The sequence below is a fragment of the Tachypleus tridentatus genome, chromosome 7 (assembly GCF_004210375.1).
Source record: "Tachypleus tridentatus isolate NWPU-2018 chromosome 7, ASM421037v1, whole genome shotgun sequence".
NCBI classification, from domain to species: Eukaryota; Metazoa; Arthropoda; class Merostomata; order Xiphosura; family Limulidae; genus Tachypleus; species Tachypleus tridentatus.
In genome coordinates, this window is record NC_134831.1 from 148,327,437 (window position 1) to 148,471,615 (window position 144,179).

At 32.6% G+C, this 144,179-nt stretch overlaps 3 protein-coding genes and 2 long non-coding RNA genes across 11 annotated transcripts in view; 4 read left to right on the top strand and 1 right to left on the bottom strand.

Annotated features, from left to right (window-relative positions):
- Positions 1-2,942: 2,942 nt before the first annotated feature.
- Positions 2,943-71,655, top strand: LOC143256866 (integrator complex subunit 6-B-like). Of its 4 annotated transcripts, none has more exons than XM_076514659.1 (16): positions 2,960-3,194; positions 14,247-14,374; positions 21,858-21,935; positions 31,399-31,629; positions 36,499-36,679; positions 37,488-37,628; positions 43,330-43,550; positions 48,706-48,858; positions 50,222-50,354; positions 51,023-51,117; positions 51,612-51,722; positions 54,618-54,966; positions 61,732-61,868; positions 63,213-63,474; positions 67,123-67,329; positions 69,350-71,655. In XM_076514659.1, the coding sequence occupies exons 2-16, from the start codon at positions 14,270-14,272 to the stop codon at positions 69,568-69,570; spliced, it is 2,625 nt and encodes an 874-aa protein (XP_076370774.1). In that variant the 5' UTR covers positions 2,960-3,194; positions 14,247-14,269; the 3' UTR covers positions 69,571-71,655. The 4 variants fall into 4 exon arrangements, with proteins under 4 accessions (XP_076370772.1, XP_076370774.1, XP_076370776.1 ...); XM_076514661.1 differs by lacking the exon at positions 2,960-3,194 and adding an exon at positions 7,055-13,229; XM_076514660.1 differs by lacking the exon at positions 2,960-3,194 and adding an exon at positions 7,055-13,223.
- Positions 71,656-77,751: 6,096 nt separating this feature from the next.
- On the top strand, positions 77,752-102,347 carry LOC143256867 (peptide methionine sulfoxide reductase MsrB-like). Of its 2 annotated transcripts, none has more exons than XM_076514663.1 (4): positions 77,752-77,885; positions 81,758-81,948; positions 82,521-82,693; positions 98,980-102,347. In XM_076514663.1, the coding sequence occupies exons 2-4, from the start codon at positions 81,821-81,823 to the stop codon at positions 99,213-99,215; spliced, it is 537 nt and encodes a 178-aa protein (XP_076370778.1). In that variant the 5' UTR covers positions 77,752-77,885; positions 81,758-81,820; the 3' UTR covers positions 99,216-102,347. The 2 variants fall into 2 exon arrangements, with proteins under 2 accessions (XP_076370778.1, XP_076370777.1); XM_076514662.1 differs by lacking the exon at positions 77,752-77,885 and adding an exon at positions 78,220-78,368.
- On the bottom strand, positions 83,426-105,697 carry LOC143256869 (uncharacterized). Of its 3 annotated transcripts, none has more exons than XR_013031583.1 (4): positions 105,428-105,697; positions 103,659-103,710; positions 98,945-99,165; positions 83,426-86,992 (listed from the first exon to the last, which is right to left on the bottom strand). It is a non-coding gene; the product is annotated as an uncharacterized LOC143256869 (long non-coding RNA). The 3 variants fall into 3 exon arrangements; XR_013031585.1 differs by lacking the exon at positions 105,428-105,697 and adding an exon at positions 104,040-104,436; XR_013031584.1 differs by lacking the exon at positions 83,426-86,992 and adding an exon at positions 90,292-94,966.
- Positions 105,698-109,571: 3,874 nt separating this feature from the next.
- LOC143256868 (stress-associated endoplasmic reticulum protein 2-like) lies at positions 109,572-116,962 on the top strand. The gene is made up of 3 exons (XM_076514664.1): positions 109,572-109,769; positions 114,471-114,543; positions 116,681-116,962. The coding sequence occupies exons 1-3, from the start codon at positions 109,683-109,685 to the stop codon at positions 116,716-116,718; spliced, it is 198 nt and encodes a 65-aa protein (XP_076370779.1). The 5' UTR covers positions 109,572-109,682; the 3' UTR covers positions 116,719-116,962.
- Positions 116,963-135,002: 18,040 nt separating this feature from the next.
- LOC143256870 (uncharacterized) overlaps positions 135,003-144,179 on the top strand; it is a 20,882-nt gene continuing 11,705 nt past the window's right edge. The window contains exon 1 of the long non-coding RNA XR_013031586.1: positions 135,003-135,825. This is a non-coding gene — a long non-coding RNA (uncharacterized LOC143256870). The remainder of the gene's footprint in view (positions 135,826-144,179) is intronic.

A 144,179-nucleotide genomic window follows, 5' to 3' on the forward strand; every position in this document is an offset into this window, starting at 1 on the left:
ACAGTTTAAAATATGTGTGACTGATAAGGTACAATCTACTGGGGATGTCATGTGGATCACATTTTGTTTTTACCATACAGCAGCTTAACATCAGAAAATATTTAAACTTTCTCATGACGTTTTTTGTTTTTGAGGAGAGAGTGGAACTTAACTCTTTAAAATCTTTTGCAACACTTTATAAACATAAATGACTTATCTTGAAATCAATTCAAGAAAAGAAATAAAAACATGTAAGCAGCAGAATGCAGTCTTTTTCCTTGCCTCCAGTCATCTCTACAAGAAAAGAAATGTGCCTTAAGCTTTTAAACCCCCAAAATTGTTACTTCTTCACTACATCTGAAACTGTGCTGATTTTACAAAAGTGTGTAGAGAACATACTAGCTCATGATTGCTAACTTATTCTATCTAATGTTCATGCTCTGTTGGTTTTTATGATGGAAAAACTTTCTTCTTCATAAACTACGGTGATTTTTACAATTAATTGTCAATATGTTAATAGTATTTCACATTCACACAGTGACTGATAAACTAGAATATTAATTAGATATATATATATATATATAATATACAAACCCCTCTTTTGTTACCAATCAACCAAAAATTTTTTTTAAATATTGCTCATAGCAAATTTAAATGTCATTCCATATAAACTGGTATTATAAAAGTTTTATTACATTACCAGAATAGGTTTAAGAAAACGTCTTATCAACAAAATCTCTTTAATTCAGTCAAAAATTGTTTCAACCAATCTGGGGACAAGTGCAACAGAACTGGCATCACTCATAAAACAACAAAGATATGATAAAAATAAAATATTTGATAAGTAAACTGGAAAGAAAACAATCTTGGACTACTTCTAGAAAAGCACTGTCTGCAATAAAAAATGTATATAAGTTTGATCAAATCAATATTCACCAAGGTGACTATAAAATATTACTGATAGCAACCCCATAATTTGTAAACAAACACTTGTCATACATATCTTTAACTCAGTCATAGGAGTGGCATACCTTGAATTCATACATAGTGTCTCTCATATATGCATATACATGATCAATTCATTCGATATGAGGAAAATGTATTGTTCAACCATACTGTGTGAAAAAAGAATGGTGAACAGAATTTTAAAAAAATATGAAACTAATATTTAAAACCAAAAATCATAATGAAAAAAAAATTTACAGATCATTTTAATATATAACATCACAAAAAGATTAAAAGTAAATTACTTTTGACAAATTCAGTAAATATTTTGAATACTTGTTCAATCATAAATATTCACAAGCAGACATTCAACAAGACAAATATTTTTACTACCTTCAATTTTATCTTTCTTTTTATCATAAAATTTATTTTGGTCTTGTATCTAGAAATATATATAAACATCTGATAAAAATCTGTTATCATATTAACAAAAACCAAAGAAATTTAGCCTTACTCTCATTTCAGTGCAAAGATCTGGGAGATGCATTTTCCCTATTCTTTAAACTTCTTTATTTACCTATAGATTTCACTTTATTTCATAAATTTTGAAAATGATAAAAAGTACAAAAATTCGTCTTTGATCTTTCTATAAGTGAACCACAAAATATCACATTTCACATACTCTGTACACCAAATATTCAAATTTCACCATCATGCATAGGTCTAATCCATTTATACTGTAACTCAAAATTGTTGCAGTCTCCATAACAGGAAAGTTGATAATGTGAATATATATTCTTTGTGATTTTGTGTCTCAATAACCATATAACTGATGTTAAGAGTCCACAGTGGTTCACTTTTTTTTACCTGTGTGACACAGCTAATAACAGGCTAGTACAGATAGGTCACTCAGTCTGTTATACTGAAGCCTGAGAGAATACAATGTTCTTAAAATATATGAGACTGAATCCTTGCTGTGGTCCTCACATCATGGAGACCATCTTGAGACATATTCTTGACTGTATTGGTGCCAGCAACAATTACTGATGTGGGTGCCACTAAGAATATGCAAAAAACTTAAATAAAAATAGCAAGCATGACACAAGGTCACGATTTTTTTTTATGTTATCTAGGTGGGGGATGTTACCAACAGTAGACTGTAACCAGCCATTTCAATCATTCGGAAAAGTTGTTACCCATATTTGAGTGTATGATATTACCTGCTTCAGTATTTTCCCAGTGTCAGTGAGTGCAGACATTCCTTACATAATTTTAAATTTCTCTACAAATCACTTTTGTAACAGACCTTAAAGATTGAATTCTTCTGTACGATGCTGGTTATAGCCCTTTTGCTGAAATAATGGCATTTGTATTTATGGAGATACATTACATTTCCAAATCCTTTATCTCAACAGCGACGTACATCATGCAGTTATATCTGGTTTTGAATATTTTAATGCCATTTTAGAATACGTGTCAAGTAATTTTTGTATTATTATTTCTCCCATGGGAATTACATGGATCAAAGACTGGAATGGTGTATATATTTATTAGTAAATATAACCATCATTGGTTTGACAAGTGTTTGTTGTTTTTACCTGCCTACTGTAACTTCGATTATAGGATATATATTTAGTATAATATGCCAACCAGAATAGAAGAGCAATACTGTTGTTTCTGTCTGCCAAAATATTCTGCTAAATTAAAATAGTTTTTAAGAATTAAAAAAGAAATGGAGAAGCAATTAATTTCTTTCATGTCCGGTAGTTATTTTATTACACAAAAACTACCATTGTTGATATCATTCTTTAATTTCTTTTTCTATATAAATGAACAACAACAAAATTAGTAATTATATTTTCTAAACAAAAGTGATGCAGAGATAAGTGAATTCAAATTAGAAAAGTGGACTGGTACCGCGAGTACTTGTAGAATATGTTTTCTTAGTGACGTATAACTTGACTGCTAAAATTGTAGCCAATCATTAACTTAGAATCCAGCGAGATCACGTGGGCAACCAGCGTTGGTAACCCTGAACGAGGAATGAACAAGAAGGCGCTGGAATGGGCGCCATGATTAGTAGTCGTAAGAGTGTTAAACTGCAAATTTTAGATCGTATACACTTAAATAACACGTAATACTTCATTTTCACTATGACGATTATATTATTTCTTGTTGATACAAGCGCTTCTATGAATCAAAGAACTTATCTTGGCGCTAGACCTACTCTTTTAGATGTAGCGAAAGATGCCGTTGAACGATTTATCAAGGTAGGCTTAACGTACCCCTGTGCTCCTATAGTGTAAATTTTAGGTTTAAGGAATAGAGGTTAGGACAGCAGATACAGCTACTCTTGCACTACAAATTGTACCAGTCCTCATTGGTGCCGGTGTTAAGGTACCACGTTGCGTATGTGTAACTTGAATAAAAATACATTTATTTGGCATGGCACTGTTTATCAGCTGGGTGTTGTAAAGTAGACCATAGAAGAGAAAAGGGGGTTCAATTTAAAATTAACTTCTGCTTATTTTGATTTGTCGAGATGTACTTCTTTTTGACAAATGGCATTGCAAGAAATTTAAAGTAATGTCTGACTCTTAGTTTTATTTTGACTCATCAGGTGTGTGAACAAGCAAAACTCACCTTTAATTTTAGTATTATGATTAATAACAAAGCGATTTTGCTATAATACAAAATTCGGAATGTTTATATAAATTATTGGGTAACTTAGGAAGAGGTAATGGTAAAACATACTGGAAAAAACTCAAACATTTCAGTGTTAAGTAAACTTTGTGAAGTAAAAGATCATTGTGGTGTACTGTATTTAATATAACATTATTGACAGTTGCCATGTTTATTTTAGCATGGTGCATGTTTATCTAATAGCAGATTAATAACTGATAAGCATGAATTAAGGCAAATTAACTTTAAAGATCACTTGGTGTGAACATATCTGCTTAAACTGTTACATCATTAAACTTGTTGAATGATATAGTAAATAAAAATTGTATGCTACAATTAAAGAAGTTCCTTCTCAATAGAACTGAACTTACTAATACTCTAAATAATTTAAAAGACATTCATTTTTGATATAGCTGATATAATTGCACCAGATTTTCCTGTTTTGTAATTTACCAAATAATTTTTGTATGCTGCAGGTTCTGTAACAAACACAAGTGCTTTTAATATTCATTTACATAACTGTGATGTTTCAATTTATTATGGTTCCAAAATCCCTTTGTTATTGCTGAAAGACAATCAAAACACAATTTTCTGTCATAATTACAGGAATGCCAACCAGTATGATGTGATCATACTGATTACAACATAATTACTAAAAGTACAATAGTATGATGTATATACAGAAAAAGTATGATTTTTATTAATTATTTGTTCATTAAAAGTGGTAAATTTTGGAAACATTTATTTTGGTTTCTAATATATTCTATTAAACAATTTTAAAAATTCATTTCTTTTACAGATATCATAAATAAAAATATATTTAGAAGAATACCTTTAGAAGAAAAAATAATTTCATAAGTTCTTTAAACATTGTATACTTATACTGAAAAAAGTATAGCATTTCATCCATTTTCAGAATAATATTTATTGTAAGGATTTTTATTATACAAATCCACATTACTAATAAGTGATCCGTTTACGCTGAACTTAAAATAAGTATGGCAACAAGAGTACACAAATTAATGGCATAGATCTTCTAATAATTACAAAATGAAATAAAGTTAGATTTTAAGGTTTTTCGTGAAGGTAGAGAGAAACCTCTGGAGACCGTGTTGCTAAAGCAAGCGTTGAATCTCCAAAAATGTGTTAATTAACTGAGACAAAGAGCTCTCAACTATATGAGCAGAGGAGTATTGTGTAGTCTAACAAGAAAGTAAGCAGCAATGACTCAAAACTGCTCTTTTATGACTTACCCACAAAATGGAAATTTGCGAGGCATAATGGGGATATAAGATATGTCAGATGGGTGGGCCAGAAAGTTCATGATTGTTAGTGTTTTTTAATTGAACAGAAGTGTAAGTAAGATGATTGTAATGATGTATAAGCTATTCATTTGACACGTTCCATCACTGAAGCCACTCCCATAATCAAATAAGCAGCTTCAAGATAAATCAAAAATTTGTGACACTTAAAAAAAGTAAAGCATCTTAAAAAAGCCCAATTTGTTTATAATAGGCCTTGGCAATGCTGGACCAGAAGTGTGTGTGTATGTGTGTGCAGAAAAATAAAAATTGCATTAATTACAATATTTTAATTTACCTTATCAAAATTATACAACAGCAGTGTAAGTAATGTTTAGTGCTTGTTCTGTACTGTCTTGATCAAATTGTGTAAGTGGTCTGTCTAAAGTTTTGGTTCAGTACTGTTTCAAGTTTTAAATATTGGCAGCTCTAATTTATAGCATGATCAGGTAGCAGTCTCTAATATCAACTTAAGCTAGTTCCTAATACTTTGATTTTCAAGATTTATTCCTGTTCGCACTGTATACTCAAATGACATTGCTGATATGCAAATAACTGTGTGAATATGAAGTTTATGATGGTCATAATTCATTATAGAATTATTGTTTGTAAAAGTAGTGTGTATATATGTATATGCATATGGCATTAAGTATTAATTACGAAGTTATAATGAAAAAATTACAATATGAAATCATTACACGGTATGTTTTGAGCTTAGATGTATTGAATATATTGTCATAATGAGAGTTTTGATTTCAGCTAGAAAGTCAATTTGCATATCTATATTAAACATTTTAGGTAAAATGTAGAAGAAAACACTAAAATTTCAAAATCATGTTTTAGTCATTAGTGTATAATAAGGTATTTCTGTAATCCCATAATTAAAAACGTAATTACTTTTACAGTACATTAATATCAGAATCCTTTTGGACAGTTCTTTATGCTCCTACACGTGACTAAAGTCGCATATAGGTTGTATGTTCTGTAATATTTATGATGCCTCTTAAGGAATGATGAGATTGCAGTAGTCTGATATGGTTAGTTGGAGTTATTGTTACATGCTTATTAAATTTTAGTAAGATAATAATTGCCCTTATACAGAGTAGTTTGTAATAAATGACTGGTTTATTACAAAAGTGAATGGTCATTGAATAAATCTTGTAGTCTTTGTGTATAATAAATTTGAATGTATTAGATCACAGAATTTGTTTTTAATTATTTTGAATTTGTTGCAAGTGGAAAATCAATAAAAATGTGCATTTTCAATATGGTAATTTACTTCTTCTCACATAATAGCTTCCCTAACTTGTGCTGCCCTTTGTTTGTACAGTTTTTAACCCTAGTTTTGATGCTCTCACCTACCCTCACATGATTTCAAATGGTATAGCTTCTCTATAACAACCAAATAAGCATGTAACAACCCCTCCATAGTGGGATTGTAACACACCTTTCTAGTGCAGCTGATGCCCACCATACTGTAGAGCAGTCTCACTGTTTCTTGATTTGGCATTCCAATATGAAGTCATGCTTTGGTTTTGCTTTGTGTTTTATATTATCCTGTGCAAGTCCACTAGATACTACTATATTGACAAATTGAGTTCATTTGTTTGTTTTTCTAAAACATTTTTATGGAAAGTTTCTTTTGTTGCCACATAATTAATTCTCAATAGAGTATTACTACAGTAGCTTCTGGTTTCGATTTTGCCACTACTGATCCAACAATAGTTGGATTCTATGGCTTCAGGCTCCACACTTTGATACATCATGAATCAGAGTCTGTCATGTAGCCAGCTCCATTTCCAGTACCACTGTGAAATCTACAAGAAAATGTGGACAGCTTTTTTCTACCTCCTGTATTTGCTTTGCCTTTCTGTTCTGTCCTTGATCTACCTCCTCCTTTGTCTTTGCTTTTGGACAGTGATTTCTCAGATCTGTTTCCTCTTGTCTTCCTGTTTGCTTTATTATTCCTCTCTCTTCCTTCTGTCCTGATGTTGGATTATTTAGGTCTTCCACCCTTGTTCTGAACCATTTCTTATCCATTTGACTTACCCAGCACTTTGACATGGCACAGGTAGGAATTACCTTATTTAGATTCTCATATATATATATATATGTGTGTGTGTGTGTGTGTGTGTGTATTTCAGGCATGGGCCTCTTATCCTGCTGCAACTATCAGGTTTTTCCCAGCTCATTTCTCGTGTCACCATCTCACTCTCATCCTCCATTATCTCTCATCTATTCATCTCCTTTCTGAGGTTATCTACCATTCCTTGTAAAATTTGTGGCAAAAACATATACCCTTTTATATACATTAGCGCACTTCCTCAACTTTCATACGTGGCTTCTTTATTGTTGGGATCTCCTTGGCAGGAATGTCCTCATGTCACATGTACATTTATCTGCTTTCTAGTTACATAATCTCTCTCTGGCTTCTTTCTTGTGCCAGTATGTACTTGAAGATCTTCCTGATATTTTCAAGTCTTGGGCAGAAACTATACATGAGTGTTCCTCCATCATTTCTTGTCTTTACCAATCCCCTTCTGCTTCTATTCTCATGTATCACCCCTCCTCCCTGCATCCTCCCACTTACCAGTGTCATCTTCCAGGTCTCTGTGGCAAATTGCTAATAGTTATATTTTCTGATGCCAGTTTTGTCATTGACTGTTCAGTGGGGGTGCAGTTGTCCACATGTGCACATTTGTAGTTCTCTTTCATCACAGACAGTTCACTTATTCAGGTCCTAACAGAAGGATTGTCTCTTTGTGTTTCTGCTCCTCCTCTCTTTTTTTTTCCAATGCTTCATTTCTCTTCCCTGCACTGGATGTCATTCTCACTGGAGCAGTTCAAGATATCATGAACAAGGACATTGTAGAACAAGTATTTCACCTTTCTTCAAGTTTTTGTTCCAAATAAAACTGGGAATTGGCTTTCTGTTATCAATCTCTCCACTCTAAACTGCTTCAATAACCTCCTCTTGTTCACCATGAAGTCTTCTTACTTGCCCTTTGATGATTGTTAACACCAGATCTATTAACAACCACGGTTGATGTTTTGGATGCTTACTTCATATCAACTTCTCCTGTATCTGGACACTGCCTTCATTTTCTTCATATTGATCAGTTTCAGTTCTGCACTCTACCTTTTGATCTGGTATCACCGCAGTATGTCTTCTGTCACATGGTCAGCACCTTTGCCTGCTATATTCACAACCATGGTTTGCAGTTTCACCATTATATGGACAACTGTTTCCTTTTATCTCATCCTCAGCAAGCCTTTTACAACCATATTAGTTTCCTCCTATCAGAGGTGACTCATGGTTTGTCAAAATGACAAATTTATCTTGCTCACCACAGTATATTTTTCATCTGGGAGTAATTTTAAATGCATACCTCAGCAGGGTGCAACCTTATCTTTGTGAGTGATAGAGTTCATAGTTTTCAATTCCAAGTCTTCTCTTCCTCCATATGAGGTTTCTTTTTTGGGAACCTGGGCTTTATTAGAATCTTTCATCCCTCAGGGTTATATATACATGTTGCCTTTCAGTGGGTGTTGCACAATCAGTGGAATCTTATTTAGGATACCTTGGACTCTGCCTGGTTGCTCAACAAGGACAACATGTTGGTGAGCATTTCTCTACCTTCTCCCCTTCCTGATTTGTATCTCTTTGTCTTATAGGATGATGAATAATTTTGGACTCTTAGGAGATGGTTGATAATCAAATATTCTATACACACCAACCTTTTGAAACACCTGTATGTTAATAAGGTTTTAGATCATTTACCACTGATGGTACAGGGCCACTTTTTCATGATCTATTCAGAAAGTTTAACTGTTGTTTCTTAACACAAGAGGGTATCAACTTGCAGTTGCTTAGCCATCAAAAACTGGATCTCCTTTTCTTAGCTCAATTTCAGTAGGTCCATCTTCTTGCTTGTCACTTCCCTCGTGCTCTATCTCATCCAGACAAAATTTTGCCAGTGGAGTGGTCTCTTGCTCCTCAAGTATTCCAGTGATTATGCTCCTAGCTTAATGCAAAACTTTCCTTCTTCTGGTCTCTAGTTTTGCATTGTTTGGCTTTAGAAGCAGATTCCTTCAGTCAGGATTGGACCAGTCTTTGTGTGCTTATCCTACTATCTTCTTCCTTGTGTGCTCTCTTTTTTACAAACCACTCCTATGTTGAGTCTCTCTCATGTCCCCATTCTGGTCTGCACAACCATAGTTTCCAATGTTGAACCTCATTTAATTATCTCATCCCATACAGATGAGATTACCTTCATTCCTGTTCAAGTTCATGCATTTTCTGGCAACATCAGACCTATATTTTATTGTGCTGTAATTACACTGTCTTCATGTGTGGATATTGTCCAATCCCTTGTGAGATGATTCTTCATTGTGAGATGGCCTTCATTTCTTGCTCAGTCTTCTCTTCTTTTCAGATGGTTTCCTCTTGTAAATGGCCCATTTTCTGTCATTAGTCTTCCCTCCGAAGTGTTCCTCACCTCTCTGTTTCTTTTACTTGGCTTTTTGACAGTGTTTTTTTTTCTGCTTCTACCTTTGTGGGCTGTAAAGTAACTTTGTACAGTAGCCTTCCTTCTTCCAGCTGCTGTCATATTCTCTCCTTTTCTTTTCCCTTCTCTTTTACTTAACCTGTACATCCCATCCAGTTGCATTACCAGATTGGAATCTTAGTGTTGTCCTTCATGGTCTTACCCTTTGTATCATTGACCTCTTTCACTTTGTGCCACCTCTCCCTTAAGATGTATTTCTTATTCTTCTTCATGTGTGGACATTGTAAGTCTGATATCTTTCTTATCAATGTCTCTCATTTTCTAAATCACCCTACCTATGTTCGCCTTTATCCAGATTGGAGATTTTTCTTCAAGATGTCAATAGTGTGTGAAAGGAATCTCACCTTCATTCCTGTTTCTTTCCAATCCAATTCTCATTTGAGTTCCAAGTCTTAATTTGGATTATCATCATTATCTATTAAAGATTCGACATTGTTATGTTGCCTGCATTGCTTCCTTCTGTGTGTCTCATTCCCATCTTTTTATACTCTGAGATTCTTTTTCTACGTGTGATCTTTCTCCTGTTACCTTTACCAGATGAATTCTTCTCACTCATGCATTATTATTTCAGGATTCTTATTGTATTTCCAATGTTCCTCGCACCAGATCTGTCATCTTACCCTTTTTTTTTGTCATCCATTAGAAGATATTGTGGAGGCCTACATGTGGACTATGCTTAAAATTGTTATTGCCTACTAACTGCATCATTTGACTATCTGTCTTTCATCTTTTATGTATCATGCAACCATTTGCCATTCTCCATGCTTCATTTAGACTCTGACAGAGTTAAATTCTTACTTTCCTGTTTCTTCCATTACAGTGGCCCTTTGTCCTTGCCTAGAACCTGCTCTGTGGCATGTAGTTCCTATTCAGATGTACTTAAGTGTAAATCAATGCCATAAAGCTGTAAAGGATTATAATGTTCATTGAAGAGATGAGGTGTTTCACAAAACTGCTAAGAGGTTTTCATACATACAGTATTTTGCTTCATAAATAAGACAGTATATGATCATACCAACTCGTGGACAATTATAAGTAAAATAGCATTGGGATTATTGTCCATCCTTCCATTCTTTTCAAAATATGGTTTTCCTAGTCTCTCATTGCACTGTATTTTAATGCTGAATTCTTGTTTACTTTCCATTCCATTGCTATCCCTCTATCTATCCCAGTGGAGTACAGGGGTTCTTACCACTAACCAGTTCCTAGCTTCTGTGGTGGTGTACTACAGAAGCTTCTACTGAGTTTGACCAATTTCACTCAGTCAAGAGCAAGGTCGTGATGTTCTTTTGGTACAGGTAGTGATGACTCTTTTCCTACTGATGACATGAAGTCATACCTGATGTTACCTAGTGTTGGTCTGGACAAATTCATTCTTCAACTGGTTCTCTTCTATCTTACTACTGTATGGATATCAGTTCCTGGATAATTTGGTGGTGGATCAATGTAGGGCAAGCCAATATAAGTCTCCAACCTGAAATGAATGAAAAATTATCAATACCACCTAGTTTTGTGCCTTCGCTGTATTATTGGAACAGAAGTTGTTTTTGCCTTCTGCTTCCAGGTTTTGAATTGAAGATGGTTGGGATTCTCCTCTTGTTTCAGACTAAAGGCACCTTAGCTTCTCTGCATTGTCTGGCATGTGCAGTGGTATAGTGCCAAATAAAGAGGTGAGGAAATGTGTTTTTTAAATAATTACTATGATTAGTATATAATATGTCACAAAAAAAAAACATATACTAGTATAGTATTGGTCAGGAACTAGCAGCTGTGAATTGTAATTAATTTTCTCTCACCTTAAACTTTTGAATTCCTGAATAATTTTTTAACAGAACTTCCAAGCTTAGTCTATAGTGAGTTCCTTGGACTTGGCTACTCTTTATTTACATATCAATTGCTGAATAATGACATTTAAGTCATTTGTATACATAGTTGTTTGATTTCTAGGAGGGGTGTGAAGCTAATGAACATGAGATTTGTTACATGATTGATTAACAGCCTAGACCTCATTTCGTTAATGGTAACTTTCATGCTACTAAAGCCTTGTTCACATTTGGAAGAAATGCATAGAATGACTTTTGAACACCTGATTAAGGGATTCAAAACTGATGAAATTTGGTGCCCACATTTGTTTATAAAGTCTGTATACTGTGATTGTTTTTGAAAATGGAAATCTTAAACATTTACAAAGGGACTCTTTATTTTATTTTCTCTAAAGCTTTGATTTATCTCTTTTGGTCATTCATTGACCTCTAAGGTACAGAGCTCAGAAATTGTTTGGAATGGAATTAGAAATGCCTAGCCACGACCCATTTGGTTCATGAGAAAAAGCTGGTGTAAATACTTGTTTTATATTATTTATTATACTAGTTAAAAATTGACCTTTATTGATTTAAACTGTGATGTTGCTGTCAGTTGTATTAATAAAACTTCATTTCATTAATGGCATTTTCTGCTTCTAAGGTCTTTTTACACTTACATTTCTCCACTGATTCTAAGTCCCCTGCTGGGAAAGCTGTAAGTCTATGGATTTACAACTCTGAAATAAGGGGTTTAATTCCTCTTGGTGGGCACAGCAGATAGCCTAATGTGACTTTGCAATTAGAACCCTCCCCCCACACACACACACACTAATTCTAAAAACCATATATTGAGGCAAGTTAACTTGTCTGTGTAAACTGTAGTAATACCCATTTTGTGTAATGCTTCTAAAGTGATTATCAAGAAGACTAAGTTATAAATATTAGCTAAACCAAAATGGACCTTGTTTATACTATGGAAACTAAGCATTTCGTAATTACTGTATAAGTATGGTTAATAGGAAGCAGGATATTCATAAACGTTTATAGTCTTTTGTGCCTATACTGCAGATCTTGGGAGGTAACTAACATTTAGATACCTAACACGTTTATTGGATCAGACTTTGTATCTAACCATATCATAAATATTTTCACTCACTTTTATATAGTACTTTAGGTAATAGTTTTTTGCAATTCCTGTACCATGCACAAGCCAATAAACCCTACCAAACTGTGGTTTTGAAGCTGGGAAAAGTCTAATGTTAAGAGTGGTAATTCATTGCTTTATCTTTGAAAGGTTTTTACTCCAGTAACTAACAATAAAATAAACACAGGAAATAGGTGTGAAAAGATTGGAAGTAGAAATTTTCAGGAGAGTTACTTACTCATTTTGTGGTCCACACCAAAAAGTCCCAACAGTACTATTCATTTTGTTTCATCAAGTTTCTAAATCTATTGTTAATAGTACAATAACTACAGAAAATAAGAATGGAAAGATGAGAAATATAAACTCTGACCACAAGTTGTTTGAAACTTTGTTTCAAACGGTTCTCTGTGGTCACCGTTCAAAGAGTGCACATCTAGGTGACTTTTGTGCTGGTACTTCCACCACTTCAGTGTAGGAATCTAGCTATTATGTGAGCAGATGTAAGGTATTACATCAGAAGTTAACATTTTGCTATACTGAATATCTAGTTCCAGTAGATCCTTATCTCTTCTAACACTTCTCATTTGTTCTCCCCATTTCCATTGCATCTTTTTTACTTAGTTTTATTTAAGAGACAGCTCTATGGTATGGAGGAAGTCAGCTGTTCTAGGAGGGTTGTTGCATGTTTATTTGCATATTAGTGAAATCATGTGAGGGTAGATGGGAGCCTTGGCTAGTGATGAACAAAAATTGTGCAAATAGAGGGAAGCAGAAGACAAGAAACGTCATTATGTGATCAAAGGTAAGGGTAAGTATCAATTAAATATATGTTTTCAGTGTAGGAAAATGTTAGCTTTCAGACATTAAACTTTCCAAAATTCACCAGGTGAACATGAATAGGCAAAAAACATTTAATACAATCCTTTAAATTTTAAGTTAATTGGGATTGTAGCTCCTGAGGTTGAAAAGATAACATCAATGAAAGAAAAAATACTGTTTATAAGAATATGAAGGGCATTAGTAAAATGGCAAATTTTAAGTTTTATTAAAATAAAATGTTGAGAAACATTGTTCAAGCATAGAAGGACTACTAAGTCTTAGCTCAAACCTCAAAATTTGACTTTGGGGATTATGTTTATACATAAACTATAAAAAATTTATGGGAACCTTGGAAGAAAGGGGCATAGCTAATTACATTTTGCATATGTGAAGAAGTTTTAAACTAGGCAATTTCTTAAAAGGTGGAAAGAAACTACATTGTTTTCGTTGAAGAAAAGTAGTTTTGGTGAACTTTGAAAGTAGTGTTTCTGAGCCTGATGAAATTTATCGTAAACCAATTGAAACAGCTAGGTAAGGCAATGATGGCTCATTAATTTTTGGTTTTTCAAAAACCTTTTAATGCTGGAGGGATAATCTGTTTGAAGTGGGGTCATAAGGGAAGTCGGGCAGTTTTAGAACTGCATTAGCTTCTGTTGGCAGCATGGTTTTAGGAAGGGGATTTCTTATCTAACCATCTTTTTATCAGATTTTGCTGGAGCTTTATTTTTTTCAAAATAAGGTTTCCTTGTTTTTCAAGTAGATTTTGATATGGTACTGCACAAATGGATAATTAAGGAAGTAGCTGTTTATAAAGTGATAAAGACGTGAACAAAAATTATGTGGGTGGTTGAAAATTGAAGGGTTGTGATGAATGTTCAGATCATTTAGCTGTGGAAAAAATGAAAGGGTTCTGAATAAACTTTTAATTTTAGTGTAAAGGTTTTTATAAAACTGGAAAAAAATCACATTTCGAATAATGTTTTCAATTTGGTCCTCTTGCTACAAGGAGGATATCAACACACTGGAAAGATGCTGACAGACTACCAGAATGATACCTGGTTTAAGAAATTTGAACTGCAAACGAGAAGCCCAAAGATTTGGACATGTTTCCTCTGGAACATTGAAGAACTAGAGGTGACTTGTTTTAGGTGTTTACAATTGTTAGAGGCTTTTATAATCTGTCTGTTTCTAACCTGTGTCTGTTGTGGAATAAAAAATATGGAAATACAAACTTGAATTGCAAGAGTAGTTAATTATAGCTCTGAAGTAGATTCATCCTTGTTCTTTAGCTGGATGATCTGTATTAAGTTAGAAATGTATGGAATGGTTTAACTGATATTACAATACTTGCTGATTTAAAATAGATATGTTGAGTAAGTATGCATGTAAGTAGTTTTAGTTTGGGTGCTTTGGTAATCTTGATCTCATAGTCTGTCCTATTCAGGTGAAAGCTAAAATAAAAATTACTGTAGGGGGATGGATAAATGTGATATTAGTCAGAGACATGTCAGATGTAGCAATTTAGGCAATGCAACCAAGATTTCAGATTGCTTGATATGTGGAAAACATTATTTACATACTTTAGTAAAAGGCGAACAACATTTATTATTAACCTGAGACTAAGAGTTTGTTATTTTTTTTTACATTTTGGGTATTTATTTCCTCATTAAGCATATCAAAGGCAATTCTAGATTTGGTTATGCCTTCACCACTCAGTTTTTTGGTTCTTGATGACTTGGTTTCTTTGTGCATGCTTTGGCTTGCTGTTTGAGATTTTCATGTGGCTTTAAAAGGATTAGATTTTTACTTGTTTGGTCATTTGACCTAAATTTTTTTATCCACTAAGATCTGTGCTTATTGACCACTTCATTAGAACATTTGCACAGCACTCAATTTGCTTAAATATTCAAAGAAGACTGATCAAGTAATGATGCAGGTATCTGCTTCAGCACTGTACGCAAGTGCAATACAGTTAGTGAGAATAAAGATCTCACTGACTCTCTTAGGATCACAGCAGTAAGTATCAATTTAGAAGGAGCATCGTTATCAAAGACCCTTTTCTAAAATTTACTTTCGAAAGACAGAAATTTATCATCAAAGTTTATTACAGAAGCATTGAAAAGAAGATATCTGCTATTGCTAGGAAAATACTGTAATTTCTAATGATTGTAAACAAAGTGAGCAAAAATTGGATAAGCGTTTTTTAAGCAGTGGTAATTTCAGATTGTACTCCAATTGACTAATTCTTTCAACAGTGGTCAGGAGTTGACTACTCTCCCTTAACCACGGTATGTGAGAAATTTTACAAAACTGTTATATGGTTGCCAACAAATAGTTTTAAAAACTACTTATTTCATCTGAAAACAGGAATGCTCTTCTTCACTTGTGTTCAAAGCATAAACTGTGGGTAGTGAATTACTAAGCCTGTGATCTGGTATTGTAAATCACATTTCATTCATTTTTGTTTTAACAATAAAGTAAAATATGAAAAAAATTATATAAGGCTAGTAGATTATTTTGTTGTTCTAACAGTGTAAGTTGCTGGAATTCAATTGGTGTAGAATTATTTTATGGTAGGTTATGAATTTTTTGATCACTGTAGTAGGGCAAATAACATGTCAACTAATACTGTATTATATCTACTGCATATTTTTACGTTGTCACTTTTATAATTAGGACCCTTTCAAGATGGTAGTGTGTGTGTAAATTCATTGTTTTCATACTGTCCAAGATGAGTTTAGAGAACATGGCAGCATTTTCAGCCATATTTCATGACTAGATCAATCACAGATTCAAAGCAAACATCTTAACATCTTTGGGATGAACCATTAAACTTCTGCTGACTTCTGTGAACTAATTCTCTTTGATGAATGGACTACAGTAAATAAAGACTTTTCTGGCATCTTAGGAAATTCACATTAATATTATAGCAGAATGTAGTTCAACCTGATACAAAGTTGCCAGTCTATTTCCTGTTTATGTTGTCATCTTATTAATTTGACTTACATACCACTGTTTGACAATGTTTATTCCTTTCTATTAAGGTGATTAAGGGTTTGTTATAACTTAGAAGATCTTTCATACAGTCCATCAATTTTAACTTTTCTCTTTCTTCATGACAGCTATAGTACATTATTCCATACAGGAAAATTTTCAAATAGAAATGTAAACAATGACAAATGTTTTCTGCATTATACTGCTGTTTGTTTCTTGGTTATAAACTGCCAATTTGATAACTTGGAAATTTCTGTAGAGATGTTAATGAGATGATTCTTTTTAGTCCATGCAGTCTCTTTTTTTTCATTGATTCTGCTATTTTGGTTGAATGTTGTCTTTTGCTCAAGTATATCTATCTAGTCTGAATAAAAATGAACTTTCAGTCATTTAGTCCTTCCTGTAGAAGAATATTACTTTTTGATGTCTTTGATACACTTATCTCTATATCTATGCATTCTTTCTTAACATGTACTTTTTCTTACTTCCAAGTTCTAGTCTTAATGGAAATAATCAAACAAAAGATGAAATAGCTTGTCATGTTCTAAACATGTGTAAAAGCTCCTCAAAATTCTGTTGATTGAATTAATATCCTTGTGTTGAATAAGACAATTTTCTGGTTATTAGTATATTATGGCAGGGAATGGAGATCAGGAGTGATATGTAATAAGTTAATTGTACCATAACAATGAATATGGCTGAAAAAACAGTATAAACAGTTATATTGAGTTATTTTAATTTTAAAAATATTAAGCTCATAATTTCCATAAATTTTACCAAAACACTTTTTTCATCATCAAGTTATAAAATTTCTTTTTCACCTATCAACAAATCATACCAGTGAGAATTCAAATGTTTCTTCCAATAAAAGAATTTTGCTTATAAGTGTTAACGTGTTCCCAGTAGCAAAGTGGTGTGTTTAAGGACTTGCACTGCTAGAAACCAGGTTTTGATACCTGGCAGAGCACAGATAGCCTATTATGTAGATTTGTGCTTAATTTCAAATAAACAAAAAAGTGTTAACCATGTTAATGTTTATCCACCATAAAACTATTATTAGAATGACTAAAAGTTTGAATATGTGTACATGTATATAAATATACCTTGTATTTCTAACTTCTTATTTCATTATAATATTATGGATTTATCTTTTCGTGTATGTACAGTTTCACAAAACATACAGTCAAGAAAATCATTAAATTATGGTGTTGTAACTTTGTCACTTGTGAGGTCACACCTTTTCTGTCCATATCTTACATGACTGTAATGTTAGACATTTTGCAAGAAGGTTGACAGCTGGTGTCCATAAATGTTAGTTGAGATGATGATAAGGTTAGTGCCTCCTCTGTGTTCAATGGGGAATGACCAGTCAGGTGGGCAATGCTGTACATTTTGTATAGATCCTACTATGCCACAAAATAAGGAATTTTGAAATGAAACAGTGGTAAATGATGTCTGCTAGATCAATTAAGAAAGGAACTTAATCTGGCAGAATTAACATTTTTGTGTCTATAAACACACACACTGTGCTTGTGAATTAATAAAGTTTTGTTTTCCTTGTGTTTTATTTCTTTATTTCATTTTTACACGTTTGGTTATTCAGCGATACCACTTCATAATAAATATCTTATTTAATCTACTAGTGTTAATTAAACCTATCCCATTACTCTAAGGTTAACTAATTCTACTTAAACATGTACCATACATGGAAGCGTAAAGATTCCTTATTTAATTGTTAAACAGAAAAATCTTTAGTAATTCCTTTGAATTTTAATAGTGACTTTCTTCCCTACTACAACTATTTTTAAAGCTTTATATTCTTGAAAGCTTAACATTTATCATTTATTAATAATTCTTTATTATCCATCCATTTACAAATAAGCTTTTGGCTAGAATGCAAAATCATAAAGGGAACACAATCCATTTTTGCTTATTTAACTAAAATAATATTAACATTTTCCAATTTGTAACTTGTGAAGTTGGCTTTTCTAAAATTGGACTCTTGAGACTTGTGTACTGTAAAATTTGGCTTTCATACAAAATGCCATATGTGATAATGCATCTAAATGTACATGTGCAATAGTAGTGCTAACCATATCATTCACACTTCCTGAAAAAGTCAGAAATAACATTTTTTCCCCAAATTAAATTTAGACACTGAATAAGAAATTATTAATCCACAACAGTGTTGTGTGCTAAAAATAAATGCAACGATCAGTTATTTTAAAGTCTTGTGAATAAACTTGTTTCTGTTATCACTGTAACTGTATATGTGTGGTGTTTTATCATCCTCATCAGAAGACCTTTGGAAAGTGTTATCAAACATTTTATTTTCTGTAGGAACCTTAACCCAATCAGAACCATATCTTTCATAATCATTTATTTTATAATAACAAATGCATTTCCACATAATTTTATGATTCTGGAAGAATTGGTTTTCCTAAAATCATATCATTCTAATTATTTAACAGGTGATGTATGACATGCTAACAGCATACAATCTCACATTGTAACATTTTATTACAAATGCTTCTTGCATGTATTTGAGGAAAAGAAACAAAGTTTGTTCCTTTAAAATTTATCAGAAGTATTTTGCAACTTATTACTGATAGCCAAGAAGAAAATCACTTGGCATAATGCTTCCTGCACAACCTATTGAGTTTGTCTTAATAGTCCACTACAAAATTCTTAAGTTTCTTCATAAATGCTAACAACCTGTACTGGTGCAGCTCACTGTGCCAGACAGTTTATCCTGTCCTATAAAGTTACCTGTTTACATATACTCATCATTTTAGTTGTTTATTTAAGCTTCCTAGTATTCTTCTTTGAAGTTCATATATTCCTTATGTATTAGAAAACTTTTTAAAAGATCAACTTAGAAGTACTGTCCCAATGTCTATCAGAAGCTCCTTGAATCTTAGCTAATAATCAACTTCTCTGATCTACTGTTACAAGTATTTTTTGTTTCAAGAGAGTACTGTAAAGAGCATCATCATTAGACCCAGATATAAAAGTATATTTTCAAGAACAAACTGATCATGTGCTAACATTACATGATCCTTTATGAGTAATAGAAATTCAGGCTAATTTTATAATTAATGATTGTCTTTGAAGGCATAAGTTTATAAAATGGTGTGTGTGACATTTTTCCTAGTGAAGTTTTCATGAACAGGTGACATCTGATGAATTAGAAAAGTATAGTTTTCTTGTTAATTAAACTAAAGAATTGGTAAGTAATTTTAAAATATTTTTATCATAAGATGTTAAGTAGAATAAATATTAACTCTGCCTGTCATTTGAAGTAGAGATAATTTTCACATTAGTTTTTCAGTCATCATCTAAAAGATGTGTACACATATGAAACTTATGTGCAACTAGAAATGTGTAAATTTAGTTGTGAATGCTTTCATCATAAGTAATTCAGTTACACTATTTTCTTAATTATTTGTTAACACTGACAATAAATTTTAAAAGTTAATGAATCAGAATTAAGTTTGAAGTCTAAGAAATAACTGGCTGTAAACAATAACATTTTTCATCTTATGCCAATATTAGCAGTTCACATTCAAGGAGACCTTAAATTACAGTTTATCACCAGATTTGCTGTTGATGAATTAGGAACTGTTTAAGGAGAAAAGGGATTTATGTTTAATTTGTGAATGTGTCACTTTTAAAATAAACTATTGCTGTGGTACACAGTCAGTTGTGTAACTTTTATTTACTATGTATTAGTTTTATAATCATGATCACACAGTTCACATGCTTTTTTGTTGCTTATAAATGCATTTACTGTATATCATTTTTATAAGCTATATTGTAAATGCACATTACCAAAATGTATCCTATTTTACCTTTACTATTGAAAATCATTGATCTGATAATCATAAAATATGTTGGTTATTGTTTATCAAGGTGATATACATAATCATCAGTATAAAAGACTGGTTCTTAAAACAGATATTTCTTGTACCAAGTTAAATTGTCAGTCACCACAATGATTTATAAACCTAAATAAAAGGTGTATTTTTAAAGAGAAAAATACCACTGCCCATAATTTCTGCAGAGATTATTAAGAAAATCATACATCTTTAAACAATGCATGTTTTGTTATTTGTACCATTATTAATTACTTATTAAGCATCCAACAAACTAGTAGTATTAATTTGCATTTGGTCTGAATAATTGCTATTTGTTTTCTACCATAATTTACAGTAACAAGGGACTATTAGGTCCTTTAAGGTTCTTCATGAACACCCAACCCTGAGAAAGAAAGAAAAACTACTTTTCAGGAAATAATTGATTTCCTTTAAATTCCTATAAAGTGCTAACCTTCATTACTACCAGTTAGAATTCATTCCGTAAGTCATTCTCCCTGTTAAAAGATAAAACTATCTCAATTGAAGCCTGGCTTGTTTTTCATATGATTGTATCTTCTCACCCTTTCATCTTCAGAATATATATAACACAAAAAGCCAGAGACCTTTATCCTACCAATTCTCCCATATAATATTTAAGTAAAGTCACTTAGAATTCAAGGTTTCAACCAATGTGGGCTAGATTTGATGTAATTTTATTCACATTTTTCTTTTTATATAGTTTTCAGTTATCAAGCTGAAATTTCAGAACATTTGTGCATTGAGTGTTAGCATTAGTAAAGATGGGTAATTACTGGTTGTGTATTAGATCATAACAAAAGTAATATAATACTAATAAGATAGCCCTTAAGAAGTTGTACTTCTTTTCTGTAGTGTATTTTGCTTAAGTAATGTTAACATAGATTTAACCCATTTGACAGCTTACTTATTGATTACCATCAAAAAATAATCTGCTATTGAAACACTATACAAACATATTGTTATTTAAGCATTTTATTGCATCTGAAGTTTGAATTCATAATTTTTTGACATTTTTACTTTTGTCAGAAAATCACAGTAGCTAAGTCATTGAATTCATTGGTAACAGTTGCATACTACATAACATGCATAGAACAATAAAGCAAAAATTTAATTGTTGCATGTTTGTTCTACATATATACAGTTGCTATGACAGTGCTAATTTCAGAAATAATTGTGCAGTAAAGTATAACATGTTTTTCAAATAATCATTAATAGTCAGTAATAATACATCTACCAAAGAAAGGGTTTTACTCATTTATATGTACAGTTTTCTGCTGAGACAATTTAATTACATTTTAAAAATGCATGTTCATCTGCATAGTTTTACAACCTGGATGTGATACAAAAAAGGTTGACTAACAGGATTATACGATGTTGTGTTTGATGTTATATGTTAAAATGTTCAATGCTGTTATAGGTTCCCTCATGTCTGTGAAACAGTAGTGGATTCATATTCACTAAAGCATTATTAGCATTTGTTATTAAGAATTGGTATAGTGTATACAGTGTTTATCTTGACATGGCCTATGGTTGCCTACAAGAATTATGATATTACTATACAATACATGAAAATTATTTGTAAATGTTCAATTTTCATTCTGTAATTTAATCACTTTTTCATTAGGCATAAAGGCAAAATGAAAATATTTAGTTTAGGTCAGTATAACATTAAAAAACAATAATAAAATAAACTTTTAAGTCATTATTAGTTTAAATATTTCTTTCAGATAAGACAGAGAGATTCAGCCAGTAGGGGAGACAGATACATGCTACTTACTTTTGAAGAACCTCCTGTACATGTAAAGGTAAAGAAATGCTAAAGAGTATAGTTGTTATAAAATAAAAAGTATTTTTTTACATTAAATAACAGGCTCCATTTTACATTTATGTTGAAAACTAAATTTTCCAACTATGTTGGATCTCTTTGGCCCAGCTAGTTCAATAGTACAAGCTTTTATTCAGTGGAGATTTATTTAAGCATAAGACAGTTGTTCCAGTTGTTTGAAGTTTTTGTCATATTCATTTATTACATTTAGGCAAACAAAAGTATTTATGTTTCAACATAACGTTAATACTTTTACACAAAACCACACGATATGTAGAATGGGAGTTAAGTAAAAATTAACTTTGGCTTAATTATTACTCAGATTTAAATTTTTTTCCCCCATTTTTTTCTACCTTCTAATCCATCTGTCCTCCATGTTGTATTCTTTATTCCTGATTATCTCAGGGGTGTGTTATCTTACTTTGAATGATAAAACAAATATACAGTTAAATTCAATAGTATTTTTAGAAAAGATTAAAAAAGTTAACCTTAAAATAGGAAGACCTACTTGTGTCATTTGATGTAATCATTATTCACCAAAATCCAACAGAAGAAAGTATTAGATGCTTTAAAAATAAATTAATATAAAGAAGAATTGCAGCAATCGAAATTGCAGTTATATTGAATTTAGCTATCACCATCATTACCTGGCTATTACATGGATGTGTTTGAAAATGAAGCACTAGATAAAGCAAAGTTTGAAGTGAGAGGTTTGGGTAAGATATGTTCATGGTGTGGCAGCATGGAAATAGTAAATTAAAATAATTTACTAACTATTTATATATTATAAAACATTAATTCAATTGTATATGAAATTAAATAAAATAATAGTCTACCTTCTCCAGACATAGTTATCAAGAAAGATACAAATGGTAATTTAATAACATCGGTTTACAGAAAATAATTTACTGTTCTCATGCTGCCCTACCAAATTATGTCATAACCACAAAAGTTTTCTGCATTTTAAACTTGTTTTACAGAAAATTATAAATATGTTCTAAACAGGAAGATTTAAATAATGAATTGTTACTAATTAACCATATAGTAACTGAAGGAGAATTGATACCATATATAGTAGATAGAATGTGTAATAGATTTCGTAATAATTAAATGTTAGCTGAAAAATGCAATGTTAAATTGGTTTATGAAAAAAACTAAAAACAAACTTTTACCTTGTATCCCAAGTTTGAGGGGGTCGTTTATTTAATGTTTTTAAGAAATAGTAAAACTTTTATCTAATTTTTAAACTTATGAACAAGACAAAAAGAAATACTGAGTAATGCCAAAGAGTTTACAGACAGGCATGGGATTTATAAAATACAATGTGAATGTTGTAGTACTTAAATTTTTCAAACTGAAAGGAAATTAAAGTACATATTACAAGAATATAGAGGATATGTAAGAATGAATAAAACAGAAAATTCAACCATGGCAAAAAATGCAAAAATAACACAACACACAATTCTATGGGACAAAACTATTACCTTAGCCTGACCTCATAATATTAGTTTTAAATATCCAAGAATAATTGAAAATAAAAAAATCTAAGAATGAAAAACAAGTATTAAATCAAAATGAAGGTCTTGACATTGTAATAATTGGCCATTGATTTATGTACATCACAGGAGCATAATACTTTGACAAGGCATACAGGAAGTATAAATATTGAAAAGAGTTATTACAGATAACTCCTAAAAGCAAAATAGAAGACATCAAAATATAAAATGTAAAGTGTTATTAAGTGGAAGCTGCTGACAACATTAATAAACTTTTAATTTTGTAAATGTGAAACATTGCATTTTATTTATTTGGTGACTGTTCTTAAGACAGTGCCCCAGCCAGTTACCTACTGCTGTATAATTCTACCTCTACAGACATCTGTATGAGTGCACAGTTGCTGCTTGCCTTTTCCTCACTTGTCAGCAAATTTACTATTGTTATTATTATTACTTACTGATCTTCGTATGTTTTTATATCTTATGTTAATTTTCTTTTCCTTTATCTGCTTCATAATTTTTACTTTTTTTTTTAGCTGTGAATTTTGAGTATCATGTTAGTGATGTAGAATCTAAACATTCTCCCTCTGTGAAAAAATCCAAACCTGTTGTTGATTTTCAAGTATCAAACTTGCATGTAATTTCTCTCTCAGAAGTTCAGTACTATTCTGCTTTCTTTTTAGTTTGTTCTCCCATGTTTCATTATCCCTCTTTCTTTCTTTCTTTCTTTCCTTCCTTGATGATATTTGTTGCCTTAAATTTAGACTGCAGTAGAAACATGATCAGATTTTACCTTCTCAGATACCGTGAAGATGGTATTTACTTTTGTGTTTAGGGAACTAGTTCTGGATGCTGTTTGTCTGTGTTCTGCTTCTTTTTTGGTTAGGTTAGTGGGGTTTAGCTACTGCTAATCGTGTTTTCTTTTTTCTCAGGATATTTTGAAGCAGGGTGTTTAAGGTGTTCCAGGGGATTTATCTCTACTAGCTGAATTGTGCTAAGTGGATTTCTTGTTTGGAGTCAGCAGATTGTAGATATTCATCTTTCTAGTCATCATTTGTTCAAGAGTGGTATATGTTAAAATTTTCCTTTTCTTTTGTACAACACTCATTACAGAAGTTTTCATTTTAGGATTGCAGTGTTACCTTTTGGTTAATTACTCTTGTTCTTTTATTGCTTTTCTTCTGGGGCTCTGTCTTTTTGTAGCCCAGGCTGTTTGGGCATCAGGTGGATTGGATATTTTACCTTGGATGTTTAATTATGTAAAGTTATTAGGCTGCAGACATACCGATCCTTGTGATTTATGCATGTCATGTTTTGCTAATGCTTTCTAAAGTTTGATTCAATTTGGAGTTTCTGTCAGATTATTTATGGGTCAGTATACAGCTATAGGAAACATTCAGTGTCCTGAATTTCCATGCAAATTTGGTTTATATAGCAAAGATTTCAGAATATCATATCAGCTTACTCATTTGTGAGACATTTGGGTTTCAAATTGGGTGATTTAATTCAATTAATCATATAATCAATTTCTTAACATCAAATACAATGATTAGCATCACTAAAATAATCAATTAATCCAAATTATTTTTTCTGATTATTAATATGTTTGATTAATTCATGGTTGTTCAACTTAATCACTTAGTCTCATTAATTCCAAAAATAATAAACTAATTCAAATTTGTGTGACCAAGGAGTGGTCTGGTAAATATGTGTGCATTTCTCAATGTTGATTTTACCTGGGTTATTACAGGATATGCCTGTCACTATACCATGACTTCTTAATAGGACAGCTATGGCTTCCTTTTTTATATAAGTATTATAGCAACAGTCTTCAGTTGTCTTCTGCTGGGACAGCTGTAAGTCTTCAGATTTACAATGCTAAAATCAGGAGTCTGATTCCCTTCAGTGGACACAGCAGATAGCATGATGTCACTTTGCTATAAGAAAAACACACACACACACAGTCTTCAATTAGTTCATGCTTTGTAAAGGTCTTTTAGAAAAAACCCAGATCATTGATATTCCAGATGGAAGCTTAATGTAGGCTTGTGTAAACAACACCAAGTGTACCCTGTTGTACCATCAACCCAATGATTGTTATTTCTTTCATTTTGTATATATTGAAATAAAACATGCTATACACTGTGCGATGATGGATAAGGTGGCTATAGGAAGATGTAGTAGCAGTAGGGTTGCATTCTGTAATCTGCTTTCAACATCCAGCTCTTAATATCTTTCCAGTATTTCTCATGAGTAATTAATTAATTGATGGTCATTGGTTGCAGAAGTGTCTTAGATAATGAGTCAAAGTAGGAAGTGGGCATAGCTCAAGGAACAGTTCTTCATATGTGACTGTTAGAGTAGAAACTTCATCTCAGTTTATACAATATTCTAACAGTGGTGGTATTTTTCATTCCATTCTTCCATAGAGAATTCTCGCACATACTCCAAGATGTTTATGTGCCCTTCTTTTCACACTGTGTATGTGTTGTTTTATAGAAAATTTAAGTGTTTTTTGGTGTAAGGATATGGCACCAGTTGTGCAGGTAGTGTAATCAAAGATAATAAAGGTAGTAATGGAGTGGGGTGTTTTGACCTGCTCATTAACATACCCCTTGTTTGAAACTATTATCCCACAAAGTTTGGTTGATTTTAGTCCATTGATCTAACATTTCTCCAAATTGTGTGTATGTTGTGTTATAGAATATTTAATAGTTACGTTTTTATGTGGTTCATCTGTGAATGTAGTAAATGGTAATTTATATTGAAGATAATAAATGGTTAATGACTTCAATAATGGAGAGTGGAGGTGTTGTGAACTCCTATTGACATGCTTCTCATTGCAAATTATTGCCCCACAAAGTTTGGTTGAGATTGGTTCAGTGACCTAGGAATAGTTAGGCTAGATAATGGACAGACACAAATATTTGTACTTTTTACAGTAGAAACTTGATTAAATCTATCTCAAGGTGTGTAAGGCTCAGAGGGCATGTCATGTTTGTAGGCTTGCAATCAAAATTTTATTGAACTGCTATTTTATGAATCTGTGTCAGTAAACTTGGTATCAAATTGTAGATTGTAATTCACATTTTAGTTACTTCCTTAATTTGAGAGTAAATATTAAACAACTAAATATTGATTTTTGTGTGTCACACTGGTACATCATCTTCTAGGTTTAATCAGATTACATTTTATGATGCTCACAATACAGCATATATAGTTTCATATAATGTTCCAATATTGGCAGGCTAAAATATAAAATAAGAACCTCTTACATTTCTGTTTACAGAAATAGTGATACTTATGTCAGTGTGTGTGTATCCTGATCCCATTTTAATATAGAAGTATAACTTATAAACTTTTGCTAAGCAGTATAACATAAAAGTTATTGTTGGTTAGCATTATTATCAAAATGCTCTGGCTTTCCTATGTATTAGAAGTTGTTATGTAAAGGAACCAATTTTTTATGTGGTTTTTCACTTGCTTGCCTCGGTAAAAAAGATGAGAATGCCCACACGCAATTAAGTAATAATACTTGGCAAAAGTGTGTGACTGTGCTCGATTAATTAGGTTGATGTATTCTAGGTAACTGTCATTAGGTGTATTCTGAACCTCTTTTTGCATAGAAGAAAAACCACAGAGAAAAAGAAGTGGTTCCTTGCATTACAAATAGAAATCACAAACAGACATATGTGACATCTTTTCTATGTATTAAAAGTGATTGTTTTTGTTGGTTTTTTTTGCTAGTTTCCTTCATTAAAAAGATACACATGTATATACACATGTGGATAAGTAATACCAAAGTGCACATCCTCAGGATCCACTTAGCATTGGAGCAAAATTTAAAGTTTTCAGATTCTTTCCTCTTGTAGCAATTGCAGCCATATATTATTTTCTATGTGGTTGTTCAATTGCTTGTCTTAAAAAATGTACGTCTGTGCATGAACATAGGTAAGTAATAATATCCAGATGCACCCCTCATGGTCCATTCATTATGGATTCAAAATTTCAGGCTTCTCGGCTCTTTACTTTTGGAGCTATGGCAGTCACAAACACACCCTTTTATTATTATAGATCCACTCTTTTATGTTTAAAAAAGTATTTAAATATTTCTTTTGTAAATAGTAATAATACATATATGTATGTAATGTATGAAAACCAAAACCACACTGTAATGAACAAAATATTGCAAATTCTTCATTTATTGGTTACTGTGTAAACATGATAAAATAGGAAACAGGATATTCATAAGCACTTTCACACCTGTTATCACTGAATTCTAACCTCCCAAGTTTATTGGATTGGATACAAGTTTGTATAGAGCCACATCATAAATACTTTCTCACACTTTTATAATGTTCTTTATACAATTGTTGTAACTACTGTACTGTATAAACAAGCCAAAAATCCTATACCACTGTGTTTCCGGAGCCCAAATTGAAATAGTCTCTGTAGGAAGTGTCTACGTATTGATCAGCATTCCACTATTTACCATGATTGGATTAGCCCAGACTTTCTACAAAGTCATAGCATACACATTTTATAATACTGTAGACAATTCTCATTGTAAACTTTATACTTTCAACAAGATAATAAATCTTATCCCACTGTTTTTAAAGTGGAAAAGGTTCTCTGAATTATGCCACAAAACTCAATTGATATTGATAGTTTCTAAGTGCAGTAACACTGAAACAGGAATGGTGATTCATTGTTTTATATTCAGCAGGTTTGTACTACAACTAGTGATAGTGAAATAGTTGTAAAAAAGATTAGAAGAAACTGTCATGACATTTACTTTGGAATTTTGTTGTACATGCTGAAAATTAATGTTCATTTTGTTTCTGGTTTTTAAACACTGCTAGCAATACAGTAACTACAGAAATAAGTGGGAAAAGGTAAGAAGTTATAAACTCTGACCATAAGTACTCTGAAATTTTGCAATCAATACTGACAATATGTTTTGGTTTTGCCACCTTTATTTTTGTTATACTTTGACTTGCTTACAACTTGGAGAATCAAGTATAATTTTCTTTAAAGAAAACAATAGATAGAATATAAAGCTTTACTGAAAATAAAAATGTTTGATATGATATACTAAGTTTTTATTTTCATTTGTTTTCATTATTTATTACAATAGAAAATAAAATTATAAAAGGATAAAACCTATTAGATAAGATAATGAAAAAAACAAAACTCACCATGGTGTATACCTTCAAGCAACTTGTATGCTCTGCTGTTTGATGTAAAACATAAGCTGCATGCATGCCATGTAATTTTCAACTTGTGTCAGATATTTTTATCCAGACATGGTTAAAAGATCAATGAAGCAAAAAATGATAAATGTAAATAGATGTATACTGTTACAACATTTAAGCTGCTTATGATAAACATCTCTTGTTCAGTTACAACTGCATTTGGTTGATAACACTTTGGTCAAATTAATCTCAGATAAAGATGTTGCATTTATTTTACACTCACAGCCAGGTGGTTAAGGCACTTGACTCATAATCCAAGGGTTGCAGATTTGAATCCCTGTCACACCAAACTTGATTGCCCTTTCAGCTGTGGGAGGCATTATAATGTGATGGTAAATCCCACTATTCATTGGTAACAGAGACCCAGAGTTGGCAGTGGCTGGTGATGACTAGGTGCCCTCCCACTAGTTTTACACTGCTAAATTAGAGATGTCTAGTGCAGATTGTTCTTGTGTAGCTTTATATGAAATTCAAAAACAAAACAAACTTAATTTTAAAAATGGGATATTTTGCAAAGATATATCCACATTTATTAAAAATTATAGTGCATTTACTCTCATAGATACTTTCTTGGTTATGAGCTGGGTGAACCCCACCAAGGCTGTCTTTGTAGGGTTAATGGGCACCTCAAAACAATGAGCACTGTGCCATTAAGGGCAGGCCTTTTCAGTTTCATTCTTCTTCTACTATTTATAAAGAAAATGAATTTTGCAATAACAAGAACCTCAATATTTCAGATAAAGAGCAGTGTCTTTAATCATGTTCTTTATACATGGACACTTGATAAAGCAGGCAGGTAACTGTTTTGCTGCAGTAAGTACTCAAAAACATTGTTAGAAGTATCTTTCTTCATATTTTAATAACAATAACTGCAACGTAAACATTTGTGAATAAAGTATTTATTGGTTGATGAATAAGTTTACAAAAAAGGGAAAAAAAATTTATGATATGGAAACAAATATCTTTGTTTGTGATTTTCCACTAAATTACAAACATCACAAAAGGATGACCGGTATTCAAACAGTTGTGAACTATATGTTGCAACAGATGTTTTCACAGATTCAAAGAGAAGTCTTATTGTTCAGTGAAATTCTTGTAGTAAACACTTTTTGTTTGTTTTGACATTAGTGCAATTAGACAAACAGATTTTTATGTTTTGTGGGTATAGATTTCACACATTCACAGGCCATTATTTTAGTCGTATCCAGGTGACTTAGCATAATGGTTTTGCATCCCTTCTACTGTAATAACCTAGAATTACCTCAGAAAATAGACCAATTGAGTTCTTTATGGATTTATTTCTTAAGTTGACCTTCAGAATTCTTGCTTGGGGTAGAAGTACCACACTGGAAAAGGCTCTACTGGCTGATTTTGAAGTTATGCCTTTAATATAAGCCTAACCATAATGACAGATTATGTATACTGCTAAATCTCAGTAGCATTTAGAAAGAGCTTTCCAGTTCCATTGCAATACACTTGAGGTGATCACTCAGTCAACTTTATAGCTAGGCCTGATATGATTGAGGGGTGGGTAATTAAAATGTTCCCTCACACCAGATCCATAAATTGTCTTGCATATTATCATGACATCGGGAATAAATTTTTCTGAGACCCAAGTATTCTAGAACTTCCAAAAAGTGGTTTAATCATGCCCATAGCAATTCACTAGACAAGTAGATCTCATGAATTGTCAGAACCAGTGACAGGCAGTGCTAGTTCCTCCAGTTTCATTTTCAGTGTAGGAATCCTAGTCCAAGATTATAGTGGAGGTACGGTACCATATCTGAAATTTACACTGTATAGATAAAATGAAAACTCGGAAGTATACTTATTTCTACTATAACCAACATGTTGGCATTATAGTGTGCTGGTCGGCCCCTCTTTCCTGAAAAAGAGAAGCCCAAGAGCAGGCAGTGGGTGATGGTGTCTAATACATATAGCATTTGAATAATGTTGGGCAACATTCAACAGATAAGTTGCTGTAACCAGTGTAACATTTTTCCACATTCTGAAAAGTTTGAGGGAAATTGTATCTATGTAAGGTAAGTTCCAAGTAGAAGGCACATAGATGTCTCATTGGACTAAGTATTTTGTAAGTAGGGGTAATAGTACCGTAGTAATTGTTTTAAAGAAAATTGGGTATCCATAATGTAATGGGGAAGTATTATGAATTAGGAAGTAAATCCAACAAAATATTGCATGAAATTAAGAATTACAGGTGAGGGTCATAGTATAATTGTTAATTTTTATTTTATTTGAATAAATGAATTGAATTTTTTTTTTCATAATTTTCAGTACTGCAGTTCAAACCTCTCTTTTATCTTTCAAATACATATGTATAATTGATGCACATTTTTTCTAAACTAATGTTTTATGTAACCTTACTCTGAAATCAATCAATTCTATGTTCATAGTTTTCATTGTTTGTTTATTTTTAGTAATGATGGCATATGCTTATTTAAAAATTTAATATTGTAAATAAACTTTATTTCATAGTAGTGTACTTTTCCCGTCAAATTATATTTCCTTTGAATATGTTGTAATAAAGTGCTCATTAGCAAATTCTTAATTTAGAAACTGAGTAATTGCACCTAAGAGGACACTTGACAAAAAACTTTTTCACAAATTGCACTGTTTTATGGATTTATTATTTTCCAACAAACTATTTAACAAATGTATATTATGGTTTCAGGCTGGTTGGAAAGAAAATCATGCCACTTTCATGAATGAGTTAAAAAACCTGAATGCTGTAGGAATAACAACAATGGGTCCAGCACTGAGGAATGCCTTTGATTTGCTAAATGTTAATCGTATGCAAACTGGTATTGATACATATGGCCAAGGTCGATGCCCCTTTTATTTGGAACCGTCCATAATAGTGGTTATCACTGATGGTGGCAAGCTTTCTTCATCAGGCTCTCAGGTTGAGCTGAAGTTTTATTTTTATTATTTTATATATTGTATTTTATTGTATAATAAGCCTTTATTGTGCAATTTAAAAAATGTAGTAAGGCTTCAGTACTTCACTTGAATAAAAAGTATATAAAATATTCTAATTTACAAAAACATTCTTTAAGTCATTCTTTAATGTGTAAAATATATTAGGGAAAAACTTGTGTCCTGCAACAAAAGTATCAGACAAGTTTGGATTTTTAACTTCTATTAGATAATTAATATTTAATTTGGATAGTTTCTTCAAAAAGAAATTATTAGCTGTTCACATGTGGTTGTCAGGGTAACTGAATGTATAATTTGTTCTTTGTTTTTGAAATAGCAGTTGAAATCACAATTTTTTATACCAGGTAGCTTTTTAGTACTACAATTAAACTTGTTATTTATCCAATGTTTTATTGATTAAAAACTTTAAATTTGAATTATGTGAAAAATTCATGAAAGCTATAGTGCAGTATTTTATGGGATTAAATGTTGTGTACTCAAAAGTATTGAAATACATAATATATTAAGGATTGTATTTTATTTGTGCATTATAAAAGTGGTTTTAATTTACTGGAGGGCAATAGACATAAATGTTATTGTAGATTAGGAAGTATTCTAATAAATGCAACAAGTTTAAAAGCCTTTGCCATTTAGTACTAGACAGTTAAACTGGTTCCTATATGCTTGATAAAATTATGTAAAAGTCTGTATTAAAGTCTTCTTTGTGTATATCTTTATGCATGTGATTATTATACAATTTTTATAATAGAACAAAAAATGTGATCTGTCATTGCTTTTTAAAAAAGTACAAACTTGGGTACTTTATGCAGGAAAACATTTCTTTTCTATAATGATAGAACATTATTTATATAAACAAAAAAGTGGGAAAGCAGTTGTAGCATGATTATATCACTTCCTGAACATCTGGAGTTCTTTCACCAAGGATCCATGGGTGCTCCATGTTCTGGCTTCATGGTTGGTCATTCAGTTTACATCATCTCTGCCAATGTCTGTTTGGCCTGTTGCTCTTTCACTTCCAATAGTTCCACAGCAAGTGGAAATCTATTCCTAGGCCATAATATAATTGTGAGTCAAAGGGGCAATAAAGAGTGTCAATCCTATTCTTCTAAGATGTTATTCCTGTACCTTCATGGTACCCAAGAAGACAAGAGATTGGTGTCTAATCATTGACATGTCTTGACTCGACCAATTTTTAGATCCTTTTAGCTTGACAATGGAATCTTTTCTCATCCATCTATGGTACTTTGCATCTTGGCTCTAGATGATCAAGTTTATTATTACCAACTCATATCTTCATATTTCCTTAACAGAACCTTCCTGGAAGTTTCTCAGGTTTGTGCACAAGGGTCAGGTGTTGCAGTTTAGGGCTCTTTCTTTTGTTCTTGCATCAGTACCTTATGTTTTCTATAGAGTTGTTTGAGCTTTTGATACATTCCAACAGTTTCATTGCTGTTTTTGCAACTTGCATCTTTTCTACTGAGTTTATTTTCATCATATCAGTCTTTTAGCATGTCATGCTCCAGAAGTGATGAATTTACTTTGCAGATCACTTTTCTTGACTTAACCAGATTATTCTAACGGAATGGATACTACATCACAAGGATTTTCAGTGTTGGGTGTCCAATTACAGTTATTTTGTTCTCCAATACCTCATCTTCAAATGTTGGCAGTAGATGTGTTTAGTTAGGATTGGATAGATTTATATCTTTATGCCTTTCCCCATGTTTGAACTATAGTTTATTCTACTCCCTGTCAAGTTCTCCTAGTTGCACCTTATTGACCAGATCAAGCATGGTTTTTACTTCTTCAATATCTACAAGAATGTCCATCTCTACCTCTTCCACATTAGAAATCTGTATGTTGAGTCAGTTTCAATCACTCTATCCAGATATTCGGATTCTAAATTTTACATGCTTAGAATATATGTAGTCCTGTTTCTCTGTACTTAACTAAATCTCTCCAAAAGCCAACTGCAATTATTTATCGACAGAAGGGGAATATTTTTCATCACTGGTGTATTGAAAGGAATTTAAACCCTCTTCATCCAGAAGGAACCATCATATCTTGTTTTCTAACTTGGTTATTTAAGAAATCTTGCTACATATATAGTGGTTTTATATCCTAAATATCAGAAGGTTTTTAAATCCCATGTTCTATCAGGGCTACTAAAGTCCTTTCAAATTCTTTGACCCAAACAACCTATTGAATTACCATTGAGATTTTATAGTTGTTTTACATGCATTATCTCATCCTCCTTTAGGGCCCTTAGCTTCATGTTTGTTTCATTTTCCTGATAAATTGTATTTTCTGTTGGTGGTGGTGGTCAGTGGACATCATTAGTTAGAGTTGTTTGCAATTCATGTGAATAACATTCTTTATCCTGCCATAATCAAATAAGTGTTTTCTTCCCAAGACTTCAGCAACCAGGAAAGGGAAAGATCCTTCCTGCCAGCCTCATTCCTAATCATTATAACCACTCCATTTCTGATCATTTATGTCCTGTCATGACCCTGAAGTGTTGTGTGGCTCATGCTAACTCATTTTGAGGTACTGGGAACCTACTGTTCATTCAATGAGATCTATTTCCCATGACTTATCTCCCATTACCCTCACAAAGTGGCTTTGCAGATTGATTCACATGGTCTATAATGGATTATTGTTACAGGAGAAGAATCTTGTGTGTGTCACATCTCACCAAATTTGTCTTATCTCTATGACATTAGCCACCTAATTGACCTGCCATCTGGAAGACATTGTGCAGGCTGGTATGTTGACTATTCCTGATACTTTCCTATTTCATTACTTACATGATCTGGCAGTTTTCTCTTCTGGGGATTTTCTGTTATTCTCTATAGTAATTTCGACCACATCTGTTAGACATTCATCAGAGGTATTTTCCTCAATCGTATATACTGTTTTATTTCCAGGGCCCCTTTATTTTTCAGTGGATCTCACTCTGTGGCAAGTGTTGCCCAGCAAGATATGCCATCTCTTATCAATTCTGCACCAGCAACCACTTCCACTATAATTGTTACAGGTTGCAACACAGGGTGTTCCATAAGACCATCTAGGCACCTACAGGATGGTATTACCTTATTATGGACTGCTACTTGTACACAATCATGAGTGCAGCTAAAGGGGACCCTGTCAATCTTCAGGTTAAATAAATTGGGTTCAGTTTGTTTCTAAAAATGTAGGAAAATTGGTTTGCCAGTACATAGTTTCCAAAGCACTGTTCAGCAGGACTCCCCTCCAGACTCTACTTATAGAGCTCAGGAATCTTTACCACCCCTTCTTTCCAGTTGTTGAGGTGGCAGACAGAGGCTTTTCCTCTACAGTGTTTCTCCACTTTTTGAGAAGAGAGCAAAGTTGGGGAGTCCTTTCACTAGAGTCCCTGGATGTTTTTCCCAAATGTCAATAGGAATGGCAACATCTGTTGTGAGAACCTACTCATAATTCTGTTTTGGATTTGATATGAAGCTACCTAGCTGGAGAATACATGGCCCTTCTATTTGATCAATGTTGGTTTCATGTATTATACATGAAAGGTGATCTACTATCTCTTCATAATTTTGAATGCGAGAGGCCCCATCCTAGGTCCTTAATTGGGCATAGGTTCCACATCCTCTCCATAATTCCTGATGGCAAACAAACTACTCCATGTCCATCTGGTTGAGGTGTGATGATGAACATTAGTAATTCCAGACAGGATGAGTTATGTTTCTTTGATTGAATATGACATACATGATCCTGAGATATTGACTTTTGGTACTTCATCAGATAGAGGATAAATTTTATCCATTTAGGTATTTCTTCTTTTTTTGTTGTGACGTTGTGATACAGGTGGTAACTATAGCTCCAGGTTGGGATGCAGTTGAAGAAAATAACATTGCAGTCAAATAGCCTAAGCCACCAATGTTGGATAAAGGTACTACAATTCATCATTCCAACCCCTAGTTGTGGATCCTTGGCTATCTGGTTGAAAATGGCTTATGCTGACAATTACTCATTCTATTCCACCTTTAATATAGAAACCTTATTCCAGGCGAGAAACATACCTGTTCCAGTTGTAGTGTAATTTCCCCACTCTTGTACCATTATTTTCTCTTTGTACACTTCTGTTCTATACAGATGCTTTCTGTATGGATCATGCATTCACATATTCTTCCACCTTCTCAAGGTGGGATTCTAGCTATAATATTACCAGATGGTTAACATTTTCCTAAACTCTATAACCATACCTCCCACTAAAATCCAGTTTATATCTTAAAGAAGTAATTACATTATAAGGATGAGATGCTCATATAGAGTACCATATAAAATATATTGAAAACAGTGGGAAAATTTACAAATTAGAATTTGCCTAAGGCATTTGAGTAGGGTATAAAAGACTGGAGCAAGCATTTTCAATGCTCAGATGAGCAAAAAGTGGAAAACCTGGAGTGGAAGGTAAGTATGTTTTGAAAAGAAACATAAATGTCATTTACATTATATTAATATGTACATATGGTTCAGTTTCTGGAGAAATAGGTTATTAAATCTAACATATAACCTCAGAACAAAATGTTTTATGGCTGTAATTCAATTTATTAGTATTTCACGTGTCAGATCAAGTAATAGCTATAGTGTCAGGGGAGGTTTTACTGGAAATGCATTTTCAGTCTAGGAAAATGTTAACTTCTGTGTTTTATTTTATTTTTTTCCAATGTAGCCATTTTTTATTACTAAATGTTGTTTGGGGTATTTCTGAATGCAGTACTCTACATTCTATAATTCTTTATGAAAATATTTTTGATGTTTTAGTTTATAAATTATACATTATTGCTCATTCTAGCTTAATCTCCCTATGTCCTCCATGCCTGGAGCTGAACTGACAAAGGAGCCCTTTCGCTGGGACCAGAGGTTATTTGCACTGGTCCTGCGGCTTGCTGGGACCCCCTGCACAGAGCGAGATTCTGGGTCTGTAGTTCCCCCTGACAGTTCTCCAATTGATGCAATGTGTGAGGTTACAGGGGGTAGGTATTAAGATAATAGTATAAAGCTGAGCACATCTTGGAACACCTAGAATTGCATATCTGTGTTTTTAATCAAACTTGATTAATGGTCATCAGAACACCTTTCTGTCCTCACCTTTGTGTGCCTTATTAACCAAGTTTTATATTAGTTATTCTTTGGATACACTTTTAATGTTTACTTTGCTTTTCAACACAGATATACTTAAATTCGTAATAAGTTACATCAGGGCCTGTTTAATAAACATTACCGAAGTTATAGCTCCCCACCCTGTCAGCAAAATATTTTCCGAATAGTAAATGACTATAATTGATGCTCGTAATTATTTATTTTGATCCTCTTGTACATAGACTGGTTTGAGGGTACTGTCTAAATGCAGCCATATCAAATATAAAGTTGTTCTTTTAAAAATATATTGCAAATGAGTAAATATTTTGCTACACTGTTTTTGTCTGTCTAATTTGAAATGTTCTATTTTAGCTTCACCCATCCCAGTAGTTTAATCTGGCCCTTAGGTTGACCAGTTTACCTTTGATAACAAGGTAAATATTAAGTACTGAAGAGAATAGAATTTTGTTACATCATCCCAGTACTTATTTTTTACATGCCTTCTAAATCAGCAGAAGTAACTTTGATTACGTGTGTACTGTAGAATCTGTAAATGTTTTATTTGTGTTCTTATCATATCTCTTGTTAATACATGTAATATTAGTTTTAGAATGATAAGTTTAATTATTTAAGAATATGTTCCTTTTATTTATCTCCATACTGTCACCAAACTAAGTTTTTACTGATTTTTTGCTAATTCAGGACGATCATATGCAGTGACTTCTCATAGAGTGTTGATGCAGTGTTTAGAGTCACTTGTACAAAAGGTGCAGAGTGGGGTAGTCATAAATTTTGAGAAAATTGGTCCTGACCCCCTTCCTGTCAATGGTGAAGGAAATGCAGGTAATGCTTGTGTGTTGATATATTTTTATTTTTATATTTGTGGTATTTATCAAAACTTCAATGAAAACCATTAGGCTAGCATACATGTTTACTACTTGCTGTTTAAAAATCATAATTTATTTATTTGTACTAATCCTGTCATGTTTTATATCATCAGTTAAGTTGAGTGACCAGTGTTCTTTATCAATATTCTGCTAGTACAAAAGTCTCATATCTAGTAAAGTAATTCATATTCAGTTGTACTAAGTTTTCATAGAAACCCATGTTTAATGTTTGGTATTTCACTAAATCATATTTACCTCAATTTATTTTTATGAATTTTAATAATTTTTACTTTAATTTTAACATTTTACCAACCAACTAAATCATATTGTGAGAAAAGCAATTTCTTTGTGTGTTTTTGTTATTGCAGGACACACACACTCGTGTGTGTGTATGTATATGATTTTTTAAACAATAAATTCTTGAAATGATTTTTAGACTATCATCCAAATTTAAGTTTCAGAAAACAAATGTATGCAGCTTGTATACACACTTGTGTATGTGTTGTGCATGTGAACTACATTTGTTTTAACTTAGTATGTATTAAACAACTTTTATAGTATGATCTTTGTACCAAGGTTTTATATGACTCAGTAACATCACATGTAGCACATTATATAACTATCGTTACATTCTTTCCAGTTATAAAACCATTTGGTAAAATTGTTTAAAACTTGACAAGAACTTTTATAAAGCATTTATTTTGAGAAAAAATATTGAATTTTAATTTTTTTCTACTATTTCTACCAAAAATTCATTATTTGTTATTCGTTCTCACTTTCTGAACAGTTCACCTTGCAAGGTGATTTTCATGTTAAGTATAAAAATACTATTTTATCTTTCAGTTTCACATTTCATTTTCATAATCTCTAGAACCTCCTAAATGAATTTCAAAAGTTTTCTTAAGATAACTTTATATTTTATTTGCTATTTTCTCTACAACATCACTAACTAGCTATTTTCCTGAGCTAAGCATTATGAAATTAAAATACATACCTCTTATTTCTCTGTTGAATAACCAAATTTTTTTTGCATCATATGCATAATTCCATATCTTTTCATATTCACTTATAGCTTATTTTGAGTGTTTTCTTTTTCTTTTATTTAATTATCTATATCGACACACATCAACATTACAGTTTGAGCATTATATGTTAACACAGTTGAGCCCTTGGCACAATGGTGGTTGCACTCACAAACTTTATGAATGCCTGTTGATTGAGGTAAAACATAGAATAAATATAAATGTTTGTGCATTTTATATAGGTGTTTACCTCCTTTCACAAAATTAGCTATTCTCATTTAGTGCAACTCTATATGTGTGAATTTTTTTTTTACCCATGATACAAGTCTTTCTCCCTTTGTTGGAATTAGTATATTTTAACCTCTCTGTCATCTGTCAACAAATAGTAGCATAGCATGCTTACATTGCACATCACTTTCTCTACACTCCTCCACTGAATTTCACTTCTCTTACATTTCATTTTATTTATTCAACCAGATTTTTTTTACATGTTTATCAGTTAATTCATATAACTTTATTTCTGCACTTGCATTTTGTTAAACTTTTCTTTACAATGCATTCTGAAGTTCACCTTACAGTTTTGGTGGTTACAACAGTGATTAGCATTTTTTGCAGGCCTTGTGTGTGAATTCTCAATGATGGATTTATTTCCTGTTGTACATCAGGAAGTTGAATATTACTGGGTACAACCATTCTCCCCAGACTTTGCCATAGCTGCAACTGAAACTTACAAGCCTTTACTGGCTGACAAGGACTTTGTCTTTATCCACCTCTAGAGTTTGCCCATCATTTCTGTTCCCAACCTGTGGACTCTTGTAATCCTCATTTAATTTTTTTGGAATTTTTCTCTCTGGTTTGTATTGTTTTATTCTTGTCCCCTTTTTCGTGTAATCCTCCATTTAACAAGCACTGTTTTCTCACCTTTGGGTATTTCTTCCTCCTATGATATTCAGGTTATTGCTGTTCTGTTAACTTTGCATTTCTGCGAGATTAGCTAGTCATGCCCCCCAAGGACGTTTGATCACTTTTTTTACCATTGGGTGGACTGTTTTTTGATCAGCAGTTGTTTGAGGGTTTCTTAACCTCTTTTAGAGAGGGCAGATTCTGAATCTATTGTTAGTCTTATACCTACCCTCCTCAAATATTTTGGTATCTTTCTTCCTTATATCAGCTTTCAGTGGATCTCCACTGTACTCAGAAATTTTTGCCAATACCTTTCACTCTCTCTCCTGCACTTCAGCTCGTACCTCGTCCTAACTCTGCCCTTACACATGATTTTTTTATTGTTGAGACCTTCTTCGTAGGGGTTCGGTTTCAACTGGACTCCAATATACTGCTGTATCCAGTTTGGGTTCTGAGATGTGGTATATCACATAAAGCTACCCTCCAGGGTAAATACAACCATTTTTTTATTCCCTGTCAATCCTCCTCACTTTGTGATCTTTCACCTTCTACCTTACAAATAGGGTCTGCCTTCTGGTCCATTCAGCCTACTCCTTTCTACCTTCTTCATCCCATACCTTATTCCATATTTCCTCCCATCTAATCGTCTCCTCATATTTTTCTTCACTTTTAATCCTAAGTAGTTCATTGGAGGAAACTCCTAATATCTTCTTCACATTACGATTTCTTCTACATTGGGGTTTCTTCTTCCATCTGTGTGTGTGCTCTAGAGTTCAGTGTAACTTTAACTGATAAGTTTTATCAATTTTTCTCTTTTTCATGGGAATTTCTATCTTTTTATCACATGTGCCTGACCATGTATTCTCTAACATCTAAATCTGCACTATACACCATGTTGATCCACACACTCTTGTCCATGGCACCCTTTTGAACAGGTTCCACTTAATTACTATAACCATTCAGTTGAGAGTACAGTGGTGGTGATTTGCTGATGTGGATGCATTGGGGCCTCTACAAGATTTGATCTGTTCTTTACTGGTGGACGTAGCATCCTTATACTGTTTACATATTTAACAGTATTCACAATCACTAGATTTTATCCGTCACTTTGTAAGCTGATATGGCCTTCTTATACTATGTGCATTACCAGAGGATTGATCCAGCATGACCTCCTGATACCATTTATACTGTCACATAAATTTATCTATTACTTTCCTTTATGATATGGCCTTCTTATACAGTTTACATATTTAACAAAATCCACAACCACTGGAGTTCATCTGTCACCAGATTGATTGAAGTGGCCTCCCCCTGTTCATTTACATGTATACTTGAGTTGACCAGTCACCTTAAAGTTGATGTCCCCTCCTGTTACACATTCCATACCACCTGGAATTGATTCATCACAAGTGTACTTTACCCCTTTCATTTGGATATCCTTATCCTACCTTTATGTGGATGGCAGGTGTAAGTGAAGACCTATGAACCAATCAGCATAAGTCCTGGCACAAGTTGAATCCATCTTTTTGATATTGAATAGGCAGTCCCAGATTGCTATAGCTTGTTGATCCCTGTAAAGTACATAGGAACTGGTGCAGATCTTAAACCTCAGTTACTTAGTTAAAGACAGTATGATTTTAAACCTACTCTCTCATGGATGTCAGTACCCCTTAGAAGAGGTTTTTGCATGCAGTTAACTTGATGAACATGGTCTGACACTCTAGCCACTCTACACCTTGTGATTTCTGCCTTTTTGTTCTAAGAATTACATGCTTGGATGAAGAGTACATCTAGCTCAGAAGTGGTGCAGTTCCCTTCCTCTGATCTTCAGATCTCTCCCTCATGCTCAGAGTTATCCTTCAAATACTTTTGGGGGTGCTTCTGTTATTCCCTTGTACCAGCTCTCTTCAGTGTTGGATTCTAGCTATGCTTGTTAGTGGAGATAAATACCATTCTGCCCATGTGGCACGTATGTATAAATAATCCTGTAGAAAACAGGTGCTGCTAACTATTCAGCATATGATTTGACAACAGCCAAACATTTTAGTGATGCATTGATTTTGATTTTTTGTTCCATGTGCATAGAAGGGAGTTCATTTATGCTTGTAAGTATGGTTCTTGATAATTAACTTTAGTAATTTTGGGGTTAGAATATTAAATTTGATATTAACTACACCTGTGTATCTCTTACATATTGTATGTCTAATGTATATCAGAAAACGTTTTTAAAGGTCATGGCCTTAAATGATCCGAGTTCTCCCTCTCAATACAGGCTCAGTCTATATAACTGGCCACATAACCTGTTTATACTCATTGAAAGTCTTTTTAGATTTAATACCTCTAACTTTCAATATAGTGTGTATCTTCAAAGAAATTTGGTGGTATTCCAATTAATATTACAAGTTTTTCACATACAAAAAATTGTATTTTTTAAAATAAAGATTCGTCCATGACTATTTTGAATATTTTCCATGTGCAAAATAATTGTTAAAATGAAAAGTAATTTTCTTTATCACAAATTTTCTTTGTGTAATTCTTAAAACCTCCTAAATGTACTTCAGATATCTTTTATCAATAAAACTTGATAGTTTATCTCATTTTCTAAAAAAAAATCAATTTAAATTACTTTTTTCTTTCTAGAATGACTTAATTCATTTCTTGTAAGTAGCTGTAAGGTTGTAAAAGTATACATTTATTTACAATTAAATTTCATTTTGTGATTACCCTTTGAACCATGTCTAACTACTGTCACCACCATTATAAGTTGTAAGTCATTCGGAGCACATACAATTAACATTACATTATCGATTTGTTACCCATGAGCTACTAAAACTAGTACATGCAGCTTGCATGCGTACCTCATGAAACATTTTTATTTTTTTAAGCTAATCTTTAACTTCCCTACAGGAACAATGTTGATACTGAGCAAATCTGACATTTAACCATTTGAATGTGATGTTATACATCATTTGACAGATGAAAACCTTGATTTTCTATTAGTTATAGGTAGTATATGAGTAAACATGAGAGAGAACTATTAACAAATTATAAAAGAGGATGTAGCAGGAGGGGTCTGATTTTATATTTGATAGTTCTGTAACCAAACAAAATTGAAGACTGTAATAAATGTGGTTTGTCTGAACAGTGGGGGTCTTACAGAGAATAATTTGTTTAATTTTATACTTTTTCAAGGAGTGATGGATAAAATAGGGACAATGGCATGCCAAGAGAAGATGTTATGAGTGCCATGCTAGAAGAAATTCAGGATTGTTTTTGATATTGCCTTGTGTGCAATTAAAATGTGGGTTATTAGCTAAGATTTTATGCTATTTTAATTGGTATAACTTGAACAAAAAAGTAATTTAATAAAATTTTGAATGTGAGACACTAAAATTGTGTTGTACAGTGAAAGAAACTTGTGTTGGTGGGTTTATATTGTAATGTGATAGGCTCACGATGCCTCGTTTCATACTAATATTAATTTATTTTCCTATACCTTTTCACTTAGGATTTGTTTCTTATTGGATTTCTGTTTCACCTGATATATTGAACCTAAGAAATTATTTGAGTTGGAATTGGAGAAAGTTGCATAAGATTTTGACTTTTTAGTAGCTCATTCAACAAATGTGAAAAGTGTATTATAAATAAAAACACTTAAGACAGGTTATTTTGTTTTGCAGCATAGAGTTATTCTTAAAGTATTCCTCATCTTTGATTCCATTAAACTTTCAGAAGTAACAGAAGATAAACAGGGAAATCTAACACCAAACCACAGAGTATCAACTCCAGGTCCAAATGGAGGAGGACAGCCAGCTCTTCCAAGTGTCACAACTACTGCTTGGCAGAGCTGCCACAAATTAATCTATGTCCAACGCTCAGCACAGAAGGGCTATTCTGTGGGCCATTGGCCTATTCCAGAATCATTTTGGCCAGACCTTAACAGTCCAGCTTTGGTAAGAAAAATAATTTTTTTTGTAGTTTTTTGTGTAATTCATTTTCTTACACAGAACTTTTGTATTTTTTAGTTAATGATACAGACCAGTTTCTTTAATTGACTCAACAATTAAGAATATATTGTTAGATGTTTTAATTTGAAAAAAATACCAGTGAAGTGTAAATCTACTAATTGTCTTTTAATGGTAATTCAGATTTTTCTCCTCGGTGTGGATTCCTGTAAATAGTGAGAGGACCTCCCAGAGAAGGTTCTGTTCTTTTCTCTGGGATATAAACATCCAACCATGTCTGCTGTGCATGGTGGCCCATGAAGGGTAGGAGAGGATCTTGGTGGTTAAGGGGTCCAACTTTAACACACCACTTTAGCCTTGAATTTGTGTAAACAGGTAACCTTGGAGTTCCCCCCAGGGTCATTCGGCAGGGCCACTTGGGCTAGAGTCAATCAAGTACCAGTGTTTTAGTTCTCATTTGGCATTGTGGGCATTATGTCTAATGCTGGTGTTTGGGTATAGTGCTTATGAAACTCTGGCATTGCTGCAATGTCCTTGTTTGGCATTGTAGTGCATCCCCTTGTAGGGCTTCATGGTAGGTGGGATCGACTGGCACCGAAATATTCTTTCTTTATTATGGATCCCCCAAATAAAAATAAAATAGTGGGAAAACAGGCCATAGGTAAACTTCCATGTCTTGAAGATTCTTAACAGCAATCTTCAACCTCTTCAACACCTGTACCTTATTTTCTGATACTACATTCTCTTTCAAAAAAATTTTTAAGGCAAGTGTCTCCCTTTTATATTCAGAGGGGCTTACTGGATCTCTTAAATTAGTCAAAAAGCTTCATTTTGGTGACATATTAGTGGAAATATCCACTCCTAAACACTGAACTCCTCTTGCATTTGAAAATCATTGGGGTTATACTCACTGAAGTTACTCCCCATGCTACTTTGAATTCATCACGAGGAATTATTGTTGAGAGTGATTTCAAGAACATCCCCAAGTCAGAGATCCTTGCTAGTTTCTCCACCTTAGGAGTTTTTGCTCGCAAAGATGAAATTATGATGCCAACTAACATCCTGATTTTCACATTTATGTCACCTTGTCCATCTACCACCATCAAGGCAGGTTATTAAAACTGCAAGGTACAGCCATATATTCTGAACCCTCTGTGGTATTTCCAGTGTCAGTGGTTAAGTCACTCAGACGTCATGTCATGGTTTCTTGGCGTGTGCTCATTGAGTAGCAAGGAGCACAATGCCTATGAGTGTGAATAGACAAATAGACCCTCATTGTGTTAGTTGTAATGGCTCTCACACATCTAACTTTCATTCATGCCCCAGGTGGGTGGAAGAAAAAGAGGTACAGTGTTTTAAAACAGCTCATAACATTTTTTACCCTGAGGCTCAAAGTTACTGTTCACCACTCCATCTCGAACATATGCTGCTGCACATCATTCCACTGCTACATTGGCAGTGCAGACATTTCTTTCCTTGTCTCTGAAAGAATCATTCTCACACCATGTGAAAAGTATATTGTCCTCCATGGTTAAGAAAGTTGATGAATCAACATCAACACTCATTTCTGTCCCTACCATTTCTTCCAGCAAATCCCCAGATCCACTTCCTTTGGTTCTGGGTTCTAGCATTTCCTTGGATCCATCTTCTCTGGCCCAAAGATATGGAACAAACAATCAGTTGCTGGAATCTTCTTCTGCTCAATTGATCCAGAGCAGGATCCATGGAGGTTGATAGACCTTCTTTGAATAAAGAAAAAAGATGTGATCAAAAACAGAAGGGCTCTCTGCCCAGTCTGCCTAAACATAATTAAAAATGGTTATTTTAATACAGTGAAAATGTCAAGGTTTATGTTTTAATCTGGATGACATTGAAGCACTGACTGATTCTTACCATTCTTTGTATATTACTGTACAGGAAACACTTCTAAAACCTGCTGATACAGTCACTTTTCAGTTTTCTTTGTACAGAAATGACAGGTTGTGTGATGGAAAGGTAGCACTGCTTGCTGATCAACATATGCCCACCCTGTCTTTGCCACTTGACAAACCCTTGGAGGCCACAGCCATTCACGTTTCATTTGGTCACACCATCAGTCACCCTTTGTTCTCTTTACCTGTCTCCTAGAGAGACCTATGATCAGTCAGACCTTGTTGCTCTCCTTAAACAGTAGCCATCTCCATTTTTAATCCTGAGGGATTTTAATGGATATAATACCTTCTGGGGAAGTGCTGATATTGATGGGAGGGGTTCACTCCATAGAGTGTATGTTCTCATATCACAACCTTTCTCTTTTCGGTATTGGTTCTTGTACTTATTTTCTTGCACCTAGTCACTCATTTACTGCTATTGATCTCTTGGTCTGCTGCCTGTCACTAATTCCCACTTTTTATGTAGGGTTGACAGTAACCCATGGGACAGTGAAAATTTTCCCATCATTTTGAGAAAGACTGGCTGTGGTTGTTGCCACCCAACTTGCATGACCTGGTGGAAGCTGAACCAAGCCAACTTGCCCTTTTTCATTGCTCTCTCAGAAATTGATCCTGTCATCATCTGTAAGCCATCAATAGATGGCTGCCTGGGAGCAGTGATTGACTGTATTATCCAGGCAGCTGCTCGTTATATTCCTAAAACCTTGACACATACTCCTGAGAAGAAGCACCATCTTTTATTTACTGGACATCATTTGAACCGTCCCTCCATTATCATTTATATCAATGGAATAAATCATGTGACTGTGGGCTCTGCCATGGTTTGTTATGGTTCGGTGGTTGTGCACAGAATCCCTTCTACAGTTTCTGTGTTCACTGCTGAACTGTATGCCATTTTTCTTGCCCTGGATCACATAGAAGCTAAGCAGTACTCTCTTATCTCTCTACTGGCCTTGGAATTGCTGATATTCAAAAACCGACTGATCCATTTTGCTTGAACATCTACTTCCATGGATACCAGGTCATGTTGGTATTTGCAGGAACAAGCTCTTTGAAACTGCAGCTGAATCCATCTGCTCTAGTGCTATCACTGCCTGTTCCGTACATGAACTGTAGTCCTATATTCAAGGCTTGGCTCTGCACCAGTTGGCAGTCAACTTGGAGTGAGCAACATGAAAACAAGTTTTTCCAGATAAAACCATCTATTGGACTTAAACCGTCTTGTTTCCTTAAGGATCGAAAAGACGTTGTCCTAACTAGACTACACAGTGGTCAGTTTTTTAGCTCATTGTGTTCTTTTATCTGGGAATGATGCACCAATGTGTGTGTGGTCTGTGTGGCACGCAGGTCACAATAGTCCACATTTTACTGTCGTGCTGTCATTACAACTCTGAATGATGGTACCATTTTAGACAAGTTTTGACCACAGGAAACTCCTGACAATATCCACCTTACAAATTTTTTAGTTTTTAATTCAAAAATTGGACTTTGTTTTGTTTTAACATGATTCCTTTTTAATAATTTTACTTCATTTTAAATTTTTTTAGCTGTTTATCACAGATAGTCTCATTGCTTTGTGCCATATAATGCCAAACAACCATCAATGAACCAGTTCAGATTTTAAACTTTCTTGTATCTTGTGTAGTGATTTAACATTAACCTTATCTTAGTGGTTAGCATTTTTCTGGTGTTAATTAAACACCTACATATCACATTTCAAAATTGAAGTAAAATAATAATTCTAACTCTGTTTTAATAGTTTTTAACATACAAATATTTAAAAGTTTATACTGTCATTTTGTAACGTTTATTTCGCACAAAATCAAAAACTAAATGTCCCAATTTTCATTTCTGCACAGCTCCAAGAAGTCTTGCATGTAAAAAATGCATGTTGTTTTTATTTTATAAAATTTATTTGCTCTTCACAAAGTACTGTAGTTTGATATTTGCTATGAAGCTGTCATCTATTTAGAATATAAATCATATCTAGCTTCTCAAGTGATTTTCCTTCTTTGTTCTTAATTCTATTACAACAGCTCCTCATTCCCACCTTTTTGTGATGTCATGGAATATGGTCTGTAGAATTACTAATGAACCTAAGTTTTGAAAGTAGCTGTAGCCAATGTTTAAATATGGTTGGGGAAAGTAGATTATAAACTAGTTACATGAGTGTAGAATAAATAAAATAGTTTAAAGAAAAAGTTATTTTTTGAGAATACAGACTAGTGAATTTCCTATAAAGGTCAACAAAATAATTTTGTGAGGAGTTCATAAGGAATAGGAACAAACCAGAGAGATCTAGGATTGTTTGTTTTTTTGAAGTTCCTTTAAATGTTATTTTTTGTTACTGAAAAATATTTTTTGTAAACTATATGATTAAAATCTACAGAAATTTCTTCTACAACACCAGATAAGCCTAGTATGGTTTAGCAGGTTCAGTTGACAATTCCAAAGACCCAAATTATTTTGAATATTATTGTTAAGTGTATTTTATTAAAACTGTACATACAAAATTAAAGAGCTTAGTATTTATTGAAAAGGTATTAAAATTATTAGATACAAGTTGATTTTCACCAAGCATCTTGTCAGCAAAAATCACAACTTACCAAAAGAACTCATAGTTGAGTTCCTTTGCCAGTAATAAATCTTTATCAGTTTTGTCTTGTTTTCTTTTATAATTTAAATCTAGAATTGGTGACTTTTACAATTAGCAAAATAAAATATTTAAAATTTGGAAATTTCACAACTTAAAAAAAAAATGGAAATATTAAATCAAATTGATAACAGGTGCAGCAGCAACACTGAGTTTAAACACAAGAATATTAAACATAGTATTTTTGTCTATTTTGATTAACCCTTTCAAAAAGAGCTCAATATGATATGCATTAGTTCATGTACACATTTGCACATGTGAAGTGTTTACCTTAACTTTTAATACAGTATGTGTACCTTCAAAAAATTTGGCAGACTTTTAGTGAAGATTACTTATTTTTCATATTTAATTAAATATTTTTACTAAATATTTGTTTGTGAAAATATCAAGTCTGTTTAGTTACTAATCTTATACACTGTATACACAAGTGCAATAAACCAAAGCCACTGGCCAAGATATGCCACTGATGTATGTATGTATGTATGTGTGTGTTTGTTTGTATAAACACATTTATAATCACATATCCACGTACATTTCATTTATAACTTTTTTTGAATAGCCTCCTAGGACAGCTCATCCTGTGGTCAAGTTTACTTGTACTAATGCAGAGCCCATGGTCATTGACAACCTACCATTTGATAAATATGAACTAGAACCAAGTCCTTTAACTCAGTACATCCTCTCCAGAAAGCAACCAACTGTTGCATGGCAGGTCAGTAAAAAAAAAACAAGAAAAAACTTAAGATGAACTGTGGTTATTTTATGTTTGGGGGGTTATGGTCATTATTTTGTAAATGTTATCTTTAATTATCAAGTTATAATGGAAATGCTTTACACAATATAATAAGAGTAGCAGAGCATAGCTATTGAAAGTTAACTTTATTTTCTGTATTTTATTTTTATCAGTACCATTAGGTTTGTCTTCATAAAGTTACAATCATTAAATGTGGACTTAAATGTAAATAAACTGAGTAATTTTATGGTTCTGCCTGTTATTGACATTCAGTGTAAAGAACTGACCCAATTTTTATGTGTGTGAACCCCAACAGCAATTAATAGGATTAAGTACAGTATTGATGCCAGTTTAAATTTTTGTGTGACTTTCACATTGTCAGAGACCTTGTAAGTAGTAAAGTCATAATCTGAAGCATATTGGTATAAATCACTTTTAAAATGTTTTTGTAAAATTACTGATGGTTTGTGTCATTTCTAAGGTTAAGAAAGTTTGATATATGTACATTTTTCAACATAAGTTTACAGAATAAATTGGAAACTATGTGGAAATCATTTTATCTCACTCATAACTTATTAATAAATAAGCCTGGTTAATAAAAGTATTATTTGTATGCTTAATTTTAGATATTTTTAAATGTTGAAAAGAAGTCTTGTAGTATTTTAGTTGCCTTTCTTCATGAGATAATTGAATATTGTTAAGCTGAAATATTATAAAAATTGTTACATTCAAAAATGAGATTTCTTAAAAAAATTAGTTGTTGTGGGTAGAAATCCAGGACTAAAAATAAGTTTTTCACTGGTTTAAAAAACATATCTCTTCAGTGAGTGCACTTCAGCACAGAGTAAACATGACACCATAGTTCAGTTATTGCCACTGATACCATCTTTACCTGCTCTGTTTAGCATTGTTTATGTTTCAAAGAATTAGAACAAGGTAGAAGTCTATCTGATAAAGAAAGAATGTAAAGTTTCAGTATTACCCAAATAATTAATTATGTTTTTTACACAACCCAAAAATTTTATTGGTTATGTAGTGAATGACATTGATGTAAAAGAACAAAATTTAATTTATAAATTTGAGACTTAACAATTAGTCTAAACTAAATGGCTAAAAAGTGAAAAATAATGTACATTGTGTAATTTAATGTCAAAACTTGACATCTAACTTTTATCAGGTTTTGATTTGTACTTGATTTTACTACTAAATATTTATGTATATTGATTTGTCAATGAAGCTGAAAAATCCTCAGAATGTGATTAAAAAAAATATAAATGCATTAGTTTTCTGCAGTTTATGCTTTTTCAAAACATCTCTTAACATTTAATATTAAAACTTTCAGGTTTATGTGAATGGCAGTCATAAAAGTAGTGAACTAGGCCATTCCTTTGGTTACCTAAAAGCCAGTACCACACTTACCTGTGTTAACCTTTTTGTTTTGCCATACAATTATCCAGTTCTTCTTCCTTTACTGGGTAAGAAAGGTTATTGTTTCTTGAAATTTGCATATTAAATGTTTCATAATCAAAAAAGGTATTTAAATATATTTTGTTAAAATGCTTGTATTAACATATTAATCACATTTTTTAAAATAAAACCAGCTTTCCTAATTACCATAATGTATACTGACTTGCAGTGACATGAGCTTAGAACACAGAACTGTTCAAAATGCTGATATAGAACTAATTAAATTTTTAATTATAGCAGTATGTATTATTGTCAATAAAACAGTGTATTAATAATTTCGTTAAAATTGGACAGTACATTTATTAAAAGCAAAAAAATCTTCTATCAGTTTTAATCTCATAAGTGGATCCACCAATTCCAAAATTAAATAAATCATTTCTATTCGTAGTAACATATCCAATCAATTTTCATCAACATGACACAAACATAAAATTGGCAGTAAACAAAATTATAATTTTTGTTAAATTCTGAATGAGCTCATGCAGATATTTCCTTATTTCATTTTTAATTTGTGTAGACAAAAGATTGATTTTCAAAATTTACAATTGAAAGTTTTTGTGCATTTTTATTTCGTTAAGACTTGAAGATATTGAATATCACACTTAAGAGTTTTTGTTGCTTTCTTATGTTGTCAAATTAAACTTTTTTGGTTGTTGAAATTAAAACTTTTTTTTAGATGAATTTTTCAAGGTTTACAGATGTAAAGCACCTAAGGAATGGAAACAGAATTTTGAAAATTATTTAAAAAATATGCCGCTTTATTATGCAGCTGTAAGTTGAATTTTTCTGTATTAATCAACTTAAGTGTTCATTAAAGCTTTTTTTAGTTCTTTACTTCTGTATTCACTTCTTTTGTCATATTAATTTCTGATGTTTAATAATATTTATCTATTGTGTGTTGATTGAAGTTGATAATACTTGTATGATTAAGGATGATTAATATATGAATTTCATCTAAGAATAGACTGTTTTGGATACTTAGAAAGGAAAAAAAGAAATCAAGGAAAATAATTAGATTTTGGTTGATAACATTTTCTATCATTTCAAGTTGTTTCCTTGGATCTAAACTATTAGCCATACATATTGTGTATACTGTTGAACTATATTAGATATGAATTTAACTCATTCAGTTTTGAACATCACTTACCTGCACTAATAAAACATTTGATGCAGTGAATAGGGCTAGTTTTTTCTATTGATTTGCATAAACATGGATTTTTTTAGATGATCATTTTCTGTCTGATTCATGAATATATTTTTTGCAGCCACTTAAAAGAGCGTTGCAGCGAATGGGAGCTCCTAATCTAGTACCAGAAAGTATGGAAAACTGTCTTAGTTACAGTATCTTAAACTATTTGAAAAGACTTAAAAATCAGGTATTTAAAATAGTAAATATCTGAAAATATAAGTTACAGATATATCTTCAGTTATTTTTAAACATTTTTTGGAGTTTTTTGTTGTTTTTTTCAGTAGTCTTATATCCTTGTTTTGTATATTGAGATAAGCGTGACTTTATATACCTGCATTACCTAACTAGGATTCGAAGGGTAGTGAGTCATATTAATAACAGTTAATAATGTTTCTGGCTGCTCATTCTATATTAAGGGGTGTTTTTTTCTTCTTCTTCATTGAATTTATATCTTGAAACCTCAAAACAAAATTGAGTAATATTCTTGTTTCCAGAGTTTTAATTGACATGCTGACTACTTTAATGAAACTGCTAAAAATCTGTATGTAAAAATTAAATAGAAAATAAAAAGTTAATTATCAATATGCATATATTCTTTAATTTTAACTAAATTTATTGTGAAAAGTGCAAAATTACTCTAAGAAAATAACAGTAAAAGTAAAATATCTGGTAATTTTTGCTCATTACCATTAAAACAGTTAAGTAGAGACTCAAAATTTTTAGGTACTAAAAGAATTATCCTGGGTCAGAGATTACATGACCCATATGTAAATATCCACTACAGTTTAAATTTCTGAGTAGAACTCTGTGATTCCTAAATATCTAACCCTACCAAAATAATTATTTTTTCATGTATGATTATAAAAAGCAAATGCTAAAAATACCAGAACACACAATGCTAACAGATAGAATTTTTAAGAAAATATATTTAAAAAAGTAAGTTTCTTGTAGGTCTGCAAAAGCAAAACATAACGTGTTTAAAATTAAAATTCAATAAATAAGTTTAAACAGGTAACCCTATTCCCCCAAATATCTTTTACTGAGCATGGCACAGTGTTAGTGTCTCACATTCAAAATTTTATTAAACTATTTTTTTCTATGTTACATCAGTTAGAATAGCATAAAGTTTTAGCTAATAATCTATATTTTAATAGTATACAAGTTTTAAGTTCTTACTTCTACAAAGCAGTATTTTAAAAAATCCTGAATTTCCCCTACTGTAACACAAATGGAACATTTTATCCACCACCTCTTGAAAAAGGATGGAATCAAATAGAAAATTACACTCTAATAATTTATCATTGATTAGATAAACCGTGTTTATTATAGTATTCAACTTTGGTTATAGAGCTATCAAATAGAAAATCGTACACCTCTTGTCACATCCTCTCTCATAATTTGTAAATAGTTCACTTTTATGTTTTATTATATATTACCTATAACCAATAGAAATTAAAGTATTCATCTGTCAGTTGACAAGTTGTATTGAATGATTAAATGTCAATATCACTCAAACTATGAACAGTAAGTCCCATGAGAAAGTTAACAACTAGCTTGAATGAATTTGTAATGACTCATGTCTCGGAGCTAGAAAGCCAGAAAGTTTTTGAGAGATAGGGAAGGAAATTTATCTACTTTCTGTATGTTATGAGTATATTGGCAGCATTATTTATTTAAAAATTATTAATTACAACAAATACTCTGAATAGTATAAAAAATTAGGGTTAATTCTCTTCACTAACTAAGAGCAAGTAAAAAGGATCAATAAGTATTTTATTTATTGTTTTTCATGTTTATTTTTTATGTATAATTTTATAAGCAATTAAAATGTAAAAGGAATAATATTTTAGGTCAGTTAAGATTAGGTTAAGTAAAATAAATAATATAATGTTTCACAAAGCACATGCAAGCTGCTTCTACAAAGTTGTAGTAACTCCTGGGTAATGTAATTTGATAGCATAATGTGAGCTGCACATTTCCTGATTGATTTACAACTTGCAATGGTGCAGACACTACTTAATCATGGTTCAGAGAGCAATAAAATATAATTGTAGATAGATGTATACTGCTATGAACTTAGAGCTACTTAGGATGAATTGAATGTAGTTTCATGTTACAATTTGGAGTCATTCTAGAAAGAGGAAAAAAGGTTATTTGGATTTATATCGATTTTGTTTTTTTCTTCTGGTTATAGGGTTGGTCAAATTTACCGATTTCATTTTAATAAGATAGAGTAGAGAAAATGAGAAACTAAAGTTTCACTGAAAAAAGACGTTTGAAATGCATTTGACTGAAGTCATCAGAGGTGTATGTAACAGCCAGTCTTCATGTTTCAGTAGTGCTTCATTATCCTTAGCAGTAATTTACAAGCACAAGAGTTCAGTATTTATAAATTTGACAAATGATACTGCATTTCATATTCTCCAACATATATGTATGTTTCAAACTGACCTTTGTAGGAGTTCACACTATGTACCAACACAAAGACTAACTATAACTTCATGTCTGATAAACACTACAGTCTTTTCCTTTTTTAATTTTCTTATTTCTAAAGATGTTTTAGCAATCAATTAGACTAAGTTAAAATTGTCATTTTATCCTGTAAGGTTATATGTTGTGTTCCTCTTAGTTTTAATTGTGTACCAATAAACATTTAAACATTGCATTTTATTAATTTTATTTTCTAGCATCTTGCATGATTGTCAATAACTTGAACTGCTTAGAATTGTTTGTGAAGCTTTGGCAAAACTTGTAAATGTTTAAATATCACAGTTTTTTAAAAATTAACAATAAAGTAAAAACACAAATGGCTACATCCTTTGGTACCTTTATTTATCCAGTGTTGTCTTTTATTTTGTATAATTTTATGCTACTGATAACATTACAAGTCTTGCATTGATTTATTTCAAATAAAAATGTTTTCATTATTGTAATACACAAACGTGTTTCATGTGTGTAAATGCTGATCATAAGTAATAGAAAAAGTTTAAGAAAAAAAAAATCTTACCAGAAGTGTTGCACATATAAAACTAAGTATAATTAATCTTAAACTGTTTAATAAAAAGTATACTGTTTTCAACAGGCCAAGTCAGAGTTTGAAAAAATAGTGATGATGGTTGGAGCAGGCAAACAATCCAATGCAGAAAGTATCCGTGTTAATCCTGGAGTTCCTCGTGTAAATGGAGATAGTCCAAAGATCTCTGATCTTTGTCTGACATCAAATTTTTGTTTAACAAACAGATTCTCAAGTTTAGCTTCAGAACTTAATGATTTCAGCGGCTTTGCTCTAGCTGTGAAAGACAAAGAAGTAAAGACAGAAAGTTATCGCAATCCATTTGATATAACACGGGTCAGTTTACTTGATCAGATAGCACGAATGCGAGGAAATTTTCTCCAGACAGCATTATCTCATGTGAGGCTACAAGATGAAGGTAAATATTCCAACCATCTTATGTGATCTAAAGCTGTAAGTTAAATTTTCCAGAACGTACCTACTTTCTCTCAACTATTACTTAACTGTTAAGTTTTTACCTTTGCCCATTTAAGCATTGGTCTAATTTTTTCTCTCTTGTCTTCATTTTCCATTTAATTGTCCTTGTTTTTTAACATTCCTCCTACATCAGTACATTTTTTATCTTCTCTGTGCTTCAAATAATATTGTCACTTTTTCTTGACAAATTATTCATTAACTAGATTGTCTGTAGTACAACTGTTGGAGATTCTATGATTGTTGTTCATGTTGCCTGTTTGGTTTTTATAAAACTAAAAAAAAATTTATATCTGGCACAAAGGGAAATTGGGGCTCTCTTTTCCATCTTCTAATATCTAGAGTTACTCACAGAGCAATGAGGGAGGGGTTTGCTCTCATTTAAGGCTGTCCATGACCTTATCCATACTGAGATGAAGATTAACATTCAATCCAGTAGTGCTTATTGGGGGTATTTCCAGCTGTTGCACTGATGGGTGATCCTGTACATTCTGGAGAGAGTTTAAGATTTGCTTTTTCGAGCATCTTTCTTTACTCTGTCAGCTTCTTGTGAGGCCAATTTGGATCAGCAGCCTCTGGCTCTTTTTTCTTGCATTGGTACATCAAATGCATAATCTTTTCAGTCTGTGCTTTCATTGATGGTGGAAAGGTCTAAAGAAGAGTACTTAGTTCTCCTTCTATTCCCTGATGTTACAATTCATGCAGAGAGGTGTACTACTCAGTTATGTGAAGGGATAGTTGTGTCTTTTCCACCACGTGCGTAAAAGCATATTTAGACTCTCAGAGAATAGGCTCACTCCTGAAAATGTGGGGTTCCAGAACATAATCTATGGTGAACCTGAATGAGTCACAATTTTCTAGGATTCATATGACCCTACATACAGTGCAGAGATATATATCACCCCTATGCCTTTTTTAGGCAATCTCCACATCACTTTGTTGGTAATAGGAACTATTGTTAATACCCTCCCTAGTTCAGTTGTCAGCTTTTGCATTTTTCCTAATCTCTTTGCTGATATGTTTCTGGGATTTCTTGGATAAAGATAAGTTTTGAAGAATATTTGTTTGCATACTGCTGCCCTTCATGACTTACATGAAGCCATTTTCTCCAACTCTTTATTTCTCTTGAGTGTTCCATAATCTTAGGATTCAAGGATTAATATCACCTGTTTGTTTTCATCCCTCTCATTGTTGGCTTCTTCACTTTATTCTTGTTGCACTGAAAATTAGGTTCCTCTCTCATTTAAATGTTATGACCTTGACATCGGTCCCTTGGTACATGGGTACCCAGAATAGATTTTACCCATATATATGGGGTTTCACCATTTGGTCAAAACATTTACAGCAGTAGGTGTGACTAACATATTCCATCAAGGTCTGTGGAGTCTTGGCTCTGAAATTTTCTTAATATGTGGTAAACCTTAACCACAGATTTTTGCATCAGGATTGATCATTCAATTTATATTGCCACCACCATAATCCTCCCAATCTAGAGTGTTTCCACCTCCTGCAGATGCAAGATTTCAGAACTTAGTTCCATGTCTATCAGAGATTTGGGGCAGTGGAAAGAATCATTTCACTTCTTTCTGAGTTTTGCTCCTTTCTGTGCATTGCGCAGAAGACAGGAAATTGGAATTCAATCATTGCTCATTCCTTTCTAACTTAATTCCTAGATCTTCCAGTGTTTACAGTAGCATCATTCCTCACACTGCATTTGTATTTTTCACCAGGACTATGGATGACCAAGTTTGATATTGCCAATACTTATCTGCATGTTCCCAAAATAGATTTGTGGTGACATTACCTGCATTTTATGCACAAATATCTGATGCTGCTGTTCAGAGCTCTGCTCTCCAGACTAGCATCAGCTCCATGAGTGTTCTGCAAAAATGTACAAATCTTTTCTCATGACCTCTGTTCCTTAGGCCTGAGCTCACAACATTCCATGTATGTCGGGCTGCTGCTGGCATCATCTCAGTTGGTGGTGCAGCACATCCAGATAATGCTTTTCAAAACAACAAGGGCAGGATTTCTTATCTGTTAGCCAAGACATCTCTTCTTACTCAACAAGTATATCCTCCCTCTGGGTGTCTTTTTCAATGTGTATCTCAGTCTGGCTTCTATCTAGCACCACACAGTCCAACTCATACTTGCATCTCCTTCTCCCATAGTTCTTTATCTTTTATTCCCTCATTTCTTTGGGACAAATACACCTGAAATCTCTTAGGTGGTCTCTATGTGACCATTGGATCATGTACAGCAATCCACTGGATTCTTCAGTTTCAGCAAGATCAATATATTTTCTTCTCAAGTGGTTGTAAGATGAGAACAATACTACAATAAATGTTCCTCTACTGCCACCTTGCTTCAGGGATGGGGCTCAGATCTTAATGGTCAGGAATTCCAGGGCCTATGGACAGACAATGAGGCTTCCCATTACACTAATGTTTAAGAACATCTTACTGTTCAGAGGGCAATGTCTCAAGGTCTGGAATTATTGAGTGGCACAGTCATCATTCTTCAAAATCCAACAGTTCTATAGTTGTGTATTGTGAGGAGGTTGAATCCACTTTGTCCAGGCATACCAATCATTGCTCAGTTTTTGACCTGGTTCTTTGACAAGGGTTTTGCACCTCCAACAGTTGCTGTATATTAGGTGGCCTTATCGACTGTCTTAAGTTACTTGAAGAGATTGTAATTAATTGAGTCTCTAGTACTTGCCAGCCTTCTCAGTTTTCTTTGGTTTTCATCCCAGTGGGCCATTTTATTTTCCTAACTGAAATATAAAGATAGTGTTACATGCTGGTTCTCAATATTCATTTGAGCCCTTAGCCTTGTGTACCATATATCACCTTTTTTTTTTAAGGTTCTTCTTATCTTATACACTGGCAAAATGGAAGGGTATAAATCCTTTTTATTGATTCATCTAACCATTATATCTCACCTTTATGACTGATTTGAGTTCAGTTGTTTTGTGTTATCTGGCCTGCATTTAAGCTTTTAGAGGTGCAGTACAGTGATTTATTTTTTCATTGTGACTCTTCAGTTTCCTGGGATTTGTCCCTGGTCACCTTGGTAGGATGGATCCAAAAATTGATCTGTCTTACTTATTCTGGACTTCCTTAGGAGGCATGGAGACTTCTGTGAGTCACGCCTCATCAAATTCATCACATTTCTGTGTCCTTATCAGCTTTGTTGAATTGCCTGCTTTAGGATGTGGTGTAGTTTGGTATGTTGATCTCTTCCAATTCTTTTATTTCACATTTTTTGCATAATCTGGCATTATCTTTCTCCAAGCATTTCCAACTACCCATGTAGTTATCCACTACATTATACAGAGGGGTATTTTCAGTACTAATATTGTCTTTCCTTTTCAGTGTGCCATGCCTCTTTTCCACAGGATCCCACTATATAGCAAGTATTTCTCAATTGGGTATGCTTTTATCATACTAAATCCACACTAGCAATCACTAACACAATATACTTTATATAGGTTGCAACAGCACCTGTAAAATAGGGTGGTCCATAAGACCACCCAAAGGCAGGCTGGGTGGTGTAACTTTACTGTGCTGGACTGCCAGTCATGGATTTTTACAAGTAAAGCAAAATAGTATCCTGTTCATCTATGCTGATTGGTGGATTGAATAAATCAAAGATAATTTGCTTTTAAAAGTTTATAGAACTTTATTACACTGTTTACAGGGTATTTTTCCTCAAGACTCCATTGCACTAGTAGAGCCAGACAGTCCTTACCACTTCTGATTTCTAGTCGCTGGGGTGGTGGACAGAGGTTATTCTATCCTCTGCTCTTGAAAAAGAAAGTGAAGTTGGGGACATTCCTACCTGAGACAGTGTGTGTGTTTTACCACATGTTGGTAAGAGCAGCACCAGCCCACACTGAAGCCTGATTGTAATATTGGTTTAGATTTGATAATCAGCTATCCAGTTGAGTTGGGAGTGGCCCTTCTTTTTTTCATCAATATTGGTTCAGTACATTGTTTATGGAAAAGAATCTATTGTCTCTTCATAATTGTAAATGCAGAATGATTTCATCCTGAATCCTTGGTTAAGCACCGTTTATTCCATTCCTTCCCCATAATTTTGGGGGTAAGTGAAATTTTTCTTGCCTAAACAGTTGGGGAATGAAGATGAGTGTCCACAATTCCAGAGAAGATGACTTTTGTTTCCTCAGGTTAAGTAAGGCATTCAAAGATCCCATTATTCCTAGTTTTGAATGTTGCCTTTTGGACTTCTTCGGGTAGGTTAGGAAGGGAGTTTGTTCACTTTGGTGTTGCTTACTTTCTTATCATGATTCCAAGCCCAGAAAGCATAATTCTATAGTTCTAGTTTGGGATTGACTTGCATATATGTTGCTGTCCAGATATCTTAGCCACCATCATAGAATTTGAGGGTTATGACTGTATACTTCCAACCCCAAGCAGTGGGACCTCAGATACCTGTTTGAGGCTTTGCCATTGTTTATGATGGATTACATCACATTCCACCTGCACTGCATGATTTAGGTTGTGGGTGAAGTTCATACCTATTCTGAATGCAGTGCAGTCCCTCCTGAAGGATGCTGATCTTCTGTTGGTATGATCATGATCTATTCAGACACATTTTGTATGGATAATGTCCTCCGTGGCTCCTCCACTTTTATCAGTATGGGTTTCTTACTGTTGTGTGTGAAGAGATATATTTTGCAAGTTAACATTTTCTTAAATTGAAAAAAACATGTACCTCCTCCAACATTTTCTTGCCCTTCCTCCCCATTAAGAACCAGTATTAGAGACAATGGAGTGAGTCAATCTCAAAATGTGACAATATTGTTAGAAGGAGGTGTTTACAGCCAGTACCAAGATAAAGTGTGCATTGACACAGAGATTGTCACAAAACAGATGTCTCTAAGGACAATAAGGGGAAAATAAAAGCAAATAAAGTAAGTGAATGCTTAGATGAGCAAAGATAAAGAAACCCTAGCAGTCAAGTATTAGCTGTAGCATGAGAAGAGGTATTATTGGAAATATATTTTTCAGTTTAAGAAAATTTTAAATTTATTTGTCTTCACGGTTTCCATCATTTGAAGTCACAGGTTAAAACTAGTTGGGGACAGATTGGCATAATATTGACTTGAACTGCAGTACCTTTAAGGGTTTGTTGATTTGCAGTTCCCATTGCCTATGACATGATAAATGTCTACAGAAAAGCAAAGAAAAAAATATATACTGATATTTTACACTTAGTATAAACTAATCAGAAACATGACTGTCACCAGTTGAGATACAACAACCAATTTATGAGCTGCTAAGTAACATTTAAAGCTACTGTTTACTAATTTGACTTTGTTTATAAAATTAGATCACATTTTTATGCAAGTCAGTGTTGACATTTATGAACTACACAAGTACATGTTTAAGTATGTTTGTAGTGCATGATTATAATATTTGTATTTATTCTATCAAACATGGCCAATTTTCATTCGGAGTAGCCATTTAAAAGACAATTTTTTGTCTTTGAACTGTCCAACATTATTTACAGATTATTGTCTCAAAGTAATTGTTTAACACCGTTATCTTTGGGAAGAAAAAAAAAAATTTGTGTGTGGATTGTTAAGATGTTTGAAAATAATTACTCATTTTGAGCATATTGCCTAGTATAGAATATAATCATTGACTGCTGCCCATTGTAGATACATTTACTGTTTATATAAAACTACTAAATGTTTGCTATTTTTTTTAATAACTAATTGTGCAACCAAAAAAAAGTATCTGATCTGGGCTTTGACATAAAAGGGCTCCCCAGTGGCAGTCTGAGGACTTCAAATGCTAGAAACCAAGTTTTGATACTCATCTGCTAAGACATAAAGGATATCTAAATATTAGTCTGTCAGTATTTCAAGAATATGTACCTTTATTTTTTCAACATTAATTAAACATCATTTGTTAAGGCTAGAAAGAAAGATTGGATAAACATTTTAAGATATTCTAAATTTGTAAGAGGTGATGTCATGAGCATAATAAGATATTTAGGAAAAAAATGCTTTTACTACCTGTATGAGTCTGTTAGACATGGTATACAGCATTAAAATAGATTCTTAAAACATATTACTTAATTTTTCTACATACAGAAAGGGGATTTCGCCTGCATTTATATTTTTGTTGTGTGAATATTTAAAGTGCTTCTAATAGTAATTATTATAGTGAATGTTTATACATAACTTAACAATTATCCCCAAAAAAATAAAATGGCCCAGCATAGCCAGGTGATTAAAGCACTTGACTCGTTATTCGAGAGTCACAGATTCGAGTTCTCATCACACCAAACATGCTTTCCCTTTCAGCTGTGAGGGTGTTATAATGTGATGGTAAATCCCACTATTTGTTGGTAAAGGCGTAAGTAGCCCAAGAGTTGGCAATGGCTGGTGATGACTAGCTGCCTTTCCTCTCTAGTCTTACACTGCTAATTTGGGGATGGCTAGTGCAGATAACCCTCGTGTAACTTTGCACAAAATTCAAAATAAATGAAACCAATAATCAAAAATGCAATATTGTACAATTTTAAGAATATTTTGTATTGTATTAGTAGAACATTTGCAGAAACTAAATTATATTTCTAAAGGGTAATAACTTTGTTATTAGACACAATAATGAAACAGTACTGGTTTTTACATGAGATGACATTTATGTTCTTTGTGTTGTTTTTTATACAGACCAATTGCATAGCTTACCTGTAGGTCAGATGGGTAACTATCAGGAATATTTAAAGAGGATGCCAACACCTTTGAGAGAAATAGAATCAGCTCCAGTGAGACAGCATATGTTTGGAAATCCATTCAAAATAGAAAAGGTGGGATTATATACATGAAAACTGATACCTTCACTAAATCATAAGGGTGACTAATGGTAGTTTTAAAGTATTGGTATTTCTTAGCAATCTAATTAGAAACTGACTTTAATGTGATGTTGGAAAGATCAGACCAGTAGCTTTTGAAAATTACCTTGTGACACAGAATTATTATGTAGTTTTTTATTGAAAGTTATGTATATGATGTATTTTGGTCAAATTTTACATGTTAATAATTAATTTTTGCCAGTCTCATTAAAAGTTAAGAAAACTTATAGAATTGAAACGATCAATCTACTGTATAAAATAATCTTTACAACTGCATTTGATTTTTACTGGAACTTGTAAGGAAGTTATTTTTTACAGCAAGCTTCAAATAATAGTACATTATCTCATTCTGTAATTGTTAAGCCTCATTTTACTTACAATTATCTTCAGAGGTCTTGCAATACTAGGCATTGACACAGTGCTTGTTCTGATCACAAACCAAAAGTTTGTTTTATTTTTTTTAATGGGGAATGGGCATGATCCTGGTAGTTATCATGGTTGATATGGATTTGTGGTTTGTCTCTCATTGCAGCAAAAATACATTCTGCACAGGTCTGTTGATGTGCACTATTAGTCGCACAGTGGTGGCCCAAGAGTACGTGAGGGGGGAGCTCTTTGTTTTTGATTGGCTGGATGCTTTCCATCTAGTCCATTGATTCCAAAACTCTCCCAAGTGTTGGTTTTCTTTTGCAGATGTGTATATATATTCTGTCATTTTGTTATAGGATTCTTCTACATGATGCACTATTAAAAAAAAAAAAATTCATGCAAGATTGTAAAGGAAGAATGACACTACTGTCAGTACTATAAATGGGCTTTTATCCTTCACAGAGGAATATTTATGCCCACTAAATGAATGTTGCTCAATTTAATTGGAATTAAAACTAATTGCAATGCCTTTGTAATATTGAACAATTTGATATTAACAGTATTATCCATTGCTGGTTTTGTTTTGCAGAACACAGTTTGGGAACCATTGTTCTAGTCTACTTTGGAATTAGGTAGAGGTACTGCAAGATAGACCTTGTATAGCTTTGCATTGAATTCTAAAACAAACAATACTATGTGTATCTCAAGAAGTTTGGAACATTTTACTCAACTCTGTTATTTTTATTCTTTGTAAAGAAAATATTTTTTTCAATTGACAGTAGGTACTTAAATTGCATAGCTACTTGTTAATTACATAACTAATATGTTATTGATATAATCATCACCAGTCTTTCAAACACAATAATAAAATAAGTTGTTCATTTTATTCAGAACATGTATTCTTTTTTCTTGTGGTGTTATCATTAACAGCGTATGATGGTTGACGAGGCTGATATTGACCTAGTGGGTGGTGGGGGACCACAAGCTAGAGGAATCAAAAGGCAAGCTGATGCACCCCTTGGTTCACCAAAGCCCAAAAGGAAACCAGGACCATTACCCAAAGACTTTCCTATTCGTAGACCCAAAAGCCCTCTACCTCCAAGTTCACCACAACTAGATAATCCTTGTTCTAGTCCTGCCAGTGAAAATTTAGAAGTAGTAGCAGTGGATCAAACAGTAAAGAACAAAGAAGGTAAGCAAATGCATTTTGTGTTTAGTGACAAAAAAAAATCTGATGTTATTAACAATGTTTTTTGTGAATATCAGAATTTTCAAGTACAGGATATTATGGTATACTTTTTTTTTTGTTAATTTTCCAAATTTACTTATGTTGTTTAAGGTAAATACTATTTTACTAATATTTATTTATCTATTATAAATTCATCTTGTATTGTATTTAGGATATTTTAATGTCTGATAAATCACTTAAATTGTAGAAGAAAACTGAAAATTAAAGTAATGTAAAAAGCCATGCAAATTACACAAAGGAATTAAAGTAGGTTTTGACTTCATTTACTGTTACATAGCTTATTACAAGTCTTGTCATTACTTGTAGAATTAATCCTATGCAGATGGCAACAGGTTTTTAAAGCTTTAAAAACAAATATAAAGAGAGCATAGGTGATGAGCTTCCCTATGTGTCTGGTAACATGACATCTGAAAATGGCTTTCTGTAAGCCAGAGTTCAAACCTTTTTCTCATTTGACAGTTGTGTCCTAAAACTTCAAACAACATTACCATTTGGTTTCTAACATGTAAGTTGAATTTCAGTGCTGGTCAAATTTATATAGTTTTTAAGAACCTATGAAATAACACTACCATACTGCCACACAAAAAAAAATGTCATCCAAATATCTCAAACACACAGCTGGCTTAAATTAAGCTGTATTTAACTTAAAGCATGGGATTAAATTATCCAAAAAACCACTCTCACAAAAGAGAGATCTTGTAAAGTCCCTAATTTTTGCCTTTGAAATTTTCCCTAACTTTTTAAAAAATATGTTAAAAACACAGCATTTAATAAGACTTGAAATATTAAAAAACTTATCATAAAGAGGAATTTTTTAAATGGACTCTCGTGTTTATATGGTAAATCAAATTCATTAAACTGAATAAAACATTTAATTTAAAATCAACAGATCAATTTGCTTCATCTAATGTACTTTTTCTTTTCATAAATACCCATGAGATTGTGTAGAATGCATAAATTCTCTAGTAGAAATTTTTGATATTGAAAAACTTACCCATGCCATGTTTTTAACATACTTTAACATTGGGAAAAGGTTTTACGAGCAGCTGAAGAGTTTAGCTATAAAATAAAGCTTGTTGGAACTGTTTATTCATGAATTTGAAAGCTGTATTTTAAGTACTGTTTTATTTGAACCAGCTGTGTGCTTGAGATATGTAGATAACACACTTATGTGGCAGCATGGTAGTGATATGCCAATATGACATTCAGTTCATTTTTTTACTTGACTGTTAAGCGAGAAAAACATTTTTGACTGTGGTATACAGAAGCCATTTCTAGATATGGTTCCACGACACAATGAAAGATGGTGTCCCTGGTCACAAAAAGTGTATGCTTTCTCCTCATTTGTTCTTAAAGTTTTAAAAACCTGTATCTATCATAATGATTTTAATGTCAGAGTTTTAAACTGTGTTGACATCAATAGTATACCTAATTCTAACATCAACATGCATCACGATAGATAATATATTTAAAAATCACATTAATTGTACTGTAACATTTTTTCCTATAAGTTAATTTTGTGATTGTTCATAAAGACAATGTAGAACAAGGATGTGTTATCTATATAATTCCATTTTACAGCAGTTTAATTTATAATTGGTTGAACAAGCAAAAGTAGGAATTTCAAAGTTGAGGAATATGAAAATGTTGTGAATAATGTCAATGAATTGGCTTTGAGTACATGGCAAATTATTAATTCTGTCAGCTGACAAAATATTCATTTGGTTAATCACATTGATTAAAAATGAATTAAGTGTTAGAGAATCTTTGGAATTTATGGGAGACTATAGTGTCATTCTGTTGTAAGTGTAGAAATCTCAACTTGGCTAATTATTTTAATTTTATAGATGAAAAGTTAAAAGGTGTATAAGCTGCCTCTTGTTGATGGCAGCAAAGATCACCACAAAAATATGTAGACAGTGTCCAACATGTTTTTATTGTGTTATTGCACAATACGTTTTAATGTGATGGTGCATTTTAGTTTTTATTTAATTCTTGTTTTTTTATTTTGTTCATCCCATAAACTGAAAATGAATAAATTATAGGTAAGGAATAATTGTGTGAATAGGTCAAAACATATCCACTTCTACCAGTGACAGTATCATATGTTGAGTATTTTCATAATAGATAGCATGCAGAAAATTTTTAAAAATGGCATGATAATTACATTTGTTAATTAATGTATTTTATTTTAGTTCTTGATGTATAAAGTATAGAACTGGTACACTGAACCTTTACGCTCTTTGTAATGACATTCAATATGCACACCACTTCCAGTCAATTGATGCTTTAAAAGTAGCTATATATAGATGTATGTGTAACCACAAGTACATTTTCTGGATTAATTGTGACAAACCTTGTAGAAAACTGAAGGACATGTATCAGATTTAATGGGAATTATTGAAATGACATCTGCAGAGATGCCAACCATTACGATTTGAGCATAATAATTATGATTTTGGTGTATACATTACGACTGTACACTCATACAGACAAATATTATGACTTGTTGCAACTCTCAAATTATTATATATTATATAGGCCTATACAATAAAGTGATAAATTGTTCCCCCATGGCTTGAAAGGGGTGAAAAGAAAATTTCTAATGAGATACAAATAAGTTTTGATAATAAATAAAAGACATAGTTCAAATGGCTGCTTGCGATAATCATGTTTGTGCTTGAAATAATAAAAAATATTTGTATGTCCGACATCTACCAATAGTTTGAGTGCAGTGCTTCTCGATACTGGGGGCATGGGGGAATCCATAGTTACATCATCAGTGCTTGTCAGCCGATCAGTGCTTCTATAGATGAGTATTTCTCATTTTCTAAGCGACATAAAAACAATGCGATCGTTCACAAGATGGGAAAAAGAGGCCTCGTTCACCAGATTGTCTTGTTTCTGGCAAATCTAAAAGGACTAAAACTGTGAATCAAAAATTTAGGAAAGAGTATAGTGCAAAATATCCGGTCATTGCATCAAAAGTCAGTGACAGTCATGCGTTTTGTACAATTTGTCACATCGATTTTTCTTTGGTGCATGGCGGGATAAACGATTGTTCCAGACATACAAAATTGGCATCTCACCAACAAAAGGCTGAGGCGAAGACAAAAACGATACAGATAACAACATTTATGAGTGAGAATTCAGAATATGAAACCATAAATGCAGAAGTGATGTTCAAGCAACTTCGTCATTGCTTATAATTTACCACTAGCTGTAGCCAATCATGCAGGACATCTATTCAGTAAAATATTCCCAGGCTATGATATAGCAAAAAAATATGGCTGTGCTAGAACCAAAACTACAGCATTGTACGAATGTTGGGTTGTGAAGATGACAAAATGATTTCAAGCATACTTACTAATAGTGTTTACAGTTCAGCCACAGATGGATCCACAGACATGGATGACTCAAAACTGTATCCAGTGGTTGTACGATATCTGTACAGGCTCTGTCTACAATCATTATGCTCAGTCATTTGAAATAGTTGGTATCTCTGCATCTTGTTGAAATAGAATATGGTTACTTGATAAGTAATTGTGTGTATGAATTTGAATTAAAGCAAGTGTAATATGTTCTTAACAGATGAAGATGATGTATCACAGGAGTCATCAAGAGCAGTAGAAAATCATATAACTAATCACATAAATGCAGTAAAAAACACAGATAACGAAGGAATACCGTATGATAGAAGAAATGGGATTACTTGTAATTACACAGATGCTAGAAGTGCTAAGGAAAATGCCTTATTAAGGACAAAGTTATTCAAAGAAGTCAGAAAGCCTGGAAGAAGTAAGTGACTTTAAAATTGTGAATATCATTTGCTTTTATATTATTGAGCTATTTTAGTTAGATTATTTATTTTAACTTACTATCAATAAGTTGAACTTGTAAAACATGGAATTATTTAGCTGAAGAATAACTCATTTTTTAGTGTAAAATAGTTGTGAATCTGTAGTTTGACATCTGTATTGTATTAACCATATCGCAGCAGATCACAAGTCAAAGACCATTTCACCTCGTATGTTGATTTGCATTCAGAATTTTATTGAGCTACTTTTTTTATGAATTTATGTTAAGTTTGGTATCAAATTTTAGGTTATAATTCAAATATTAGTATTATACATTAATATCTTAATTTAAAGTAAATATTAAAAGGACATACCTAAACATCAATTTTTGTGAGTGATGTGGTATTTTGATTGCAGCACTGGTTTAGATTTGACATTTGCAATGCCAAAATATACCTGTAGTTTCATACAAACTAGGAACTTGTAATACTAATGTTGAAAAGCTAGAATATAAAACAAAAACCTCATCTTTTCTGAGTGGACTCAGCAGATAGCTCGATGTGACTTTGCTATAAGAAAAGCACACACATATCTTTTCATGTTGCTTGTGGCTTAAGTACTGAATAAAACACCATGGGTCCTCATTCACCTCTTTTCATTTTTAGAAACAATCCCTTCCATACACTTACTTCAATATATGACATGAATAACCAATTAACAGTTTATAATGCCCCGTAATGGATTTCTTTGTCATTTTAATATGTTAGAAGGCCTCCTCTTTCTTTTGAACCAAGATTTTAAGGAGGTAGGTGGTATCTCTTGTTGGCTTGATATTTTTTTTATACCCAAATACAGCTTAGTTGATAAATTATAGTGAAATTTTATAGTATCGATATATTTCTTTTGGTTATTCAGTTGTGTATATAAAATCTTAAAAAAAATTGTTTCAGTCTTCCACATGCAAAATTTTTAAAGGCTTAAAAACCAACATCAAGGAACAACCAATTTCAAAGATTGTAGCTAGAAGAGAATTGTTTGCTTTACTTCTTTATTTACTCTTCTGTACACTAAGAAAAGTAAGTTTAATAACTTATTTCTAGATAGTAATAATCTATACACATATATAATTCATAATAATTGAAATGTGATTGTATGTTACAAAATATTACTAGTCTGCTAAACATAGCTAAGAAAATTGACCTTTAGTCCTTACAAACTGACTTTTTGTATTACTGAATACAATAATCTGAGTGCATGTGTGCCACATCAATGCAAGTTATTATGTAGGATTAGCCAGACACAAATGAAAGATCAGTGTAATAAAAATAACATATAATGTTATTAGACTTGAACTATTTTGACTAAGCATTAGTATTTTTGTGTTATAATCTGTAGTCATTGTACAATGGGAAAAAAAAAATCCTGGTCTTTTTTATGGTGGTTACAACATTGGTTAAATTAACAAACAGACTCCACACAGTTAGGGTAGAGAAAATAACAGATAATATATAAAGTCTTACTGAAAATAAACATTTGAAATGTATTTCAGATGTTTTAGAGATTACATGTATAATTATTTAAGGTTTAAGGGATAAAGAATAGTTTTTAATCATAAAGTGAAAATCACTTTGCACTCACACTAGGAACAAAACAGACTTGATATTTTCACAAACAAATCTTTAGTAAAAATACTTCATTAAAAAATGAATTTTTGTGTGTGTGTATTGAAACACTTGCAGACTTTACTAAAAAATCTACCAAATCTTGTGAAGATACACTTCATCATAAGTTATAGCATAAACAGTTAACATCTGCATATGTTTGTACAAAGTCGTATGTTATACTGAGCCCATCATGAAAGAATTAATGTTTTATTCTCTCTTTCAGTTAAATAGTTTTTAATTTTTCTTTTAAAACTGATTGTTAAAAAAAATGTTATTTTAGTTTGTTTTTCAAATGAGTTTTTAACAGTTGATTTTTGTACTTGAGAGTATATACATGTATTTCTGCATGCATTTTAGATTTTAATGGTGTCTTTGATCACCTGAAGAACTTCAAAGGGGATCTACCAACAAAGTTATTCATGGTTCGTGAGGTGATTCAGGAAGCAGGAAGGTTCAAAAGAAAGAGCCTAATCAAGTTACTTGAAGATTTTGAAAAGACACTAGTTGCTTCAGATAATAGTCCATCCCCCCCACCCAGAAATATCCCTTTTATATACCAGTTGAGTAATACAAGATGACAGCAGTAATATAAACATATGAATTTAAAGGCTTGACATTGTCACCTGGCTAGAAAACAACAGAGCTGGGAAACTGAAAACTGGTAAAGTTGAGGTCTGATTAGACATCAAAGTGGGTAAACAGTGACTACATCAGTCCAGCTATTTCCCCTAATCTTGAGTCTGTTGAATGTAAGCTGCAAAGAGAAAAAAAGATTTGTTTAAATCGTAGAACAAATTTGAACTTTAAAAAACGGATATGATTGAAAAAAATGGTTCAAGTGTCATGTGTCTGATCCATTTATGTTATGGTGGAATGTTTGCAGCTCTTGTCAAGCGGGAATGTTACAAACAGAAATAAGATAAAAAAACAGCCTTTAATATTAAAACAAGAATAAGCATGTAAAAGCCTGAAAATACCTGAGAGATTTTCTTTATAATAGTGTAATTCTTAAACAGATTTTGTATGGGGTTAAGAAGTATAAATAACAAATTTTAACCTTTTAACTACAGAACAAAAAGGTGTTTATAAATTATAAAATACTAGAGCTACAATTAAATTATTTAAAATAACTTTATATTTTTATGATAATTGTTGCAGTTTTTAATGTACTCATTGTTTACAGATGCATAAATTTTTATTGGATTATCATTTAGTAAGATAGCTTTAAGAACAGTTAAATTATGATGTGTTTTTTTTCTTAAAGACAAAGCCATTTCTTAAAATTCTTACTACATTCTGATATCCATCAATATTTTAAAATTTGAATGGCATTATTACTTTACTCAACCATTAATGTTTCTTTGATTAAAAAAAAAAAAGTTTTTATGTATTGAAATACAGATGTATTATGTAGTCAGTTTAAATGAAGATAAGAGTTTTTACCTAACAACAAAGTTTTTGTATTGGTAAATAATCTTCTGTAATTCCTAACCTGTAGCTTTCTCAGTTTATGAGATTAAGCATTTTTCAGAAATGGTATTTCATTTCATTGTGTAGAAAAAATTGCTAAATAATGTCTCAAATAATTTAATTGTATTTTCTGAGTATAAAATCAGTGTGTAAAAACTGCATAAAGCTATAAGTGTGAATTTAGAGTAAAATGTCTTCAGTTGTTTTTTTTATGAAATTAAGTTTAAAACTTGTTTTAAGATTACATATCTTTAGAATTATTTCTAATGCTCACATAAATTTTAAAGTAGTGTAGTAATTATGCAATTTTGAAGAATTATCATTTTGGAAAGATAAACTTTATTTTGCCATCTTTCATAATATACCTGCCAAAATATAAAATGTATCTGTTATTTCATCCTTTTATTCAATAATGATTATTAGTGTCTAAACTTTTTTGCTAGTTTTTATAGGTAGCAGGTATTATCATCGAATTTTGTTTTTATTTTACAGTTCCATTGTACTTGTAAAGAGTAAACAGTTTTAATAACTTGTTTTACACAGAGAAATTTGGCATTGCCTATAAAATATGATACCTATTCTTTTGTAGTAGCAATGCCTCTGAAATATTTTGTATATGTTGATTGACTCATGGACAATTTCCTCAAGTGTTCTGGTATATAGAGATATCAATTAATAAAGATTTAAATTTAAACATACATTATGACTTAGCCCAATATGTATGTTAGATTCCAACTACTTCACTCTCAATTAATCAGTAAAACAAGAAACAGTATTTTGTTTTTAATTTAGTTAGTTATTTTACATTAAGTGTGTTTGATTGGCTACCAAAATAAACGTTTATAGAGAACTGTGCTGTTGTAATATGTAATTGCTTATCTACTGATAAATTAAAAAAAAAAAGTCTTTAAAATAAACCAGATTGAAGTGGAGATAGGTCTTATTGTAGATTGTGATAATATAGGGGGTAAAGATTTAACAAGCATTATCTTTGGAGGACGTTTAGTTTCCTCTTCATAAGTGCCTGTTTGTGTTCTAGCCTGTTTTAAAAAGAACTGCTCAGACTGCTGTGACTGATGTAAACATGTGTAAATAAACCCATATCATAGATTGTACATTGTGTATACCACAAATAAGCTGTAAAATATGTTGTAATATCTCATCAATTTGTAATATAAATAAAATGTTTTAGCTGAATTCTCAGAAGTGTTGTTTCTTATAATATATACATTACTTTTTTAAATAAATATGTATGTTAGTATATTATATGTATATGTATATTAGTTCTTTATGCTTTTAAATTTCTTAATTTAACTTTCAAAGATCAATATGACTGCAGATTAGATCTGAGTAAAACAAATTATAAAGACAAAGAGACAGTTAAGAACTTTCAAAGAATGATCATATTTCCTACACACACAGCATTTAGTTGTTTTTAGCTATACTAACTGAGGATATCTGTTGTGGGAGCAAATATTTTGTAAAAGGCCATGTTAGATAATATTCCTGCTAAATGCATGCTCTGATTTGTGGAAGATCCAAACAATTGACGTGGAAATTACATGGGAGTAGAAATATACATGGGCGAAAACTTGAAAATCCTAGAAAAAAATCCCACCTGAAATGACCATCTTGTTGAACTACAAAAAAAAAAGACAGGAAACTCAAAATATATTTTGCGTACTATATGGATATGGTTAAAAACTAAGTCTTGTCAAAGATTATGATTTTTATTCTAATACGAAGAACAAAATTAAATTTGTGCAATGAGAAAACCTATACAGCATTTCAAAGATGTAATAATTATGCTGAAGTAAAATTTCTAATATATGTTGCCACTTATAGTTTATATTGTAAAACAACATGAGACCGGCTTTCTTATGTGTCCAATTTCATGTAGCTAATGTTATGGTGCAGATTTCTCTGAGTACGTACTGTATAGAAACATAATTTCTAAATGAGAGATGATTGACAGAGCTTTCCAAACATATATGTTGAGTTTCCAGCAAACCAAGGAAACAAACAATAGTGGTTTGTTAAAAGTAGCATGTCGCCAGCAAAAAAAAACTAATTTCAAAGCGATAAGACAAACACAAAAATTGTAAGTTTGACTTTAGCCTTTATTGCCATTAATTAGTAAACATTCATGTTTTGAAGATTTATTATTAACTAATTGTCCCATTACTTTTTTCACGTATAAAAGTATCCAAAATAAGCTGTCCCGTGATCTTCCTTACGGTTGTTCATTTTTAAGACAATTATTACATAAATTTAAGTAAATAAAAAATTAAGAATCTTAAAATCCATGCGGGAAGAATGTAATTTGATTTGATCGTACCCAAAACGAATGGTATCAAGTGATATTTTGAATATATCCATTAGGAGCGTGTAATATACGTTATTGTTCTTTAAGCACGATATCTCCTTTGTGAGATTCCTAAATGATGTCATACAACACTCGAGACATTTGTTATCAGTAACCGAAAGAATACAAGTTACAGTTTTCAATAAAAATTACTAAACATGAGATTTTGTGAACTTCTTTGCTTCAAAGAGGCATATATAGAGTATATAATGCTTTTCCCACCATATGCAGGTGATTAGGGTAGGGTACAGTTACAATGTATTAGTCACAAATTAACCAATTTTCCTACAAGAAAAGTCCTTGAATTTGAAAGTGGGATTACATAACAGGTGTTTATCTCTTTAACTGTTTAATTGACAATCGAATCATGTGAGAGGTTACAGTTTCAGTTTAAATGACTGAAAAATTACAAAGCTAAAATCTATGGGCAATAATTAGGAATATATTTATAAAAACATATAATTGGAGACATGGTGAGCTGCATTTAAAGAAGTTTACGGAATGGGTAAAGCAGATCACCATTTTAATGCAACACCTTATATATGCTTAGCACTTCTTAGTATATTCCACACTATAAAAAAGTTTACGTTTATGATTGTGGAAGTAGTCTCATACAAAATAACTATTCTTATTATCCTGCCGTAACTGGATTCGCTGTGGAAATGTAAAGGAGATCATATAAATTTATACACCTGTCTTTGCAAACATACAGAGCTGATATGCATTGCGTGATGGGTTTCATAATTGTAGTTTTATAATGAATCGTAAACGAAAGTCCTCCGCTGGCGCAGCGGTAAGTCTACGGATTCGCCACTCTAAAATCAGGGGTTTGGTGGAGTCAGCTAATAACCCGAGGTGGCTTTGTTATAAGAAAACGTACGAAGTACAATATAATCTGATAAAGCAGACCACAACAACAGTTATTTTCATTAAGGTGTAAAAATATGACAGAATGTAACCCGAGCGTTAGATTTTTCGTACATTTTCCGGTAGCTATGTTTTCAAGAACTGTATAAACCATGCTAAAAGGATAACATTTTCCAGATGAAATTGATCACTTGAGAAAACCTAACCTATATGAGAAATATCAAAGGATGTCGTGTTATCTCTCGCTTTTGTTTTTTGGTGGTGGTGTTTTTTCGTTTATTATTTAAAGTTGAGTAATTTATTTTCAGTGTGGAATTTCAGCATCAATAATTTCGTAATAACGTAATTTCGACACCAGTTACAAATTAATATTATTATAAGATAGTGCAAATGGCTTTTTGTTATTGTTGTTAGATTCTGTAGTCTTAACTGCATAAATGAGCAAGTTTCTTTTGAGTTTAGGATCAAAATGAGTTCGTTGATGACAAGAAAACCCACTTGTAGAGAAAAATATATATATAAAAACGGCTTTGTATGGATTGAGAAAATTCTATGTAGAGGAACGAACAACGTTTCGACCTTCTTCGGTCATCGTCAAGTTCGCAAAGAAAGAAAGAGGTAACTGACCGTAGAAAATATTATACGCACACACCTCGACAAAAAGCAAAATCACCTAACAAAAGTAAATATACCCCATGAATTAAAAAAATCCCAAAACCATATACTGCTGCATACCATATATTCCCGACATCAGCAGAAAAATAACCAACATTTGGTCAAAACTGGTAACAAAATATGGCATTTCAATTAATACCAAATTTATTCAAAAATCAGACACAAAACTAAGGTCTATACTAGATTTTGGCTTGAAATAGTCGTATGCAACGATTACTGTTGACACTTTGTTATTGGAAGTCTGAAGTCATATTACTACTGTAAGATTTTCTAGGCCGGATTGTTTGCAGTAGGTGTCTGTGATTTGTTGACGATAATTTTCAACGATAAAAAAATAGAAACACAATCTACTTGTTTTAATATATTATATTAAAATAAGCCAAACGTATATTCAAATATTCATTACTCCGTTGGTTATCACAGTTGTATCCAGAGCTTTAAATAATTGCATCTTTTGGTGAAAGTCCATAGAGGTTGAATAACTACCTAAGATGTACATAAACTAAAGAAAGATTGAGTGCCTTAGATTTGATACATAATCGTTATAACACTGCTATCGACAATGAAACTGTATGTAAATTACTTATGGAAAAGTATCCGAGCAAAATAGAATATACTAACATGTTATTTCATAAGTGTGTATGTGACAGCCAATGATTGAAATAGTTAGTTATCACCATAAGATTCCATCTAGAAACATAGGGCCGCAATCGTTTGCGGATTCTTCAACAGATATTTAAGTGAGTAGGTTGTCAGCCCACTGCACCGAGCCGTCCCTTATTTAGCAGTGTAAGACTAGAGGGAAGGCAGCTAGTCACCACCACCCACCGCCAACTCTTGGGCTACTCTTTTACCAACAAATAGTGGGATTGACCGTAACATTATAATGCCCCCACGGTTGGGAAGGTGAGCATGTTTTGCGCGACGCGGGCACGAACCCGCGACCCTCGGATTACGAGTCGCACGCCTTACGCGCTTGGCCATGCCAGGCCTTAATGATTGAAATAGCTTATATACTATTGTTGTACAAAGTTGTTTAAAATAATAATATAACAATTAATAACTACTCTTCACGTAAATAGGACAGACTTTTACTCTAATAAAATATACATATTTACACTAATTTTAGCTTTAAGTTTAACTCCTCACATAGTGTCACAACAAAATGATTAGTTGACTTATCATTGGATGATTGTGGATTTTATGTGAATATTCATGCACTCATTTAAGCTATATTTGACTCAGCGGCAAGCTTAGGGATTTATAACACTGAAAATATTTGTTTTCGATCTGTGTAGTGAGCACAATGCAAACAACCCATTCAACAACTTCGCGCTTCAACATAAAGCAATCAGTGTGTATACCTTTTCAATGTTTCTGCTCTCCAGAATATAATTAGTCTTTTTTTCTTTCCTTATTTATTAAAAGTCAATTATTAGTTTAACTATGATGAGTGTCCCTTAATGCACCACGATTTCTGTCCCAAAAACGCGTTAACCTAAATAGATTCTTTTTTTTATCCGCAACTTATCATACGATAATAGAACTATTGCTTGAATGATACTGAAAAAAACTTTTTATTACGCAATGTGCGACCCCCAACTTCAGGAAAATTTTATCCTGTATGCATGTAGACTTGCATTACGGGTCACATTTTTCTCGTTTTGCCTCCGTTTCCTGTCATGGAGAATTTTATGTTTCTCCATTTTCAGGATGCAAATATAATGTCATGAACATTTCACACGCAGATCTAATGCACTGGTGCCATCTATATAAATAGATAGTACTGTCTGTTTTATGTACATGTAAATACTTTGCAGGGTGTGAATGGATCTTCATCAAAATTGGTATGAAGGCTCATTTGGTTCATGGGAATACACACACAAATTTTCAATTTTGCATTTCTGTTTTCTAGTGTTTTTGAGGGGGTGATACTACTACTTCGTCTCTTTGGTTAGTTGGGTGGTTTTATGGCGCAAAGCGAATAGACTATCTGTGCCCACCTCTTTGGATCTTCACCAAATTTGGCATGGAAGTTTGTTTGGTTTATAAGGAGATATATTCAAATTTACGTTTTCACATTTTGTGTTTTGCTGTTTTTATGGGTGTTTTGATTTTTTTTTTTTTTTTTTGTTTTGTTTTAATCATATACAAAAGAAACAGCTTTTCATTCCTAAGATAACCTTTCATTAATCATGAATTTACAGAACTTCCGTTCAGGGTATGGGTACCCCAGCTAGTTCTACTAAGTTGTCGGTTGATGGATATAGCGTGTTGCACTAAAGACTAAGATACAATTGTTCAAAAAAAAAAACAATAATATTAAAACCAGTGAGATGACAAGTCACTTTAAATGACCAAAACGAAGTTCGGTAGACGTATTAGTAGTTATATTGTGCTAATATACATTATTTAGAGATATTTTTAAAAGATATATCAAATCCGAACAAATAACATCAAGTAAATATAAATGCAAAGTGTTTTATTCTTTTACTAGTTTACTCCTTTCCACTGGCTTAAATATTTTCCTTCTACAACCCCTTGGTGGACTCAGGAGGTAGCCCGATGTGGCTATGCTATACAAAAAAACACAAACACACTCCACAACCCACGGAGCGAAATAAATATCATTTATGAAAATAAGATTTTTAAAACTCCTGCTTTTTTTTTTTTACATTAGTATACAGTGTATACTAATAATACATCTTGTATTAAACTCGTAATTTTAATTTTGGCAAGTATTTTCATGTATGTTAAGGTTTTATGACAACAGATATATTTACGTTTTTAATTTTTTTGCGCAATGTTATAGAATGGAATATTTGCTCTATGAGAATCGAACCCGACTTCTATCGTTTTTAGTCAACAAACATACCGGGAAGCCCCCCAGTGGCTCAGCGGTATGTCTGTGGACTTACAACGCTAAAAACCGGGTTTCGATACCCGTGGTGGGCAAAGCACAGATAGCCCATTGTGTAGCTTTGTGCTTAATTGAAAACAACAACATACCGGGAAACGTTATCATGTAATAAAAAAACGTTTCCCGCGTTAGAGAGTTGATGCAAAATTAGCTTGAAGTTATGTCTCACTGTTTTATGAGTGTGTTAATTAAAATAACTGTTTAGATAGAATTTTATACAACATCCAAATCAACTTATTTGTAATATTAACTATTATATATTACTATTCCCATTATATAATGGTGGCCACTTCCCTGAGTGTCACAGTAGTTAATTCATTAAGCCCTCGAGGAATTTTCTTATGTTAGTAGTAAAACTAAGAGACTTTTGATGTATGTTTATAAACATATTGAATATAAGTCATACAAGAGTTAATTAGTTTTTATTCAAATCACTAGTTAGGCTTTGCATATAAATTTGGGTATAGTTTTGGTATCCTTATTTAAGGAAAGAAAATAACTTATTGAAAAGAGTTCAACGGAGCACTGTTGAGATAACCTGCTCAGGAATAGAGGGATTATTCTTTGAGGAAGATCTCAACTTCTTTTATTGTGAGGTGAGAAGAGTATGAGATAATTATTTTGAAATTTATAAGATTGTCTCTGAGACTGATGGGATAAAAGTTTAATTTTATGTTCTGTATTCTAAAGATAATAGAAAGAAGGAACACAAGTTTATGATTCGGATAAAATAAATCAGGCTACACTACAATCAAGACAAAGTCGTTAGCATTAATGGTAGCCGCCACGTTTCAAATGTTTAAGAAGGGAATCGATTCATAAAAATATAAAGAATGTCTTTAATTTTTGCTTTTGTTTTTCTTTAGGTGAGTTTACGTACTGTCACGAAGGCCAAATGGGCATTTATTATTTATGTATTATTTTATTATTTATGAAATATTGCTATATTGAAAGCATACTAAAATTCACGAAATGAATAAACGCTCCCTTACGCTATACTAGCTACTACAGTAGAGAGTAATATATCGAACTACTCGTTGTATTACGGCTATACCGGTTGATTGAATTAAGTATCGAGGGTAAGTGTACTTAAATATTGGTATTAAGGAATATATATTTATACTGTAATATGACAAGATAAGTAGAAAACTTAAAGTGCTAGTTATAAAAATATATTAAATTTACAATTCATTGTGATGCTTTACTAATAGTAGTAATACTGGTAGGTACCCAAATGATAAGTTTTCTCGCATTCTGAAATTCATCCACACGCAGGGTAATCAAGTGTAATAATAAATTAGTCAGCGTAAGTGATTTTTAAAAATCAATTTTGAGGCCTTGAGCAAAGTTTATCGTTAAGGAGTTTAAATAATGTGTTAATAAATAATGTGGAATAGGCATGGAAACTTTTGACAAATAAAATTCCTTTAAAATTTAATTCAGCAATATTTAAACTTAAAAATAAAGGATATATTTAACGGAGAAAATCATACAACACTAACTGGTTTACTAAATACTTCAATATTAAGAAAGAATCAGAGATGAACCAATGAATGGTGTAATGTTGAGAAGTTTAAATTAACATATGTTATAAAAGATTTGCATAATGATAGGAAACCTAGGGATTTATACCATATATTGGAAAATAAGAGGGCTTTTGAGAAATGGGTTGTATTGTTAAGGGAAAGTAAAATGGATTCTGAATCTTAAAGGATGATTTTTGTTGGATGTGATGAAATTGTTAAGCTTTTCATTGTTCTGCTTTAAAAAAGTATGATCATTAGCAATATTCCAGACTGAGCATTTTGTAGGAATGCTTAAAAGTTGACTTGAATCATATAGATATTAAACTATTAATGGTAAGCAAACAGGCTTAAAGATTTAAAAATGAACAAAGCATTAACTCTAAACAGTGTTTTATGTAGGGTTTTAAAGGAGGTCAGAGATTATATATACAAGTTTCTTTTTTTGTTTGCCTACAGACATTGGGCAAGTGCCCAAGTCATAATTTTACTAATGTTTTTAATGCAGTGTCTATGGGTTCGGGCCAGAGTGCCATTTAACAGTGTGTATTTAATGTCAGAGTTATCAACTATTAATTTTATCCTATATTGCTGGTTTAATGGCAGCTCATAACAGATAAAGTATACAGGGATAGTGAAGAAAGCTTTTAGATATGCATTTTGGAGGTTCTAGAGGTGTGTCTTTACACACTATGCAAACTGCACAATGAATAAAAGTATTTTCATTCTTCAGACAAACATCACAGTGTACTATAGCTTGTCAAATTCTGAAAGATTGACATCAACAATTCACACTTATCTTGAGTGCAGGTACTTTTATAACTGATTTAATTTTTTGTATACAACTGATGTGTACACTTAACTACCAGCTTTCACCATTTCATGTAGATATACATGTAATAAATCTGCAGTTAAAGTCAACATGCCTCCTGCAGTGCTAACTCCATGGACATTCAGCTAAGAGAAGTGATAATAATTGTGCTGTAAATTATAGGCCAGTTAGTCTTATTTCTGTAGTGGGGAAAACAATCAACAGGGTGGTAGAAGAGGTACAAATAATGCTAGTGCTTTGTGCTGTAAACCTGAACAACTAACAAGTGATTCAAATACTGCCTTTGCACATCCACCCTTTATGAAAGTAAAAATATAAACTCACCCTTTATATTTAAAGAAATCATTGATTCTCCTTTTTAAAACACTAATAAAGGCTGTCTTCCATTATTGTTCTGATGGAAACTTGTTCCACAAGTTAATCACCCTATTAAAAATAAAACTGTTTTAGTGGAGCCTGGCATTTTCATTGCAAATCTCAGACTTGTGTCCTGTTATATTATTTTAAGAACATAGCATAAAAAAATTAGAGGTCTTTATCCTATTGGTTCTGCAAATACTTTTATAAAATAAAATAATTCTTTCCTTTCTCAAGAACAAACAAAAGTGATCTTAACCTATCCATGTAAAATAATTCTTCCATCCTTGGAATTATTCTAGAAACCATCATTAAATAAGTCAGTAATCTTTGTTAGACAAATAAATTAAAACTGTGCACAGTATTCTGATTAAAGCCTAATTAGTTAATAGTAACCAACCAATATAAGTACACTGAAATTGTATAAAGTAACAAACTGCAAAGGTGATCAAATAAATTAGAATTTAGTGAAAAAAAATATTTAATAAAACTATAGTAATAATGTATTAACTTGGTAACTATCAACTGAAAGGTTTGTTACTGGCTTGAAAGAGAGTTTGCTTGAAACGACATCAAGTTAATAAATTTTCACAGTTTTTAAAGGTGATTTTTTCTTTTTCTCTGAAAGACTAAAATTCTGTTAGCTGCACTTCTGACAACAGAGGACTAACTTGATAGCTTGAGTGATTTATCCACCACTCTGATAGGATCCATTCATTTAATCATCATATTGAATTGGTACCCATCTATATTAAACATCTGATCTAAATTATGATAATTCAAATGCATTGATTTGCATTTGCAGTAAAGGTTATTTATCAAATATATGTCCGATGTATGGTCAAGTGCATGATGATCTAATGATTTAAGCCTAGCTCATCTTGTTCTACAAAAATATTTTGCTACCATACTTTATTACTGCAATTGACATTTTAAATGATAAAGCAAGTTGTTTTTTTGTGAGCTTTGTAGAAGAAAATCAAGGTTGTCTTTGTATCAGAAGTTTTTTACAAATCTTTTCTTTTAGTACTATATCTCCAAACTAAGCATTTATCATTGTGTTCTAATTTCTACTATATACAAAGCTTCACTGAACTAGAAACCTATTATTATTTACAGTTGAAAAGAGCAGACAAAGAGAATTGTTGCTATGTGTTTAGATTTCTGATTTCTCAAAGCTAAGTTTTAAGTAAATGCATCATACTATGACAACTGATGGAAGGAAACTAATTTGCTGAAATCAATTAAACTATATTTGTATTTACGTTATAAAGCTCAGTTAACACTGTTGTGTTCAGAAGTATTTTATCTTTTCTTATAAAATGTTTTGTGTGCAATATTCAGAAAATATACAAACTTATGTTTTTGTATGGAGCATGCTAAAATCAGTCCAAAAATAAAATTTGTGATTTTATTAAAAAGTTTGTATATAGAATTAAGTATATAAGACTTCTTGTTGAGTAAATTTCAACTCTGTATTTTGGTTTTGTTTTTTGTAATATGTGGAAAAATGATTACAAATTTACTTTTATAATTTCATTATTTAAATAGTACAGTTTTATCCTTGGGGCAGGATACATCCCTCATGGCACCACAGATTTAAATTAAATTGACTGGTTTTGTTTGAACAGTAGTTTTTCATGTAATTAATATTAGATGTGAGGAGTTAAATATCTGGTTTTTAAACTTAAGTTTTGTATTTATGTGATGTAACAGAATTGTATACTTGTATGAAACCCTTATCTTCACTTTCAAGATAACATGAGATAGTGATGGGGAAAAAGAAAGATATATAAGGCCTACATGTGACCCATAAATCATGCAGTATGGTGATGAAGATGGCAGCAGCCATGCTGAATCATCAAATAATTTGTACTCAAAACAAGAACTTAAGAAGCGGCTAACTTACCTTCAATATCACGTAACCCAAGAAAAAGGAACAGAAAGGTAAATAATGCAGTTTTTATTCCATACATTAATTTTGAAGACAAGTACAATAATTACAATATGTTTATTAATTTTTCCAAATGTGGATTTAGAATTTGCAGGTTTTATCTTTTTATTATTCATTTATATGATATAGCATATGCATAGATATATGTGTAGTTTCAAAATGGTAGTCATTTTTGCTTATGTGTTTCCTGATCCCAAACATTTATAATTGGAGAAGAAGAAGAAATTGCACTCAAAGAAAATCTTTAAATAATGTTTTGTTCTGTTCTTTTATGAATAACTTGCTTTGATCAGACATTAATGATGATGATAGTTTTGTGATGAAGTTACTGCCAATTCTGATCACTGAGGTTCAGTTTTAACATTTGTAAAAAGGCATTGTTGCATACACCATAAGTATATATAATTTGGAACACGATATCAGTAGTTACAGCAAGTGCCTTCAGTTAATAATATTGTTTCAGAATGTTTAAGGAGCAGATTTCCTAACATACCTGTATGTATGAATATTTTATTAAAATAATAATACTTTTCAAAGTTGAATAGCTTCCTTTGTTTTGCTCCAGACCTTTTACTGGAAAGTTCTACAAGCTGAATGAAAATGGAATGTATTCCTGTATTGTATGTGGAGAAGAAATTTTTTCCTCTGAAACTAAGTTCCATTCTGAATGTGGGTGGCCATCATTCTGGGATGTTGTAGATAAGAATAAAGTTACATTTAAAAGTGATTTATCTCACGGTAAGTTGATTTTACATGGTATTTATGTTATTATATCTGATATTTTTAAAAATCTTTAAAAAGGATCATTGAATTTATTATAATCATTTCTGTAATATATTTGTAAGTTTTAATTTTGGTCTAAGAGTTTTTGATGATATCAATGTTTATTATTATAATTTTTGTTCTGTATAGACTAAAAATGAAAGTATGATGTATTTTTCTGTAAAAATACAGGGTGTTCAGAAAGTCACTGTGCAGTTTTGTCTGTAAATAAATAAGTGCACAATGACTTTCCGAACACACTGTATTTTTAATTTTTGTTACGGAAACAAAATTGTTAGTACATTTTTTATTTTAAATTATATTTTATTTTAATGTTGTCAGTTTTGCTACCCAAAAAGTGAAGATATAAAATTAGTAGTGATAGTATTAAAATTAACTCTGTTATAGTTTTTTTTTTATTTTGCTTTTAATGCTGTACCTGATATAAAATCTTGAATTATTTATTATATCTTTCTTGATTAAGAAAGTTTAATAAGTGTAAGATTTCCAGTCAGTTTTCTGCTTGTTTTTATTTTTTGCCTGGGTAGACCTGTTAGACTGTTGAAAGACTGCAGAAATGTCTGCCTATACACATCACTCATCAGTTTACTTTAGTGAAAAGAAAGTCAGTAATCAGTATAAGTTATTTACTTTATAAGTGTTATACATTATGGCTTTATCAAGAGGTAGATACAAGCTGAGTTTTAAAGGAATAATAAACAATTTTTATTTGCTACTTATAATTTCTCTTACTTAAACTTCCTCTATGGATTCCTGTACATGGTGAGAGGACCTCCCAGAGGTTCTGTCTTTCATTTTACCTCCTCTAGGATCTGAACATCCACCAACATGTACCACGCAAGGTGACCTGTGAAAAGGAGGAAAGGATCCTGGTGGTTTTGGGGTTCAATCCCAACACACCTCTTTGGCCTTGAATTCTTGAATGCAAGTGTTTTTGCTGTGGTTTCCCAGGGTCAGTTGACTTGTTCTGTTGGGCTAAGGTCTACCAAGTTCTTGTGTTGAGCATTTTCAGCAGGTGTTGTGAATATTATGTTTGATGCCAATAATTGGCTATAGTGCTCACGAAACCCTGGCATTGCTGCAGTGTCCTTGTTTTCACATTGTAGTGTGTCTCCTCATAGGACTCCATGGTTGGTGGGGAATCAGTAGGTACTGAATCTTTTTTTTTTCATTATGGATCTCCCAAACCCAAATAAAAATGAAATAGCATATCATCAGTAAACAACTATGTCTTGAAGACTGGACAGCAGTCTCCACCTTTTCTGTATCTGTATATCATTTTCTTATACCACATTTTTTGTCAAACAGACCTTTAGGAAAATGTCTCCCCCTTTTTAATCAAAAGGGTTTAAAAGGGCCTGCTGGTGCTCCTAAATCAGTCAAGAAGCTACATACTGGAGACATCCTGGTGGAAATATCTATCCCAAAACCCACTTCACACCTCTGGAATTTGAAGGCCATTAGGGATATATCCATTAAGTTACTCTGACTTGGGATGTTCTTCAAATCTCTGTGAATAATAACTCCTTCTAAGGAGTTTCTGCAGTGAGGAGTATCTTGACTTGTAAGAACAGAATTATGTTGTCTACCATTGTTCTAATTTTGATGTTTACATCATCACATCCACTTGCTGCTAGTTACAGTATGTTATCTGAACTGTAAGGTACAGCCATATATTCCCAACCCTCTCAGATGTTTCCAGTGTCAGCAGTTTGGTGACTTGAAGACATCATGTCATTGTTCTTTGACATGTGCTCATTGCAGTGGCAAAGATCATGACTTCTACAAGTGTGAACTAGACTGTTACTGTGTTAGTTGTAGTGGTTCCCACCCTTTTTACTTTTGTTCTTGCCATAGATGGATGGAGGAGAAAGAAGTACAGTGTTTGAAAACAGTTAACAAAATTTCTTATCTTGAGGTTCAGAGGTTATTGTTCCCATTTCCATCTCGAACATATGTTACTGAACTACATTACACTGCTACTGTGGGAGTGCAGACAGATCTTTCCATGCCTCCAACAGAGTAATTCTCAAACTATATGAGGATTATTTTGTCCCCTATGGATAAGTGAGTTGATAAGTCAACATCAACTGCTATCTTTGTCCCCACCATCTGGGTCCAGTTCCATTGGCCCCAGCTTCTGGCTTCTTGGGTAAGCATTCTTTGGTCCTAAGATGTCAATGATTATTTGTTCACTCTCTCAGTCACTGGAATTTGTCCATTTGATCCAGGGCAGAATCCATGGAGTTCAACAGTGGAAGTTGGACCAAGCCAGCTGGTCCTCTTTCACCTCTCTCTTGGAACTTGATCCTGCCATCTATAGATGACTGCTTGGTAGCAGTGGCTGCCTGTATTGTCAAGGCAGCTGCTAATTTTTCAAGGTGAGTCCTGCCTGTCAGGAGGCATAGAAGGTTCAAAAATGGGCCTGGGATACCTTTTGCAGGTATCACACTGTTTTCTTTTGGGCCCATGCCAGTGCTTGGCAGGTTAAACATCAAAGTCAAATGGAATCATGGATTGAGTTCACAATTTAGCATCTCTTCTACCACCAGTTACCTTTGTAACTATGTCCTATGGGACAAAATTTAGAAGAGTCAATGGGAAGTATACTTCTCATTCCCTTTCCATCTTATTCTCCAATGATCAGGAAGTTGCTTTAGCCCATAATATTACTGATACTCTTGGAGAGAGCTTTTCTCATATATCTGACAGTTCTGTTTCTTATGCCTTCCGGGCCATCAGGTGTCAGGCAGAGCAATTGCCCCTTCATACTGGTGGAACTCAAGTTTGCTCTTCATTGGTCTGGCAGTACATCAGTCATACCTAATGATATTTACTATGAGATGCTGCACCATCTTTCTCCAACCTCTCTTGCATTTCTTCTGGTTCTTTTTAACTGGATCTGGCAGGAGAAAGTTTTCTGATACGTGACACTGGGTTATTGTTCTCCATTTCTCTAAGCATGGAAAGGATCCCAAGATTCCTTTTAACTGTCATCTAATTGCTTTGACTAGCTGTCTCTGTAAGGTATTTGAGAGATGGTTAATGCTTGTCTTGTTTGGTTCCTTGAATCAAACAATCTCCTTTTGCCCAGCCATTGAATATTCCATTGACAGCACTCCACCAAAGGCCTTGTGATTTAACCTGATCTTGAGCTTCATCTCTGTGATTTTGTTCTTCCCTTGGTCCATGAGGCAAAGTTCTTGGGGCTTATATTTGGCAGTAAGCTGACTTTCATTCCTCACATCAATAGCTACACGTCAAATATATGAGGACACTGAACATTTGCTGTGTCTGCTCTTCCCACTCTTAGGGAGCAGGTCAGTGTTTCATGTTCAGGATCTATTGTGCTCTCATTAACTCCAAACTGAACTGTAGGTCTATGGTTCTACTGGGATCTCAGCTTTGAAAATGATGGACTCTGTTCAACATTTGGGGCTTTGTCTCTGCATGGGGGCTTTCTGCACTTCTCCAGTCCATAGTTTGTACACTGTGTCCCATGAACTACCTCTTCACCTCCACTATTTGCAACTTTCTTTGCAGTATGCCATTAAACTTTGATCCTTAGCACAGTATCTCACCTGTGGTTGTGTCTACCTTTCTCAGTGGGCTATGCTCATTCAGGATAGATGGCCCATCATTCTAGGTACAGCTAACAGAGTTAGATGTGTCACTGGATGATGTCTCTGTCTCCACTGATGGGACCATCCTGCCCTGGAATACTTCTGATTGGAAGTACCATCTTCTATTTACCAAAGTTCTTTCAAACCATTTTTTCATTTTAGTTTTTACAGATGGTTCGAAATCAGGTGACTGTGGGATCTGCCATGGTTTGTTGTAATTTCATGGTTGCTCACAGGATACTGTCTACAGAGTCTGTGTTCTCTTCCAATTTATATGCCACTTCTCTTGCCCTGGATAACACAGAAGCTATGCAGTACACAGATTGTACTATTCACACTGTCTTACACAGATTATACTATTTACACTGTCTTTTTTGCTTCTCTACTGACCCTGGAATTGCTTGGTGTTAGTTCTCATTGATATTCAAAATCAACTGGCTCCTTTTTCTTAACCTTCTATTTATATCCAGTTTTTTGGATGCCTGGCCACATCAGTATTTATGGGAATGGCTGATGTGAGGGCTAAGCCAATATGCTGTAGTGCTGTCATTTCATGCCATTTGGCAGTCCAGTTGAAGTGAGCAACTTATAACAGGATCAAACATTCTGATGTTCTTTGGCCATCTTATTTCTATAAGGATAAGGACATAAAACTGTACATATAAAACAATTATGATTGAAGGCATGGTGCAACTCATAATTAATCTTACTGTAATTGGTAATTGCTTTTTTTATATAGATAATCAGTTTCAGATGTAGTAAGATCATACAACATATGTCATAAATACAAATGAAATTGTTGGCAGCCATTTAGTTGCAATTTTAAAAACTAGTTATATTTAAACATGAAAAAATCATTGTATACAAGTGATGAACCAATTATCAGACAAATTAGACTGCAATACAACAGTAAAAAATGCACAATTGCACAGAAGAAAATTAATAACAATTATACAAGTAGGAAAACAAATTACTAAATCTTCCTTTTACTGGTACTTAATAACTGAACTTGTTGGCTGATTTAATATATGTAGGAGGTTAGGATTAAACATAAGTGAGATGTTTTATTATACCAGTGTTTAATGTCACATAAACTATTCAAAATAGTGAGTGAATCTTGGAATAATTACTACATTCTTATGTCACTGTACTCCTTGGGCAGCTGCAAGAGACTGTTCTGATTCATCATTCAGAAGTGACTAATTTGAGTAATCTTTAAGGCTTAAAAATTTGTACACATAAATAATTCTTAATGTGTCTTGATCAAACTGTAACTTAATACTTCTGTGTGTTTTTTACAAGGAACTAAACTGCAAATGTCATTTATTAACACATATGCTTACTTAGGATGTGATAAAATTTAAAACATTACATGTAGCCTTTTAGGTAATAATTCTGTAATCTAGTCAAGCCAATCATGAAAAAAGATGTTACAGTAATGGCTTTGTTTCCAGAATGCATGTATCACAAAACAATTACCCATAGAAAACTTAAACCTTGATCAGCTTCAGAGCAACCTGTTGAATCAGTATGGTAACAGATATAGTCAAATTTAGACATCAAATGTTGAATTGTTTGCTTTATGTGGGTAGGAGTGAACTGCTAATTTTAAATTATTGCAGAAAGATTCATCTTGAATTCTAAAATTTCATAAGAATAGCAAAATTTGATCTTAAATATCACATATTCAGATTTTTTTTTGACATCAGCATTCTTTATGGGGCTCAACATCAGAAGATAACTACTAATAAAAGATAACAATGTTGCAATAGTTTTAGGTCTGTAGGTTTTAAAAAGAAAAGGTCATTGAAACTAATAAGTACTAATAGAAAATTAAATATTCAAGGAGCCATTCAGATAATGGATAGTTGAGGGATAGCCATTACTGTATGTGAAAGGTAGATTGTAATGACCTAGGGATGATTGAAGGTTTAAAACAACCTTATGAGAAAAGTAAGAAACAAAAAAATTTCAGAATAAGATCTTCTTAATGACACAGGTATTTTATCCTGTAGATCGTATTTGAAACAACCTGTATCAGACAGGTTGAAAAACTTGTGTACCTGTGGGTTCACTGTGGATTCTTTGATCTGCAGAATTTCATAATAAGTTATTGTTTCTGTCTGTAATAACAGCAATAGTCCCTAGGATGGATGCTGGGGAAATGCTATTTCTTGTACTGTTACCACCTATAATTTATGCCTTGAATAATAGTTTTCAGAAGGTTTGAATGTTGCCATTATATCTCCATGTTGGGATAACCCAGTACATTTCACTCAGTTACATAGGAGTGTAACTCTGGCAAGAAGTTTTAAATATAATCTCTTCAATAAAACTCTTATTTGTATAATATAGTTTAATTTGAATTTTGTATAGTTTTTTTTTAATTGCTTGCAATTTAATAGTTTGCACCGTGTGTGATATTATGTTTTGTTTTTTTTTTTGCATGTTTTCTTCAAGCATCTTGGAATGCACAAGTTATCTTTCATATTATCAGATGTAGCACAGTATGTGTTTGAGAAAAAAGCATGTGTTTCTTCAACCACTTAACACACTTGTTGTACCTTGTGAAATCTTGTAAGACCATATGTATGCTCAATAAATATAACTACATGACAAAATGTGTTAGAATTTTTATTATTGAACCTTTTTCTGTACAAACTTTAATAAATATTTAAATTAAACTTGCTACTTTAGAATTTAAACTTGACTTTAACTATTTTCAAATACCACAAGCACATTTATAATAAAACAGTAAAATTGAGCTATCTGTACTTTAAAATTAAAGAAATTCTCAGCTACTACACTTTTTGACTTATCCTTCAGAATGACCTAAATATCTACAGTACTACTATGAAGAATTGAAGGACCATGTTCCATCTTATATTGCTCTGTATATTCTCTAAATTTCAAAACTTTTCACAAACACCTTTGGTTACAGTTGGATTGATAACCACATATGTGACTCTTCAGTGCTTAAAGTGTACTGAAGAGAACTTTGTATGATAAATATATACTAACTGAAACAAGAAAAATGTAATACAATGTCAGGATGGTTATTATAGGTAACTAAGTTCGTTTGATGCTGTGAACTAGAATTACTTGTAATGCCTTCTGTTTGAATAGAATCTGTAGCCAGAGTGAATTTTTTTGTTTCTTTGTTGTTTATGTATATTTTACTACAGGGTGTTCAGAAAGTCACTGTGCAGTTTGAAGCAGTGATAACAGCATTCATTCAGTCTATTTCAAGCCAGCAACTGATAGCGGTGTTTAGAAACAAAATAAGAAGGATCCAAGCCTGTATTGATTCCAACGGGGGTCACTTTCAACATTGTTTATAATTGTCATTCATATTTACCTCCTGTATTCTATATTGAAACATGTCTGTTGATAAATATAAGTGCACAGTGACTTTCTGAACACCCTGTAAAATACAGAGTAAAACAATGGGTATTTTTATTGTTTTTTTATAAAGGCTCTTAAGATCTTTTTAGAATGGAAGTTAAGAACATAAAAAAACAAGTTTTTGTAACAATGACTATAGAAAGTGATCATGTATTTGTGTAGCTTAAAAAATAATATTTTTGTGCATTTATAATGCATGTTATGTATAGTAATATTTTTAATCATCTTACATTTAATTAAATATGGTCTTTTCAAGAAAACTTTGTGAAAAATGTGATTTCAATTCAATTTTAACTGTTACTTTAATTTTAGGTTATACTTTCAGATCAGTTGTGTTGGATAGTTAAAAAACAAAACCAAGGTTCCAGAAACTATGGATTCTGAACAGATTGAACTAAATAACATTTAAATGAAGTATTCCAATATGATATGATATCTCACTTCCTCTCACAGAATAACTTTCCTAACTTGTACAATCCTCTATGTACTTAAAGTTTTGCTGGATGATAGATACCAACTCTTGCATGTTTTTGTATGAGGCAACTGCATGATAGCTTTCAAATCAGCATGTGTCAATGCTCCACCAATAAAAGTGTGACAAAATTCCTAGCACAGTCGACTCCCTCTATGTAACTTAGCCCAACTTCACTTCTTGAATGGCAATTTTGGTGTTATATATGTTTTCACTTCTGCTTAATGGAATTTTCAACCAGGTCCTTGTTATGTCAATGAGTATTTGTATTTTCTTTACATTTGCTACACTTTTGTTCTGAAGTTTTAGTTGTTACACTAAATGCATTATAGCACTGCCTGTCTTTTATTCTAATGTGTGATTCATTGGAGCTTCCTCTTTGGACTTTTCTTTTTCTACACTTAGTTGAAATGATTTCTCATTTTCACATTACAATGACTACCACTGCTGTTCCTCTTCCAATTAACCTTATCTGTACTACAGTGGCTTCAAGTTCACAATTGTCAGTTTGCCAGAAATTGATCATCTGTATCTGGGCTTCCCTTAGCTTTTTAAGAGGTACCTGAATAAGGACAATAATTCTGACAGCCTCTTCTTCCCTTCTATCCCACACAGTCATGTTTGGCTCCAGTGGAAACACCAGACCTTGTCCTCCATTCCTGAATTTAAAAAAACATGTATGTTAATGTTTTTGTCTCCCATTTCCTTTAAAGTGAAATGCATTCTGGCCAATATCTTGTTTTCTTTCCCTCGATATTGGGGTTCATGTCAATAGGTTTGCAGACTGCATCTTTCAGGGATCATTATATCTTGACCCTCATGTACTGTAGAAGCCTATGATACGGCCTACCATAGGTCTGCATTTACTTTTTTTGGACTCACAATAATTCATTTCTCTTCTCTGTGGGGTTCAGATCCTAATACTTTGGTACCATTTTCCCAACCTCATTTCTTTTCTATCTGTATCATGTTATCCTCCCTCTTTTGATCACTTTCCTCATTGGTTTCCCATTTGTCTCAATTTCCTCTGGAACCTGTTCCCACATCTTGTACCCCTCCTTCCTCTTCTTTACTATTACCTGCTATAGGGGTCTCTGAAGTTAACTACCAGCTCATTTGTTGATGACTTCTGAACCCCTGGAAATCTGGGTGGCTACATGGTACAGACAAGTCCATTTAATTTTTCATTTTAGTTCCACTCGTCCCATATTACCCCCTTCTTCTTGGGAACAATTTCCAGCCAGCATATTTCCAAGGTTGTTCTAGATCTTCATATGGACACTATAGGACAGAGAGATCCTTCTCAGCCACATTTCTAGTCCCATTTGTTCATAGTCCCAAGAATACTGAGGACTGGTGCCCCATCACTAGTCTTCCTTTCTTGAGCTGCTTCTCAGACCTTCCTTAATTCCCATGTAGTCCCAATTATCTCTTCAATTGGCTTTCACTCCTGGTCTTTGTATGATGAATTTAAATGTCTTGAATACTTTCCTCCACATTCCTAGCTCCTTGTCATCTAGACATTTACTTTGTTTTTTCCATAGTGATTGCTTTTACCAGCCTAGCTTTGGCTCCCTACAATTTTCTCAGGTTGCCATGGTCTTTGCTTATCTTTTCCACTCCAGTGGCCTTTATCTTATCAGTTGTATGAGTAACTGGCTACTTCTAGCTCCTTCACATGTCACCTCTATCCTTCACATTCATTTTCTTCTTCAAGTGACTACACGTGTGGAGATATCTTTCTTCTCCCCCACTCAATACCTTGTTCATCTTGGGGTATTTTTCAATTCCCATTTCTTGGTGGCATCTCTTTGACCAACACATCTATGGTTTTCTATTGACACTTCCTCTCTTGTCCAACTTTCTCAGACGACCTCACTCAAGTGCATTACCTCCTTCCATTTCAACACCCTGTCTTCATGAATGGCTTTTGTCCAGTCGTTTGTCAGGTGAGCTGGACTTTCCATGTGAATTATTTCCCTGATTTTAATTCCTTACCCTCTTTCTTCATGTCACTTTACCAACATCAGTGGTATGTCTACTATTGTTGGTCTTCTTGTATTGGTTTTCCTACACCCAACTTTTGTTCTTACCTGGCTTTTCAGCAAGGGGCTTTTTCACCATTGCTGGTTATCATATGACCTTGTCAGCCATTTTTCCACAAGACTTCACTGTATTTTCACTTCAGTTCTCACACTAATGTTTGTTCCTTTCACCTTTACCATCCCCCACACCCTACTGTCTTCCCTGATTGGAACTTGTCATCCTTCATGCCCTTCCACTTCTGCCTATCTTTTCCTTGTCATCTTGTTTAATCTCTCCATAAAAACTTTGTTCTTCCTCCTTTGTTGTGTGGACATCAACATTCAAAGGTGTTTTGCTCTTTTTGTCTCTTGCACATTATATCACAGAACATTTGTCATCCTTCATCTAGATCAATCTTTTACCACTAGAAAAGTCAACTGCTTCTGATGGTTATTTTGCCTTTACTTTTATTTACCACCCTTCCATTTTTCACTTTCATCATCATTCCAATCTGGTTTACCTCTCACGTCCTGTCCAAGCTATCTGCTGTTATGTGACTGGTACTTTTTCTTTTCATGATTCCCATTTTTTCATTCATTGGGACTCTTTCCTTTTATTTCATATTATACCTATTACCCTTGTAGGTTGGATTCACCAGATTCTTCGACTGGTTTATTCTTCCCTGTCTCTCAAAGACTGTAATCTATTCTAAGTCTCCTCTTATCAAATATGTCACCTTACTATATTAATCACTGCCTGATTTTGTTGTCCATTCAGGATATGGTATGTGCCAGCATGTGGACCACTCCCCATACCTTTATTTTACATTCTTTTCATTGTCTGACCATTTATTGCTCTATGTATTGCCATTTACTTTTTGTTTCCATCTTTTGCTCCACAATTTTTCTAAAAGTGGGTTGGTGCTTTTGTTTTTTAATTTTATTCTTCGAGGGCTTTGTCTTGCATATTACAGATCTCATTCAATATCAAGTATTGCATGAATAGGTATTTTTATATGTAAACTTGCACTGTAAAACCATTCAAGTCAGTAACACCCACTATTGAAATGGGGTGTTTTCCAAGACTGCTTGTAGATTTTTCCTTGTGATGTTTTGTGTCAAATATATTTGTTCCAGACAAATACACTTGGGGACTAACATGAGTAAAACAAAAATTGAATTGCTACCCATCTCATCATCTTCATTTGATTAAATCAGGGCTGGTCTCTCTTTTTTTAAAATAAAGTTTTGCTGTTGCTTGTTGCACTACTTTTGATGCTGTATTCCTCTGGACTTTCAAGTGAATATGAAATTCCTTACCACTTACAGGCTCCAAGTCACTAGGGTGGTAGAACATGAAGGTTTCTTCTTAAATGTGCTCAGTTCCACTCAGTTAAGAGTAAGGTTATGTTCTGTTAGTTTATATGGTATATAAACACCCCTGCTATAGATTTGATGTAGTCTTCCAGGTGCTGATTTGTTATGGACTGGGTGATTTCTTCCAAAATGCAGTATAATTCTCTAGCTGGATATCCACCTTTCCTGCTGTCATTCAGAAGGTCACTTCTCGTTGGGTACTGGTGTTAGTTGTGTTGGATGTGCACACACAATTATATGGGTCCTTGTAACAGATCTTTCCTAAAATGGGCTGGATATTGAGGTCATGGTACTGAGGTTGAACTCCCCCTTTGCACCCTAGTCACTCTAATTAGGGGTTCCTCTTATGATTCTGCCCCTATTATGACACATCATTTTCATGCATGAAGAGTATGCTTGGTTCAGAAATGGTGAAGCCTCCAACAAGTGTTTTACCTACTCTTTTTTTTCACACACCCTATGGGCTTCCTTTGGGCACATTCTGATGGGGGTTTATCTATATCTGTTACATCAGTTTCTCCACCAGGTCAGTGTGGGATTCTAGCTATTCTCTGATAGGGGATAAGATATTGTATCATAATTTAACATTTTTCTAAGTTAAAAATCTATTTCTGATAGATTCTTACCTCTGCTCATGATTTTCACCCTTCATTCCCACTTTCAGTATCTTTTCTGTTAGTCAATCTTGAAGTGAAGTTGGGCTAAGCTACATAGAGGAAGTCGGTTATGCTAAGAGTGGAAGGTTGTTGTATGCTAATTAGCATGCTGCTAGGCAGCTATGAATTGCATAAAAACATTATGAAGGTAGGTTGGAATATCAAAGCTGGTAGCAAGTGAAAAGGTAATATAAGCTGGGAAAAGCTATTCTGTGAGAGGAAGTAAAAATCTATTTGAAATACATTTTCAGTGTAAGTAAATGATAGCCTTGAAAATTATTAATAAATAATACTTAAACATATATAAAAATTACTTTTTTAATGGTGTAGTTTCATAAAGATAACTTTTAATTCACACTAAAATTAATGCCATTTTAACATTTAACTAATGTACCTTAACTCCTCCTTAATGGGCTCAGTATAATATACACAAGTTTGTCTACACATTTGCACATATTAAATATTTGAAATATAACTTTTGATACAGCACGTGTATCCTCACAAAATTTGATACACTTTTAGTAAAGATTACAAGTCCCAAAAATCTTAAGTTTGCATAATCACTAAAGTCTCCTAAATACATTCCAAACATTTGTTTTCAGTGAGACTTCGTTGTATTTTATTTTCTATACTATAACTATGTGAGGTCTGTCACTTTTTCAATCTTGTAACTGTCATAAAAAAGTTAGAAAATAAATATAAATTATGCTTTATTTCTTGCTAAAATGATTACATTTTATAACAAAAACTACAAATGTTTAGTCTAAATAGTTTAAGCCTCATAACACCATATATATAATTTTTTTTTTCTATTATATTGATCTTTCAGTCATGCCTAGCTAACACTACATAACTTGCATTGATGAGATGCATCTGCACTTATGTTACATATTCGAAAATATAAAACTGACCTTTAGTCTTCCCTGTCTTGACTGTGTTTTAGTGGACTTGTATTTTGTAATATACAGTCACATTTCAATTATCATACATTATATATGTATGTAGATTATTACTATTTAGAAACAAGTTATTAAATTTATTTTTCTTGGAATATATAGAACAATAAATCAAGATGTAAAGCAAACAATTATCTCTTCTCACTATGACCTTTGAACTTAGTTGCTGCTGGACATAGGTTGCTAAGCTTTTTAAATTGTGCATGTGGAGGATATCAAACAAATTTTTTTTTTTTTTTTTAGATTTTGTGTGTTCAGTTTAATATCAAAAAGGGTTAATTCACAACACAAGAATGCTTGTGATTGTATATACATGTGAAATAAATAAAATCTGTTATTATTTTTGTTGTTGGGTGGGTTATGTTAGATTATTTAGTAAAAAAAGAATATAAAAAGGTCCAGCCTGGTTAATAATAACAAATGTCATATTTCTTCAATTTTTAAGGTCAGTGTCTGCCTGCACAAATAAACTATCTGTAATAGAAATTTCATTTATTTACTGATCTGTACTTGTATTTCTTTGTTAAAAAACAAACTCAGTTTTCATGGTGCTGAATTTAGTTAGCTAACAGTAACAGACTAAGGCATACATTGATTACTCAATAACTGACTAACAAGTTTGTAAGAACTCACTCACTAAATCATTGTAACCTAATTTCTTAGTTATATATATAGGAAAGTGAGAGAACTGAAGTAACTTTACATTAATACTACATATCATCTTTGAAGGACTGGTAAGGGTGTATAATCTGCATTTTGTAACTTACAATAGTTGTGTAATTTTGAAAAATTATGGTAACCAAATAGTTTAAGTACCCATCCCCCAGATGGAAATTATGTAAATTCAGGATTAATGAAAGATTGTCTGAAGATGTGAAAATTTACTTCCTTTATATGTAATTGTAAAAAATGTCTGTGAAAACTGCAAAACACAAATGTGAAACTGCAAGTTTTCATGTATCTTTGCATATGCCAAATTTGGTGAAGACCCATTCACAAGAGATGAAGTAGTATTAATATAAAATGTAAAAGTGCTCGTAAAAATCACAAAATGCAAAACTGGAAATTCTATGGATCTCCCTATTTACTTAATGAACCTTCATAATAGCAGTTTTAGTGAAGATCCATCCACACCCTGCAAAGTAGTTACATGAACGTACAATAGACAGTACTGTTATTTATATATGTATATTTGTGTGTAAAGTTGTAAGTATTTGCTAATTTAATATTTAAAATATATGTCGTCCACTATACCACCATTCATCCAATTTTCATGTGCTTTTAAAGAACTATATATTAAAAATAAACATTATATTTTGACCAACTAACTTGTAGGTTCTGGGTGAACTGAAAGGTATAGTAGTGAAAGACTAAAGAAAAGTTACTTTATTGGCATCACATTCATAGTGTTACAATTTAAAAAGTACTTTAGGAGTTAATGAAGAAGAATAACAACTAGTGATTAATATATTTTCCTCTAGTTTTTAATTTTAAATGATTAAGAAGGTATACCTTAGAAAACATGCTATAATAAAGAAGAAATACTTCACTAGTACTTTATGTAATTAGGTTGTGTTCATTTTTCTAAATTTTTGAATAAGAAGTTTTTGTTAGACTGTGAAGTGTGTATTACTATCACCTCATGACCACAAGTGTCCATATGTATATCCTGTTCCTGTAAAGTTCTGCTCTTTATTTTGAAGTTGTGGATATATTACAGGATGACAAGTGAACTTCTGCCATTTAACTAAAGTAGCCCATGGGTTGACTAGCTTCCTTAACATATCAGCTCAAAATTAATAAAGGTTAACACAGATTGTTCTTGTATAACTTTGCACAGATACCTGAATCAATTAAACATGATTTGGCAGCCATATGAAAGTTCTTGCATTGAAAATAGTAGAGTAATGGAAGTAGAGCAAGCCCTGGTGCTGTGCAGGCATGTTTTTTAAGGAGATTGTTGTGTCCAAGTATTCCATTATGTATTACTCATCAGATAGAAGAAAGTATTAGCAGTTTAACTTTTTTAAATAAATGATTGAAATGTGAGAATAACCTGAACAGAGAAATTATGTACACATCCATCTTGCAAAGTATTGTTTGTAAAAGGTGTCTGGTCTAAGAATTTTATGTCTATTTAGCCCAGACACCTTTTGCTTTCTAGGACTACATCAATGATTAAACAAGTCACAAGCAACTAGTGCTAAAATCCAACAAGTCAGTAATTTATTTCAAACTAAATTGACTATTTATAAGACCTTACTCTTTGGAAGTGAATCACAAATATTACCTGCATTGTACCTTGATATTAGGTTATGTGAATTTTTAACATGTAAGACTAGTATCCTCTAAAACCTGGAATGAGAAAATGTGATACTTTTTTCAATCAGGTGGTGTTCACAGAGTTATAAACCTCTCTTATGTTGAGTATTGAAACATAAAGACAATCACATGTTTCTGTGCATTCTTTGAGTTTTTGATAAGCAAATTAACTCTAGTTGTCAAGTGGCAAGAAAATGCAAAAGCAGTCTTATATTGCTTTTTAAGTACTGGTATAAACTTGCATTTTTTACAAATTTTTGTGGAAGTGAAAACTGTGACTCAATAAGTAAAACTAATTTCCTATCATATGGTGTATACACCCCCAGACTAGTGAAATATAAATTCCTGAATCTGCTAGGGTGTGTAATACTCAAAGTATGCAATGGAAATGCCATTATACATTTGGATTGGTAGCCAAGATAAAAACAGAAAAGAAAATTATTGTCAAAAAATATCACTCAACATTTTCTACCTCCTATGCAAGTGTTTTAGCTGACTAAGGCTCTTAAATCTTGAAATAATTAGTATCTCTCTTAACTTCATTAGTTATGAGGATAAATTTTTGTCAACATGATAGTTTATTTGGTTAGAGCTGCATGTGTGAGACATATAGAGAGGATCAAATTTGCTTAGTTTCTTTTTCATGCACTACAAAATTTACAGTTAGATCAAGCTGATATACATTATTAACATTTCCTCTTCAACTAAAATGAGGACTACTAACACATGTACACCAGCTGGTAAGATATACATTTCATATATATACACAGATGAAGTAACTCAACTAGCCTGTGTAGGCTTTGATGAAAAACAACAACAATTACTTAAAGCTGTGGATATAATAGTGTAACTAACTAACAAGTTGACTGTGTTGCTGTTTACTGTTGACAGTTATCATCAGCAAGTCAAAGACGTACTGTAGTGACAAAACCTGACAGTGACAATAGGGCTTCAGACTTCCAGTTACATAGTGTCAACAGAAATCATTACATGTGATTATTTCAAGCTAGAAAATGCTAGTGCTTCATCAGAAAATGGTAGACTATGTAGAAGTCATTAGATACCATAAGCAGCTATACTATAACTACATAAGTATAATTTTTTACATGACAAAAATAAGGGGCTCAGTTAACCTCCCCTGCTTCCGTGCATGTATTGTGCTATAAGTCTTAGTCTATAAAATAGTGTTTCTAACCTGCCATATATAATATTATAGTGTAAATCCACTGATATGATTTTGAGTACTGTTTTTATTTTATTTTAGCTGTGTAGTTTTTGTTATTCAATGCTACTGTTATTATAGTGAAAATAACATAAAAGAGAAAGTGTGGTATATGACTGACGTGTTTTTATTATTCAACTTCCACTTACTGGTACATCCGTGTGATCACATTTATGCTGCATAGTGGGTAGCAACTTGCTTCTACTTGCCATTAAGCCAGATCTTGCAAGGACAGAGGTTTCCTGTCGCAAGTGTGGTGCCCATCTAGGTCATGTGTTTCATGATGGACCCAAACCAACAGGCAAGCGATATTGCATCAACTCAGCTTCCCTGGATTTTAGAAAAGATGAGAATATCTGCAGTGGATCTTCTGAAAATGACGACAAGAACAAAGAAAATGGTGATGATGTACCGAAGTGAATGTTTGAATATTAAATGTGCTTCTTTTTTATGAATCCAGAATCATATTTATAACATGCTCAGTAATTTTAGAATTTTAATTATAATACGCATAAACATTCTGTTCTTTTCTGACATAATAACTTGTATTAAATTTTTTATAATTTAGTTATTAATCAATACAAAGTTGTGTGTTAATAATGAATGTGGTTTCAAATTACATATCAAAGGATTGTATCATCTTTTAATTGTGTAAATTTATAAGGTGTTAAACACTGTAGTTGTAGAAAAAAATCAACATTTAACAGTATACAATACTTAAAGCATGACTGTCCCCAGTCATAATGTACAATAAAAAATTGCATCAACTTTCCTTTATAACCTAACATACAAAGACAGACACTGGTGACGATCTTGTACATTATAGGTTTCAGTGTGTACTACTTTATCATGATCAGTTAGTTTATTTCGACAACTGTGGTGCTTAAAGTATTACACACGTATCTTGTCTAATAATATAAATGATTGTTAATTCTAGAGTTTTGCTGTGTGAGCCATCACAAAATACATACGTCAATGTATTGTATTTGTTTTTAACAGAGGAAGGAAGTGATACATTCCAATTTTAATTAGTTATAAAGAACACTATATTTGTAGTGTAAAAATATTTGTTTTTGTTATAAAAGCTATTTATATAAACAGTGATTAAAAATTTCGATTGTGGTTCTTGAATCACCCATTTTATCCACTCGTGTTAAAGTTGCACGTATTTTATACATTTTTGAGTGGTAAACTACATGTTATAATATTTTAAGCACTGTGAGTTTTGAACTCTGTTCAGTGACAGTGAAGCATCTCACACTGTAAATGGTTTTCCTAGTTATGAATATCATATATATGTTTGGGTTTAACTTTTTTCTAAACATTTATGCATATCACTTCTTGAATAAGTAATCTATTCTAAGCTAATTTTCTTATAAACTTAGAAAACATAATTAGTGATATGACCAGAAAGAGAGATAAACACATCCATTTCGGTAGCGAGGTGTCTTGTTTCACTCTAGGTAACACGTCTATTGTATATCATACCAGCATTTTCTGTGTTTCATTTTGAACACCAAATTATTATGTATAGGTAAGGATGTGAAAAGTTATCCTAATTAATATCAGAATGACTCAGTATGGTGAGAAAAAGATGTCATTCAGCAATACAAAGTGGGAATGATTTATTTTTGTTTTTTGTATGTGTGTTAAATATGAATCTTAGTAGTGAAAAGAATTCAGAATAATAAGAACATCAGAAATTTGTATGTTTTCAATGTTAATGGATAATTATGAGGATAACACTTCCCATGCATTTATTTAGAAATAAAAGTATCAATTAACATATAGAGAAAAATGAAAAATACTTTTATTTGCATACCCTATGTCTGTTTAGCAATAACTAGTACTATCTACCTTTTGAAGGAAAAGTAGTTTAGTTAAATACAAAGACTGATAAACGCTTAGTTACTTGCAAATAAGTAATGGTTTTATTTATAACTTCCTTATTTATATGTTAAAATGTCATGTTTTAAACTGTTTCTTTGCAATGCTCTGTCTTGCACATAAAACAACAGTTTTTTTTTGTGAATAAATATAATTAGTATTAATCTCTATAAAAAAGAGGGAAATAGCTTTATGTAAGTAAATAGATATATCACATTATGTTATCAGATATTAAGAAGCTGTAGTTTTCAAATGAAAAACTTCATACTGACTGTGAGGTGCATAATACTGTTTGCTTTATTAGTCATTAGGTACACATCAAAAATACTTATTTCATTTTGAAATTAGCACAGATATCCTTTTATATTATGTAGCTTTGTATTTAGCTATAAACAAACAAAAAAATTTTGAATTAAATTGCCATTTTTGAACTACTTAGTAATTCTTGGTTATGTAATAAATATCTTTCAGTTACAAAAATATATACTTATGTAATTGTACACAAAATGTATTTTTTAATTTTTTAAAATAAAGTGTATTTTTTTATTATTTCAATTTTTATGGTACCTTTTGATGTATGTTTGTTGATGTGTGTGTGTGTGTGTCACAAAATATTTGTATTTTGTGATTTAGTTTATATCAGTTATGTTTTAGTTTTGTTTGTGAATGATTCATAAGTTACATTTTTGATATGATTTATTTGTCTGAAATTCATGTGTAGTATTTATATTTTTATTTATCTACCATAGTATGTCTGTTTTAATTCTACAGACATGAGACATTGTAATAACTAGATAAGTGTGGGATTTCTACTTGAAAAGATTAGAAGAAATAATCATAAAAAATGTTAGTTATTAAACTGTATGCTGTGGTTATGATATTAAATTAGTTTTGTTTATAATTGTTGAAAGTATAATGTAAATCAAAGTGAAAATTTGATTTTTATTGGTTACAATTTTATATTATTTTAACCTTTAGCAAGTCACATGACTTGTATTGAACAGCTACTTTTCTTACATGTAAAAAAAAAGATTTTTGTCATAAGTTGCATCAGAATTGGCATTAATATCTCATGTTAGTAATGGATTTTTTAAAGTAGTCTTTTTTTATAAATTTAAATCAGGATTATCATAAACTTAAATTACATTTTGAAATCCTCTGTAAAAAGTTGTTTCATCAATAATTTTTAATCTAATACTGATAAAAAGGAATACTGTTTGCATAATACTACTTTGGTAATGTAGTATTAAACTAATCTGAAATAACAAATAATCACTGATGGGTTTGTTTCACCAGATATTTTATTAACTTGCACTCAATCAGACCTTTATGAGAATGAAGACTAGCAGTTAGTATGATATGATGTATAGTTTAGAATTCTGAAGGACCATATAAATAGTGTAAAAACACCACATAATTTTTTATACTGTTATATATGGTTTCAAAACATTTATTATAGTAATTTTTCATCATCTCTGCAACTTAACCTCATTTTTTCATGTTTATTCTTACGGAGAAAATTATTTAAAATATGTATATGCTTATTGTAAGATACTTCAGCTTGTCTATTTGGATAACACTGCCATATTTGCTTCTGCTTTATATTGTAGTAGTTTTCATGTATTGCTTGTGTTACATGACTGTCAAAATAAATGTCAGTTGGAATCATGCAGTGTCCATTTTATAACTTACAAAATTATATTACTTAGTCTTTTTGTCTTCTTGCTTATTAATAATCAAAGGATTTTTTATTGTTTACAAGCTGAATGTTTTAATAACTTATGTTAACAAATGAAAACTATTAACTTGAAAATAAAATAGCCTTTGTGGGCCCACAGTTGTATCATATAATTAAAAAATGTTTTACATCACAAAATGATAGTGCCGTAAATTGTTTTGACAAGGAAATAACTTGAATAATATTAATTTATAAATTTTTCAGAAGGGTCGTTTAAGAATGTTTATTTACATAAAATTACTTCAGTTTAGAGACCAAATACTATTATTAGTATGAACAGATGTGAAACTTTTTTTTGCATTTTGTTCTTTAACCCTATTTTCAAAATATAAGGGGTCTAGTAGTTGTTAGGAGCACTTAAACCTGCATTAATCTAAATTATTTTAATATAAATTACTATTTTCCCTTGTGTTTTGGCCTAGCATTAGCCAGGTGGTTAAGACACTCGAGTCGTAATGTAAGGGATACGGGTTCGAATCTTTGCTCAACCAAACATGCTCGCCCCTTTTAGCCGTGGAGGCATTAGAAACTACGGTCAATCTCACTCTTTGTTGCTAAAAGTTTGTGGTGGGTGGTGATAACTAGGTGCTTTCACCCTTGTCTTAGGGATGGCTAGCGCAGATAGCCCTCGTATAACTTTGTTCGAAATTAAAAAACAAACAAATTTAACACTCGTCTCCAATCTCATTATTCTGTTTAACACCAGTTCAGATAAGAAAGATATTTAGTGAAACTCTGTAATAAATATCCCGACTTAATTTCTACATATTATATAGCAGACCTACTCAATACCTTAAATTTGTAATTTGACTTACCTGGGTAAGTCACAAGCAACATCATGTGTGAATATAGTGTTTCCTGCAAGCACATTCGGGTGTATCATATGAACCTCGCACAGAAAGGAAGCTTCTCGTTTTGAAACTAAATATCGCTTCTGACTTACCTTGATTATCATACGACTAAGTAGCACCGTTATGACTTGATTAAAGGTAATGTTTTCAAACATTAAACAAGCTGCTTAAATACAAGACAACAAGAAACTTGCTTGATAAACTTATCGATACAACTACAATAGAGCAGCAAGTAACACGTAGGAAAAAATATTGGAAATTGACGATTCGTGTGAATTTGGATATATAAGTTAACAGTTTTATAAAATGGTGTTTGCTAGCGTGTAATTTTAAATTATTCAATAGAAAACGACGCACGGTAGGACAACAGTATGTTTATGGACTTACAACGATACAATCCTGGATTTGATTCCCTGCTGTTGACACATGTGGCTTTGCTCTAAAACAAAAACAGTAAGATAACAGATTATTAGTTTCGATGTTTCAGTAACAAACCAGGTTAGATTTTATTCACTGAGGAAATATATGAATTTAAAATTTGAAAGTGTCTGATATATAATCATTAACTTAAATTTATTTTGATTTTTATTTAGCAACAGAAATTAATTTTTCGTGTTTGACTAATCGTTACAAATCATAGCAACAGATGGGTGGTAAGTTGAAATTGTTTTAACATTTTTGAATTTTTCTTCTTTATAGCTTTATACATTATCAAATAAAACTAGAATTCTTCGCTTTAAGAAAATAAGGAACTATGTGATAATTTACAAATTTACTGATTTGTATTTCAAATGTAGACCTCCAAAGAGTGATCGCAGAATTATATTTCATCTCAGCAGTAATCCGAATTAGGCTTAATTCAACACTTTAAAAAATTCATTTTGCAACGAAGTTAGGCCTGGCATGGCTAAGTGGTTAAGGCACTCGACTCGTAGTTCGAGGGTCGCGGGTTTGTTTCCACGCCACACCAAATATGCTCGCCCTTTCAGCTATGGGGGCATTATAATGACGATCAATCCTGCTATTTGTTGATAATAGAGTTGGCGGTGGGTGGTGATGACTAGCTGCCTTCCCTCTAGTCTTACTCTGCTACATTAGGGACGGCTAGCGCAGATAGCCCTTGAGTATCTTTATGCGAAATTCAAAACAAGTAAATAAGCAAGCAAATTACTATTTCTTTGAACATTGGTGTATCAGATACTAGTATGAAAATCCTCCTAGCGGTGAGCCAACATTGAGCCCCATTTGAAAAAACCCGAAGTTACATATATGTATTATTGACCCTCCGTGTTTGTTTCTTTCTTGTAATTATTTAAAAATTCTTTATTAATTCATGTTAAATTGATGAAATAGCAAATTTTTAGCTAAAGTAACAATAATGAAAGGGTGTATTAACAATGGTGCATCTTGTTTCGATTTGAGTTTATGATAATAATGACGCCGACTGTTATTATTAGTAATACATAATATGGTATAGATATTTAGTGGAATTATTGTTTTTGTGAATCGATAAACTACAAAATATGCATGTTAAGTATTATTTACTATTTTATTACAATGAAGTTCTGTTTATTTTTGAAAGGTGTATGAGAGGAATGTAAGGCGGAATTTAATGGTATTTTCTATTGGCTTGTGAAGTAACTCATCATTGTAAGGCAGTATGGTTAACATTGTAAAAAGTCACGAGAAAAACTATGGAAAATTTCAAAGGGGTTCACTTGAAACAAAATAAAATTCCTTCATTTTTAGCATTAGTTCTATAATTAATTTTCTGGATTGGACTTCCCCTTATAAATGGATGATTATCCCCAATCTGACAAAAATACATTTTGCAACAGCATAAATATAAATATATGACGTGAGTTGTCACGTGTGTCAAGTTGCCTACAGAGAAACTTGCAAACAGTTTTTCTTCAAGATTGTATACCATTTCTGAAGATTTTCTATTTCAATAAATGTAAAACTTTACGTTCTTAGTGTGGACTAGCTAGCTGGGTTGTTTTCCATGTAGCTTTGCCCAAAGTTGAACTAACAAATTTTACGTCACAGATATGTTCATCGAGGCTCATATAGCCTAAGGTCCTTACTTAGCATTGTTCATTAGTTTGAGAAGACTGGATCATTTATTAAACCACTATTATAGAATGTCCACTTACACCATTAGAAGAAATTCGACAAATGTCGTCGAACAAGGAGAATGTAGCACTCAGCAAGTGGTGAAGTCTACCGGTCAAACCCAGTTTGACCAGTTTGCGTAGAAGGTGGTGAGCAAGACTAAAACCGTTTGCATACAAGACTGGAAGACTGCAGGAACAGCTTCCCACCAACTCAGAGAAGCCTTGGAATTCGTTTCCACATGTTAAGTGGATTGCAGTTAGTTTGACGACATTTTAAGGATCGACCACTTCTCCTTACACGGCTAAGTTAACTTTATCAGATTCATTATCTATAGTAAGATCAGTCCACATGCATTCATTGAAAAGCTCCTTCATTTATCAGTAGTGTCATCAGCGAACTTTTTTTTTGGGAAACCCATGAATAATGGTCTGTGAATTGTTACAGTCAATTGTACTATTACACTCTGTAACAAAATTTTTACTTTTTCTTGTTTTTGGGCAAAAAGTGTTATTTCCCAATTGCTTATGCCTAAAGTAAATGGGAAATACCTATTTTCTCTTCAAATTTTGCTTTCGTGACCTGGGTAATGTAATTTTCAAATTTACCCATTTTCCAGAACATTCGAGATAGATTCAGTGCTGAGTAGTTGATAGAAAATTTTCTCGGACTTGCAAAAATTTTCAAGAACTTTCTAGAATGTTGTAGAACTTATAAGAATTTTCTAGAATGTAGAACTTACAAGACTTTTCAAGAACCTTTAAGAATTTTCTAAAACTATCCATAGTAATATAAATATACAGGAGCCCACCACTTCAGTTTAGTTCTAGCTGCCTAAGCAAACACATAGACCTATCTGATTTTATCAGAGATGACATTAAGAAGCTTCAAGCATTCTGCTATGTATGTGGCCAATTTATCAAGACAAGAGCGAAAAAGTACTCTGTGACAGCATCTGTTGAAATGTGTGAAGCCTACAAGCCATATTTCGGCATGCCTGTCGGGGATCAAGACAAACCCTGGGCACCTCATTTTACCTGTGAGCACTGCAAAAAACTAGAAGTTAAGACGGACAAATTTTGCTTGCTTGAAGAGTAAGATTTTATATTCGACAAATTTTAAACCTTTTGGAAATTTAAATATATTTTTTTTTTTAATTTCCAATAGTATAGAAAAAGTACCACATATAAAAGTATTTTGCATGAACCTCTTGCACATTAGTTGTGAATGAAATAAATTTATTCTTCATAATAATTTTATTTTGCTCTTTTGTGGGATGGTACAGAAAGGAAAAGGAAGCACTGGCCACAACATCCCGAGTTCTCTGTGGGGAGGCACAATGTCAAGTGTGAGCCGCTAGTGGACCTCCAGAAGGTGTTGTTCCCACTATTGCACATAAAACTGGGTCTTATGAAACAATTTGTCACAACTCTTGATAAGGAGTCTGCAGCCTTCATGTACCACAAATAAAGAAGGTCCTGAAGTGCACAAAATTCCCCAAGAAGCTCAGTACGAAGGGAAAAAAGCTTGGGGCAGCTTTGTCGCAGTGGTTCGGGGCATCTTGGGCAATCACAAGGCCGAAAATTATGTGAAACTGGTTGAGACTCTAGTGCAGTAGTTCTTAACTTTTTTTTTTTCGCCTCCCGCTAGTACAGCGGTATGTTTACGGATTTACAACGCTATAATCAGGGGTTCGATTCTTCTCGGTGGGCTCAGTAGATAGCCCGATGTGACTTTTTCATTGTCTTATCCCCTGAGACTCTCCAGGGTATTACCGTGACCCCTATAATAATTTTTATAATGGTGAACTTTGCGTAAAGGTAGAATAAAACAAAACTATATAAAGATCCTAATTTATTGAAAATGTTAAAAATAAATGACCTTGAGAAATGCTACAAGTACTGAACAAATGCAAAATCCATGGAATTACTGAACATAATACAAAACCTACTTATTCATATTTTGGCCTGGCATGGCCAAGCGCGTAAGGCGTGCGACTCGTAATCCGAGGGTCGCGCCAAACATGCTCGCCCTCCCAGCCATGGGGGCGTTATACTGTGACGGTCAATCCCACTGTTTGTTGGTACAAGAGTAGTCCAAGAGTTAGTGGTGGGTGGTGATGACCAGCTGCCTTCTGTCTAGTTTTGCACTGCTAAATTATGGATGGCTAGCACAAATAGCCCTTGTGTAGCTTTGTGTGAAATTCAAAACACACAAACAAACCTTGAAATTTTTGTGTATATGTATAACATTTTAGTGAAATTTGAATAAGACATTGCATGATGCGAGGCTGTACAGGTACTAATTCCACATCTAAGAATATCAACAGTGATCACCTTTGAGGAAAGATGTAGGTTTGTTTTGTTTTGGAATTTCGCACAAAGCTACTCGAGGGCTATCTGTGCTATCCGTCCCTAATTTAGCAGTGTAAGACTAGAGGGAAGGCAACCAGTCATCACCACCCACCGCCAATTCTTGGGCTACTCTTTTACCAACGAATAGTGGGATTGACCGTCACATTATACGCCTCCACGGCTGGGAGGGCGAGCATGTTTAGCGCGACGCGGGCGCGAACCCGCGACCCTCGGATTATGAGTTGCACGCCTTACGCGCTTGGCCATGCCGGGCCCTGAAAGATGTAGGACTCCAATACAAATCCTTATATAAGAACGACTTACCACCTCACTTACAAAAGCTTTGTGATCAGAGAGATGAATACCTGAAAACCTAGTTCACTGATTCACATATCTATAATATTCTCTATTCTCTCGATACTCCCCGAACTTAATAGACTTTTGACGTCAAACTTGGCCTTGAATGGCCAGGTGAGTTAAGACGTTCGACTCGTAATCTGAGGGTCGCGGGTTCGAATTTCCTTCGCACCAAACATGCTCCCCCTATCAGCCATGGGGGCATTATAACGTAACGGTTAATCCCACTATTCATTGGTAAAAGAGTAGCCCAAGAGTTGGCGGTGGGTGGTGATGAATAGCTACCTCCCTCTAATCTTACACTGCTAAATTAAGGATGGCTAGTGCGGGTCGCCCTCATGTAGCTTTGCGCGATATTCAAAAACAAACGTCAAACTTAGAACATTCTAATTATTCTCGGTCTACCTTTATATATATTTTCGAACTTAATGTCATACGTTCTCTGACTAACTTCAAAATTAAAATATACAACAGATTGTTTGTTTGTTCTTAAGCTCAGAGCTATACAAATGGCTATCTGTACTTTGTCCAACGCCGATTCCTTATCCCGATAATAGCGTTATAACTCTTTACACATTCAGTTGAGCTACCGGACCAGGATTGTTGGGTAGAGAATGAAAAGTGTGAAAGATGTAAGGAAAGGATTTAGTGCAAAATCGACTACTTAGTAAAGACTTTGATTCATTCATTAGGTTTGTTGCATTTCAGTTGTAACTTCATTTTATAAATTATACGATAAATATATATATGTATAGTGTGTGTGTGCGTGCAATATAATTTGTTTTAAAAATGAATTTATTTTATCACAATTTTAGAAAACAAAAGCTTTTCCCAGCGAAAGCCACCAAGTGTGTAAAATTGTTGAATTCTTGATGACGAGAAACCCACTTGAAAGAAAAATGTATCTCACAACGGCTGGTATGGGTATTAACACTTTTATTGATAAGGAGAGAATAACTTTTCGACCTTCCTAGGTCTTCTTCAGGTTAACCTTCTTAACCTAAAGATAACTTAAGAAGATTGAAACGTTGTTCTCTCCTTTTCGATAAAAGTGTTAATATCCATACCATTATCTGAGATACAAAATTGTTGAATTTTCAATTTCCGGAACCAGTTATCATTTTTCAAAAAAAGAGTCATCCCATAATTACAAATTATTTGTTAGCAATTGTTCTTCTTATTTTCTCGGTACGGAGAGGTATTTATAAATTTTATTTGGAGATAATATTATATTAAAGTTTAGCCTGCCAGATACATCCTGTATCGTTGTTTACACATTTAGGTGATGTGTTGCGAAACACGTTGATAGATTGCGCAATATTTACGAACCCTGTTTCTTCTTTAATTGTCTGATAAAGGAAACAACTTCCTAAACACAAACATTAAACCAAACTTATTTAGTAAAAGATATATTTTAAAATTATATCTGAATTTTGTTATATTTTCAAAATTTTATGTAGAATTATTTTATATATCGGATTCATACAGGAAATTTTTTTATAAATACACCTCTCGCAGGTAGATATTCTTTTTCACACCATTGGATTATAGGTGTCAAAAGAGGGTAAGCAGACTCAAGCTTAATATGGTAGCCTACAGTCAACGCATGAGAGTTGCTAATGAAAAAGCAAGTAAAAATGTTACTCAGAGAGGAAATGTCCCTAAGACAACGGTAAGTTTTTGACTGCTTTACGTCAAAAATTTCTCTCTATGAAAACAGATTCATGATTTATTATTATTTGTAATTTTTTCGCATGTTGTACCTTGAGTAGTAATACTGGTACGTCAACAACACAGAATGAAGTGTACACTGTCACATTACGTATTTGTAAGTTACGTAGAAAATAAACTAAATTTCGCGGAAAGATAACAGTATTGCTGCTTTTTCAGACCAATTGTAAATAAGTATGTTGTCAATACAACAGTAATGCTAACTAAAAGATGGTAATTTCATCTTGTATTTATTAACTATATATATTTCTCTTAAGTCACTTTTTTCTCGGTATTCACGGTATTCGATACTGATATTACAAATAATCACTGTATTTAACGTTACGTGGTCACAGCTGACTTTGTCACTGAGATTAATTTTTGTACACATAAGACTATTAATTGGGGCCAAGAGTAAGTTAAATTTTATACACCCAACCATCCACACGTACATACGTACATGTAAGCATAAGTTAAGGACGAGATACATTTTGCTTTTGGTGCGCCCACTCTAGGCCGTTTCATTCAGTAAACACAAATAAACAATATCATTCAAATATGAAGACTTTTCACTAAAGTCATTTAACAATATTCACCACATTTGTAGACAAACTACTGAAATGTAAAGTCTTGTATATACACACACACACACACACACACACATAATTATTTATTTATATATGTAACAAAGTTCCAGCAGGAAAGAATATTTTTGATTAAAAGTAAAAATTATACTACCAGTAGGATTACTGCTAGTACTATTATTGATAGCCCATCAGTTAGTACTACTATTAGCAGTAATATTACTTATTTAAAGATAACATGTGCTTTAAAATAACCCAGTTGTACAACTGATTCATTATTTTATCTAGTGACCAATAGCTTTAAAAACAAATTTAAAATGAATTCCCAATCACAGTATCAGTTTGAAACACATTTGGAAAAAAAAAAAGAATTATTTTTAAGTAACTAGGAATTATGTCACAATTGAAAATAATTTGTTCAAACCTAAGAGTCAGGATTCTGAACTTATGACTGACATTTCTCGTAATATTAGTATAAATATAATTTAGCCCAAATAGGAGTGTAAAATATACATTTTAAAGTGTCATTGTATTATAAAACTGTAGTTTATATTTATTAAATTATGTAAAAAGAATTGTATTTTAAAACATAAAATGTGGAATAGTAGATAAATACCAACTTTACCTATTGAGACTGGATTGTTAATTACTTATGTTTGTGCCCCAATTAATTGATTTAGTTTAGATATATTTTATATACATTATTCAGTAGTGTCAGCAGTCTTAGTAAACAACGAATTATCAGGAGTCTGAAATAATTAACACATATGTAATAATATGAATTTCCTCCAAAAACTGTTGAAAAAATTATATACACACTTAGATCAACAACAAACAAACAGTAATAAATCCTAAGATATAACCAACTACAAAACCTTACATTGCTGCATACCATATATATCCAACATTAGCAAAAAAAATAACCAACATTTGGAAAAAAAACTTGTAACAAAACACGACATTCCAGTAAACACCAAATTTATTCAAAAACCATGTCCAAAACTAAAGCTCATACTATGTAAAAACTGCAATGACAAATACAACACCAAAATTATTTACAAAATGCAATGCAACAACTGCCATGACTTATATATTGGAGAAACAAACACAAAAATGGAAACCAGATTTAAAGAACACACAAAGAAAACACCTTTACACATTTTTGAACATTGCATACTAAATACACAACATAACCACAGAAAACACCCAAATACTAAATGGGGAAATAAATACCAACAAATGCAAAATCAAAGAAGCCCCACTTATACAACAACTAAAACCAAAATTAAATCAGTATAAAGGAATACCTTTATGCCTATATTCATTAATAACCTGACATCTAACTGCAATGCTACCTACAATCCTGTACATGTTTACACTCTCATCCCTAAGACATGCCTAGCAATTGTCAATTGCAAACTCTGTTTGATAACCTGAAGAAGACCCAAGAGGGTCAAAACATTGTCCTCTATTTTGTTTTAATAAAAGTTTTAATATCAGCCGTCTTGATATACAATATTAAATACTTTGCTTGATAAACACTTGCATTGTCACTTTGGATTGTAATGCACTTGAAGTGTGGAAAATTAATATAACATTGGTGTCGAGGGGCTTCTAAGATCAAGAGTATTCTAAATAAATATAACTTCATGCTGGGTATGCTAATTGGATCACTTGTCTAAGCTTGACTCAATGAAAACCAATTGTACTTGCTGCATAGTCAAATGAGTATATGACATTGCTGTTGTTGTGTCACTCTAATTATCCACACAGTAGGTTATTTTGAGCATGTCTTTGCATTGTAAAGTGTAAAATGTTTCCTAAACAACTTGCATTTTTTGATGGATTATGAAGTATGTTTTCTTTCTGTTCATCAGCATTTTAGGAAAACCAAGGTAACATACCTAATCTATTACTGTGTAATTATAAGATCCATTTGAATTCCTGTAATTGTATGACATTATTTGCTTGGATAATTTGTCTGGAATTTATTTTCTATGCAATATGAGGGCATAAAGTCTTTCAAGGTTTAGTTTTTCATTTGATTCAAAGACTCATTCCTCTCAGCAACATGTGTTGTTTCATCATACTCGAGTTTTCACTGCTTTTCTTCAATGATTACTTTTCAGTGCAATAATTTGTCTACACATTTTACAATTAATTTCCTCTGAAATTGACTACTAAGGGGACAACCACATCTTTTACAGGCATTACAGTCTTCAATTTGGCATTTACATTGTAATGGTATAATGCTATAAATCACTTATTTGCCATGGATCACCTGTGGTTGCTTTAAAAGCAGTTTCTGAAGAAAACATAGCATGTGGCAAAAATGGGAAGCTTGCACATTGAGATCTTGTTTTGTGGGTTACATCTGTCAAATTTGTAAAAAATAGCTACTTTTGACATCTTTAATGGACAAAAAAAGAATTTTTAAAGACTTTTATCCAATTACCTTTTGTTGCTGATTCAACAGGTGTTTAAATCTTGTATATGAGATGTACCCCACAGTCATAGAATGGATGTTAAATTAAATAATACATTTCAGTAGATACATTTTGAACATTTTATTTTCAACTGCCATGCATACTAACTGAAATTTCTGTGGACTGACACTAGGAACCACTGCATTAAGTAGCTAATTTTGATTTTATGCAGAATGATTTAATTTTATTAACCCTGTTACACAGAAATTCAACTAAGATGTATAAATATTTTTTAGAAGGGGATGTGTTTTTAGCATCTACGTCCCCCATTTTTTTTGTTTTGATAAATCTTAATATTTAACTTTTTAGTAATTATTTTCATACACATAACTGAAATATCTATTATTATTATTTCAAATACCTTGTGGGTTTTCTTGATGAAAAACTTAAAATATGATGAGAGTACATTGGACAGCCTGTCTGGAGGAGTGTCTTGTGTAATGTTGTATTAACAGTTTTTTCCCCTTCAGAACATAATGTAAGACCACAAAATACTCCTAAATAAATTGTCCTTTTAAGTGATAACAAATACATAGGTGAAACATGATGACTGCATCTATACTGTGTATGATTAATGGAGACAAGTACTAATATTGTATATAGTGAATTATTTTATCTTTTATCTGTACAAATATCACAAACTAAAAATATCAAAAGAAAATTACTACTAAAACACACTTTGTACAGTATTGGAATTTTTTCCCTTGAAAATTCAAGTACATTTGAAGTTATATTTGTCTCACTGAACTGTATGTCTTGTTTGAAACTTATGATTTAATTGAGTAGTTTTAGTATATCAAGTTAATTTGAAGTCTGATTGATAATATTATGTACCTTTGGTATCTAGTTCTAATATTATCACTATTAAATGTTAAAACCCTGTGAATTCCCTTAAACTTAAATACCTTAATCATATCCCCTGTAACTTTTTGTTTATTCAGAAAAATAATGTTGTAGACTTTAAACTTTGTATGACAACTTCACAATTCAAGGTATCATTTTAGTTGCCCTCTTGAATACTTTCCAACAATTCAATATCTTTCCTAAGGTAAGGTACCCAAGACTGAATATAGTACTACAAATGAGGTCTATCCAGTGGTTTATACAATGAAATTATAACCTCTTTAAATTAACATTTAATGTTGCTGTAGATACAGACTTAATTTGTACTTGCCTTACCACTAACAACAGCACACTACTTGGATGGCATAAGAGATTGACCAGTCACAGCACTAAGATTCATCATAATACTGTCAAAGTTATTCCTGTCAAAATTATAATTAAAAGTCAACTGCTGTTTACTTGCCCATCCTTTCAAATCTAAATATTTTTGTGAAGTAATTTATTGAATATGCTTTCATTACTGTAAGTCACTGAGCCCAAGATATCTTGCATGTAACAGTCACCTTGTTCATATTCCATTTATAACTCTGCTTTCTTTTAATTACACAGGATTATGGACAAAGGCTTTACCTATTTTAATTTTATATCTAAAATGACTTACATTGGTTTCAGTATCTAAATTAACTAAGACAAATTCATATTATTGTGTATAATTACAAAACAAAATCTAAGATTTTTTCACCTTTAAAGAAACCTCAAGAAGAAAAATTACCTGTTGGACCTTGGATGATTGGTTTGTTCATCTTTGTTGTTTGCGGATCTGGTAAGTAACTTTTAATGATAGTTTTTAATATTATAACTGATTTTTCTGGTTTCAATTGTAATTTTACCATTAATATTGATGATTTTTGGTGCATTTTTTCTGTTATACAAATACTCAAAAGTTTTGTTCAAAAAACATTTTGTGTGATTTAAAATCTAGTGAATATTAGCATTATTTTGAACGTCAGTATAAAGCGAAAAGTTTGCTTACATGTTTTGGAGTCATTAGTGATGTAGGGTAGAGCACTTTTACTTTTTATACAAATAAAGATTCATTTGACCAAGGCAATAATTTGTTTTAATGTTATACTTGTCCATCTTGTCCTGTTGTTTGTAAGGACTTGCATTAGTTTAGTATTATTCATGTACATTTGTGGACTGTTGTCTGACAAGAGAAGGATTAGCTATTCCATTTCAGCATGGGTCAAAATTTGTCTTTATTAACTCTGTCACATCAGGTCACTGGTCAGAGGCCATGTCATTATGTTTATTGGCTTGGATTCAAAATTTGATTGAACTACTACTTAATGAATTTATTTCAGTATGTTTGTGATCAAGTTGTAGATTATAATTCAAACTTTATAATATATGTTTTAATTTCTTAATTTAAAAGTAAATATTAAAATAACACCTTAACATAGATTTTAGTGAGTTGCATAGTTTGTTGAATGCAGTGCTGTTTAAAATTAGGTGTGTGTGATTTCAGAATACTAAATTGTACAGTTTTGTGCAAATTAGGAACTTTGAATCACCAATATTGACAAGCTAGAATGTAAAATAAGAACTCTATCTTTTCATTTTGCTGAGATATGGCTTGTTGCCCCATTACCATCTTTATATTTTTTGAAATGATCCCTTATATACACTTCAATATGACATATGAATAACCAATCCACAACTTAATGTCCCCCTAGTAGTTTTCTTGGATATTTTAATTCATAAAAAGACTACCCATGTTCTTTTGATCCAAGATTTCAAGGAGGTAAGTTGTGTCTTTTGTGTGCTTGAAGTTTTATATTTTTTTAAACTTGACTACAGCTTAGTTTCTAAGCTTAATAGAATTATATTAAAATTCTTTGGTATCAGTATAGTTATATAATTTTTTGGTTATTCAACTGTGTGTGTGTGTGTGTGTATGTATATATATATAAAATCTAAAAAAATTTATTTGATTACCTTGCAAAATTTTAAAAGGCTTAGCAGCCTATGTCCAACAGCAACTAAGTTTGAAGATTGTAACTAGAAGACATAATTGTTTTACTTCTTGATATATTGTTCTATATTTTTAGAAAACCATTTCATAACTTATTTCTGAATAGTAATAATCTTTATGAGTGTATAATGTAATAATTGAAATATGACTGAATATTACGAAATGTTGGTCCACTAAAACATAGCCATGACAGTAGACTAAAATGTCAGTTTTATACTCTTGGATACAGTAACTTTATTGCATGTGCACTGCATCATTGCAAGTTTTGTAATGTTAGCTAAGCACAATTAAGTCATAATAAAAATAAATAAATATATGCAAATATAATATGTTATAATATGTAGTAATTCTAGAATGAGAAAAACACGATTTATACTTTTTCTTTTGATGGTTACAAAGTTGATCAGTTAATAGACTCCACATAGTTAGGGTGTAGAAAATAGGGTGACTGAAATGCTTGCCAGTCACTTTTCATTGGTGGTATAAGTAGCTCAGAGTGCAACACAATTAACCTTTTTAAAGTCCCTGAAATAATTTAAATTTATAGATTAACCTAAACATGTCTCTTCATTGGTGATGAGTACATTCACTTATGTCTGTATAAATTACTATTCAGGCAAAATGTCTCAGTAAAATGTATTAACTTGCATATAAATGTTTCTGTACCTTTGAAAGAATTTTACTAAGTATTTTGGGTCTTTGTAATGGCTGTATAAATGTTACTTTCTTGTGGAAACTTCTGGGGTTTGTCATCTTGGGATGTTCTAGATTAAGGATTTAATTGTTTTAGGAATTGTTTCACATCTCCTGAATTATTTTAAAATAGATTTTAATGCATTGAAACTTTTGAATCGTCCTTGTTTGTAACACTATTGTATTTATTCTTAATAAATAACTAATTTTATTCAACATTGTTTTTTAACAGCTATCTTCCAAATTATACAGAGCATCAGATATGGCTAAAGAAGTGATAAAGAAGCACTTGCTAGTTCAAGAAACATTCCTAACACAGCTCTGGATCTTTCATTCAGGAAAAATGTTCAAACCATATTGGATCAGATAATTATTGAATAACTTGCATGTAACTGCACAATCTTGTAAAAAGATGTGTGTGTGATATTTTTACCTTTATCTGAACTCTGTATTTTATTAATTGTATGTATGCAACTTGAAACTGCATTTTCAAATATATATTTTAAAAAATGAATGAGTTGTAATAAGTGTTGTTAGACTTCCAAATAAGTTGCATATTTACAGAAGTACAAAGACATAGGGGGAGAGATTAGAATTGTATTAATTTTAATTTGTTGAATTTAAATTGTTTTTGGAATTGCTGTTTTATTTTTTTTTCTGGTTTTTATTTTCATGTTAGTGAAAAACTACTACAAAGAGGGTGATCAAATTCTGTAAGGGGTAAGTTTATATACCACATTAACCTTTTTAATTGTTAGTTCTTGCATTTTATTTCTAAATTGATTTTCTCATGAACAGGTGCTGAAAAATAAAAACTGCAAGGAGTAATTATTAAAGATGGTGGTGTGGTACATAAACTGTTGAAAGTAACTTCTTTGGGGGTAGAAACTTTTCACCAAGATGAAAATAGACAAAAAGAAAACCCAAAAATCACAATGAGATTGAGAAATGAAAATTAAATTCTTAAAACATGTAGTTTTAGGAAATCATAAATTTTATTTTTTTCAAAATTAAATTAAATTAAGTTAAATTAAAAAATAACAAGATTTTTGTATCTTCTATGGGCTAATGTGTCTATTCACACCTTTCTGTTTCAAGAGGTGCTGTCAGCAGTATAAACTATATTTGTTATTCGTATTTTTATATGACAGTATATAACAGGGTTTTTTTAAATTTGGATGTTTGCATTATATTTGAATAAATGGAGTTTAAACATTATGATGAGCACTAGAAGACAATCCCAGAGATCACTAACTCCTTGTGTGGAGACTAACTGCCTCACCAGAGGTAAAGTGTGTTCCTTTATTCATATTACCAATGGCCTATAGCTGTGTACTATCATCCCTTGGTGGTACAGTGTTAAGTGTATTAACTTGCAACGCTAAAATCAAAGGCTCATTTCCCTGCAGTTGACATTATAGCTCAAGTGGTTTTGTTGTAAAACAAACAACTGTATAATGCCCTGTTCATTCATATTATTTTGTTTTTTCTGTCTACACTGTATGGTATTTTGTTTTCCAACATATTCTGTTTGAATGTCAATAAAAACATTTCACGGTTGTTTCTTCCATCTTGCTGGTATAGAGGAGGTCAATATCCTGCCAGTATAGTTTTGCAAGATTTTATTAAAAGGCTTCTCATGTGAGCTTCTCAACTTGCTTGTTCAGTTTGACTCCTGCATGGCCTGTCACACAAATCCAGTTGGTATTTACCATGCTTCTTTGTTGTTGTTTGTTTTTTTGTTTTCTAACATCCATGTTGGGATCACCTGCCTCCAATTTTATGCAGTACTATTCTTGAACCAATTAAGAATGCTATGTTGATGGCACTGTATTTAATTTATTTTCATTCTGTTGCTTTTAGCAATTCAGAGGAGTGCTTGTTTTATGGCATCCAGCTCCATGCTTGTGGAAGGCTTGAATATCTTGTAGTAGAATGTCGTTTCTATGAGATGAATGCCCAGTCAGCTGTCTCACTGCCTTTGGTATAAAAATTATTTGTGGTTGTAATGACAGTTTAATCTTCACTGTAGGCTTTAAATACATTCTGACAAGTTTTTCTTGACTTTACCCTCTGCTCATTTTCTACACTTTGTTTAGCCCTGATACCTACATATTTCAGTGTGATAGATGTTTATTCCACATGGGATTATATGAGGTCCTGTGATGATACATTATATTGTTGATTACTATATGGGACTTGTCCTGTTACTTTCTCTGAGATGCCTTTTAGGCAATTCCTTGGGAGGATAATGTCTTTGTGAAGTTGGAATGTCCCACTTGAAAACAGTAATGACTTGATAACAGAATACATTTTCTTTACATCTCAAGGAGTTGGTGAATACGTTTGTACTTTTGTGCTGTTGGTATTCTGTGATTAGTTTGTTACTTGTACTGGAGCAGTGAATTGGGCAGAAGTTGTTTCTCTAAAAGAACAGATATTTGTGAAACCAAACATGATGGAAACAAACTACAGATATGTTTTATGATAATGTTAATGTGTGCCTCTAAACAATTTCAATAGATTTCTGGCCCACATGTTTTATGCCATGGCTTCACACAATCTAACCAAAAAAAAATTTAACTGTCACTGAAAATGATTGAAAATGTTTTTATATATATACACATATAATAGTAGTATCTATGCATTTTTATTTGGACTTGGAATGCAACCTATTGAAACAAGTGATACAGGTTTCTTTATGTAAATAATTAGTTAAAGTATATAACCCATGGGCTTAAGTGATACCTTATTAAAGCTTTGACCTGAGTACATAAGTGAGATATATTCATAGTTATGTCTTATTTACTCTTAATTTTTTTAGTCTAGTATTTCTTACCTCATCCCCAGCAGTCAAAACAATACTGGCAAATTAGCAACCAGCCAGCAATTTGATAACAAACAGACATAATCTTAGTAAAAGAGTAGCCCAAGAGTTGGCTGTGGGTGGTGGTGACTAGCTGCCTTCCCTCTAGTCTTACACTGATAAATAAGGGATGGTTAGCGCAGATAGCCCTCATGTAGCCTTGCGAAATAAAAAAAAAATTAATGAAGGCACCATGCAAATCTACTCTGATAGTGTCTTTCATTTTTGTTAAATAGTCAGTTGAAACATAAATCAAAAGTTGTAGAACAAACAAAATTTAAAGAAAAGATGGAGATAAACTTTTAATTATTGGTTTCAGTTTTAATCACTTTCCTCTAATGTGAGGATAATTTTTAAAAATATTTTATTTTGTAGAAGTTAAATTTACATTTTTAACATAAGAAATAAAGTGTGTAATAACTTTTATGTATATACATTTTTTCAGAACTTTTTTAAATATAGCTTTTAAAAAAATTAAAAGAAATCTTGCAATTGCATACTATGTTATAGGAATACAAAGATATAATGTACAGAACAAAGTGTTAAGTGTGTGCTGCTATGTAGTTAGTAGCACAGTGACTTTCCTACTGGGACTACAAAACAAGTGGCTTGAGCTTACTTTGTATTAGTATCTCCATAAATTAAAGATAAATTTACACCTATCTTTAAATGTGCACATCAAATTCTGTTTTGTATCCCTGGAGGTGGATTCCTATACATAGTGAGGGGACCTCCCAGAGGAGGTAAACTGAATGCCGACCTATGTGTTTCCCATGCTTGACAAGCTATGAAGAGGAGGAGAGGATCATGGTGGTTTGGGGGTCCAACTCTAACACACCACTTTGGCTTTGAATTCCTGCAGACAGGTAGTCCCCCAAGGGTCAGTCGGCTGGTCCACTTAGACTAGGATCAACCAACTACTAGTATTGGGCATTCTCAACAGGTGTTGTGGGCATTGTGTCCGATGCCGTTATTTGGGTATAGTGCTCACAAAACTCTGGCATCCCTGCAGTGTTCTTATTTTGCATTGCAGTGTGTCCCCTCATTAGGGCTTTGTGGTTGATGGGAACAGTCAGCACTGAAATGTTCTTATTTTGTTATGGATACTCTCATTCATTAACACAAAATAAAAATGATAAAACAGATTATCAGAAAATGACAGTGTATGAACAATTCTCTTAAACAGTCACCATCAAAGTCGAGCTCAACACCTTGATTTCTCGTTCTGTATTCATTGTCTGAGAAATATATTGGGCAGATGTCCTTCTTTTTCATTTGAAAGGGGTTGCTGGCTTCCCAAGTCACTAAAGATGCTGCACTCAAGAGACATCTTGATGGCAACATCTTCACCACAACATACCAAACTCCTCCTGAATTCAAAGAGCATTGGGAACATACCCATGGAGGTTATTCCTCATGATATCTTGAATTCTTCTAAAAGAGTTATTGTTGAGAGGGACTTGAACATTCTCGAGTTGGAAGGCACTTTTGCATTGCACCAAATCTCCATTCACAAAGGTAGAATTGTGATGCATACTAATGTTCTGATATTGATGCTTAAATTGCCATAGTCAAGGCAGGTTATTTGAACTGTAAGGTACAGTCATATATTCCCAACCTTCTCAGATGTTTCCAATATCAGTGATTTTGTCACTCAAAAACATTATGTTATGGTTCTATAACATGTGCTTGCTGTGGTGGAAAAGACCATGACTCCTATGAGTGCAAACTGGAACCACTCTGTGTTAACTGTAGGATGTCACACTTCTCTTATTCTAGTTCTTGCCGTAAGTAGGTGGAGAAGAAAGAGGTACAATGTTTGAAGACTAAACAGTATCTCCTACCTAGAGGCTTGGATGTTATTGTCTACCACTCCATCTCAGACATACACTGATGCACTTTGTTCTACTGCCACAGTAGAACTGAAAACAGGTTTTTCTGTGCCTCCAGCGGAGTCGTTTGCAAAACATCTGAAGAGTCTTGTTCTCCGTGGTTAAAATAGTTGACGAGTATATGTTTACTTCCATCTTTGTACCCGTCACTCTTCCCAATGGTTGCCCGAGCCCACTTCCTTTTGCTTTGAGTTCGGGCATTTCCTCGGGTCCATCTTTTTCTCCAGCTTCAAGATGCAAAACAATTACTCATTCACATCATTAGTCATTGAAATTTTCGCCCACAAACATAGACCTACCTACTCAACCCAGGACAAGATTCATGGAGTTCAATAGGCCTCCGTCCAATGAAGAAAAAAAACGTGGTCAAAAACAGAAGAGATCCCTGTCCCATTCCCCTCCATATAAAAAAAAATTGACCATTTTGATACAGTGGTACTGTTAGGGTTTATGTTCGAAAATAGATAGCATCAAGTATTTGATTGATTCTCATAATCCTGGGTGAGTCTCTCTTTACAGAAAACGTTTCTGAAACATGCCAATGCAGTGACCCTCCGGCAGTTTTCTTTGTATGTACAGAAATGACAGTTTGTGTAATGGACGAGTGCATGGAAAGGTGACATTGCTGGTTGATTAGCATGTGCCTGACCTGTCTTTGCCACTAAATACACCCTTGGATGCTATAGCCATCCGTGTTTCCTTGAGTCGTACCATCACTATTTGTTCTCTCTACTTGTCTTCTGAGGATACCTTGATGCTCTCAATGAACAGTTACTGCCTTCCTTTTTAATCCTGGAGAATTTTAATGGACATAATACCCTCTAGAGTGGTGTTGATATTTGCCCCCTTTACATTGGTAGAACTCAAGCTTGCTCTTCATCAGTCAGTTTGACTAGGATGAACAAAGTTGGCAAGCATTAGCTTGTTAGAATGTATTTTCCATTCTGCTAAACCACCTGATTGGGATTAGTAAGGTGAAGTGCATTTTCGCCACATGTAACACAAAACAACTTGGTACAGTTGGCCGATGAAATTATCTTTCTAATGTGTGCCCTGCAAATAAACGAGATATGAACTATATCAAAGTATTAATCAAAGGATAAGATAATCTTGGGTCTACTTTGTGAAGTAGTCAGTAGTGACAGTTATGTATCAATGACTTATTTAAATTTATTGTTCCAGTGATATCTTCTTGAGAAACGATCTAGCAATCTCTTTTGGAATTTACTTTTTTGACTCTTCGTTTCTTTGGGTGATACATACCATGCATTGTTCACACCTGCAAAAAATATCTTTACTTGATTGTGGCAAGAAGTACTGTAATTAAGTGTTAATGCAAGTTTGGATAATATTCTGATGCCCTTCAGTCTTTTTTTATTGTCTATAATCTGGAGACACTTCTGTCTTAGATATCTTGGGATGACTGTCTGCATCACAGTCAGAGAATCATAGTTCAGTGCTTTATAACATTTGCTTCTACATTTATGCTAAGGAAACGTGTCTGTGACATTAGTAACACTGGTACTGAACACTTTGTCAAAAAACCATGACATGGCTGACATTAATAATCCTATTTCACAAACCAAAGTTATATCAAATGAAGAATTTTGCATTTGCAGAAAACTTGTTCACATTTTATTCAATTATCAGATGTTTGTTCATGACAAAGCTATTAAAATTATTTGACACTGTTCATAATTTTGAACTGCTGACCATAGTTAAGGAAAACAAGTACCACTTGCTGACAACTATTGGACTACACTTTTATCAATTGATAGTTGGATTTATAGTCACTTATAATGTCCTCAAATATGAAAGGTGTGCATGTTTGGTGCTGTGTTTTGGTCTCCTAACCTCCAGATTGTCATACCAAAATTGTCTACCAATAGTATTGGATCTTGTCTTCCAAATTTATTGTACATTTTATGTATTTTCTTACATAAATATATTTGTATTAGGTTTATATTAATTTATTTGTTTATTAGAAGAACAGTGAAAAAAAGGTTTTCCCACAAAACTAATCAAAATTATCTGCATTTCCCTTCCCTAGTTTTGAAAAGATAGACTAGAGGGAAGGAAGCTGTGCTGCACTGTCTAGTTGGTGAGATTTGAAAGTCATTCTTATAAAGGGTAAATTACCCCAGAGTAAAGTTTTTTTATCACAATAAAGAAGTGCAAACTTCAATCTATACTCGTTGCAATAAATACGATAAAAAGAATAATGTGTTATGACTGTAACGTGGGATTTTGTTTTGTCAACTGTTACTTAGTGATACACCTAGATTTGTTTATATTTAAGCTATTTTAGTACAAGATGTTTATACATTTTCATTGTTTTACACTGCTGGCCAAAATCTTAAGGCCAGTAAACATAAAGAAAAAATATGCATTTTGCATTGTTAGACTCAACCACTTATTTGAGTAGAGCTTCAAAAGATGAAAATAAGAAAAGGGAAAATGAAAAAGAAATCCTCTTTAGCATTTAATAGGGAAAATGTGAACATTATGAAATTAGCCTAAATACTAGCTGGTCAAAAGTTTAAGACCATACCAAAAGGAAATCCTAAACAGAGTAGGAAATGCCCAACAAGAGGTCTCAGTAGTGAGTTGCAGGCTGTCATTACAAATAAATGCAAACATTCGCTTTGGCATGGTCGATATAAGCATTTGCAGAAGGCTGGCTGGAATGTTATTCCAAGTGGTGAAGATGGCTTCACGAAGATCATCCACTGTTTGGAATTGACGTCCATTTCTATAGACTTCCCTTGCCATTCACCCCCAAACATTTTCAATGGGGTTCAGTTTGGGCAAACACGCTGGATGGTCCAAAAGAATCACGTTATGCACCATGAAAAAGTCCCTTGTTCTGTGGGCATTGTGGATTGCAGTGTTGATCTGCTGAAAGATCCAGTCATTTTCACACAAGCATGGGCCTTCAATCAATAAGGATGCTCTCTCCAACATGCCAGTGTAGCCATCTGCTGTTTGATGCCCCTGTATAACCTGAAGCTTCATTGTTTCATAGAAGGAGAAAGCACCCCAGATCATGATGGAACCTCCTTCATTGTGTCGTGTAGAAAATGTCTGCGGTGGGATATTGTTATCGTGCCAGTAATGTTGGAAACCATCTGGACCATCCAGGTTAAATTTTTTCTCATCAGAGAACAAAACCTTCTTCCACTTTTTTACGTCCCATGTTTAGTGCTTCTCAGCAAAGTTTAACTGAGATGTTTCTTGGTGTGGCCTTTGAAGATGATAACAGTTTTTAAAGCCTTTCTCTCGTAGATGCCATCTTATTGTTCTTGAATTGCATTCTGCATCCATAAGGGCCTTAATCTGGTTCGATGATCGGCTGGTGTCTTGCCAGACAACCCGTCGAATCCTCCTGCTCAACGCCAGCGAAAATTTCTTGGACCGACCACTTGAAATTCGCGTTCCGTATCACTCAGGGTCTTTTAAGAAATTTGCAACAGCAGTTTTACTATGTCCAATCTCACCAGCGATGGCAGGTTGAGAGAGATCTTGCTTTTGCAGCTCAACAATTCTGCTACGTTCAAACTCTGTCAATTTTTTGGCCTTTGCCATGTTTTTACCCAATGTAACACAGGAACTGTTAGTGGGAGATGTTGACAACGCTAATGCTTGAACACAAATGACTAAATTTCGTTACGTGTTGACAGATTAACGCTTCTTTCAGTATGGTTTTAAACTTTTGACCAGCTAGTAACTATTTAGGCTAATTTCATAATGTTCACATTTTCCATATTAAATGCCAAAAAAGTTTGGTTTTTTTCCCCTTTTCTCATTTTCGTCTTTCGAAGCTCTATTCAAATAAGTAGTTGAGTCTAACAACGCAAAATACATTTTTTTTTTCTTTATGTTCATTGGCCTTAAGATTTTGGCCAGCAGTGCATTTTCTAACTGTACTTTTTCTGTAACTTTATGATACAACTTAAACATATATATGCATATTTAATATGTTTTTTTATTTATAATTTACATCACTTAGCAGGAACATGAAATCCTTAAAATAATTGTATTTGATCTTACAAGTACATTTTAAGTATTCTATTTCAGGTTAGATAACTTTATTTGTAACGTAGACCTACAGTAATGTAGCTGGTTTAAGGTCATGGTTAGCAATTTTATGGTTTGGTTTTGCCTGACAGTTCTCAATGGGATTACAACCTGGAGACTTTGTTGACCGTGGCAATCTTTTAACATCCTCCTGGTGAAGATAATCCTTTGCACACTGTGAGCAATGGTTTGTCATTCTGAAATAAAAAAGTTATTGTCAAACTTTAGCCTATTATGTGGCAGGAATAGTGCCCCCATATATTGCCTGTAGCAGGTGTCATTGACGTTTTCCTGGAGGATATGAAGAGCAGTTTTTTCTACAATGACGAGTAGCTGCTCAAACGTGTACTACATCAGCTCCTGTGTGTTCCATGCGAAAAAAACCTCTTCTGTTCTTCAAGTAAATCATATACACAGATCCTACCATTAGCTTAACAAGCAGGAAACAGTGCTCATTTGAAAGAAGACGCATCACAAGTGTCCAAGGTACAAGTTGGCATGCTGTTTTGTCCAAGTAACACGATGACAGCAGTGAATTCTCGTTAATATTAGTTTGTAGATATCCCTTCCAAAATAACCTTGCTTGGTCAGTTTACTTTTCGCTATACTTCTGAATATCTTGAAATGAAAGTGTTCATGTTATTATTTCTGTCGTAAAATGTTGCAAGACTTCTTCCAATCATGTTAATTTGATCAAAACACCATCATTTTGGGTAGTAGTTTTTCAGCGTCTACCAGTAGACCTTCATGGAATAAGGTTTTCTTGTAGTCTGATGGTGTTTCAGGATTCTGGTTACAGTATCCTTGTAGTACCCAACTATTCTGTCAACGTCTTTTTGATTTATACCATTTATGGATAGTCGAACAAGTTGATGCCCTATAACTTGTGGCACGTAAAGAGTTACGACTCTTCCCTAAGAACAAAGCGTTGACTTGTTTGGAAAGATATTGCACTAAAACCAGACCTTTACACAAAACAGGTACGTATACGTGTTTTAACAAACAAATGTTCAAAATATCTTATACAAACCAGAATAACTTTTCAGCATTAGTCTGATCAGACGCTGCCTTCTTGGTTAATATTCGAGTAACTACTCCACGTATTCAGGCAATAGCATCAGGATAATACCATATGCAAACATTTTTGCCAAGACTATAGTTTTACGAGGGAGAAATCGGCGAGCTAATGCCACATCTCTTTCGACATTCTGTTTAAATCATTCCTTTATTGCCTGGTGTTTGTGCTTCTTTGAGTATTTTATTCATACACATAATAAACTATACGTAAACAAATTCATATGAAGTGTCGTAATACTTGTACAAAACTGCACACATATATAATTACATATTAACATGACATTATATACATGCGTGTAAAACCTGACAGTCTGTTTGCCTCCAAAGTAACTACAATAATTTAAGTCGATACTCGTGCCAACTACGTACTGATAGCAATACTATACTTTATAACACATCTATCTTAGAATCCATTAAATACATCTTTCTCTTGGTATTATTAAATATATGCTCGAAGCAGAATTCAGTTAAACAAAACTTTTAACCCAAAGTGAACTAATATCCATTTAAGGGATTAAATTGAAATAGTATAAACTGGAACATAATGATGCCTTCCTTTCATTCGGGCAATTAGCAGCACTGTCCCTGTGATTGAAAAAATATATATACAGGGTGAGCCAAAAGTAGGTGGACAGTAAAAAAACCTTTATTTAGAGACCACGTATACGTACAACTATATGTAATAAGACAATTATATTAATGAAAATAAAATCTTATTTATTAACGCAAATGCTCAAATTGTTGAGATTTCCAATACTCTTTTAACACCCATATTCTTTTATCTGTATTTAAAGTATTTGACATTATGGGTTCTATTAACAATCTAAAAAAAAAGAAAACAGATTAAATTAAAACAAATGTAATTATACAATTGTAATTATATAACACAAATAATATAGTTGCAACATATTTATAATATACAATTGCATTAATATAACCGATACACAAAACTATTCCAAATGCTGTCCACCTACTTTTGGCTCACCCTGTATATAATTAGCTAGAATTCACAACTACATTTTAATGCTACACGTTGTTATATGATTTTGTTATGATATCCAAATGTAGTAAAATGTTAGAGAATTCTCTAATGTCCCTCTCCAAAAGTGTATTTTTTAAACGTTTTGCTACTGCAAAGTGAATGACAAAACGGAAGTCCCCTCCTTCAAAACCAAAGAGTTCAGTGCTACATACACAAATAGCAATGAGATCGACAGAAGTTAAATACAGTATCTCGCGATAAAATACGATGGAACAGCTACAAGAATCAGCACCTGCACTACTATCGTATATTTTGGATGATCAAACTAATGTAAGTATCACAGGCGAAATATAGTTGGAAAAGATCGTTTTTGTTATGATTCATCGCGACCAAAATTATTTCTGCTGATCAATAATAGTTCTTTACATTTTGTTAAAGTAATGTACAAAATTTTCACACCAAGAGGTGTGAAACTGTTTAAATGTTGTTTAAATTTATTGATCACACAAGTTTTCTTAGTTCATTTCTCATACAAACTTCCTGTCAATGTTTACCACAAAAATTCCAACCGATTCTTGTTAAATGTTATTGTTCTAAATAGTTTAATAACATCATTTCTTCTAGCTATTAAATAATGTCCCGTAGAAGACTTGGTGTGAAACACCAATTGTTAGCTCAAAAAGCAAATATTTCAACGATTTTCAACAGTTGTTTTCAAATTCAAGTAGTCATAACACTGTTCTATAGACACCATATCCTGAACTACAGTTTTGATGTATTAGAAAGTAAGGAATGCTACTTTCTCTTAGCCATAAATCTATCAAATAGACAATCATTTTAACTGCTTAATAATCAAGCAGTTATCACACGTCTCTTATAGATATGGTCAGCTTTTGAATATTGGGCTGATATTCTTTCAGAATAGGTGTCTGTTACTTGCTGATGATAAATGTCAACAATAAATAGAATACAATTCACTTGTTTTAAAATGAGTCAAAATAAGTCAAAAGTGTGTTTAGAAATTCGTTTCACTATTGGTTATCAAAGTTGTATCTATAGCTTTAAATAATTCTCTTTTCTTGTCAAAAACCCGCACAGTTTAGTTCAGTTGCTTTAGAAGTCAATTAACAAGATGAATTATTTTTCTTTACTCTACTTCCTACTGCATAATCTGCGATAGATTCTCTTACATTACCTTCTTGGCTATCACAGTTGTATCAAGAATTTTAAATAATTGTCTCCTTGTCAAAGTCCATACAAGGGGGTTAAATTACTTTAGAACACTCTTTGACAAAACAAATATTCTCCTCTATTTCTGCTATTACAATACTGCTATGAAACTCATTCTAAATATTTCCCGTTACGGCTAAACTAACAATCACACAGTATGACTTTAGCTTCTTTTAAAAAAATCGTCTATCACGTCTGAACTGCCAATCACTCGGTCTAGATCTAATTATCTGTCACTTAATCTGCTTTTGTGGTTAGGGCACTCCACTCGCAATCTGAGGATCGTGGGTTTGAATCCCCGTCACACGAAACATGGTTGTCCTTTCAGCCGTGGGGGCATAATAACGTTACGATTAATCTCACTCTTCGTTGGTAAAAGAATTGACAGCTGGTGTTGATGACTAGCTGCCATCTCTATAGTGTTACGCTGCGAAATTAGGGACGACTAGTACAGATAGCCTTCGTGTAGCTTTGCGCGAAATTCAAACGTATCTCTTATAAATGGCAGAAAAGTCTAGAAATATCTATCCCTATAGTTACAATGTTACACACAACAAGAAAAACTTAGAAGCTTCGAGTAAGATGACGTCAACAATATAACGAAGACCTAGTGCAACAGTTAATTTGCATACACAATATACGACTCGTACTGAGTTAAGTAACTAAACTTATCACAGCTATCGCTTTTTTAAAATTAGCTTTCAACACTTATTATGAAAACTAAATAAATAAAATAAATAATAATTCTTAAACAGTATATCCAACAATAATCCCCTCTTCAAGAAAAATGTTTACAATATATATTTTTTTTATTGTATACAAAGTTTATACACAAGTTCTACTCAAACAGTCTGCACCAACATTTGCAGTCCTTTAAGGGTCTCTCATCACATACAGTTACGACAGAAAGTGTTCGTACCCCTGCGTCTTAAGTAGCTTTTTCCTTGTAACTTAAAAAGTGTTACAATTATGATAATGAAAGTATGGTGTATTATAAATATTATGCTAACACACATCTACATAAATGTTTATGTAAATTGAATGACAAATAAACTGTTTATAAACAAATAACCAAACATAGGAGGGGCAGAAAGTGTTCGTGAGTCTACTTTAATGGTCAGTTGTGTAGCCTTTCAGGTGAATTACTTGGTGCAATCTCTCCCCATAGTCCTCCATGATCGTGTGACAGTACTCGACTGTTATTTGCTTCTTTACAGAAGGCCTCCAACTCATGAAGTTTTTCGGATGACGCTGATGAACCCTGGTCTTCAACTCATGCGAAACGTTTTCAATTGGGTTGAGATTGGGTGACTGCGATGGCCATTCCAGAACGCTTATGTGGTTCCTCTGCAACCAGGATTGCACATATTTCGATGTGTACTTAGGGTCATTGTCGTGCTGGAAGATCCAATGACTCCCAAGCCGCAAGTTCCGAGCCTCATTCTTGATATAAGTGCCTAATATATTAACGTCCTCTTCTTTTTTCATGATTCCGTTGACGCTTAAGGAATCCCATAGCATGATCGAGCCACCACCGTGTTTAAGTGTAGGGACGATGTTCTTTGAAAGATTTCGTTTCTCTTCTTACTGAAAATATAACGAACATCATTGTGGTCGAAAAGCTCAATTTTACTCTCGTCTAACCAAAGAATACTCTTCCAGTAGGAAAAGGGTTTATCTACATGCTTTTTTGCATACCTCAATCGTGCTTCTAAATGAACAGGCTTTAAATATAGAGTTATACGAGGACGGCATGCTTTGAACCCAGAAGAGTGTAACGTGTTCGTAACTGTAGATGTGCTTACTTCAACCCCAGTTTACCTTACCAGTTTCTGTATGCCATTACGTGTTAAACGAGGGTTCCTACTAACTTCTCTGAGAACCTTCCTCTTGGTTCTCTCTGGAATTTCGGTAGGGCGTACGGAACGAGGGAGGTTAGCAGTTGATCCTGTAAGCTTAAACTTGGCAATTATTCTTTGAACAGTAGATTGCCGCACATTAAGTTGTGTAGCAATACCGGAAAGAGACACACGAGACTTGTATTTTACAATAATTCGTGTCTTTTTTTAAATCACTGGACAGTTGTTTCCTGTTCGCCATGATGACCAAACAGATAATGACGGAGACGGCGCTAAATTGCCGGAAGTACATTTTTTGCTGACTAAATTCCAATAATTATGAACCCAGTGTCTAGTTCTGGAATGGTATAATGTAGTTTATTCGCCAAACTAAACAAAATTTTTACGGGAATATCAGTTTTTTCGCACGTTCTGAAATGTACGAACACTTTCTGCTCCTCCTATTTTTGGTTATTTGTTTATAAACAGTTTATTTGTCGTTTAATTTACATAAAAATTTATGTAGATGTGTGTTAGTATAATACTTATAATATATTATACGTCTATTAGCCTAATCGTGATACTTTTTAAGTTATAAGCAAAAACTTCTCGGGACGCAGGGGTACGAACACAAACTGTCGTAACTGTAGGGCTTTACCTTGAGAGAATCCCTGGTCTTCGTCTTGATCTTGTATTTCTTGAGGTATGTTTTGCCTTATCTATTTGTATTTTGGCGCAGTATATCTTGTTTCTCTTTCTTCTGATTGCCAATATGTTTTCACTTATGTTTGTGTTCTTGTATGTCTCATATCTCCAGGTGGTCTTAGGTCTAGAAAATCTTCATCTTCTAATACAAAGTCAATGTTTTTTGTTTTTGTGTTTATGGCAACCACATCTGCGTTGTCCATTTCTACCTCAATAGCTGTACCCTTTATGTCTTTTTTCCTCTCAAAGTACCTCTTCAACAGATTTTTTCTGGTAGATCTTTGTCTTTACATCTACTTTCACTTTATAGTACATTCTATTGATAACTTCCTGTGCTTCAAAATGTCATTTCTATTATAGAGTGAGTTTGTTGTTAGCTATGGGCAGCAGAACTAAGACCTTCTGTCCGACCTTAAAATGTCAATCCTTGGCCTTCTTGTTATAGAAGTGCTTCTGACTGTCTTTGAGTTTGGCTTCTGCAGTATAAAAAATTTCATTGGTCTGGTACAATACTCCCTTCTGGTCCTATATGTTTAAGCCTCTTTTCTTTTTGGTTTTTACTCCACTTTTTCTTGGGCAGTCTCAACGATTCTGCAGTGATGGGTCTTTTTTTCTATGCTTGCTTTAGCTCCTGTAAACTTTCATTCTGGATGTCACTCTTCAATACTTTAAGGTAGTTGATATCGTGCTTGATTTTCTTCACTTGAGCTCGTGTATGACTGTAGATGCCTCATCAGCCCTTTTTTATGAATAGTTTCTCCAAACGTGTACTAACGTATGATTCCAGTCACTAAGTCTTATATTAGTGCTTTCATACGTATAGCTTCAAAGTCTTCTACTGGCATGGAGTATTCACCTTTATTTTTGCCATGAGAAATTTTTGTACTGCCCCATCAACTAACATACACACATAAACGTATCTAGTCTGATCATCAGATACTAGACTAGTTCTCAATGTTGCACTTGTGCATCCAGTGTTTTGCTGACCCTTCACTTTCTTTTCCCTGACATAGTCTTCACCTACTAACACGTTGTGATTTGTTGATATCTCTTGATGTTTCTCATATGCTCCAATTACTAGTGGCATTCTTGATTCAACTGCTAACTTGAGCTGACCATTAGTTGTACACTGATCTATAATGGAAGCAGCGCTTCCTTCTTGTGGTGATACTGGCGAGTTGCTTCCATTATGTTTCTTTTAGCATGAGCATCAATGGTGTCAGTCACTCTTTTATTGTTTCCTACCAGCACCATTTTTTAAAGTAGCTCCAGTCATTTACGTGTAAATTTCTGCTGTTTCGTGTTGGTGATGAACTTTCACTTCTTTGCAATGTACCTTACTTTATAACAATTATAGCATCTTTTTTGTCATTCATAATTCGTCCAAATCATGCAGCATTAATTTGGTTTGTAAATTTCAAATTTTAGAAAGTTGTATAGTTAGATAGTTTATTAGATTTCAAATAGTTTCAAAAAAATTACACATCATCCTAGACGGAACCTTGGAATTGTTGACAATTTATCTACAGTTTGAAAACAAAAATCATTATATTGTATAAATAAAGCAACAACGATAGTTATGATGTTTCAGAAGAAATATGATGTTACTGTGTTAGTAGAATAAATATCAAAGTGTTATATAGGAACCTTAATCATGGCAATGTTGCCATTCCACTAATTATCTTTTCTTCTTAAGTTATAAACGGCAGTTCTATACCTAGTATATTTTATGTTAATATGAGTGTAACATGTCTGTAGCTTTCACATTTCTTATTCAGAAGGTTATGACGTTTTTATTTATGTTATAAATTAACGAATATTTTAATCTGTTAGCTTTGAAATAGTAGTGACATACTGGAGTGTATAATACAGCCTGGTAGCTACTATAATCACTCATGGAATTGTTACTTTGGGATACATCAGTTGCTTTTGTCATCCTGCAGTTATTGTTATAGAGGTAAGTAAAACTGTTTTTAAAACATATTACAGAAGTATATTTATGAAAAATAAAATGCTTAATTTAACTATCAATTCATTTGAAAAGTCTTGTTTAAGTATTTTATTTGTTGAAATAAAATACTAAAAACGAACATAGCGAAAATGTGAAAACTGTTCTCGCTTAGTGGCTGCTCTATCTGTCAGATTTAATTTTGAAAATATCTATCCATCTGCATATACATGAAATTGAAAGTCTACATTATTGTTTAATACATAATTATACAAAACTTCCCATTGGAGGAAATGTTTGGTTCTTCAATTCTACTGTACAAACGTTTATGATTGATCAAGTATTACTGTGATGTAAATTTAGATAAGGCAACATCAGAGCGTAAAAAAAATGTATTTTTCGTTACCTTTAAGCTTTGGTATATTTCATGTTCATCTATGGTATATTGATTAAGTTTGCTGATACTTCATTTAATATACTTTGAAACTTATAAATACTTTAACGTTTAATGTTTATTTAAAAGGCTAGTCACGCAATAAATGAACAAATCCTTTTACAGTAGTTCCCACCAAAAATTTTCTCGTGACATGAGTAGTGACTTTAGAGTTAGTTTTAACTCCTCTCTTTATGAATATTATACAAATATTCCATGTGAATTATTGTAATCTTCAACCTGCTTCTGATGGTTAAGTTACAAGTTTCTGTAAACGTACGTGATGTTTCTTGAATATAAATAATTACAACTAGTTTTATCTTTCTAGTACTTAATTTTACTTTTAATTCAATATCATCTCAATCCTCGCTTCTTTTTTTATTTTAGGTATTATTCATTTATTTTATTGATTACAATTGTTTAGAATATCTCGGGAAAAGATAATCTAGATTTTATTATCGAATATAACCCCCTAGATCCTGTATATTATTGTTTCAAATCAGTGTTAGTTATTTTAGAGCGTACATGAAGTAACATTTTTATATTACTTAATTAAACATCCTTAGAAACCATCATTTCAGGCCTAGTTATTTATTCATGGTTATGGATAAACAAAGTTCATAGGTTTCAGTTCTTTTTTAATGAAATATTTCGTATGCTAAAGAAAATCTTTTAAAGTGTTCACAATAACTTTATATATTCAAACATCATTTATTGTTATTTTACTAAATTTACAGAAGTTGGAAATTTTAAGATGAAATTGGCTAAATAACATTTCAGCTAATAAACTGGAGCAAGGTATTTATAGACAAAAATATAAGGAATTTAAGCAATCGTTTATCCATGAATTTAAGATACAACTAATTTTTTGTTTGTTTTATTGTTTCGAAACTGCATAACTACGGACATAAAATGTTAGAAACAGATTTTCCTAGGAAAGCCCGTGGTGGGCAGAACACGTATATAGCCTATTGTGTAGCCTTGTGATATCTTGAAACAAACCCACTGCAGAGAAAATAGTGTAAATTTTATCATTGTACACAACACGCGAGACACTCTACATTATTGTTTATTACAGTAAAATATTCACATTACTAAAGTCTTTAGAAAGAACTTCACAAAAACAAACCTCAAAAGTCATGGTTATGAATAAATAAAGTCCTTAGGTTTTCCTAATCTAAAATAAAACCTTAAATTCCTTTATTTAAAGTAGGGGACCTAACTAATGCTATTCAAAATAATTAATGTAGTATTAATTTAATTAATAAACCAGTTTACTTTTCACTGACGAGTAAACTTTCAATACTTCTTCAGGCTCTTTAACGACTATTAAATTTTAGAAAGTGTTCCTGTTTTGTTTTTGATAATGACAAGTATTAATGGTGTAATTCCACTGATCGGTCTGGTTATGTACCAAGAATTACCTCAAGAGAAATTTGATTAAAATAAGTTTACTAATGATACTCTAGACTATAAAATAAGTTCGCATTATATCATCTGATTAAGTCTGACTTATTTACTAGTGACATTTTTCGTTAAAGTGAGCTGGGATTATTTTGTTCTGAATAATAAGACTTGGATAGACATATGCTGAATTTCAACCAAATTACGCAAAAACATTCAGTTACAACCACTCCTCTCGAGATGTCTTTTTTAATAATAGCATGTTCTCAAATTAACTGCGTCATATCGAAACCTGATATTTTAACCTTTACTGAGAGAATTGTCAGTTACATGAAGAATTTAAAACGAGATGATTGATAAACATAAACATAAATAACCTGGAAAATATTTAACTCTTCTTTAGACCAAAAGATGACAGTAGAGGTTTTTTAATTTCGCGCAAAGCTATTCGAGGGCTATCCGCGCTAGCCGTCCTCAATTTACCAGTGAAAGACTAGAGGAAAGGAAGCTATTCATCACCACCACCGCCAACTCTTGAGCTACTCTTTTACCAACGAATAGTGGGATTCACCGTTACATAATAACGCCCAACGGTTGAAAGGGCGAGCATGTTTGGTGTGACGGATTCAAACCCGCGACCCTCGGATTACGAGTCGAGTGCTTTAACCACCCGGCCATTCTGGGCCGGTAGCAGTAGATGTACTTTTCTTTTTCTATTGTTTGTTTAGAATTAAGCACAAAGCTACACAATGAGCTATCTGTGCTCTGTCCACCACGGGTATCGAAACCCGATTTTTAGTGGTGTGAGTCCGTAGACTTACCGCTGTGCCACTGGAGGGGCACTTTTTCTATTACAATTTTTGAAGTACTTCACTACTGCTTTCAATTCTTTCTGAAATGAACGTAACAGTTTTGCAAAATAGTGGTAAGTACCCATTACTATATGAGTTCCAGATATGTTTTCCTGTTTCTCCTCCAATATTTTGTCTGATTTTGCTATTAAGTTTAATATTAATTTATACTTCATTAGAAATCTCGACATCTTAAGATACATATTTAATGCTGTGAACCAAAGCTCTGAAGACAGGTATTTATACTAATAAATATAGACGTTGTTGAAATTTAAACATTTTCACCTAAAAAGGTTTAGCCAAGACTTAATTTAGATGAACTGTAGTATTAAAAAAATAGTATTGCTTAAAATGATTACTTAGTCATGTAATAAAAAGGAATTTAAAAAGCTGATACGTCCATTTTCCATTATATTGGATTGTCTGTTTCTCAACATGGGAAACAACTGTATTCGTATATGTAACACAGGAAGAAACCACCCAATGAACTTAGCTACTGTATGCAAAACGTCAATACAGTCGTGTAGTAAAGAATTTAGTGGATCGTTTACTAAAGACTTCGACTTTACAACAACAATAAATAACGAAAAATTACGTGCATTGTTGGAAGAAGATTCAATCAATGTGAGCGTTAGTGACGATCACGCGTAAACTGATGGTGTGTCATTAAAAGAAGATCGAAACATGAAAAAAAAAATCTTTTATCGATATTTACTTTTATTACCCATTCATGTTTGTAAATATTTTTTACACGATTTATGAATTAGATACAAGTTCAATTTTTCTAATACTATGACATTTTCATTCTCTCAAAATTACGACTTGTATAAAAGATTAAAATTATTTAGGTCATAAACTACCTTGAAATACATCATAAAACCAAAAGCTAATGTTGAAAACATTGATTGTAGAGTTAAAACCTATTGAAAGATAATAAGAAGTTGTTCTTAAGAACTAGGTAATTACACCAAGTATGTTTTGAGACACTCTCATCAGATTGGCGAAAGTTTATTTATAGCCCAAAATTAGTTGTATAAGATGTAGAATATTTCGTTTCAAATTTTTAATTATTTTATGCAGAAAACATATTCAGATAACTGTCACAATGAGCAGTAACGTTTAATAAGGTTTTGTCTCATGATTTTTATATCTATAGTGTTATGTTTTCTTACATCAAAACTATTGCGAATAAGGTTGCTTTTCAAATGTACTTTTACAGTATACTTCATAAATAATATTTGAAAACAACTTCGCAAAAGTATGATATCTAAGCCTTTACAATTAAAGTTGCGTGTAGAATTTTTTACTAATCAGTCGGATAACAAGCATGCTGACTAACGAACTAATATTGAAGGAGTTAACTATCACCTTTTCACTCCTAACATCTATATTGTTAACTTTCATGAAATTTCTAACTTGATTTTATTAACTTTTGCACCCCTTTTCCACAGTGTTTACTTTCGCTATTCTTAAAGGTCTACAAAATAGATCAGCAGAATTTCCAAGGTGCCGTGAACTTTGATATGTAATGTAAATTAAAGTTATGAAGTTTAATAAACAACCTACCTATCTAGATTTCTAAGATGCGAAAATTAGTAAACCAATAAAATGCTGCTAATAAAGGAAATTACTTATGTCTTGTAAAACATATAAAAGCTATTTGAAAGATATATAGCAACTACTTTCTGCAGCATTTATTTTTATATGATTATTCAAAGAACTGACAGCTATGTGAGAGAATGATTTTAGACAGCAAGATATGCTATTACCTCACCAAAGTACTTAACTATTTCTCAGTAATGAAATTTCAATCTAAGATAGATTTTTGGCAATCCTTCTGTGTTGAACATAACCCCAGGAAACTTATATATTAAGCAAACAATTCACACTTCTTTGGATTTAGCTCATCCAATCCAGAACTTTCATAAGCATTATCAAAGGCCATCCCGTGTGTTTATTATCCAAGTAGATGAGTACAATGTTCCATGTGGTATTGGAGAGACCTCTTTCAATTAGTCAACTAGATGCAGAATAGGTATTGATTAATATAAATGACAAACTGCCACAAACCACTTTTTACACTAAAGACTACTTATTTTGTAGATTTTTACTTGCTGATATCCATTCATAACATCCTATGTCAAAATCCATAATCATTCAGGTAGAGCATTCACAACAGAATAAATCCATAACAGACCATTAGCGTCCTTCTTTCACACTTCGCCCACCCTCTGGTAGTCAATTCACAACCTTCTTCTTCACTAGTACAGTACATGATGACCAGGAACTGGTATTTGGTTCTGTAGATCCTTGTTTCTTTATGGTTGTAGTTCCTTAAAAGCATCTGGCTATTATAAAAATGGGATTGCTACTCCATTATTAATATTAATTCCACAAAACGTTCTATAAAGTTAGTTCACACCATCTCAGCAAGACCACTTAACTTGTCATATACCATGGCATCTTCTGACATCATTCCTACATAAACATTTAGGCCTTTCCCTGTGAGAGGGGGCTGAGACAGACTATCCAGTCACCTTTGTCTCAGTTTTGACTAAGGGAAAATATTTCATAGCTCTCCAGGAAAACATCCATATCATCTTTCAAGTTTGAGCAGCTTGGATCAGCTGGTCCTGACCCCATTATTATTCTTGGGTCCTTTATCTTACTGTTGGGTGAGATTGTTTGCAATACTCAATTTATGCTCTTATTATCTCTATTTCTAGTCTCTCCTATCTGTCTTTTTCTTCTCTCTCAATTTGTATTACGAATCTTAATACTTGCAGTCTATCCTCTCTCTCGTTATCTTCTTTCTCAGTTTGTGCCCTTGTTCTCTCTCTCTCTCTTTATTTCCAGTCTTTCCTTTTCTCAGTTTTTTCTTTTAGTCTCTCTTTCTCTCTTTTTTGTCTTTGCTCTTCTTTCTCTAGTTTCTTTTGTTGTTGTTTAACAACTGTTTATCTTACTGTTGGGTGAGATTGTTTGCAATACTCAATTTATGCTCTTATTATCTCTATTTCTAGTCTCTCCTATCTGTCTTTTTCTTCTCTCTCAATTTGTATTACGAATCTTAATACTTGCAGTCTATCCTCTCTCTCTCTCTTCTTCTTTCTCAGTTTGTGCCCTTTCTCTCTCTCTCTCTCTTTATTTCCAGTCTTTCCTTTTCTCAGTTTTTTCTTTTAGTCTCTCTTTCTCTCTTTTTTGTCTTTGCTCTTCTGTCTCTAGTTTCTTTTGTTGTTGTTTAACAACTGTTTATCTTACTGTTGGGTGAGATTGTTTGCAATACTCAATTTATGCTCTTATTATCTCTATTTCTAGTCTCTCCTATCTGTCTTTTTCTTCTCTCTCAATTTGTATTACGAATCTTAATACTTGCAGTCTATCCTCTCTCTCGTTATCTTCTTTCTCAGTTTGTGCCCTTGTTCTCTCTCTCTCTCTTTATTTCCAGTCTTTCCTTTTCTCAGTTTTTTCTCTCTTTTTTTCTTTTAGTCTCTCTTTTTCTCTTTTTTGTCTTTGCTCTTCTCTCTCTAGTTTCTTTTGTTGTTGTTTAACAAACCGTCATATTCCACTCTATTTTGGCATAAAGACATTCACCTCTTTCAGTCCCCTTATAAAAATCTGTTGAGATGGTTATATGATGTGATTGTGATCTCCACACTGTTTTTGACACAATTATAGTTGTGTGTATATAGGTCTATTTCCACTGCCATTTAATCACCTTTTATACCACCATTTACCGTTGTATAATCATGACTGGCTCACTAAATATCAGGTTTTGAATAAGTACTGGGATAATTTTATAGGAGGTGTTTGTGATTTGTTGGTAATAAATGTGAACGATAAATAGACACATGACAAGCATCCACTTCTGTTGTGACAAATAATACCACAAGCCCACCTCAAATTTTGAAGAAGAAAAGACAAATCTGGAGGTAAAACAGTTAAACTTTGTGATATCAAGGCTTATCTATCCACTCTAACATTTTAAGATTTTGCTGTGACTAGTAAATACAAAGCTACTCTGTTGTGCATTCTCTTAGAATCATGGTCATGAGAAAGGTTTAGTGATAGCTTAAAACAGTTATTCTTCACATAAGCCTAACTCATTAAATAAGGAATGTAATGGCATCTCCTCACAGCTCTGAGGCAGTGTCCTAATCACAGAAGAATGGATAACTTCATGTGTGATTTACAGTGCTTTAATCCTTGGAGCAGAGAGACTAGTGGACCTTGCAATTTAAAATACACATGTTATTGTTTTTTGCACTTACTACTTCAGTAAGTATCCAGCCATAAAATCTCTTGGGGTACAATGTAACTCAATATTTGCTACCAGTACACACGTTAGTAGCTGTTATTGAATCAGATAAGTGCATTTTGCTGCTATTCTTCTTTACACTCCCAGGCATGAACGACACAAACTTCATTTATGGACTTGGCTAAAGAATGATTGAGAGGCTATAGTTAAAAAGAATTATTTTTACTATATATTTGTTTTCCCTCTGAGTTAACAATTTTCATTTTGATGTTAACAAATTCACACTTTGAACTTAAAACCCTGTAAGCAAATTATTTACTTATACCTTAATATTTATTTACATTTTAAAAAGTTTTCCTCCAGATGTTTTAATTGCAAGGTCTTTGATCAAGTCCTCAAAACTAATTTGGTGTAACAAATCTGCTTCTATACTTAAGAGAGACAAGGCATCCACCCTGTCTTGTTGCACAGTTCTGTTGGGATTTTTAACATGCTTGAATTGAGAAAATGAATGCTCAGCTGTGCAATTTGTGACCATTAATGTTAAAAATATACTCAATGCAATGTCTACGTTTGGAAACCGAGCCAAAGAAAACGTTTTTTTAACAATGCAGAGTAAAGTCGAACATGGCAGATAAGGATGATTACAAGAAAATCAACTGAAGTTGAGTGTGGCAGAGAAAGAGTTAAGGGCATGACAGCTACGTGAAAAACTCTGTGGTGCCCCAAGCACCTGCTTATTTTGCTTTATGGTTAATCCAGGGCTGGCTTGGTAAGCAACTAAAGTTTGTTTGTTTGGTTTGAATTTTGTTTATCTATGCTAGCTGTCCCTAATTTAGCAGTCTAAGACTAGAGGGAAGGCAGCTAGTCATCACCATCCACCGCCAATTTTTGAGCTACTCATTTACCAAAAGTGGAGTCCTATTTCTAGATCAATATGTTTAGTTTGACAGACTCTGCTCAAGAGAAAGAGGAATTTGTGGATCTAATCACAATCCTGTAAAGGTAACTTCTTTTGTGTACACAAGTACATAAACTGTATTTTATTTTAGCATTTGAATGCTTTAAAGAATACTAGTAATTGCTTTTGTGTACTATGACACCACTATTACATTTATTTATGGTATTCTTGTTTTTACTTCAATGTATATCTTGAGACCTCGTATGTTATAGACTGTAATCACGTTCTACTGGTAATTCCTGTATTTCTCGTTGTTAATAAAATTGTTTTTTTATAATTTAGACTGCTTTTAATAAGAAATAATAAAAATATGTATATTTGACTATTAGTGAAATTTTTACATAGATAATAACATGTTATTTTACAAAACAAATCAACTTGTACTACTATACTTTATTTGTTCAACTTTAATCTTTCTATAATATTTGCCATGGGCCCATGGTATAAACATGATGTTTCTGTCATATATGATGCCTTTAAAATTGTGACACAGGTCTTTTGGAAGGGACAATTTCAAATTTGTAGGATTTTTCTTGATTTCAGCATAATTAAACTGTTATGCTTTTTACAGTATATGAATACACTATGTTCTCATAACATTGTAATATTTATTTTGAATTAATTCTTTCTTTTTTTTTGCAAATGTACATAAAATGCAGTTGAGAGAGTTGTTAAGTTCATCTTGTTTACAGTTTCCTTTATTTTATTTTTAAAATCAGTTATATGATTTTACTGCCAGTAAAACATTGCTAAATTTATGACCTTGTGTAAGCTAGGAATTAGTAACTAATGTCCTTCACTTATTGTTTTGTTAATACCTAGAGGTTAAGGTGTGAGGTATGTATTCTAAGAATGACTTGTCATATGGTAGCACTATTCGAACTCTATAAATAAAGATTCTTCAAACCTACTGGAAGAGAACAAAGTAAAGTGATTTATACAAAACAATGTTAGCTGAAGTAACATAAGACTCTGACCAAATTCTTAATTTAGAAAACTTGTTCAGTTAGTGTTTTATACTAAGTGTTTTGTTAATTTATCTTCATTTCATTTATGACTTCTTTTGTCCAGTCCTATTCTTTTATATAGCAAAGGTAGTAAATATTTGTATTATTACTCCATAATTTCATGTCTTCATCAAGCCTCCTGTTTATTAGACTTACCCAGTTAACCTCTTAACTTAATTCAGTTCATATGGATATACCACGCTGCCCTTATTTCTTTCTCTTCAATTTTATAGTTCCATGTTTTGAAGTGATTATCATTTTTGAAAATCTCTGGTCACTAATTGTTTTATACTTATTAAATGAACTAGTTACAAAATATTGGTTAATTTTATATAAGATTGTAATAGCTTAAGATTTCATAGTAATAATTATTTTCAGATCTCCCAAAATAACTAAATAATCCTCTAACTTCCAATTCAGTAGAAACTTCTGTCAAACCTACTGTTTTTGTTTTAAAACAAAGTTCTTTAATCCATGGCATTAATATCATCAAACAGTCAACATGGAAGACATGCATGGATGATGGATTATAAATAAGAACAAACTATCTTACTTACATTCTGATGATAATGTTTTCAAGCATGAAAATGTTTTATAGGTTTATATAAATGGCCTTAATGTCATTAATTTAACTAATGTAATTCTTCCAAGTATTTATATATTACATATATCATAAGGATAAGATGAAAATAATATTTCTTATGCTACAAATATTAGGCTTTCATACTTCATTCAAAAATAGTTGTGCAAAAATAACTATATTTGATAAAAATATTTTTTTTTTCAATGTGTGATCAATTGTGATATTTATTCCTAAAAAGTATAATGATCCTTTCAAAGCCTAAATTTTCAAAAAAAATTATTATGGTTCTGTTTTGAATGACTTATTTTCTCCTTGCTGTCAATGAAGTACGAGTTGACCATGTGACAGAGCTCTGGGTTTTGGGTCTTTTATACTGGTTTCAAATCTGTGGTATACCTTAAAATTGTTTCACCACTGTAGGTCTGTGGGTAAGCTATAAGGCAAGTTCAAATCACACTGTATATTTTAACAAGAATAGTTTCAAGGTGGTGGTGTTTATTAGCTACCTAAATTATTTCTATGACTTCAAAATTGTTTTATCCATATTATAATTTTGTAATTTTATAAGTGTTGCTTCCTAATTCCAAGTATCTTTAATAATATTATTGGAATAAAACTGTACTAGAACATCTTTTTCTAAACAATTTTAGTGAACTGTAATAATATTCTGTCCTATATATTCATAATATTAACTTTTTATTACACACACACACACACACTTGTTTCAGACTTGTATTTATTTATCAGAAACTGAAAAATAAAGAAATCTATACTAACTTCATTACACCATTAGCACTGACCACACTACATAACTCAATTTCAAAATCAATGCATGAGCTTCTCACACGCATACCATATTGGAAAAAAAAAATATTTTTTTCATTTATGATTTCTTTCCTAACCTTCTAAGTTTCTAGTTTTAACACTGTAGTTACTTTTATAATTTAAAGAAGTACAAAATATGTTGTTGTTTGTACTTAATGAATTAAATTTATTTCAAATATTCAATTCAGTATGCAAAACAATAACATTCACAAATCAAATAATGTCTTCAACCTGTTATAACTGAACTGGCTTTCTAACCAAACTAAAAGTGTTTTCAACTAACTAACTTCACTGGTTGAGCTGAACTGGGCAATGGTAACTGAGAATCTAAATATGAAATAATTTGAAATGTATTATGACAACAAGCTAGCATTATACATAAGTCTGTATATTATGATATTCTCTTGTTGTTGGTTGTAAAAAATGTAATACCAAACACCAGACAGAATTACTGACATTGTTTGAAAGTACATGACAGGAGGCATGGCATGTGGATAAGACATTTTGGATTATTTCAAAGTAAAACCAAAATTGTTAGAGGCTATAAAGTTAGATTATATTTTAGTAATATCTATATTATGTGTTTAAAAACGTTATTAAAACACACAACTCAGATATCAGTGAAATAATTATCTAAATTGTGCATCTCAAAACAGACAATCATGCTATGTAGAAAAGTAAAAATTTAGAATTCATATATATATATATATATATATGTCATTTGAAATTAAACATTGTATGATACTAATGTCTGATGTTTTAGTTACTCTTTCGTACTTAGTTTATTAACCTACATT

Excerpts from the sequence above, each read along its gene's own strand:
- LOC143256868 (XM_076514664.1), top strand. The coding sequence starts at position 109,683 with ATGGTAGCCTACAGTCAACGCATGAGAGTTGCTAATGAAAAAGCAAGT. Across the intron at positions 109,770-114,470 it reads GAAATGTCCCTAAGACAACG|AAACCTCAAGAAGAAAAATT; the intron begins GTAAGTTTTTGA and ends TCACCTTTAAAG. Across the intron at positions 114,544-116,680 it reads CTTTGTTGTTTGCGGATCTG|CTATCTTCCAAATTATACAG; the intron begins GTAAGTAACTTT and ends GTTTTTTAACAG.
- LOC143256866 (XM_076514657.1), top strand. The coding sequence starts at position 3,078 with ATGACGATTATATTATTTCTTGTTGATACAAGCGCTTCTATGAATCAA. Across the intron at positions 43,551-48,705 it reads ACCTTAACAGTCCAGCTTTG|CCTCCTAGGACAGCTCATCC; the intron begins GTAAGAAAAATA and ends TTTTTTGAATAG. Across the intron at positions 50,355-51,022 it reads AGTTCTTCTTCCTTTACTGG|ATGAATTTTTCAAGGTTTAC; the intron begins GTAAGAAAGGTT and ends ACTTTTTTTTAG.
- LOC143256867 (XM_076514663.1), top strand. The coding sequence starts at position 81,821 with ATGCAGTATGGTGATGAAGATGGCAGCAGCCATGCTGAATCATCAAAT. Across the intron at positions 81,949-82,520 it reads CAAGAAAAAGGAACAGAAAG|ACCTTTTACTGGAAAGTTCT; the intron begins GTAAATAATGCA and ends GTTTTGCTCCAG. Across the intron at positions 82,694-98,979 it reads TAAAAGTGATTTATCTCACG|TGGGTAGCAACTTGCTTCTA; the intron begins GTAAGTTGATTT and ends TATGCTGCATAG.